General features: G+C 35.1%; 3 protein-coding genes across 3 annotated transcripts in view; 2 read left to right on the forward strand and 1 right to left on the reverse strand.

Moving 5' to 3' along the window:
* The window catches only part of pde3b (phosphodiesterase 3B), a 90574-nt gene extending 89149 nt beyond the window's left edge, over window positions 1-1425 (reverse strand). The window contains exon 1 of the mRNA XM_056461463.1: window positions 338-1425. Coding sequence (XP_056317438.1) covers window positions 338-1237 — 900 coding nt within the window. The 5' untranslated portion in view covers window positions 1238-1425. The remainder of the gene's footprint in view (window positions 1-337) is intronic.
* Window positions 1426-6195: 4770 nt separating this feature from the next.
* copb1 (COPI coat complex subunit beta 1) lies at window positions 6196-28313 on the forward strand. The gene is made up of 22 exons (XM_056461464.1): window positions 6196-6294; window positions 7115-7259; window positions 8228-8457; window positions 8554-8723; window positions 9152-9266; window positions 9363-9455; window positions 10536-10673; window positions 10765-10884; window positions 10963-11070; window positions 13040-13186; window positions 13367-13512; window positions 13653-13749; window positions 15563-15723; window positions 17698-17818; window positions 17905-18132; window positions 18291-18470; window positions 21053-21197; window positions 21281-21400; window positions 24544-24689; window positions 24796-24885; window positions 24985-25140; window positions 27967-28313. The coding sequence occupies exons 2-22, from the start codon at window positions 7169-7171 to the stop codon at window positions 28024-28026; spliced, it is 2862 nt and encodes a 953-aa protein (XP_056317439.1). The 5' UTR covers window positions 6196-6294; window positions 7115-7168; the 3' UTR covers window positions 28027-28313.
* A 14199-nt stretch (window positions 28314-42512) lies between these two features.
* rras2 (RAS related 2) lies at window positions 42513-105472 on the forward strand. Its single transcript, XM_056461466.1, has 6 exons — window positions 42513-42881; window positions 90417-90504; window positions 97236-97338; window positions 99011-99119; window positions 99959-100077; window positions 101487-105472. The coding sequence occupies exons 1-6, from the start codon at window positions 42780-42782 to the stop codon at window positions 101572-101574; spliced, it is 609 nt and encodes a 202-aa protein (XP_056317441.1). The 5' UTR covers window positions 42513-42779; the 3' UTR covers window positions 101575-105472.
* The last annotated feature ends 2740 nt before the right edge of the window (window positions 105473-108212 follow it).

Here is a 108212-nt window from a genome sequence, read left to right on the forward strand (position 1 = left end):
ATATAGAACATGTCTGTATGGGGACTACTAGAACAACATGACAATACAACACAAAACTTCATATAATTAACTAGGCCAAAAGGTTATTTTAATAAGTCCTGAAAAGAACATTGTGCTCAATCAATCAAACCTAAACACTTCTAGGAACTAGGCAACAGGTGACTGAGCCAACAAGAAGACCTGGCCAACTCTAATGCCAACACATGAAATGAAGTGTGTGTGGTTTAGGTGGTCATGTCTCAGGAGTATGATGACGAGATTAAGAAGGGTAATGTTTGTCACAGTGTAATGAAACATGTATAAAAGAAAAAAAACAACTTAAATAAAAAGCCCCTACCTGTTCTCTTGATATACAGGGCAGGGAAGGTCTGCGGGGCATCTTACAACTGCCATAATAACTGGTGGAGGTTTCTCCTAAAGAAACACAGCTGGACCTTCTCCTTGGTCTGATCACGGGAACTTTCTCCTCCGCGTTAGGAATCCTCCCGGCCGACTCTCTCGGCGGGTAGTAATGATCGAAACAGAGCGCCAGGAGAGAGCCGGAGACCCCGGCCACGCACGCCAGCACCGGCCTGAGGGACGGAGACAGGCAGCCGAGGCTGGTGAAGGACAGCAGCCACACCAGGCTGGCGAAGACCAGGATCAGGACGCTGTGTTTGAGTTTGAGAGTGGGGACGAGAGTGAGCAGACCCACGCAGCCCAGCACAAACAGCAACCTGCCCATCATTTGCATCTGATGGTGCTCCTCTCCCCACTGCAACAATCGCACGACCATCAAATCCCCCAAGTAGCATGATGCTGGCAAAGACAAAAGCCAACATCTGCTGCTCTCCCTCTTGGTCCGCCTCAGGTAGAGGGTGAGGAAGAAATACGCGCAGCCGATGCTGAATAAAGGACTGACGGACTGGGAGAAATCCAAGAGGAAAGTCCGCAGCTCAGAGACTCCGCGTTCACTCTGAAAGCTCCTGGAAACGAAACAGGAGAGCGCCAGAACTGCCAGCGCTCCCACGTAGAGAGCCGAGCCGCGGAATAGTTTGGACTTGAGGATATCCTCGTTGCAAAACCTGCAGACGTTGAATAAAAAGCCCCTCGGATGGTCTTGTTTTAACGGAGTGACGCAGCTCTTCACATAGCCGTTCCTGAAGCTCTCCGCGCTGTTTGCATTGCCAACAACACCATCGTGCTGCTGCTGTCTGATTTTACTGTGCAAAACCTCTCCTTCCTCCCGCACAGCCATGTTGTCCTCCTTCGGTGCTCTTTAAACTTTCATTCCTCCGAAATAAATCCTCCGTGTGTCAACGTTTCACTACATGACGGCAAACGCGCTCCATGGTCACTCAAACGTGCTCAGGCATTTTGGCCAGGAGGAAAAGAGGCTGAAATGTTGTTGTTTTTTAGCAGACTCGAGCTCTATGTCGCCGTCTAGGTGCGACAATTTGTAACAATGACTAGAGCGCGAGACACAGACGCGCGCGCGCACTCTGCAGCGCAACCGAACCGCGCGAGCCCTTTATTCACCTCTCTATTTGTCAAGTTTTTCTACACTAATCAAGGAGTTTAAATAATACTGCAGTACATCTATAGATAGAATGTAGCTCAAGACCTTAATAAATTATACAGGCTATCTATGCCGTGTGTATGGGAGTGGGAGTGTCAGAAATTGAAACTTCAGCGTCATGTGTAACACATTTATTGTCTTTATTGTTAATACGACTCTGGCATATGATTGTTTTACGTGATTTTAGTAGCCTAATGGGGAAAAGTATGAATATTCCTGCCTTTCACGTTTTCTACCGTTGATATGGCCCTCATAGGTTCAATGCATAGGCACCACAAGAGGTCACTAACATGGACATTAGTCTACATTTGTCATCTTTATGTGGGATCCGGACCCAACACAGACACCTTTTTTTTTAAAAAGCACAACTAACGCAACCTAATTAGCCTAAGTTATAATTTCTATTGAGCTCCACAGTGTTATATTCTTTTGATAGCATGTATAAAGCAACAAAAGATGATTTAATTAAACATCAACCTAAGATTTTAATCACAACAAATTACCTCAACAATTTTCAGTTTTCATAGCATTTAACTGTCACTCTCCCTGGAGAAAAGTATGTTGAAAGTATCAACATACACATTTGTTATACTTTCAATATTTACAACTAATATTTTCTTTAAATCAAACAGTAAAAGATGTTGATTTAATTGACAAGTATTAACTAATTTTTTTAAATATATTTTTAAAAATTAAAGTTTATATATTTATATATTTATTTATATATATTAAAGTTTATATATATAGTTTATTTATATATAACTGCTTTCTTATTGTATGTAGTTTCAAATGAAACTATTATTCCAGACATTATTGTTTTATTACTATTACCATTAATAATAATACTATTAATAATAATAATTAATATTAGAGGGATTTCTGAAGGATCATGTTACCATGAAGACAAGTAATCAAGCTGAAAAATTATCATTAAAGTCACTGGAATAAATTATTAAATTAAATTATAAACTACTTTTAAGCAGTTATTTTATAGTGCAATAACATTTCACAATTTTACCATTTGTACTGTATTTTTGATTAAATAAATGCAGCCTTGGTGACCAGGACAAGCTTATTTTAAAACATTTAAAAATCCTACTGAACCCATATATATATATATATATATATATATATATATATATATATATATATATATATATATATATATATATATATATATATATATATATATATATATATATATATATATATATATATATATATATATATATATATATATATATATATTCATAACAAATGATGTTTAACAGAACAAGGACATTTTCACAGTATGTCTAATAATATTTTTTCTTCTGGAGAAAGTATTATTTGTTTTATTTCGGCTAGAATAAAAGCCGTTTTTAATTTTTTTGAACCAATTTAAAGTGAAAATTATTAGCCCCATTAAGCTATATAGTTTTTCATCTACAAATCAAACCATCGTTATACAATAACTTGCCTAATAATCCTAATCTTCCTAGTTAACCTAATTAACCCAGTTAAGCCTTTAAATGTCACTATAAGCTGTATAGAAGTTTCTTGAAAAATATCTAGTCAAATATTATTTACTGTCATCATGACAAAGATAAAATAAAGCAGTTATTAAAAATTAGTTATTAAAACTATTATGTTTAGAAATGTGTTGAAAAAATCTACAAAAAATAAAATCTTGAAAAAAATAAACAGGGCTAATAATTCAGACAAATACAGACTTCAACTGTGTATCTATCTATCTATCTATCTATCTATCTATCTATCTATCTATCTATCTATCTATCTATCTATCTATCTATCTATCTATCTATCTATCTATCTATCTATCTATCTATCTATCTATCTATCTATCTATCTATCTATCTATCTATCTATCTATCTATCTATATATATATATCCATATATATATACGATACAAATGTTTTAATTCCTCCTGTTTACAATAGCTACTTTCATTTGATAAAAACATAATAAAAGCAGCAAATATAACATTGAAATAACCAATAATAGGGAATATTATATTATTTTGGGCAATATTTTAAATTAGAATAAACTGTAATAACAATTAGTGATATTAAAGCTTGAAAAATCAGACTGACCTAAAAATAAAAGAAGAAATCATAAGAAAAAAAAACATGCCTTTTGTCTTTGTTCAGTCAACACCTTTTTCCTTTCCTAAAATACATGCGAAGAGGGAAGTCCCTTCAATGCTGAGCTTTGGGTCAAAATAATCTGTATTGTGAAATAATACTGTAGTCTTTCCTATAAATGCTTGAACACAAATAATGGTCTTAAAATGACTCACACTTATAAAAAGATCCAGATATAAGAGTTTATAAAAATGTAACAAAATATTTATTCCATATTGATGAGCAAGAACAATTCAAGCACTTGGCTGGAAAATTGGTTTGAAATTGTGATTCTTGCATCATGGATCAATAATGATCTCAAATGATGAAGACTAATGTTGGTTCTATAATGCATTGAAATTGACCTCATTTGCTTTACTTCTGTGTGCTGCAATCCCCAAAGCTTTCTTAAGAGCTTTTTCCATGATTCCTGCTGCACAAGTGAATCAGTGGAGTTAGTAGACAAGTCAATAAAACCACCAGAAATTCTCATGTGAGGATCATGTTCACACGAATGTATCTTTCACGTTTGTTTGTTGGAAATTGATGACATTTATATGCAAAAAAAGACACTGTAAAGTTAAATGAACAATTACTCATGACAGTATATGTTTTTAGGTCATTGTAACTTATTAAACTAAGTTAATCATGTTCTAGCTTCATTTTATAAATTACACAAGCTGTTTTAAGTCAGTTTAACATAATATAAGTTCAGTGGACTCGTAAGGTTAATCTGATTCAGTTTTAAAAAATTAAAGCAACCCGGATTTTTTACAGTGTATTTACTACACTCAAAAAAGTAATAAATAAATAAATAAGGTAGCACGATTGCCTCACAGCAAGAAGGCCACTGGTTTGAGCCCCGACTGGGTCAGTTGGCATTTCTGTATGGAGTTTGCATGTTCTCCCCGTGCTCGCATGGGTTTCCTCCAGGTGCTCTGGTTTGCCCCATAGTCCAAAGACATGCACTAAAGGTGAATTGAATAAGCTAAATTGGCCGTAGTGTATGTGTGTGAATGCAAGAGTGTATGGGTGTTTCCCAGTGGGTGTTTTATGCAGCGGAAGGACATCCGCAGTGTTAAACATATGCTTGATAAGTTGGTGGTTCATTCCACTGTGGCGACCCCTGATTAATAAAGGGACTAAGCCGAATAGAAAATAAATGAATAAATAAATAAATAAATAAATAAATAAATAAATAAATAAATAAATAAATAAATAAAAAGAGTTATTGGAAATTTCCAGCCAGGACATAATCTATTGTTTTTATTTCTGTTAACACTAAAACAATAAAGCAATACAACTGATTTTTTGAGTGCAACTCAATTTTAAAAAAGTGTATATAAACTGTATTATGTAACAAATTGCTATTTTGTTATAAAGGGTTGTGTTGTTGTTTTGTTGTAAAGTGTAAAATAAACAAAAACAAAAAACTTAAAAAATATATTTTACCAAATTAATAAAATAAAGAACAACAAATTCATTGCTCCAGAAAATCTCCTTAATATGATCGTAACAGGCCAAATTTCGTTTTACCAAGATACTCAGTAGAATTAAATGAAAATCTTTATTTGTATTCTGTTTTTTAATGATTTAGATCAGTGTTATTTTAACGCCACTGAAATTTCATTTAGTTTAATTTTTGTTCTTTAATAGGCCTAAATTGTATCTATTTATTATTATTTTTGTTTATAATTTTTTTTTGTTTATTTAATATTTAAATATTTATTAAATATATTAATTTTAAAGTCAAGATGAAGTAAAATGAGAAACATTTCCTTTGGTAACATGATGAAATTAAATGATTTTATATTTTATTACAAGTCATGAAAATTACTTAAGGGGCAACACTGGCTCAGTGGTTAGCACTCGCCTCACAGCCATCACAGCAAGAAGGTCACTGGTGCCATTTCTGAGTGGAGTTTGCATGTTCTCCCCGTGCGGATTCGTGATCCGTGTGGATTTTCTCCGGGTGCTCCAGTTTCCCCCACAGTACAAAGACATGTGGTATAGGTGAATTGAATAAGCTAAATTGGCCGTAGTGTATGAGTGTGTGTGTGTGAATGTGAGAGAGTATGGGTGTTAGTACTGGGTTGTACTGGGTTGCGGCTGGAAGGGCATCTGCTGCTTAAAACATATGCTGGATAAGTTGGCGGTTCATTTCCCTGTGGTGACCCCTGATAAATAAAGGGACTAAGCTGAAGGAAATTTAATGAATAAATGAAAATTACTTAAATTGCTTAAAAAATTTTAACTTTAAAGTATTTTTACTCATTTGAATTTCAACAACAAGATAAAGGTAACTCATTATAAATAACACTTTTATTATTAGTAGAAGTAACTTTTATTATTTCAGTTTTAAGCTAATTATTAAACATAACATTCCGGTTTGAAAAAGTACAACAGACCGTAACCACGAACAGAGTCAACCCGTGAACATAATTTCTACCATTCGCGTTTGCGTAAACGCGCAGAGAGGTTTGATCCTCCTGACTTGCTGTAGTATTGATGTGGCCAAGTCAGTCAGGTTCCACGTCATTCGGAAGGATCAGGATCTCGCCGGACACGGATGCGCATACAGAAGAAGACAGAGATCTGACACCTATTTGAAAGGTAATGCACGATAAGTTTACTCAGAATGCACATAGAATAAAATACATTTTGTTGTTAGTTTTTGATAACTCGAGCACTGAATCACCGGTTGTCTCTGTTCATTTTTAATCGAAGTCTGTTAGCTTGCTAGCCGCTACTGCAGAAGCGATGTCGACTGCTCACGCAATCAGTAATAAAACGATACGACATGGACATTTTATGAAGGCGTATTATTAAATAGCAGTTATGCTGATGTTAAATACCTCTGGGGTTATAATTCATACTCAATAATGTCCATAACTGGGTTTCTGCCACGGCTAGTTCCAGGATATCAACCTAGATGCTAATTCATTGAATCCCAGTTCGGCCGCAGACTGTGAGACTTGAAAATGTTTGTGTTGACACTAAAATCATGGACAGCATTGGTTATATGTATATTTTGACTTTGATGTTCCAGTACAACGCTGTTCTTAGTAGGTTACTGATATAACGTTAGTAGACGTGGATGTAGCAATCGTTTAAAAATGCATACATTTATACAAATAAAGAACACTTAAAGGCCCTTACAGTAACCCCACTAAAGCACATATACTACAATACGTAAAATAACTACAGTTGCTTTAGTTACAGCGTTGCCTTAAATGACCAAGTTGACATCACGTGACCAGCTGTGACACGCAGATGGCAAAGTAGTACTGTATAAATGTTTATTAACCATTAGAAGCATAATATAGGCAGTCTTGACACATTACAGGACATCATTCGATCTGTCACATTTTAATCTATGTTGTGTTGTAATAATTGAGTTAAAATGATTTATTGTAACTGTGTTTTATGAAAGCTCGTAGGTATTCTCTCTGAGTGGAGTCTCCTGAAGGGAAGAAGAGCTGACATCATGACAGCCGCAGAGAATGTGTGCTACACTCTCATTAATGTCACCAATGACTCCGAACCACCATCGGAAGTCAGCTTGAAAACTGATTTAGGTAAAAATCCAATGTATTTATGTGCTGGAGTTCAAATGTGTGGTGTCTATAAGATTGCTTTGTAGTTTTATGCTTACCAAGACTGAATTTATTTGATCAAAAATGCACTGATTATTATCCAGTATTGTTACAAACAATATTACTACAATATATTAAAAAAAAAAAAAAAAAAAAAAAAAAAAATATATATATATATATATATATATATATATATATATATATATTTATATTTGAAGAACATTTTGATGTCATTGGTCAGTGATAAACCCCCTTCCATGAAAGGATGGCATTCAATTATCAAACAGACTTTTTCCCTGGAACTTTAAACATGTCTTAGCCACTCCACAACTGATACATTTATGGTCACCATATTTGGACAATATAAACCTTGCTGTATTTGACATTTTGAGATTTGGAATGATATAATGTCCTTATGGACATTCACCAGACTTCTTACTGCTCTTGCCATATTGTATGTTTTGTGGGCTCGCCAAATCTGGTTGATGTCCCGGGGCTACCAAAATCTAACTACACCGTACCTGGTTCTGCTCATAGATAGCCCGACTGAAAAAACAGCCCCGGGATGTCGGGCTACCAGATTTTGTGAGCCCTATGTCTATTTCTATATATGCACTTTTGTTTTGTGTCAGGCATTTCATGTTGTGTTTATAGTTTTGTTTATTTTTCCAAAAAGAACAAAATTATACAAAAACATATATTAAAAAAGAAACATATATATATCAATAAATAATTTATTTCTGTGATAGCAAACCTGAATCTTCAGTATCATAGATTTAGTTAAACAAAGAAGTTTCTTGTTATTATTGTTATGGTTGAAAGATCTGTGGTTTGTATATATATTTATTCTAGGATACTATGCTAAGTTAAAAATTAAAAAGGGTTCTGACCCTAACCTAATTAGTAAATATGAGGCTTAAAGTGCAGCTTTTTTATTTCTGTCAAAACAGAAAAGGGAGAAATCAAAGCTAAGACAGAGGCTTTGAAGAAGGTCATCATCATGATCCTGAATGGAGAGAAACTTCCAGGCCTGTTGATGACCATCATCCGCTTCGTTCTGCCTCTTCAAGACCACACAATTAAGAAACTACTCCTAGTTTTTTGGGAAATTGTTCCCAAAACCACTCCTGATGGCAAACTTCTTCAGGAGATGATCTTGGTCTGCGATGCCTACAGGAAGGTATGAAACATGCAACTTTTATACATCTTTTGCTTTTTGTGAGAGACTTGCGTGTATTGTCTTTGTCTAAATATGTTATATGTTACGTGTCTTCAGGATCTCCAGCATCCCAACGAGTTCATCCGTGGCTCCACTCTGCGCTTCTTGTGCAAGCTAAAGGAATCCGAGCTGCTGGAACCCCTCATGCCAGCAATCCGTGCCTGTCTAGAACATCGTCACAGCTATGTACGGCGCAATGCAGTCCTGGCCATCTACACTATCTACAGGTCTGGTGATGAAATTTTAAGGCTCTTAAAAAGCAAAAAAATTAAGTTTTTAAATCAAAATTTAAGGCCTAAAATGTATTAAATCTCCTGAAGCATGTTGTTCTGGGTCTTCAATACATTAAAAAAAATGTTTAACATTTTTTAATGTTTAAAACTGCTACATTTAATAATTATGATAAAAAAATATATAATGGTGGTGGTGAACTATTTTTATATACTTTTTAAAATTCCAAATATAATTGACTGTATTCAGACTACAAATGAGACAAAGAAAGTGATATAGATCTTACGTTTAATTAATAATAGTCTTTAAAAGGTCTTACATTTTGACTTTGTATAACCTCTAGAATGAAATTGTCTGTCTGTGAATGTGCACGAAACAAGAATCAAAGCATTTTTCTAATTTCTTTTTCTAATGCTTTCATTAGGAATTTTGAGCATTTGATCCCAGACGCTCCTGAGTTGATTCATGACTTTCTTGTTAATGAGAAAGATGCGAGCTGCAAGAGGAATGCGTTTATGATGCTGATTCACGCAGATCAGGTACACAATCTGACTGAAGTTGTGGAAATTGTGCTTTGAGCAGCAGAAAGAATCTTATGAAATTTAAGTATTTGTTTTGATTATATATGTTTGCAGGATCGAGCTCTGGACTACCTGAGCACCTGTATTGATCAAGTGCACACTTTTGGCGATATTTTACAGCTGGTGATTGTGGAACTGATTTATAAGGTGAGCTTTACAGATATAACATTAGCTAACATTTCACAACAACAAATTTGTAAGGAAAATATATATTTTTTTGTAGCTGAAATCAAACAAATCAGACTTTCTCCAGAACAAAAATATTATAAGAAATACTGTAAGAAATTCCTTAAGAATTCAGAATTCAGAAAAACTGTTTCTGTACAATCTGGTATGTACAGATTATTATTTTTTTGTTTCATTCCAAATATACTGACGTATTTTGCGAATCTCTAACCACAAATATCAAACAATAGTAACATTGTTATGCATGTTTTCCGCTACATTTATTTGTCCGTGGCGGGGCGCCACACCAAGATTCATCCCGCCACGCCTACATTACAGCTTCTCATTCAAAACATTCGGCCGTTTTTTTGAAATGGCAAGTTCTAATCGCACCAAAAACGTATTAAAAGGTAAGTGAATTATAAAAGCGCAAACTTTTCTGTAATCATAGTAGTGCTGTGCATTCTTTGTTTATTCTTTGTTTGCATGAGACCAGCAAACACGATGTAACTTTCAGTTATGATGAACACAGTTTCCATAATTATATTTTATTTATAGATGAAGGTCTGGGGTTCTGCATACAATGACTTTATCATTGTTGGAGACATTCATAAATATTCCTAGCAAATCTAATAAATGTTGGAGACATACTCGCTACATAAATGCACTAAATCACACTTCAGCAGCGTTTATTTGAGAGCGCACAACAAAATCTGCACTTGAGCAGCGTATATCTGAGGGCGCGAAAGAAGTTTTCTGTACGAGGAGAAGAAATCGGCGCTCGAGCACAGAGATTGACATGATCGTAGGCTATTACATGAATGCAATCTCGACTTAATACTGCACTCACGACATTTGTCAATGAAATAACGCCACATGTAATTGGTAGATCTGTGTAAAATGGCCAACAGAGTCTGCCGCCACAGCTGGAAAAAATCCTAGAGGAAACACTGTTATGATGATAATATCAATGTTCAGTCACCTTTATCCACTCTGCATACTATCAAGCAGTCTAGAACACATTCTTACACATGTCTATTTTATATCCTTCTTTTTATTTAGGTCTGCCATGCGAACCCCTCAGAACGAGCTCGTTTCATCCGCTGTATTTACAATCTGCTGCAGTCGTCCAGTCCTGCTGTTAAATATGAAGCAGCTGGAACTCTGGTTACTCTGTCCAGTGCACCCACCGCCATCAAGGTACAACATCTAACACTAGGGGTTTTCTTATACACTGTTTTCTGCATTATGATAATATGGAATGAGGTTATTTGGATGCTTTCTGTTTTAGGCTGCTGCTCAGTGCTACATTGATCTGATCATTAAAGAGAGCGACAACAACGTTAAACTCATTGTTCTGGACAGACTGATTGAGCTGAAGGAACACCCGACACATGAGCGTGTGCTGCAGGTACACATCAGTTAAGCGTCTCTTTACAGGACATTAATTTTACAAGTCTGTAAACCAGTCACCATCTTCTGCTCGTAGGACCTGGTGATGGATATTTTGAGGGTTTTGACCACTCCTGACCTTGAAGTGCGCAAGAAGACTTTACAGTTGGCGTTGGACCTGGTGTCATCCCGCAATGTGGAGGAGGTTTGTGTCACAAACTATTACTAATGTATATGATCAGTTTTCAATTTAGGTCATCTTCTAAAGCAGGGGTGTCCAAACTCGGTCCTGGAGGGCTGATGGTCTGCATGTTTTAGTGAATTAAACACACCTGAACCAGCTAATCAAGCTCCTTCTAGGTAAACTAGTTGAAGGAAGCATGTTGAAGGAAGCTGGAGCTAAACTATGCAGGACACTGGCCCTTCAGGACCGAGTTTGGACACCCCTGTTCTAAAGGCTAAATCCTAAAGGCTAAAAATGTTAAAGGTTAAATGCTAATAAAGAAATTTTGGGCAAAATGAACTATAAGAGCACAAAAGTAGTGCAGTGCAGCACAGTGAAATCCTTATTTTATATATATATATTTATTTCATTTTCAAATTCCATTTAATTTTTTAGGATTCCTTTGTAATTTAAAATGTTTTATTTTTTTTTATTTTAAGTTTCCAAAAGAATACATGCATAACTTGCACTTAAAGGTTCTAGAAACCCTCGATTTTTGAGATTTTAACAGATTTGTGTGTGTTGAGCATCAGTTTAAACAATGTTAGCACCTGTCAGCTTTAATTGTTGGGAAAACTGCATCATTTTGAGCTTTTGTCAGCTAATTTCATCTTCCCGGTTAAAATAATATTTAGTGCGAGATCAAAATCGGTGACGTAGTGCAAATCTGCTAGTGGAGTGATGATGTGATGGTTTCTCATTATTATTTATAGCTGAGTGTTCTTATCCTATGAGAAGACCCTGCTTCATAATTATTCATGAGAGCACGTGCTTTCCGAAGGCAAGGCAGACCTGGCAAGCTTTGAGACCCAATTACTGGGTGACACTGCGTCCGCGGACTCCACATCTGGCACGCAGTATTTAGCCATTCATATGTTTGTTTCCATGATTTGTTGCATGTTTTTTCCCACAATGCTGTCAGGGCCAAGCTGTCGGGAGAGATGTACGAGAATTGGAGAATGGATGACTTTGTCTTTTATCAGCTGAGTTTGTTCCTATTTAGACACATCGCCTATTTCTGTGCTGCTGTGTTCTCCCGTGTTTAAAATCCTCCAGATTACCGGCAGGGTTAATGGTTGGAAAAGACAGGCCAAGAGACCTGCTGCACTGCTATCCACTGTGTCTGCATTCAGACCCGGGATTGAGGAGGAGAGAAGTCTTCCTCATTGAAAGTGTTTATATAAACATGATTATCTTTTATAAATTGTGGTTATGTGTATATGAAATTAGCAGGACAATCAATTACTTTATTTCTTTGCCTTTTAAATTAGTTAACTATAAAATCATGGATCTCCTCATGGTTTTTGTCTCATTTTGTGAGTCAATGGACAACAGTTTTTCGCTTCCCTCTTTCTTCCCTGCTCTGCTGGCCACAGCTACCCCTCCCTCTGGTTGCAGCGCTCCACGCCCATTATGATGCATTTTTGGAAACGATTTTGAGGCAGACTTGAACTGAAAGAGGGGGGTTTTATGGCGCTTTTTTACATGTAAAACTTTACACATATCTCATACAGAAAGAGACTTACAGATCTTGCATATGCTTTGTATTTTCTTTCCTTTAACAAAGACAACAACAACTATAAACTGTAAAACACCGGGAGATACAAATCCTTTAAAGAAGATGTATAAGAATATATATATATATTTAGACACATAATATTAATTTATTTAAGAGAAATCCAGGCATATTGGTGAAATATACTCCAAATTAGAAAAACGTATTCAGTGTGTGTTCTAAATAAAAAAAGGTTTTTCCATGGCATATATATTTTGTACTGTATCAATCCATTCTTCAACTGCAGGTGACTCTAATTTTACTTATTTGTTTGTAATTACTTTTTTATTATATTTATATTACCTAAGTATAAAAATTCAAAGGTGAAATTATTTCAGTATTAAGCCCCAAAAAGACTTCTCAAACAATGCCTAAATTCTTGTCTCTCCCCCCCAGCTGGTTATTGTGCTGAAGAAAGAGGTCATCAAAACCAACAATGTGACAGAACATGAAGACACAGACAAGTACAGGCAGCTCCTGGTTCGCACTTTGCACTCGTGTAGTGTTCGCTTTCCCGACATGGCAGCCAATGTCATCCCAGTGGTATGTAATGGTATAAGACACTATATTTAAAGGGAATCAATTTTAAAACAATTATTGCTAGCAATAAATTTAAATTGAACAGTTTAAAGTTTACTGTTTTTTTTTTTGCTTTCTAGGCTTATTAGATCTTCTTACGATTACTATTTAATTGAGTGCTTGTGTTTTGTGTGTGTCCTGCAGCTGATGGAGTTCCTGAGTGACACTAATGAAGCGGCTGCGGCTGATGTGCTGGAGTTTGTGCGTGAGGCCATTCAGAGGTTTGACAACCTGAGACCCCTCATCATTGAGAAGATGCTGGAGGTCTTCCACGCCATAAAGACGGTCAAGTGAGAGATTTTCCTTTGTTAAATGATCTGTATATGGCAAATTACATTGGTGTATTAATATAGAAACTTAATACTGTTGTACTTTGTCTTCAGTATTGTAAATGTGATTGTGTGAGGTAATGAGGGCTTCTGTGTTGCAGGATTTATAGAGGTGCTCTGTGGATTTTGGGTGAATATTGCAGCACTAAAGAGGACATCCAGAGTGTCATGACGGAAGTGCGCAGATCTTTAGGAGAGGTTAGTAGCGGATTGGTGCAAATCTTTTTTGTTGCGTCATGGGGTTGCAATTAATGCTTTTCTGGGAAAACCACCTGGATTACTTTGGGCTGCTTAAGTGTAAAAATGATTCCTTGAGAACACCAACACAAGTTTCAAGTGGAATGAAATTAAGTCAAAGGATCTCAGAATAAATTATATCAGGATGGAAATATCTTGCTTTTTGATACAGTTGTAATATTCTGTCTGGTCCTGAGTATATCTGGGAATTTAAACACTAGGATTTCCAGGCTTGGAAAATTATTGTAAATTAATAATGCCCTAAACATTTATGGAAAGATCTATGATTAATATGAGTAAATCTTTTAAAATCTGTGTAGATATGAAGTTCATATTCAAAATCCTCTGTACCGTCTATAACAATTTTTTTCTAAAAAGTAGCTGGTGTATGGTGAGCGCAATGGTGCCGTTGTCTTTTAGCTGCCATCACATCATTCAAGTGGATCCTGCACACTGGTGGTGGTGTGGAGAGACCCCCCTCATGATTGGGAAGCGCTTTGGGTGTATGGCCATACACAATAATTGCGCTATATAAATACACATTACATAAAATAAAAAATTTTCACAGTCTCTTATGTTTATGCTCAGCTATTTCACTTTAAAGACAATAAAAAAATCTTATAACTTCCCCTTAAATTGAAATTACTAAATCTATACACAGGAGGCTGAGAAAAAGGCTCATAAAAAAAATCAGATGGCACTTTGAGGCTTTTGCATCTAAATCCGTATTATTTTGTCATTGTGATCATTGTAAAATAAGTCAATCTGTCGGCATAAACTACTTGAACGGTCACGAAAATTTATTTAAAAAAAATGTGAATTCAGAATATACCAGTCATGGTTTCCGCTACATTCATTCTTACATGGCGGGGCGCCACGCCAAAATTCATCCCGCCACGGCTACAATACAGCTTTCCTTTCAAAACATTTTATTTTTTTAATAGCGGGTTATAATCGCACCAAAACGTATTAAAAGGTAAGTGAATTATAACAGCGCAAACTTTTTTGTAACCGCAGTGCTCTGCGTCATTTGTTAAACCCTTTAAGGTTACGTGCTTTCTGACTGACTGACAGGTGCATGATGCGTGAGGTCAGCAAACATTCATAAATATTCCTAGCAAATCTAATAAATGATGAAGACATAAACTCACTAAATCGCACTTCAGCAGCGTTTATTTGAGAGCGCACAAGAAAATCTGCGCGCTCATAAAGTGACTTATTTGAGGGGGCGTGCAAGAAGTTTTGTGTACGAGCAAAGGAAATCAGCGCTCAAGCAAAGAGATCCGCATGCTGTAGGTTATTACATAAATGCGATCTCGACTTTTGATCTCGACTGTGCTCACGACATTTGTCATTGAAATAACGCCACAGGTAGTTGGTAGATCTGTGTAAAAAAAGGCCTGCCGCCACAGCTGGAAAACAATCCTAGAGGAAACACTGCCAGTACTTCTACTACTGGCATAGGGGCCACAGGTTTAATCAAGCACTAAACTCTTTTCAAATCTTTAACTGACAAAATGATATGAAAAAAAACAACAAGAATATGGGTTTTATTTCACTATGCATATAACATCAACATAATGTCTTAATCATGTTCATTTTCTTTAGCCAGACATTACTTTTGACCATTACTGTACTGCTGCAAATAACAGTTGCGATAACAAAAATATATGTATTTAATAATAACTGATTAAAATAAGGCCAAGTTCAAACTAATAATGAGTTCTCTTTCAAACAACAATTAAAAAAAGCTAAACTTTTTTTTCTCATTCAGATCCCAATTGTTGAGAATGAGTTGAAGAAGGAGGCTGGAGAGGTGAAGCCTGAGGAGGAGGTGACTGCAACTCCAGCTCCTAAACTGGTGACAGAAATGGGCACATACGTAACCCAGAGTGCCCTCAGCACCTCCAGACCATCCAAAAAAGAAGAGGACAGGTGATCATTCCATATGCACCAGACACTTTCTTAAAACTTGCAATTTTGAGTGTGGTTCAGTTGAGTGGGCTGGACAAATCACCTGTAGGAAATGCACTCTTTTCTCTTTGTATTCACAAGACACTTTTCTACAAACACTCTAATACAAGCACTCAAATAAGTAGTGCTAGACTAACTTTGACTTATTATGCCCTCTATTTAATGCTGTTCTCTTGTGATTTGAAGTGTTCTATTATCCTCATTTGTGAAGGATGGTCAGAGGACCTTATGTCTATGCACACGTCATGAGTGAGTTCATGAAAACAACAGTAGTTTGGATGCAATGATTTGCAACACAAATTTATGACCCTGCAAATTTTGAAACAATCAAATGAAATTCCGCACCAATCACACAGGAAAACATTGATTAAAGAGCCTCTTTCTCTGTAATTGTACACAAAACATTCAGTTTCTCTTTTTCGCACTGGGGAAACCAGCACGCCTGGTCACCCCGGATTTGTGGATTACTAAGTAAATTATAACCTTGTCTGCTGTATACTTTAATTTCTGACAACTGTCATGCATAATCGGCTCGTTCAACCGCACAGACCTCACAAATTCAATCCAACAGCTCCCAAACATTTTTAGACATGTTTAATAATGATTGAGAGCTCATAAACCCCTTGGCCCGTAAGTTCTTTTCACATGCAGGGTATAAAATGTAACGCAACCATCTGAGCATAATGTGGTACTGATGGGGGAAAATAGCGTACGAGTTTGAACAACAGCAAAAATGTGTATGCTCACTTTAAGGCCCAATCCCAATTAGCCCTTTCCCTTAGCCCTTACCCCTCGTTTTGCGTGTTCCTGTGAAGGGGTAGGGGTGTCCCAGTTCTCTTTAGCTTGAAGGCGTAGGGCTAAGGGGAAGGGGTAAATACCCCTTTGAACAAAGATTTTTCAGGACCACACTCGAAACAATGGGGTAAGACAATTTCCCAGAATACACCAACTACAACGGCAGTATCGCTGCACCCGGAAGTAAGGAGAGCAACAAATTAGTTATTTTTATTCTTTTCATTATTATGAATTTTTAAGTTTTAATATATTTATGACCGCGTTCGTGTTTTACCGTCATGCTTTTATAAAAAAAAACGCTAAAATAAAAAATGCTAAATTTCGCTATCTATAATCCCTAATAATAACTCTTGTACAGCAGTGTCACAACATTCTGACACCCAATGACACTCTGTCAGAAAAGTCTAGTGGCTGGGAATGAGCTTTTACAGTGTCTGCTATAATGTTAATGTTGTTTTTGGTGTGTTTACATAGATTAATATGGCTGTGTATATGCGCAGTATAGTTATGATCTTATTGCCACATTATAACATTATGATAACATAATATATGCCTTCAGTGATTTCCTGAAGATAAATACCAAAAAATAACACAACTAGAATAACTACAGCAGTCGCCATCGTCTGATTTAATATAAAGCAAGAGATCACGGTGACGTATGATGACGTGTGCAGGTGCTGTAGTGGTGTCCCATTTCCTTAGGGTAAATTTTGAAGCCCTTCCCTTTCACACTCGTTTTTAAGAGCCAAGGGGAATGGGTACAAAAATAGAATTGGGATTGGGCCTAAATGTATAGTTCACCCAAGATGCGTGTTATTCGCCCTTCACTTGACTGTTTTCCTGTCGAACACAAAGACATTTTGAGGAAAAACTGGTAAACCTCGACTGTATACTATTTGTTTTACCTACTATGGAAGTCAATGGTTACAGGTCTTCAGCTTTCTTCGAAATATCTTTTTTTTGTGTTCAACAGAAAAAAGTTCATTCATTTTATTTTTTTCCACATGAGGGTGAGTAAAGTTTCATTTTTGGGTGAACTATCCATTTAAGTTACTTTGGACGAAAGCCTCTGCTAAAGGAATAATTGTAAACCATCTCTCCTGTACTGATTCATCTTTAACATGTACCTTTATTCTGCAGGCCTCCTCTGAGGGGTTTCCTGATGGATGGAGACTTTTATGTTGCTGCCTCACTGGCCACCACCCTCACCAAAGTGGCCCTGCGCTACGTTGCCCTTGCAGAAGACAAAAAAAGACAAAATGTAAGTTCGCATGTTTATAACTGCTCTTCTGATGAACACTTGGTCAGCATATTAATCGGGTCTAATGGATGTTTTCCTACTCTTAGTCGTTCGTGGCAGAGGCCATGCTGATCATGGCCACTGTGCTCCATCTGGGCAAGTCATCTCTACCCAAGAAGCCCATCACTGATGATGATGTGGACCGGATCTCACTGTGTCTCAAGGTCCTGTCCGAGTGCTCGCCTCTCATGAACGACATCTTCAACAAAGAGTGCCGCAGATCCCTGTCCCATATGCTCGCTGTTCGACTGGAGGAGGAGAAACTGTCTCAGAAGGTAAACCTGCTAATGCTTGTTGATTACTGACTGAATAATGTGCTCTGTTACTGGTAACTCCATGTAAATATAATTCTTTTGTTAGGTCATGACCAGATTGTTGCTTGTTTCACTTGTGGCCGTTATAATTAATTCTGCTGTTCTTGTTGTTTTATCAGAAAGAGTCTGAGAAGCGTAATGTGACAGTTCAGGCCGACGATCCAATCTCCTTCATGCAGTTAACTGCTAAGAATGAGATGACGTCCAAAGAGGACCAGTTCCAGCTCAGTCTGCTGGCCGCTATGGGCAATACTCAGAGGAAAGAAGCCACAGATCCGCTGGCCTCCAAACTTAATAAGGTGTTTAGAAGATTTTTTCAGTTTGAATCTGTTTTTGTGATGGTGGCTGCTTGCTGGAGCCTAAATGTAGTTGAAAAGTTTGTTGTATTTAGTTGGTTCACCACCAGAGGGCATATTTGTTCAACTGATGGAAATTTTAACGCTTAAAGGTATAGATCACCCAAAACTGTTCGACTATCTTTTTTTGAACAGTTATTTTGAAGCAACCTGGAAACCTGTAACCATTGACTTTCATTGTATTTTTTTCCTACTATGGATGTCAGTGTTTCAGCTTTCTTCAAAATATCTTCTTCTGTGTTTAATTGAAGAAAGAAACTCAAAGTTTTAGAACCATTTGAGGGTGTGTATATAGTAGGGCTGCTCGATTATGGGAAAAATCATAATTATTAATGTACATACATTATTTTGGTCATAATTGTAATCGCGATTATTCAAAACAATATACAGTTGAAGTCAATATTATTCGCCCTCCGGTGAATTTTTAAATATTAAATAAATATTTTCCAAATGATGTTTAACAGATTCAGGAATTTTTCACAGTATTTCCTATATTTTTTCTTCTAGAGAAAGTCTTATTTGTTTTATTTTGGTTAGAATAAAAGCAGGTTTAAATATTTTGAAACCTATTTAATATATGTTAAGCAATATATTTTTTGTATTGTCTGCAGAAGAAGCTACTGTTATACAATTCATTCATCATTCATTCATTTTCTTTTCGGCTTAGTCCATTTATTAATGCGGGGTCGCCACAGCAGAATGAACCCTGTTATACAATGACTTGCCTAATTACCCTATTTAAGCCTTTGAATGTCACTTTAAGCTGAATGCTTGAATCTAGAAAGATATCTAGTCAAATTTTATGTACTGTCATCATGGCAAAGATAAAAGAAATCAGTTATTAGAAATGAGTTATTAAAACTGTTATATTTAGAAATGGGTTGAAAAAAAATCTTCTTTCCTTAAACAGAAAATGGGGACGAAAATGTCCGCTAATAATTCTGGAGGGCTAATAATTCTGACTGTATATAAACAGTTATTTTCCTCCCTGTAAATAAGAAAAGGGAAATAAATACAATAGAATAAAAATATCAAACAAACTGTGCTTTAAGCATCTTCATTGTAAGAAAAAACTTTAATTATAGCTACAAAAGTTCTTCAGTCAAAAGCAGTGAGTGATTTTGTTGTTTGATTAATGATAAAAATAGTCGGCAGCAGGAATATTGTGCGCTGTCACATTGAGGAGTACCAATCTGATTTATGGTTTAACTTTCACATGTCTTTTGATTCTCAACTCGTTTGTTTATTACATAAATGAGCGTTAATATGAATAATCACTTAATCGTGTTTTGACACAAATTTGCATGTATTTGACCATTAAAGCGCTCTCATTAAGATGACTTTAGATGAATTTGCTCTGCTCTTCTCTGAGGCTGAGCTGAGCGCATACACATAACAGCATGAATGATTCGAATGTACATCAATGAATGAAGCACATCCCGTGCTGCAAAATTTACATTACAGTACATGCTTTTAGTCATTCTCATGTGAAACTGAGCTTTGCAGAGCAACAAATGTGCACAACTGATGCAATAATCGTTTTATCACAAATAATGTTTTCAGTAGAAGCCGAAATCGAATCGGAATTTTCAATTAATTGCACAGCCCTTGTATATAGTGAGGAAATGTTTGGGCGAACCATCCCTTTAAAGCATCACTTCTGGCAATAGTCTTAAGAATGTCCCACTCATGTACAGGAACTCGGTGAAATATTTCCATATGAACAAATAGTTTTTGCTAATCAGTTAAATTACCATGACTTTTTATTGACTTCAAGGCTCCCCAGTGTCCACAATGACATCTGAAGTCTCTCTCTGTTTATAGGCTAATAGGTTACCTATGGTAAATCCTCGCTTTGTAGAGGGAAGGAATTAAGCGTCACACATATGCATAGCAATGTAAAAAAGGAAAATGCAAAAAAGGGGATCCTTTGTGATTGTATGAGATTCAATATCCTGCTGCTCTAAGATTTGTAAATTATCAACATATGTAAGAAAGGGAGACTATTTTTCAAAAAAAAAAATTAAAATAAAAACTCAGAGTAAATTAGATTTTTTTTCAAGCTGAATAAAATAAATCGCATCTTTGATCCATCTTCTATGTGTTGGGGGCTCAGATTTTTTTTCCAATAGAGAAGAATTCAATGCCTTGCCAATAGCATGGTAAAAGCAATTACTCTACATATTTCTTCCTTAATCCCTAAGCACCTTTTCAGGGCTGGTCCTAAAAATTGCCAACAGGGGTTCAGGTTCAATAGGAAAACCATACATATAACTAAACCATTGAAAAATATCTTTCCAAAATCTCCCTAGATTTGGGCAGAACCAAAACATGTGGGCAGTTGTGGCCGGTGAATTTATCCATCCCAATTTTAACCAATTTCTTTGAGAGAATGCTCTATGACCTCTGATGGCTGCACAATATTATTATCAAAAGTGCTTTTAAAGAATCTTGTTGTAATTAACCAATCCAATTAGCATTGAAAACCATTATCCTAGATTGAACCATCTTTTATATTCCTACAGGTCACCCAGTTGACTGGTTTCTCAGATCCAGTGTACGCAGAAGCTTATGTCCATGTCAATCAGTATGACATCGTTTTGGACGTCTTGGTTGTTAATCAGACTAGCGACACCCTACAGAACTGCACCTTGGAGCTGGCAACACTTGGTACGAGACGTTAATGAGATTAGTTTCTAAGAAATAATTGTGTTTTCAGGTCATGTTTTACTAAACATTTTTTTAATCCGCAGGTGACCTTAAATTAGTTGAGAAGCCATCTCCTCTTACATTGGCTCCTCACGACTTTGCCAACATTAAAGCCAATGTGAAAGTGGCTTCCACAGAGAACGGCATCATATTCGGAAACATAGGTTTGTGGATACCATTCTATTTAAACAGAAAAATAATTTACCCGCATTCCAAATCTGTTTGAGTCCTCATTTATATGTTAAATACAAAAGAAGATATTATGAAGAATGATACTGGTTTTAACTCTTAATAACTTTTAAGAGTAATAAAAGTTTAATAACTCTTGGAAAGCATTTTTTGGTGATATTTTACAACAGTGTGTGAATATAGCCAGTCTCTAATAGTAAAAAAAAAAAAAATTATTCTATTTTTTATAATCACACTTGATTTAAAATAAAAAAAAAAAAGTCTGCAGAAACACTTTGACATTCTTCCATTATCAGAGGGAGAAAGCCCTAAACATTAGTGACAATCTCACCCTCATTAGCATAGACAGCCCTGAGTGAGAAGCAGACGTCCACCATTAGAGTTTTCACTGTATCTGCTGAAGATAATGTTTGCGACTAAGGCTGCATTTACACTGCAGATCCTGATGGTCAATTCCGATCTTGTAACTGTATCCTATTTTTTTGATGACCTGCTTAAATCGTCTTTTAAAAGTGACTCGTATCCTATCGTCTGCATTTACACAGCACACGGCAAAGGCGCAATGACCAGGGTAAAAAGCTGACTAACAGCTGATAAATAAAGAGTGTTCTTTTCTCTATTCCTGTATGTAATCTGTTCGCAGCTATTGACAAGCTGTTTTACTATGGTTTGTGAGAGAAAGGTTCTCATTTGTCCATCTTCTTTTGATATATAGGCTTTTTTAAACCTTTGGGCATCTTAATGTAATGTCCATGGTGTGATTTATGCACGTGATGTATGCACTAGTTTTATATTAGTTTATATTGGTTACGTGGCGGACATTGCGCGCTCTAGCTCTCGTTAACATGCTTAAATACCTGTGCTATATGTAGGCCCACACGGAATCTGTGCGCGCAGAATTCCGCAGATTTCCTCAGATTTTTAGCCCATCATTAATTTTGTTTATTTAATTGAATAAATGTTTATAAATCTATATTTATTCAGTTTTTTAATTAATTACAGTAATATTATTGACTAAAATGAAAATGTTCATCTGATTTATATACAATACAGTTTGTAACGTAATGTTTTCTGTCTTTTAGTAGAGATATTATATGAGAGACTTGCTTTGTTTACCAAATAAAGTGAATCTAGTTGGATTTGCATTTTTAACATTAAATAAAAGTTAAAAAGATATAATTTTTATTTTCATATATTAAGGTTTTAGTTATGATACTCCCAAAATAATTTAGCAGAAATCTGCAGATTTTTACCAACATTCTCCGCAGAAATGGCAAAAACGCCTGCAGATTCTGTCTGGCCCTAACTCTATATGACAATATGAAAGCTGTTTAAGTCCTCGTGTATGAGATTTAAGGTTTGGGACTCTGCTGAAGTCTGTTCTGAAAAGAAAGTGTCAGACTTGACGTCATTCGCTACGGTTTTTAATGACGCGCAACTCGCATTGACAGGTGAAAATCCGATCTACCTGCTTACACTGCAGACATGAGAACACAGATACGATTCATATCGGACAAATTTCCACATATGAACAAGGCCTGAATCTGATTTGAGTAAATCGGAATCCATGTGATTTGTTCCTGCTTACACGTACATGGGCCATATGCGATCTGTGCCACATGGGAGAAAAGAAATCGGAATTGGGTCACTTGAACAGTGGTAGTGTAAATGCGGCCTAAGAGGTGTTATAAATGATTACCTTCTTTGGGCATTTTCAGTTTTTCACATAGATGGTGTAAGTCCTGGTTTCAATCATCTTTATTTTATTTCTATGTCGCTTTTGCTATTAGATTCTGTCAAAGCAGTTTAACATAGTAGATTATAGTACATTGAAACTGTCAGTCCAGTTTTCAGAGTTTAAGTTCAGTTCAGAATCAGCCGCTATGTGTTTGTAGCTTTGCCCCATTTTGAATCTGCACAATTTGGATCATTTATTAAACAATTAACTAAGACTTTTAGCTCAAAAACTAGTAATTTGCTTGTTAATAGTTCGTTTTTTTGTAGTTAGTAAGTTACTTATTAATAGTTTGTAAGATAGTTAGGTTTAAGTGTTGATTATAGAGGTAGAATAAGACCATCCTTTTATAGATGCTTATAAACAGCCAATATCAACGCAAATACACTTCATTGAACCTGTATACATAGAAATCACCTATATACTATATAACTGCAGGTTAACTGTGCTTGTTAGCTATATGCTATATGCTGCAGGTTAACTTTTACTGTTAGCTGTTAGATACTAGTTAATTTGTTAAACCTATTAGTAACTAAAGTTGTGGTTACTAATAACTAGGCCCACGCGAAATCTGCATGCGCAGAAATCTGCAGATTTTCAGGCCATCGTTGAGTCCATTTATATAGTTCAGTTTCAGTTTTTAAGTTAATTTCAGTAATATTACTGACTAATATGAAAATGTTCATGATTTACTTGCAATACAGTTTGTACAGTATTATTTTCTGTCTTTTAGTAAACATATGGTAGATCTATTATATGATAGACTTGATTTGTTGACCAAATCTATGGATCTAATAGGATTTTGTAAACATTAAATAAATGTAAAAAATGGATAATTTTTAATTTAACATATTTTGTTTTTAGTTACGATACACCCAAAATCATTCCACATAAATCAGCAGATTGTTTACAATATTCTGCACAGAAATAGCAAAAAATGTCTGTAGATTCTGTCTGGCCCTACTAATAACCTTAACTTTTCTGAGTTTGATTGTAATGCAATAATGTGCCCCTTTTTATAAAGCTGTTTTGAAAACAATAATTATTGAGAAGCGCTACACAAATAAACTTGAATTGATTTAAATTGAAATATTGTAATAATGGCCAGGTAATAGTGGGCATTGGTACCTAAGCTAAAGTGTTAGCGAATTTATTTATTTATTTATTTATTTTCTCCCCCTTTGTTGGGATAAGGATAAGAATGGCTACTTGTGATCTTCTTTTTTGTTTAACAGAATAAAATAAACTCCTAATTGTTAGGAACTACTTGATTATGAGCAATGGCCAGTTAAATGTTCAATATTTGTTTTTTGGCGGAATTATCTCTGGGCTATTTTCATTGTTAAATCTTCCCTTCACTAATCAGAAGCACGTGTTTTGCAGTTTATGACGTATCGGGAGCAGCCAGTGACAGAAACTGCGTAGTCCTAAGCGACATTCACATCGACATCATGGACTACATTCAGCCGGCCTCCTGCACGGACGCCGAGTTCAGACAGATGTGGGCTGAGTTTGAGTGGGAAAATAAGGCAAGTCTAGAGGACCGGTGGATTCTTAGCAGATAATGGCTACGTTAATCTCCATTCTGTTTAGCGGGAATGTCTGGAATTTGTTCTGCATTTTATTTCCACACAGGTTACCGTCAACACCAACATCACAGATCTGAACGATTATCTCTTGCACATTCTAAAGTCCACCAACATGAAGTGCTTGACCCCAGAGAAGGTACAAAACTGTAAACACTTGTGTATATTCATGATGTTATTGTATGTCCTCATGATGTTATTTATAATCACGTCTCTTGGTTTTCTTTTGCAATTTCAGGCCCTGTCTGGCATCTGCGGCTTCATGGCAGCAAATCTGTATGCTCGCTCTATATTTGGAGAAGACGCCCTTGCAAACGTTAGCATCGAGAAGCCAATCCACTTGGGAGTGGATGCACCAGTCAATGGCCATATTCGCATCCGGGCCAAAAGCCAGGTGGGAAAGCCTATGCAAACTCTTTTCTAAGTCATTAAGTTCTTTACAGTAAACACTAAATGCTGGATTAGCATGTGTGCATCTCCAGGCGTGGATACTGATTTATAACTCCAATAATGGATTTAGTTTGCCTGCTCTGATGCATAAAACTTGATTTGCAATGCTTTTCTTTATCAATATTCTTTTAACACTCTTTCATATTAGTGACATAAAGTCATACTGCAGGTCTGCCTGATGTATAATTGCTTATTGTTTAATTTTCAACCCAGACTCATTGAGAAAAATGTGTTTTACCAACATTTTTTAAAATTCCAAACACCTACCGAGACATAAAATGAAATTAATATTAGAGCTAGTAAAAGACAACAGACAACCTTTTTATGTAAAGTATGATTATGGGCTAGATTGTCTGCAGAGTTTCTTGCAGAATGCTCTGATCATCTCATGCGTTGTTATCAGGGCTGCGCAATATATCGTTTCTGCAACGATATTGCAGTATGCGCATCTGCAATAGTCACATCGCAAGATCTGCAATATTGAGTCTGAATTATAGTAGACCAGGAGCTACTGCTATGTTTAGCCATAATAGAGTGAAAGTTTATCGTTTGTAGGTTTTAAGTCCTGTGACTGAGCATTTAAAGAGAGTTTAAAACATTTTGGCACAAAAAATGATGTTTAGAGGTGTAATGAAGATGAATTCTATTTAATCATGTGTACAGAAAATGTTTTTTTTTCTTACTTAGAATTTTTGTCTTGTTTCTAGTCCAAATATCTACATTTCAAAGCAAAAACTAAATTTTACTTACCTCACTTGCAGATAATTTAGCTTGTTTTAAGGGAAAAACATCTTAATTTTGACTTATTTCCTCTGAAGGTGAAAACAAAACTATGTTTTACTTGATCTAAGAATTTGAGACCAGAAACAAGACGAAGCATTAAAAATGCAAGAATCTTTTTTTTTTGCATTGTGATTATTCAATTTCTGTACCTGAATACAGTTAGACTGTCAAATAGAGCTATTCAAATCACTTTGTGAAACTGTATTCATTTCGCAATATCTATTGGGGAAATATAAAATGTCACTATCCAATTTATTTTTTATTTTTTTCCTGCAGCCCTAGTTGTTACTTCAAATACACTTCTATCATCTTTGTTTGCTTGAACCTCATCATTCAGGCTTATGCAGAGGGTCAGTGTAAGTCTATAGAAATGGAAATGTTTGGGGGGAAAAAGCACAAAAGTTTGGAAAAAATATAAAAACTAATAAATAATTACTTAATTAAACAAAAGGTAAGTTTAATTAAATGTTGTATTACATAAATAAACAGACATTTAGTATAAAATAATATAATTAATTACAGTATATATATATATATATATATATATATATATATATATATATATATATATATATATATATATATATATATATATATATATATACATATATATATATATATATATATATATATATATATATATATATATATATATATATATATATATATATATATATATATATATATATATATATATATATATATATATATATATATATATACATACATACATACACTGCCTGACAAAAGTCTTGTTGTTGATCCCAGTTGTAACAAATACTACCATGACTTCCAATTGATCATTTGGAAAAGTGGCAGAAGGTAGATTTTTTTTATTTTTTTTCCCCCGATAAATCATCTGTTGAACTGCATCCCGATCATCACCAATACTGCAGAAGACCTATTGGAACCCGCATTGACCCAAGATTCTCTCAAAAGTTTGGTGAAGAAAAAATCATGGTTACATTTTAGTATGGGTGCGTGCAAGAGATCTGCCGAGTGGATGGCAACATCAACAGCCTGAGGTATCAAGACATTTATGCTGTCCATTACATTACAAACCACAGGAGAGGGCAAATTCTTCAGCAGGATGCACTCCTTCTCATACGTCAGCCTCCACGCCAGCCCCCTTTCAGGTTCTGAAAGCAAAGAAGGTCAAGGTGCTCCAGGATTGGCCAGCCCAGTCACCAGATATGAACGTTATTGAGCATGTCTGGGGTAAGATGGAGGAAGCATTGAAGATGAGTCCTAAGAATCTTGATGAACTCTGGGAGTCCTGCAAGAACTTTTTCTTTGCCATTCCAGATGACTTTATTAATAAGTTATTTGAGTCATTCCAGAGACGTATGGATGCAGACCTCCAAGCTCATGGGAGTCATACACAATATTAATTGTTTTTCCACTGCACCATGACTTTATATACTATAATGTAGATTATTTCTGTTAAATGACAAGACTTTTGTCTAAGCAAAGTCAGACCTCACTGTCCTAATTAAATAATTAATAGTCAAGGCATGATCATATTTTATTTAGGTAAAATAAGCCTAATCTAGAGGCCTTTGTCTTTCATATAAGCCACTTCTGATACCAAATGATCGACAGAAGTCAAGTTATTATTTGTTGTTCCTAAAACTTGGATAGGTGACAGGACTTTTGTCAGGTAGTGGATGTCTTTGTGTCTTTGTCTTTCAAGAATGGACGCAAATAATGCATAAGTTTTTAGGAAAGCCATTATAAAACCAATCATTTTAGGCTGTAATTAGTTACAAAATCCCTGCAAAATCCTGGAGGGTCTGATAAATGATCCAAAATTAAAATGCATTATTAAAACCAAATATATGGCCTGGCTTTTGCATTTTAATGGTCAATTAAAATGTCTTTTTTTATTTATTTATTTTTTATTTTATTTTACATTTTGCAGTTCTGTTTTAATAATAGATTTAATAGTTTATCTTTGTGTTTTCTTTTCTTTTTTTATATTCAATAGGGAATGGCTTTGAGTCTGGGTGACAAGATCAACCTTTCTCAGAAGAGAACCGCCTCATAAGGGTCAGAGACTGAGGCCATCGAGGCAAAAAGCAAGATTTGCCTAATAAGCGCTCTGGTTATTCCGATATCTTGTCTTTTCTCTATTGCTTGTTTGTGTCTCTCTAGACTGCGTACACATTCAGTGCTCTGTGGCCAACATCTAAGCTCTTCAATCCCATAAAAAATGTAGAAAGGGGATTATTTTGACATTTTCTACCAACACCCTTCTTCTTAACTGCTCATAAAGGGATTGTCCCTGTTAATCTGTAATCTGTTTCAATAAACATTGCACACCATATATATAAATATACACACCACAGACGTGTTTTTATTCTCTCTTTAAACGAATAGTGTGTCATTCTCTTGTTAAGCGGATGGTGTTTTTATGAATTGGGTCGCTTGTAAGAAGTGGAGAACAGTCCTGCCCTCAAACCACAGTTGACACAACAAAGGATGTGTTCTCTTGAAGAAAATCTCCTGGAATCTGGAAAATTTTGTTTTGGTCTCCTGCCTCTTAGATGACTTACTCATAAGACTTGTGGTCATAACTTTCATGTCTGAATGGTGTATAAGAATATTAAAGATAAAGGCGTCAAGGTCGTGGCTTTGCCTTAATAGATTTTAGCTTGTGAGTAATTTTCAAGGGGTTATACTTGAGAATTCTTAACATTTCTTTTATTTTAATTCTAGCTCATAACAAACATTACAAAGACCCTCCTTCTCTTTCTTCATAGTTCATCTATGAAAGCCTGATGACTATTTATTTATTATAATTTTTTTTTGAAGGGTGTTTTTGCTGGGAAAATCCAAAGGATGTGACGTGATGAGACCCTCTCATTTGTGTGATGTGTGATACATGAAATAAATGCCTACATGACATTTAAGATCATGCTGAAAGATTCTGTACAGTAATATCAATGTGTCATGCAAAGATGGGGATTAATTTAAAAATCTTAAATATCACAATATACATTGCCATGAGAACTTATTCACAACACTTCAATGTGTTGTAAGTTAAAATTTTCTCCCACAGGATTGAACCCAAAAATTGGAATAATGCAAAAGTGTTAATACACTTAAAACAGTGATTTCCGTCGGCACTGATAGCCTAGTGATTACTGCATCGACATTTAGCACTCAGGTGCTCACGGTGACCTGAGTTCGATTCCTGGCTCGAGGTCCTTTGCTGATCCTTCCCCTCTCTCTGCTCCCCGCACTCTCCTGTCTGTTAATCTCCACTGTCCTGTCATTAAAGGTGGATTTCTGTGCAAGCAGATTCTGTTTGGGCCTACTCATCAGCTTTTTAAACAGAAGATCCTCGAACTGATCCTTATGTGTCAAATAAGAAATGCATACAAAATTTACAGGGTGGGGGGTCCCAAGAAGTGCAATTGAGAACCACTATCTTAAAGGGATGATTCACCCAAAAATAAATATGAATCTCGATATCAATTGAAATTAGATCCAAACCATTAAGAGTTCTTTATTCTGAAACCATTGACTTGCTTTTCTTACAATGGAAGTCAATGGTGACAGGCTTTCAGCACTTTGGGATTGATTCTGCACTTGGGAATTTTTTGCTGTTCCTCTCTGTAGATCTTCTCAGGTTTTGCCAGAGGGTTAGGAATGATTTTTTGATTTCTCCAGTGTTATCAGTTATCAGTTATTGGAGTCATTTCTGAGTAACACCTCAAGGGTCTTGCTTGTTGTCTTAATGCAGTTCAATTCATTTTTAATTCTGTAGCGCTTTTTACAAGATTGTGTCAAAACAGATTAACGTAGATGCAGTTCAAGTAAATTAAAACTGCTTCAGTCCACTCTTCACAGTTGACACTCAATTCATTGTAATGTAAATGTCTCTGCTGAAAGCCAAAACACTAAAGAGCAAGTCCACTGATTTGCAGCTCCACTAGTCCCAAGCCAAGTAAGCCAGTGGCATCAGTACAGGTGTAAAGTAAAGGTAAAAAAAATCATGATAGAAGCCATTTCTCCTCTAGATCGATCTAGCCAAACATCTTGTGCAGAGCTCAGGGTTCCCACACTTCTTGAAAGTACTTAAAAGTAATAGAATTTCAGACATATGGGTTCAAGGCCTGAAAAGTACTTAAAAACAAACACAGGTTCTTGAAAGTCCTTGAATTAAATTTGTTTATGATTTGATTTCAACAATCATACATGATTGTTAAAAACAGGACGACAAAACTGAGAAATTCATAAATTAAGTCTTAAATTTAAATTGTGTATAATAACACTGATCACCAGTATTGATTTCAACAAATTTTATTAAAGTTCGTGGACCATGACTGTTTAAAATGGTCAAAATATCTGACATTTGTAATGTAAATATTAAGTGTTTAGTACAGTAAGTACTTTCATGTCGCTATATATGCTGGGCTAATTGAATAGGGTATGAATTACAAAAGTGCTTGAGTTAAAATCAATGGTGCTTTTAGTCCTTGAATCTTCTGTTTATGAAAGTGTGGGAACCCTAAGAGTTGCAGCATAGGCACTGGAGGACTGAGAATGATGGATGTTTGTTGCCCTTTCGAAAGGTGAACCTACCGTAGTCTGAGCACTCTAGTTTTTCCATTAACAGTGTCTGTATTCGGCTTCTCATTAGCGCTGACTAATGCCCCAGTTCCTGCTGCTGTACAGAATCTCATAGCACTATACTGCCACCACCATGCTTGATCTATGAACTTGAGGAGTGCCTGTTTGGACGCATGGAACTGAGGCTCACTGGACAAGATAACTGAATTTTTTTCACTGCAAGCTCTTTAGCTTTTATTTACTTATTTTTTTCAGCAGGTTATCATGCATTGTCAATGTGGAAAGGCTTGAGTCTGGCCACTCCGTTATACAGGTCAGATTGGTGGTGTGTATTGCAGTGATGTTTGCCCTTTCTGTTTTTTCCATTTTACTATATTAAAATCAGTGGTGGAAAGAGTACTGAAAAATCATACTAAAGTAAAAGTACCATTACTTGCCTAAAAATGTAGTGCAAGTAAAGTATGGGTTGTAAATATTACTGAAAGTATAAGTAAAAAGAGACCTTTCAAAGGTACTCAAGAGTAGTGAGTATTACTCTGTTAAAAACTGATGCGTTTACATGTAATTTGTGGATGTGTGTAAACGTAACATTCTGTAGTGCATCTAGTTATTGCCCAGTAGGCACTTAACGTCATAAGACGTTAATATTAGGTTACATTTAGGTTGTGACGTCAGGTGACCAAAATTCAACTTCTAGCCAGCATCTAAAGACAATGTTATATTGATGTCCATTTATGACATCAAGTGACATTGCTATTTAGTCGATTTTAGGTTGTTTGATAGTAGCCAAAATGCAACGTCGACCCAACATCGACGTCAAATACTGACATTTATTTATCAGGTATGGCAACCAAAATCCAATGTCTGATAAATGCCAATAGTGGTAACGTCCATGCAACGTCAAGCTGTTACATAATTAGACGTTGATATTTGGTTGGTTTTAGGTTGGACATTGATGTCGGCCTGATGTTGAGTTCTGACGTCAACTCGATTTTCATTTCCAAACAAAATGCAATGTCCTTATGACGTTAAGGTACAACATCAATCTTCACGTTGACGTCCTGTGCCTGCTGGGTGTTTAAAGCCATTTCGGTTGTCATACAAAAAACATCCGTCATCTTCTCATCAGTGACATGCATCTAAACAGTCTTTGGGTCAATGCGTGTACAGACTTGGGACATCTTCTTGGACACTTAGAATACGTCCAAACAGTTTGCTACAATTATAAATCACCCTTGTCTTGAGGTAGTTCATTATGATGCGATTTACCTTCTATGTGTGATTTGATTGGACAGGAATCACAGGACTGATTTTTCTAATTCCCATAGACAAGAAAAAGTAAAGTAGTGGAGTAAAAGTATAGATACAGAACTAAAAATGTACTCTAGGGGAAGCAAAAGTACACATTTTTAAAACTACTCAGTAAATTGCAATTCCTGAGAAAAAACTACTCAATTACAGTAATTTGAGCATTTGTAATTAGTTACTGTTCACCACTGATTAAAATCAAGTAGAGTCACCATCATTTTTTGTTCACCATTGTAACTAAGTGTTTTTTCCTCCTTCCTCCTTTATTTCTATGCAAGGGCAACATTTTAGTATTACAATGCATTGTATGAGTATTTACCCTGCCATTTTTACTATGAACACCGTATTTATGCTTAAAATGGCATATAAAATAAGTGTTTTCCATTACTCTTGTTGGTAAAGTCACATGGCACCTCATTCTAATTAGCTGATTTTAACAACATTATATATAAAAGTGATATCATTTGTTACATTATGAGTTTAGTATTGTCATACCGCATTCTTGCTGAATAGAAGCGAATTCACTGACCTCAGTCTTTTGAACAGAAGCGTATGCAGTCATTGTACTTGGTCACCAGTCATTGTCCGTTAAAGTGCAGCGGAAGCAGTTTTTGATGTAAATGATACATTAGATGAAAGTAGCCTCCAGTTTCATGTAGAGTGGAGAAGATTGGTGTGAAAAGTGCTGATGTGACTTTATGTAAGTCCTGCATTTAATTCCATTAAGCTTTTATAACAAGGAATAGTAATGGCAGTAATGGAGTTTTATGAGTGTCCCAAACTTACATATTGTTATATATTATACATGTAATCAGGGGCACAGCTAGCAGTTGTGGGCCCTTGTGTGCTGTTGGGGATGGTTTCATCCACTCTCGGGTCTTAATTTGGCCACAAATTTCTCTGTGTTTAAGCAAATATAATGCGTATTGGTCTTATTTTGATACATTTTGGGAATTTTTTATTTTAACTTATTTCTCAGGTCAAATTTACTACACTTTCGTTATGTTAGTGGCTGTTTTTGCCCCATTGACGTCCAATATTATTATAATTATCAATTATAATAATTTATCGCAAATCCATCCCAGGTAGCAAAGAATTCTGGCCCAGATTTGGCATAAAGCTGGCCCAGCAGGCATTCATCTGGCACTGGCATCCAGCATGTGGTCCAAACATAACCCAGGTTTGGCAGAGGTGGCACACAAGACATGGGCCAGATGTCAAATGTTGAATTTGGTCCAGAAGTTAAAAAAACTGATATGTGGGCCACATTTAAAATACATTTAAATAATTTTTGAGTAAAGAAAAAATGCAACCAATCAGACCGCTTCGAGAAAAAACATGCCTATAACTAGCCCAAAGCGCAATTCTTCATAGGTTTATCAATTTCCAAGTTATGGGTTATTAACTTGACTGAGACTTGGCCCAGATATGGTCCATGTTTGGCCCTTGTCTGGAAGCCAGACTTGGTCCAGTCATGTATTGTAATTCCGTGTGGTATCTGGGCCAAGCAAAAGCTGATTGTGTGGGCCAGAGAAATTTTGCTATGTGGGATGACACCATATTATTATATATTCTTTATTGTTGGTGGTCAGTTTGTCAGGACAGGGAGTCCTAATGCCCCAGTAAAGTGAAGGGGACACCATACTGTCAGTGAGCGCCATGTTTCAGATGAGACGTTAAACCAAGGTTCTGACTCTGTGATCATTAAAAATCCCATGACTCTTCTCATAAAGAGTAGGGGTGTAACCCTAGTGTCTGGTTTTTATATGGCGCTGTCAAATGTAGTAATTGGTCCAGATGTTAAAAACTTATATGTAGGCCACATACGTTTGGCCTTTATTGACCCACATTTAAAATACATTTAAATTATTTTTGCTTAAAAAAAAAAATCTACCAATCAGGTTGCTTCGAGAAAAAACATGCCCATAACGCACCTAAAGAGCAATTCGTCATGGCTTTATCAGTTTCATTGCAGTCATGACACACCAACATATCTGACTCAGTTCAAGCCCAGTTATGGGTTATTAATTGACTGAGACTTGGCCCATGTCCATAGTCCATGTCCATGTATCATAATTCACTGTGGCATCTGGGCCAAGCAAATGCTCACTGTGTGGGCCAGAGCTGGGCCAGAGATTTTTTGCTATGTGGGATGACACCATATTATTATGTATTCTTTATTGTTGGCAATCAGTTTGTCATTTTTGCAGTTGATCATTGGTTGCAGTGCATAGAAAGCTTAGGGCTACAGCCATATCCCTCTGCAGCCCAAGACTGGTTACTCACTGAAGCTAAGCAGGGCTGAGCCTGGTCAGTACCTGGATGGGAGACCACATGGGAAAACTAGGTTGCTGTTGGAAGTAGTGTCAGTGAGGCCAGCAGGGGGAGCTCAACCTGTGGTTTGAGTGAGTTCTAATGCCCCAGTATAGTGAAGGGGGAACCATACTGCCAGTGAGCGCCGTCTATCTGATGAGATGTTAAACCGAGGTCCTGACTCTCTGTGGTCATTAAAAATCCCATGACACTCCTTGTAAAAGAGTAGGGATGGCCTCCCAATCATCCACTCAATTGGCTGTATTACTGTCTTTCCACTCCACCAATAGCTGGTGTGTGGTGAGCGCACTGGCGCCATTGTCCTGTAGCTGTTGTCACGTCATCCAAGTGATTGCTGCACACTGGTGTTGGTGTGGAGAGACCACCATCATGATTGTGAAGCGCTTTGGGTGTATGTCCATACACTGTAAATGCGCTATATAAATACATGTTACATTACATTAGTGTCTGGCTTATATATGGAGTTATATGTATTGTGTGTGTGTGTCTTTACCCTCTTAAGCCTCATTCACACTACAAGCGACTCGCAGTGGCAAAGCGTCTAGCGACCGTTCATTTCAGCGGAGAGACAGCGACTAGGTGGGCATATCGAGCAACGCGGCAAATTTGAGAATTCTTCAACTTTATGCAATTGAAGAGCGACTTTCTTGAGTGACTGCCAATAGGAGCACCAGTAGAGCTCACATGATCCTCCCTCAGCTCGCTCAGAGGCCGGTTGTATTCCTGCTGTACATACCTACACAGACATGTGTTTGCAGCAGGTCGCCACCCAGAGCGACAGGCAGCTACAAAGTTGCTGCTAGTCTGAATGAAGCATCAGACTTATCAAGGTGAGAAAATCTAAGTAAGCACATCAGTCCTAAGAACATAGGAAACATACTGTGTCAAGTGCATTTATGCATGCACACTATAACTTGTTGTTATACTCCATAGAACTCCATATAAAACACAGGAACGTTTTTGTACCAGCCTATCTAAATGGATAATGGTGCCAACTGATGATTAACAGCAAAAAGACAAATTGTACGTCTTCCTAACAAGAAAAACCATTAACAATCATGAATGCATGATTAATTGGTGTCAAGGCTTTGCAATCAAAAAATATAATATTATAATGGAAGTCATTGGGGCAAAAACAGCCACTTACACAACGAAAGGGCAGTACACTAGTGTAACACTAGGGTTTAACACAAGTAAATCAGATCTCTGGGGTCCCCAAAGTGTGTGGGACTTTAGAACCATCCTAACTTACCCCTATTTAGCATTTAATAGGGGTCAGTATGGTAATAAAATACCATAAAAATAAAAATGTGGTAATAAGTAAACGCCATTAATGGAAAAGCGTCATCTCCTTTTCATACAGTTTTTCATATAATATATCATGTAAGAACAGCCTGCAACAACTGAACACATTACCGTTTTATGTTCTTCTGAGCACAACTCATAATTAAAGCACCCAAGACTCTCCATCTGGCAGTGACAAAGCTGGAACTTGATTGGTTTCTTTGACATCTCTTTGCACGTCAGCTCTTTTCTTGCAAATGCAATTTCACTATGAGACTTTGATCTATATTGTAACTTGTCAGCTGCTTTTGTTCTGATGAGACACATTTTTGAACATATTCAAAACATTTTTACACTGAAGATGAACTGAAGAAGTAGAAGAAGAAGAAAATTCAGCATTGTTTTTGTTTTTTAACACTTCAGTTGATAGACCAGGGCATTCACATAAAATTCCAACAAAATTACACACTACTTTGCTTATAATAAACCTGCTATTGTACCTGCTATTCTTTCTTTTTGTATGATTAGTCACACTGTCTTATCATTTGGCTGATTTAAATAATATTTTTAAATTGGTTTTTACCCTAAATAGGACAATGGAGATTCCAGGCAGGAAATCATGGGGGACAGAGAGGGTGAGCATCTGCAAAGGACCTTGAGCCATACAGGATTCAAACTTGGGTCGCTGTTTACACTGTGGTGCTATGTGTCCATGTACTAACCACAAGGCTATTAGGGTTGACATGATATGCCAGAACACACCATGTGTTGTTTTTTGTTGATGTTTGTTTTTGAAAATAGGCACATTTTGTCTCCAAAAATTAAACAGTTGAGTTTTATTTATAAATCCATTCAGCCAATCTCTGGGTCTGGTGAGAACACTCTTTGCTTAGCATAAACCATTGAATAAGATTAGAACATTAGCATCTCACTCAAAACAAGCAAACAAAAAAAAAAAAAAACAAGATGCGATAGTTTGTTTCGTCAGTCCTAGAACATTATGTAACTTCAAAAGAGGAAAGCTTTAAATAGTTTTTTTTTAGTGAGATGCTAATGGTCTAATCCGATTTAATGATTTATGCTAAGCTAAGCTAAAATTGGAGATCGGCTGAATGGATTAAAAAATGGTAAAACTCAACTGTTCAATATTAGGGGGACCTGGACTGTTCTTTTAAAGCCATAACAAAGCGTTCGGTTTCTCATACATAAGGGATAGTTCACTCAACAGAAAAATAGCATATTTGGAAAGATATACATAACCAAACCATTATTGGTCCCTATTGATTTCCATATATATATATATATATATATATTTTTAAAGACCATAAATTTTTTGGTCACCAACATTTTTAAAAATCTTCTATTTTGAAGTGCAGATAAAAAAAAAGCTTATAAAATTATGGAACAACATGAGAGTGAGTAAATGGTGAGTAAATATACATTTTTGGGTAAACCATCCTTATAGTGCTATGTTTTTGTCAACATGTCATGGACATTAAACAAGTTCTGGCAGTAAGTACAATTGTTTTATGTGTTGTAATGCTTTTGCCATCTCATCGAGCACTCTTTAAAAACGTTGCACTGATTGGTCAGCCTCATTTGTCATTAAAGAGTAAGTGAGTGGTGAATCACTAAATGACAAGGCTATGGTTTCTGTTTTGGTGTTACACACGCAGTAGGTGACTTTTGATCATGCATACAGCAATAATGAAAGTGTTCCATGCTGTGAGTCATAATGTAGGTGTTTTGACTTTTGCATTGAGAGTTGTATGTTCCTTTGATTTGTGGTACTTATTATTAATTTCATTTGTAGTGGCTATTTTTTGCTGTCAAGCTGTTGAATGCTTGATACTGATTGGCTGATCAATATTCAAGTGTGCAATTATTTTCATGAAACCACACAGTTAAACTTGTTCTAGGCAGGTATTAAGAGCATTACAGTTTCATATCACTCTACGCTAAATGATTTTGAATATTTCACATAATAGTCAATAATAGTCTATAATAGTCAAAAATCAAATCAAAACAAAACAGAAGACTTTGGATGAGATGTGAAAGAAACTGCACTGTAAACAACACAGACAGTTCTAAATTTCTTCATGTTGTCCCAACATAAATCGATTAAGCTAATTTAATCATTTTAACAGATTTAAGTTGATTAAACATAAAACAATTAAGTTGTCAGCCAAAAAATAAGCATTGTGTTGTTTTAACTCATTTTAAATAAATACTTTAAACAAGCAAATCACTTTTCGAGTGTAGTACTACACACAGGAGCTGTTTGAGGGCAAAAACTTGACAAAAGTCCAAAAAATAAGACACACTGTAAAAAAATACTGGGTTGCACAATTCCTTTATTCTGTCCCAATGCAAATCAATTATGCTAACTTAATTGTTTATGCACATAAGTGGATTACAACACAATAAAATTAAGTTGTCTCAAAAAATACTAAAGAATTGTGTTGATTCAGCTAATTTAAATTAAGTAGTTTAATCAAGCAGCAAAAATCTTTTTTTTAGTGCATATGCCGATTTTCAGTGATTAAATATATATCGTGATAATGAACATGCACAATACTGATATCATTGGCACTTCAAAACACCTAATAATCCTTAATTATTAAAATTATTATTATAAAATTATTATTAAAAAAGAGTGCCGAATGTAAACATTTTCAGATTGTTGCATTGGCAATTTATATTCAAACATTAACATTTTCACATGTTAATCTAACCTATGGCAAAATTCTGGGATTTGAAAACCTTTTTGTTTATTAAATCTGTACATTAGGATTTCATTTACATCAGCTAATTTAACTGAAGTCAATGCAATGAAAACTACAAAAACATTAATCAACCTTAGCTGATGTTAATTTCTTAGTTAATGCCCAATAATCAGACCCCTAGTTTTTCACGATTTTGCGATCGCTGAATCAATGCAAAATCAACAAAAAGTCACAAAATTCTTAATTTAAATGCAAAATAATCACAAAAAATGTAAGTAATTGTTTGACGTTCATTAGACTGCAAAATAAAGTGGGAGCAAACATCTAACAAATGAAGCAAGGTTGTTTTGTTATCGCAAAATTGTCAGCAAATTTTTGGACATTTTTTTGAAAAACTAGGGGGTCTGAATAATGCAGTAACCTCAAAAGTCGTAATCCTTTTTCTACATGGAGACTATTACAAATCAAATTCAGCTATATTTTTTTTCTCACTGTTGATTTTAATCCATTAATGAAATTTTAAAGCATTATCTATTGTACTTTATGACCCTTTTGGAATTTAATTTGTTTAAAACATTTGTTTACTCTGAACATATATATATATATATATATATATATATATATATATATATATATATATATATATATATATATATATATATATATATATATATATATATATATATATATATATATTTTTTAATATATATATATATATATATATATATATATATATATATATATATATATATATATATATATATATATATATATATATATATATATATATTAAAGCAATACAATAAGTAATTTTTGTTATTATAGATGTTAAAGTAACCTTACTCACAGCTTAATTCAATATCATGATAATACTGTGATAAAAGCTGAAAAGTTGACAACACAATTAATAAAAATACCAAATCTGAATTGTTTTTTTAGGTGTGGTAACTGTAATATAAGCAGCAGTGTCTGCGAGCCACACATTCCCCTCAAAACATTATATATTCATCCACAGTTGAGGAGCTTCATGATAAGCATTCCTCAAATAACCAAAGTGGCGTCAAAATTTTAAGTGTAGCTATTTAATTCTATTCTTCTTTTAAAACATGTTTAAAAATCTTACCAGCCACAAACTTTTGAGAGGGGTGAGCTTGGGAGGTGAACAGAAATTTTATGTGCCATTACAGATTTCCAGTAAAAGCAAAATAATTGAGGACATAACAAAGAGTTTTCATACTGTAGATAAGACTGACATTTCTTGAAAGAAAACTGGAAAAAAAACAATCATTTACGTAACATGTACTTTGGTTATCTTTTTTTCTTTCTTTCCAGGACTGTGGGATGTGGAACTTTTTCTTCCCGGCAACTGCAGTGGGACCATGTGAACTTTAGAGTTCTGGATTACAAGTTAATTGAAATTCCTCAAATTCCTTTGGGCTGAAGAGGAGTCAAAGGGAATTGATTAATTCTGCTACTCAAAATAATACTGTATCTTTCTGACTGTTTGCATTCGAGCAACTGCTAAAAAGAGTATGCAAACGGTGGCGTGTGAGAAATAAGATTTTATGCAAACCACGGCATCCTCCAACAATGGCATTTCTGGAGTTCTGCGGTGTAGAATATGCACAGAATTTACATTTTGCAGCTGACGCTTCCTCGTGTTGTAAACATTCTGTTGCTTCACATTTCCTCTTTGACGAAACCCCCAGAGGTCATAGTGCCAATTCATGACATGTGGAGGACTGTTGGGGGGTTTATTAGGACAGGTCATTGTGTTATAAAAAACTGAGTAAGTAAGTGTCGCTCACTGTTCTGCAGCAGTGGAAATAAACAGCTCCATTATGGACCCTGGACATATATGTGGGTGGAAAAGAGCCGTTATTGTTAGATATATCACACATGTTCAGGTGCTAGTGCTACACTGCGGGTTATTCAGATTTCCATACAGGGATTAACTCATTTTAATATGTCTCCTACGGATTTCCCACAGTCTATTTTAGGTTGTTTGTTCAAGAGAGTAACATAATTAGGAGAACAAGCTAAGGTAAAAGAGAGTAAACAGAGTACCATGTACTATGTTTCTGCCAGAATGCCATAATAACTGCAATTATTGCTTCTTCTGGCAAATCTGTGCCAATGAAAATGTGTAGTTTCAGAATCATTTTGTCATTATAATTATAGTGTTTGATTTCAGTAATTTTACACTTATTCACACTGTAAATATGATATGATCAATTAGACAGCATATGTTTTTAGCATATGTTCGTAGTTACTTATTAAACTAAGTTAATCATGTTCTAACTTAATTTGATAAGTTACGGAAGTTAGTTTAACAATATAAGTTCAATGGACTCATAAGGTTAATTTGATTCAGCTTAAAAATTTAAGGCAACCAGAAATTTTTACAGTGTAGATTTGGGGTAAAACAACTTTTCCTGGCTGGTTGTTAAACTGACAGTATCATCACAGAATAAAAAACGAGTCACACAGATGGTAACCAGAGTGTTTGTAACACAAATTTCCAAGTTGTTTTTGATTTTACATTATCTAAATTATGAAATTATCAATCACTAGCCCCAAAAACATTTGTTCTAAATGTGTGTGCATCTGTTCATGCTTATATTTTCTGTCTAATTATGATACATTACCTAAATTATATTTGCCAATCAAAATGTTTGCAATTTTATGACATTTTCCAAGTAATTCATATCCTGTAAGTCAACAGATTTTCTGTGATATTCGAAATATGATTATTTAAACATCTGTCGCCAGACACCTTTTCAGGTTCAGAGGAGTGAGGTTTAACTGCACAGCACTAGCTGGCCTCCGCAACACAAGTTCAAGTCCTGGCTGGACCAGTTGGCATTTCTGTGTGGAGATTGCATGTTCTCCCCGTGTTCACGTGGGTTTCCTCTAAAGACAGTAAGTCCCAGTCCTGATTTAAAGGATTCAAACGTCCTCCTAATGCCTGACTTTATCTGGTTTAAAGGATTCAAATGTACATTTAGCTACTCTTTAAGCAGATATTTAAAAAGCAAAGCATAACTTGAACCTGACAAAGGCGTTTAAAGGGATAGTCATTCCAACCCAGAAGTGAACATTTGCAGTTAATTCACCCACCCTCAAAGATGTAGATGATTTTTCTTCAGTAAAACATTAAAAAGACTTCTAGATTTTAAAGTTGGTGATTCATAATGCAAGTATAGTTACTTTAATAGACAAAACAGGCAAATTAAAGTTAATACTTGTGGTTCTGGTGATACATTGAGGTATTGAAGCAAAACAATTGGTCTGTGCTTGAAATTACACATTATTTCAAACATTATTACCTTTGATTCAAAGACTAAGTATGTACTTGACAGTTTGGAGCATGAGGTTCTCATTTGGAATAATTTTTTATATCATCAGCATGCATAGTTTCTTAAAAACAATCATTACACCTGAAGTAACAAAAATATCTAATTCTACATAGGAGGCCATGAAAAGAGTGGCCTTGTAATCAAGAACGTTGAGAAACACTGCTCAAAACTAATATCATGTAGTAATGTAATATTGTAAGTGTTGTTTGGTTGCTGATCATATTTTCCCAACTAAACAGTCGAATTCAAATAGTGATTATGGGGAAACTCGTAGGAACATTTTTAACATGATTTAAATATAAAAATCTGAAGAGGATAACCAACAATACTGCACATCTGTAGATGTGATGCACCATTTATGTCAAACATAATTTAATCTTGGCTCGTTTTAGAGGGGTTTTCCCACCTTTTTTGATGCTGACATACAAGAATGACAACAACAATGACCATAAACTGATGCTGACATATAGGAATGACCAAAATAATGACCAAAAACCATATTAAATACTTGTTTGATGCTGACATACAATAATGACCTCAAGAATGGCCATAAACTAATAGGGAACTGGAACTACTTGATACATTTTTGATACTAACTTACAAGAATAAACAAAATAATGAGCATAAACGTAGAATTTTTTGATTCTGACGTACAGAAAAGAAAAGAATGACCATAAACAAATACTGGATATTTTTTGAAGCAGACATCCAAGAATTAGCCTACCATTTAATACTGTACAGACGCACGTATGTATTCAAACAAGTGGTCAATGTGTGGGATTTATTACACAATTTTGTATATATTTAATAACTGAGTTAGATTCATAAATAATACATTACATTCTCACGGTAACTTCCTCAGCCAAACCATGAAGGCGGGAGTGTTAGCGCGCGCCCCCTCGCGGCCGCCGCGCGCACTACCCGCACTGATTAGCCGTATCTTCCCCTCATCTTGCAGCACAGGCAGTCAGTCAGTGCCTGGTAGCGATTTGGACGAGGGCGTATGGACTTGAGGCAGCAGTGTATGCATTTCCCACAGACTGTGGTCGTACTTTTCTCCTCTTGGACGGATTACCGCTGAGTTGACACATAGCCCAAAAGCCGCTTCGCATTTTTCCGCTGCATTTCTCCATCTGAAGGCCTGTCACAGAGTAAAGTGGCTCGGCGTGCGTGTGTTTAGACAGCGGAGCGAGAGCAGCAGTGTGTCCCCGATGGCTGGCTGGAAAGACGGCTCAGTGCAGGAGAAATATCGCCTGGTGGTCGTCGGAGGTGGTGGCGTCGGAAAATCAGCGTTAACCATCCAGTTTATCCAGGTAAGCGGATACATGGCGGAATGTTATGTGCTTTTCGGCCCTTTAAAAAGATGTGAGGGTGTTGAGGAGAAATGGGTGGATCTTGCTCACAGAAATGGGGACCCCATGAGCGGAAAAGGGGGTTCAGGAATCCGAGCGAGGCCTGCGTCACTTTAAACCTTCGCTTACATTTTAGAAATAAATAATATGCAAGTATAACCATATCGGGAGAAGAAATTCAAGAGTTAACGCATGCATTGAGAGTTAAAACTTTGAAGCGAAAGTGCTGTGTGCAACGTTAGTTCATAGGTATGGGAAACACTTCTGTAAACTGTTGCATATTAGACTTGGAAACAAAATTATTTAACAGCACACAGTTGGCATACTAGTATTGTTTTGTTGGAGTTTCAGAGGCAGTATAGTGACTGGGAATATATTTAAAGACTGCATGACAAAGCAACAGTATCTGAAACAATATTGACACAAGTTTCCCCGCTTTTTCTTTTGGAGAGTTGACTAAGCCCCTCAGAAATGTACCATGTTTCTGCCAGGATACCATAGTAACTGCTGTTATAAGCTTCTTCGATCAAATCTTTCTTTTAAGAAGTTGTTTCCACGGCCAGGTTACTTTAATTGGATTAAAGTATTGTTTAATACTGTTTCGCAGTAATTAAAATGTTTTTAACTCAAATGTACATTTAAATTATAAAATTCACAATCCTCACTCACTATGTCAATAAGTTTATTAATATAAAATGATGTAATGTAAAAATATTCAACTGAAAGCAAATAAGCATATAAATAGATCTACATATTTAAATATGTTGTGCTTCTTGACAGAAAATAAATGTGGTGTTATACAGTACATATGAAGAGTTCAGATGCAAAATCTTCTAAATGCCATCTAAAAAATTCTCCTAAAATGAGCATTTTTCTCAGCCTCCTATGTTTATATTCAGTTATTTCACTTTAAACCAAATGAAAAGAACTTATTCGTCATTATAAAATTAATATTACTGAGCCTACGCACAGGACTCAGTAATGCAAATTTTAGAAGATATTTAGAGGTTTTTGCATCTAAACACTTCCTATATTCATTGTTTCTTTGCTAATTATGATTAATCAACTCCATAATTACAGTTGTAGAACAAAATGGTTACATTTTAAATACACATTTTCCAAAGTTTTCCCAAAAGTCCTGTAAGAACAGAAAAACAAATGGGCTAATGTATTTAATGTGATATTAAAATATGATGATATACACGCCATAAGCAATGAATATTGTAAGATTTTCTGTCATGGATGTGTTGACAGCTCAGTATATGAAGCCACAAATCATGATTTGTAACCACCCTGAGCTCTGTTCATTCATACACTAAAATAAAAATTATGTTTAGATTTTACAGTGTGCAAAATTATTTGAAAAACAAAAATTGGTATTATTTGAGGAAATGAAAGTAGAAAATACTTCAAAACTAATTATATATTACATAACCGTTCAGTTTAGTTTTGCTGTGTGTTTTAGTTTTGCTTCAGTTCATAAGTATCAGTTATGAAGGTACGAAAAGAAGTCATTAAATTGCATTTTGGGTGATTTATGTGCACCGATATGGTGCTTAGGTAGGTAGACACCATGGTTTGGGACACGGTCTAAATCTGTCCCTCATAAAGTAGTAATCTCATCTCTCAGTTTGTCCTAATAAACTTTTAGCAAGCCATTTATAACTTCTACATTACAGCAGATTACAAGGTAACACTGTGTTAAATAACTGGCGACACTGGCAACGTGTTAATAAGCTAATTTGGGCGTAACTAAAGAAAATGTAGTTATATGACCAAGAGGGTTGATTCAGCTTTCGTAAAAAACACTTCACAGGAAATCAGCATTTGTTGTCTTTTAGGTGCAAATTCAAGCATAACTATTTGATTTTGGAAAAGAAACCTTTGATAAATGAGTGAGCAGGTTAATGGTAATTTGTTTATTGTATGAAAGCAATATATTTTTAATATCCTACCGTTTTATTTCTGCTTTAAAGCAGCAGATTAATATCAGAACAGGCAAAATTCTCTTTAATTGGTTTGCTTTATCACAGTACTGCTACATCTTCCTTTCAATCCTGCCAGATTGCTGTTTTTTAGCCACAATCTCCTCCAACATACCAGTTTTATCTTAAAATATTGCCTTATTGTCAGCGCCAGTGGTGTAATGGTTAGTGGGTCAACACATGGACTCCAGTGCTCACGGCGACACGAGTTCAGTACCTGCCTCGCGGTCCTATGCCGATCCTTCCCCTCTCTCTGCTACTCATGCTTTCCTGTCAATAATCTCTACTGTCCAATCCATTAAAGGTGAAACCCCGAAAAAATGAAAAATAAAATAAATATATATATATATATATATATATATATATATATATATATATATATATATATATATATATATATATATATTGCCTTATTTAGCCTAAGAGAGTAATTCAAGTAGATTATTGTGCCCTTGTGATTTTTACTAATGCTTAACTTTTGCTGGCAGTGACACGTTAGAGCTTAATAATCAACATTCGTTGACATCAAGATCTGTTACTTGCAAATAGGCCGAATAAACCACTTTCAGATAGCGATGAAAATCAGACTACAATTACACATTAACCAAGTAAGCTTTTGCAAGTGGAGAAAGGAAAATCGGCTGCTTTTAAACACGGGTTGGTGGAACTAAAGAATAATAGTGCTGATTTTAAATGTGTGAAAACGAGAGTAGTCCAAAGAAAGCCATAAATGAGCCTTCCTGCTGGAGTGTTTCTAGAAGCCTTTGCCAGCGAGAAAGCAAAGCCCAGCTGTTTTGTGACTCCAGGCTTCCCCATTCAGATGTGTGTTACTCGGGGAGGTTTCATCTGAGTCATGTTGGGTTAATGACCATGGAGAAGCCGGAATCTGGCCTCCGAAAGAGGAAGTCCCTCCACTCCTGCTCGGTCTCTAAGGACCTCCTGGATGTGTATGGGAAACTATGTGCTCCTGAGTGCTTTGCGGGGGTATGTTAGGTGCATACATGACATTCTTCATTAGTTATGCTGTCAGGAAAGGTAATTGATTGTGTCAAAATTTGGTTGAAGATACAGCAGTGATGAATAACCCCTGCTCTCTACAAGGTTGTAACATGTAGGCTAGAAATCATGGCGCCACAATGATGACTTCACTACAAAAACAGAGTAGTTGAGCTCAAACTAGCATCATGATATGGGCTATGATCAGCAGCAGCCAGGCATGTGACTCTGAACAAATGGATTAGTTTACGTCATTGTGATGCAATTCAAGCTGTGATGCACAAGGATTGGCTTTCATAGAAATATTAAATAGTTAATAATTGCATTTTTTGTGTTACAGTATGATTATTTAAACAAATATTCAACTGGCTTTATTACTTTTTAACTATTTTTAAACTTGTGTCATGTATATTAGGGTCAAAGATGAAGAGGGGTTTTCTAAACAGTAGTTTATTCATTCATTCATTTTTTTTCTCGGCTTAGTCCCTTTATTAATCTGGGGTCGCCATAGCGGAATGAACCGTCAGCTTATCAGCACATGTTTTACGCTGCAGAGGCCCTTCCAGCTGCAACCCATCAGTGGGAAACACCCATACACTCCCATTCACACACATACACTTTGGACAATTTAGCTTGCGCAATTCACCTAAACCACATGTCTTTGGACTTGTGGGGGAAACCGGAGCACCCAGAGGAAACCCATGCCTACATGGGGAGAACATGCAAACTCCACACAGATATGCCAACTGACCCAGCCGAGGCTCGAACCAGCAACCTTCTTGCTGTGAAGCAATCGTGCTACCCACTGTGCCAATGTGACGCTCCAACAGTAATTTAATAGGGCTTTAATTTTTTACACATACATTAGAAAGTATCCTGTTTTAAGGTTGTTATTTTTAGGAAAACAGTAACAACTATTATATGCATTTACCATGATTTACAGAAGACACCTACTAAAGTGTAATTGTTTAAATAATAATAATTGTTAATATAAAACAAATAATGTGGTACTATGTAGTACTAGTGGCACTGTGCATTGACATATATAGCACAGAAGTGCTTATGGTGACCTGAGTTCGATTTCCGGCTCGAGGTCCTTTGCCGATCCTTCACCTCTATCTTCTCCCAATGCTTTCCTGTCTGAAATCTCCACTGTTTTATATCACAGTAAATGTAAAAAACCCAAAAAATAATTATATAAAAAAAGTTAAGCCAGAGAGGCCCTGAGTCCGACAGAATTCAGCCCGAGCCCGACATTTTGATTTATAGGTTTTACAAAAGCCTGAACCCTACATTATTCAAATGTGTGCATGCAAAATTTTAAACTCCCCAGACTCTGCTGTAGTTGCTGGTGTTTTTTCCGATTTGTCCTACCTTGTCAGATTGTCCTACCTCCCATTCAAAAAGTACATTTTGATGACGCAATATACTACCCATCAGATTTTGCTACCAGTGTGAATTTTGTGTGATATGAAGCTGTAATATCACCCTAATCCCTAACCCCAAACCAAGAACCATTTAAATACAGTGTTGGTAGCTAATAAGGCTAATTGGCTAATTAAAACATCACATGACAGCTCATTTATTGCACAAGCCCAGCCCGAGTCCATTTAGAACGATAGAAATTAATCCCGAACCTGAACAAAACCATTGGGTCCATTTGGTTTTGTGCAAAGATCTTAAGTTCTAATCAGGCAGAAATAGAAAAAAGGATCATTATTCTAAATAATTGTCATATTTTAATACATTGCAACTACTTTACGAACCTCTAGGTTTACCCTTTTGTCAGCATTCATTTAAATCTAAAATATATTTAAAATGTAATAAATGTAATAATATTCAGCATAATCACTTTTAATAAATATTGGTCAAAATAAGGCAGCACTGTGACTCAGTGGTTAGCACGGTTGCCTCACAGCAAGAAGGTCGCTGGTTCGAACCCCTGGGTTAGTTTGTATTGCTTTGTGGCATTTGCATGTTCTTCCCATGGTCACGTAGGTTACTCCGGGTGCTCCGGTTTCCCCACAGTCCAAAAACATGCACTATAGGTCAATTAAAAAAGCTAAATTGGCTGTAGTGTATGTGTGTGAATGAGAGAGTATATAAGTGTTTCCCAGCGCTGGGTTGCGGCTGGAAGGGCATCCGCTGTGTAAAACATATGCTGGATAAGTTGGCGGTTCATTCTCCTGTGGTGACATCAGAAATAGAGACTAAGACGAAGGAAAATTAATTAATAAATGAAAATCTTGCCTGGCATAGAGCTGTAGTCAGGCCTTAAAAATTAAGCCGGGCAAAATTCAGCCAGAGCTTGACAATTTCAGTTGACAGTTTTTCAAAAGTCTGAACCCGTTTACAGCCCGGTATCATTCAAATGTGTGCATGCAAAATTTTAAACACCTCAGACTTTGCTGTAGTCGCTGGTTCAACCAAAACAAAATCGGCAGAGGCAAGCCTCCGTTTCACCTCCTAGGCATCAATTTTCGCAATTTTCTAATGCTAATCGAAACACATCATGTCAGCTCATTTATCGTGCATGCCCAAGCCCTGCCCAAGCCCATTTCAAATTGTATAAATTAAACTCGAACATGAGCAAAATCATTTGGTTTGAGCAAAGATCTTCTGCTCTAGTCAGGGATGTATAGAATAAGAATCATTATTCTAAATAAAAGTGAAAATGTAAAACATTATAACCACTTTACAAACCACTATGTTTACCCTTTTGTCAGCAAGGTTTCAATAATTAAAATCTAAAATATATTTCAAATGTAATAATATTCATCATGATCACTTTTTTAGAAATATTTTAATAAATATATGGCGTAATATATATGTTTGGCCTTTGTGTAAATATATCAGCTACACTGAATGACAATAGAACGGTATTTTATTATATGTTATATGTATTTTTTATAATTATTTTTTAGGGATTTTTTTCACCTTTAATGGACAGGACATTAGAGAGTATTGACAGGAAAGCAAGGGGAGCAGAGAGAGGGGAAGGATTGGCATAGGACCGCGAGGCAGGAATCGAACTCGGGTCGCCGTGAGCACTAGATTACATGTGTCAACACACTAACCACCACACCCCTGGCGCCAACATTATATGTATTTTTTATAAAAAGTTATTTGAAACTATACAATACTTGCGTATGAAGTTATTTTTTGTAGATTTTATTTGTTACAGGCATTATATGTGTTATTGTTTAATTAATATGATACTAATATTTAATTATAAACAATGATTTTAATGTATTTTTGTACATAAAAATACTTTAAAAAGTACGGTAAACTCAATCAATATATATCAATCAATAAAAATCAATGTGATGTGAAGACAACAACATAATTTTATTTTGCTTTGTGTCCAATATTATGCCTCAGATGAGCTTCTCGTGAGTAACAACTGTTCCTCATTAGCGAAAGTGTGAAAGTGAAATCGTTGCAGGCCTCACTGACCTTTTTTATCGCTTCAGACGGTCTCAGAGTACACTAAGCGTAGCATGGCGCTGTTGAAGGCACGGTCACATGTTGGCTAATATTAGCTCTTATCACTGGCTCTCTCATTTCTGGGAGAACGGACTCCCTGCAGCACCGTTTCCTTACGACTGCAACATGGTCAGACCTTGCCAGTTACGTATACGAGTGTGTGTCTTCAAACAAGGCCTGTACTATGCTGTAAGCAATAACAAAACAATGTCCAGTTCAGAGGATCATTGTAGACGCAATTGCGAATATGTGAGGTCATTTAAGAGAAATGCTGTACAGAACTGGAATTGAATAAACAGAGCAAATAATATAAAGGCTCTTTTCTGAGATCATTGAAGTTGTAGTGATGGTTTTGGTGTATATTAGATTAGTTGTGACATGCTAAAATGTTTTTGCAAATATTAAAGTGACCATAACTAAGGACTTTTACTTTGTTCCCACAATTACATATCTGAAAATGTAACAAATGTTGAGCCATCTTTATATTTATTAATTCTAAAAATATATTTAAGTTCATTAAATAAAAGAAAATCTGCTTTGCTGTAACAGGAATTGTCTATATTTTATAATTCTGTATATTTGTTTTATTAATTATTATAATTATTATTTATTTATTTTATTTATTTATTATAAATTTTGTGAACATTTTTGACAATATTTGACTTGATTCATTTAAAAAAAAATTATCTGACATCTGTATGTTAGTTTGGGGTATTTTAGGGGAATATTTCTGAGATGTATTGGAGATGCACAATGTCACATAAAATGGGCTGATTTCCTTATGTCTTTTAGATATAATATTACACATTAAAAATAAAGGTTGAAAAAGGTGTTTTTTGTGATGCAATTGAATCATTTGCAATTGAATCATTAGGGAACAATTTTGTGTTATCTGGATAATGTCTAAAAGAAGTACCTTTTTACATTTAGTGCAATAAAATGCTTATATGGACATTAAATGTATTTGATGAAACCATCACAGGGTGTCCGCGGAGTCTTAAAAAGTATTAAAAGTTGATAAATCAAGTATGAGACAATTAAGGCCCTTAAAAGGTATTAAAAAGTCTTAATCATGTTTTTACGAGGTCTTAAATTTTGTTCAAGCATTGTCCTAAATGTTTGACTCCAAAGTAGCATAAATACATTTATTTTCCTGCTGATTTTAACAACGGCATGCTCGATCCAAGCGATTGGTTCAGGCCGGGGTGCGTCCAGCCAAGCCCCTCCGTCCGGTTGATGTCACGTAATTTGCGACAAACACAGGAAGATGATGTGACGCTCCCCCACATGTAGCGAAACCATAGAGCAAAACAGATGCCAAAATGGGAAAATGTAAGTTTACGTACTCCTGGTTGGAGAAAGTCGAGTTTAAACAGTGGCTGAAACCTGTCGCCGAAAACAACAATGGAATTTATTCTTCTAAGCTTTGTTTCTTCTGAGCTTATCTGAGTTCTGTGCCCCATTGATTTATTTACCTACAACTGTTCATTAGCAACTGTTTATTAAGTTAAAGGTTTGATACTGATTAGAACTTGAAGTGGGAATGAGGCCTTAAAATATTCTGAAAAAAGGTCTTTAAAAAGTCTTAAAAAGGTATTGAAATTACCTTTAGGATTCTTGCATATACCCTGCATCAGTGCCAGTAAAGAACCTTTATTTTGAAGAGTGTGTGATGTGGATTATTTACTCACCCACATGTTGTTGTAGACATATGACTTTCTTTCTTTCTTTCTTCCAAAGGCCACAAAGGAAAAATTGTACTGGTCGGTTAGGGAGGTTTTTCAAGCTTCAAAAATGAAACAGCAGCACCACAAGGGCACCATGAATGTTCTTTTTATTTGACATATAGTGTATTTTAGATCTTCTGAAGTGATAGGATAGACAAACAGACCATTTAAGTTACTGTTTTGTAAAAGTCTTGAGATCCATCTTAGCTTGGCTTAGTCAGATCTTTTGAATGACTCAATTGATCTAGTCCACAGAGCAGCTCTGAATGATTTGTTCGCAAATTAGACTAATGCAAGTTGAGCTTGCTGACGCAGTGATCCTGTCTCAATGCCTAACAGCCCCCCAGAGTGGAAGTTTATGAGTGAAATAGACATAAACGTTAATGGAAACATTCTTTTTTTTCTTGAAATAAATCACTACATTTCCACAAAGGCTTTGACTGTAGTTAGCGTGAAGATCTCTCTTTCTCTCTTTCTGTGTGTGTGTGTGTGTGTGTGTGTGAGTGGAGATGTTTTTTTTCTTCCGCCAGACTCACCTGTTGATTTCTCACACTGATGTACTGATAAAAAATACACACACATACTGTACTGATAAATATGGTACAGTTTTTACTATGCTTATGTGGCTTAAAAGCATCCCTTTCCTATCTTAGTATGAGGGACCTTTACTGCTGTACCACTGAAAAGTCTTTAAATATGATTACCCTGAGGATACATTAAACTAGTCAAAAGACATGTAAGCAAACCAAAAAAACATGACAAGATGTCACAAGATTCAAACATAAACAGGACAAGCTCAAGCATACCTGCTTTTTTCTCATCATTGTCTCATAGAGCATAGAGTTAACAATAACAGTTTTAAAAATGACTCATAAAGGTTTTTCCTTGCAATACATCTTTGTGTTTGTGTGCTTTTGGAAGCACATAGAAATGTTGTTTTGGATGCTAAGTAAAAATATACATCATCAGCACCACAGTGCTTCCCACACAAAGACTTCCCACACAAAGCCCAGGTATATTAATGGCCGCCCAAGTATATTTGGTGGTGACGCATGAATAATATGATTATTATCATCATTTTACACATTTAGAAAGCTAAACATGTGCGATCGATTAACCAGTGAAAAATCTTTTACTACTCACTCAAAAAAATATTTATTTATGCTTGTTCAAACTACTTATTTAAAATGAGCTGAATCAACACAATTCTGGAGATTTCATTGGGACAACTTAAATTTATTTTTATGTTCAAGCCACATAAATTTGTTAAAAGTGTTAAGTTAGCTTAATCGATTTGTGTTGGGACAACATGAATGAATTGCGTGAAACCCTGCATTTTTTACAGTGCTGCTGGTTCTGTGAACGCAAGAACTTTTCAACACTCACACAGACAATCACATGCTTTGCAGACCCATAGAGACAAAATGCGTCCAGCCGTAGTTTCTGAATCTCCGGTCTGAATGTCCGGGATTCGGATTTTGCTTTTGCTATAGTGGCCGTTATTTGTATGCGTTTTTGCATGATGATTTTGCAGTTAATTGCGCGCACACAGACGCGAGAAAAACATTAGATGATTAATTATTTAATAAACGACTGCAATAAACTTGACCATATACTTGGAGAGAACAAAATGACATCTATACTGGCTGCAAAATATGTGTACACTATTGGAAATGGTTAATCAATTAAATTGGAATGATTAATAAATAAATTTGCCTCATTTAAATAATCTACACTTTTTATTCTTGTAATTATTAGAATTTTTAGCAATGTTGTGTATTTTTATTCCTTTTTTCTGTTTTATTTAGAAAATTTAAAAAACATTTATCTCATTCGATGTGTATTTTATTAATTTAATGATGTTAATATATTACATACTTTATACATTTCTAAAATGCTTTGGCAATACTGTACAAAATGTCATGCCAATAAAGCAACTTTAGACAGAGAGAGAGAGAGAGAGAGAGAGAGCAACCTTCTGTCAGTGGGTGCACATGGCCTCTAAATAGCATAAAAGTAAGAGTAATAGTGGATTTCTTTTATTTCAACAACCTTTTATAAATATCTTTAACCCATTAAAAATAAAATGTGTATAACAGTGTCATAATAAATAAAAATATACAGTAGTTAAAATCACATAATTTTTTTTGTTGACTTTGTGCTGTGGGTAAAAGGTGTGTTTCAATCTGGCTACCACCGCAAGCATTTTTTAATCCTGTGGCACGATCATCATCACATTTGTACATTGTTTTTACCACCTTTGTAGAACCCTCCTTCACAAGACTTGAACCAGAGTGCTCTGCATTATAAATACAAAGTGAGCTGCCAAGCAAACTGACCACGTAAGAAAAGTTGTACATATGGAGATGGATCAGTGAGGCAAACATATAATTGAATTAAATACTTAAACTCTTAGTGTTTTTTTTTGTGTTGTGAAATAACTGCATGAAAATAAATGCTTTATTTTTCGATATTATGTCAATGGTAATATCATTAGTGTGAAAAGGAACAAAAGTTGTTGGCATCATACTGTGAATTAGCATTTATTTTACCCAGAAACTAGAGTCAAAAGTATGTTCAAGTACATTTTTGTGCTTTCACAAAATGGTAGGCTGAGTTACATATTTCCAATGAGCCATTACAATGTGAACACTAAGAGAACCAGGATTAAATGTGTCATTTAATCAGGCAAGAGTACCAATCTCAAATATGTGAATGAATAAGCCCTGGTTGTCTAGCCAGATAATTTATTTTCATGTTTGCTATATATAGAGAGCGATGTAGAATTGTTTGAGAGATGGAATAGTGTTGCAAGCTGTACTCAAACACAAATCCCCGACAAGAGCACTAAAACTCAATACAGTACATGTTAATATGAACTAAACAAACTGAAGATTATTTCATCCAGCCTTGTTAGTAATATCTGAGTTTAGTCATGACCACATAGTTCTACCCACAATAATAATAAATCATGCATTTTATTGAGTTAATTCACTGTGATAAAGTGTTTTGGCTTCTACCACTGAAACTCCACCTATGAGCTGAGTCAGAGTTCATTTTTTTTGGTCTGATGTAATACTCTCTAGAAATGCTGTCAGCTCAAGTAAACCATTGAGCTAGCTAAATAACCTTAGTTTATTAACATTATGTAGCACAACCCTTTAAAAAATGTGAACATCAGTTAGTTGGTAATGAAATTGTAAAGCGCTTCGAGTGTATGGCTATACAATAAAGGCTCTATATTAGGGCAGCACAATATATCATTTAAGCATTGATATTGCAATGTGCGCATTCGCAGTAGTCATATCGCAAAGATATGCCGGATACTGTATGTCCAGTCTGAATTATAGTTGACCAGTTGCCACATAATTGTACTTAATCACTGTATTTATATGATTTATGCAAAAACAAACAAACAAACAAACAAACATTTCTTACTTAGAATTTTTGTATTGTTTCTAGTTCAAATATCTACATTTCAAAGCGAAAACAAGACTCAAGAGTTCACACTTAGATATTGCTTGATAGCAGGTGTGGCATGCTGTCCCAGGAGAGAACCCTGAGCTCGGAGATAAATGAGCCTAGGGCTCCCACCTGGTCAATAAGCATATAAGGGGGTCCGAGATCATGTAGGTCTCGAGAGCTTCCCCTGGTAAAAGGAGGAGATGGGGTGGAAGGGGGGATTCTTCCAAAACGAAGAAAAGGCATTAGGGCGAAGTTGGTATATTTATTGTAGGCTTGGATCAATCTGATTGGATTATTGCTGATTACAGACAAGAGACCAGCCACGATCAATCATATTACATGCTCCTCTCGAAATTAGTTTGTGAAACTTCACTTATTTCGCTTACCCCACTGACAGATATTTTCCCTAAAACAAGCAAAAAACTCTTAATTTTTACTTATTTCTTCGGACGGTGAAAATCTAAACAATATTTTTACTTGGTCTAAGATTTGATTTGATATGTGGGCTAAAACCAGACAAAACAAAGTAAGAAAAGCATTTTTTGCATTATAAATCAATTTCTCAACCTGAATACTGTTAGACTCCTCAGAAAACTGAAGATGTCTCTTTAGAAAATCTTCTGAAACTGTATCCATAAAAATTGTTTAAAAGTAAAAAAAAAAAAAGCAGAAATTGGACATTTGTATACAAGGAATGCTGTTCACTTGTGTTCAATAAATACATTTATAAAAAAAAATTCCCAAATGATGTTAAAAGATCAAGGAAATTTTCAGAGTAGTTCCTTTAATATATGTTTTCCCCTGGGGAACTGTTATTTATTTTAGTTTGGCTGTAATAAAAGCATTTTTATTTCATTTTTTATTTTAAGATCAATATTATTCGCCCTCTTTAGAAATATATTTTTTCTTTTTCTATTGTCTAATGAACAAAATCTGTTATCCAATATCTTACCTAATTATCATAACTTGCCTAGTTAACATTAACTAAGCCTTTAAAAAGCACTTTATGCTGAATACTGCTATCTTACAAATAACTAGTAAAATGTTATGTAATGTCATAATTGCAAAGAAGTGAGTTATTATAATGAGTTATAAGTTATTGAAATAAGTAAAACATTTTATAAAATGTAAAATGTGTTGAAAAGAATAAAAATATTCTTTTAGGGCTAATTATTTTGACTTCAACTGTATATAAAGAAACTTGGATATTTAGTTCAACCATTTAAAAAAACGCAACTGTCAGTTTGTTATGGAGCTCTTTTTGTTTGTCTTGTTAACATTGATTAGGTCAGCTCATTGTGGAAATTATCAATTTTTCTTTCAGGTTTACATGTCTATTATGACACAGGATATATAGTGGGTTATTGTCAGTTGTGATATTATGTTGATTAGAGGAACACTTCCTTTGGTCTTCATTTTGTGGCTGAGGAAATAAACCTAAAATAAACAAAAAAAAATCCATTCATTCTCAGGTTGAATATCTGTTGTTAACCAATAGGTTACAACAAAGCAAGTCAATGGTTAATGATTTTGGTTCTTTACAATATTTTCTTTTATATTTGATATAAGAAAGAAGGTATTTTTTTTATGATATATGGTAAGTAAATAATGAGAGAGTTTTTAGTTTTGTATAGCAGATTCCCTACTCCCTTTATGTAGACAGAAGATTGCTGTACTTAGCTTACTGTTCATTCCTCATTTTTGTTTATTGCCAACAGTTTGATAATTCTGTTCTGTTCCGTGTTGTTGGGAAAAACAGGGCTATAAACAAAGCCACTTCTGTTTAAAATATATACAATCATTGTTTTATCCCTTGCGTATTACCTTCCTCTTTAACGTGTGCTTTTTGTTTTTGCAAACCCACACTTTCACTATATTTCATTGAAAGATGCTCTGTATTACGGGAGGGATTTTTTATCTGCTCATGTTTAAAAGTCTTATGAACTTGGGGGCTGTAAAGGAAATAACATCTGATGTCATGATTTTGTTGTTGTGAACAATTTTAAATGTGCTTGCAGAGATGCGCGATTGTTTAAACAGAAGGTTAAAATGTGAGGCTCACATGGATTTATCCTCTTAAGGGAGTTACGTTTACAGTAATTAAAAAAAAATATTTCTGTCTTAAAACTGTTGTTGCAGTTTTAAGATGTCATTTATTCCTGTACAGGCAAAGCTGAAAGTGGAATGTCTTTGTTTCAGAAATCTGGACATTTCTTGACATTTCTATGTTTACTGAAAAATAAATGATTCATTGGATTTACTCATTTGTTTTAAGGTAACTGGTTGTAAACAACTTATATTGGTTGCATTTAAACAAACAAATTAAGTTAAACACTACTAAATTTAATTTGTTTGTTTAAATTCAGCCCATATACATTGTTTACAACCAGTTACCTTAGAACCATAGAAAACTCCAATGAATCATTTTTTTCAGTGTAGCAAGTTCAAAAGAAACTGCATTTATTAGAATTTTGAAGGATGCAAAAAATGACCCACAAAATTTACAAAATCACCCCCAATTCCTAAATTTGTTCATCCGAAGCTGTTTTATTGTAAACAAACAGTTAAAACAGTAGTATGTTTTCATTATTTACAAAGTATATCAATAAATTTATCATTTTAGACTATCAAAATAATAATATACAGACATGGAATCAAGAAATCAAATCTTCACTGTATAAATCAAATATACAATCTGATTAAAGTTCCTACATTTAAAATAAAATGCATAAATATTTCTGCATAATTATTTTCAAAGAGATAAAATTAAGAAAAATTGTTACATATTTTGCGTTCATATAGTTTTGGATCTTTAAGTGTCAAGAAGTTCAATAAGTAATCAATATTTTTATTAGAAAACATGCCCACCTACCCAAAATTTTTACAAAATGACCCCAAATTGCTAAATCTGTTCATCCGGAGCTGTTTCATTGTAAATAAACAGTTAAAACGGTCAGTCGAATGTTTTTATTTATTTATAAACAATAGCAATAAATTTAACATTTTATCCTATTAAAATAATAATATACAGAAATTGAATCAAGTTATCAGATCTTCACTGTATAATTTGAATATACAATCTGATTAAAGTTACTTTATTTTAAATAAAACGCATAATTATTTCTGCATAATTATTTTCAAAGAGATATAATGAAGAACAATGGTTACATATTTTGTGTTCTTTTAGTTTTGGACCTTTAGGTGTCAAGAAATTGTAAGAATATTAGTGTAAAAATTTTTCCCATTACATTTCCCATTTTCCCACGCTTTTTGAAATATAATTTTGTTAATAAACATGAATATGTATGTCTTATGACAAAAAAAAAACCTTAAAAAAAAAGATATTTTAACTTTTTTAATCTGAAAGTGAAAGTTTATGCCAGTAAAAATCATTCTTTGAAATCTTTTCAGAATAATATTTTTGTTTAATGATAATGATTTAGTGGGAAAAAAAATAACTATAGGCTTCATAAAAGTGGACTTGTCAATGAACAGTCATGAATGAAGCAAATTCCTTTTAAGTGCAAGGAGACCATTGCTGAAAAGCAAAATGATACAAATATATGACATGACCTCCTTAAGAAACAGTAGCTTGAATAACACCTCAACACAAGGCCTTTGCTTATTTAAATAAAAAAAAGGGGCCATGCGTCTCCCTGCATTGGTTTCCCTGCGGAAATCCATTGATTCAAACTACATAGCACATTAGGCAAATGCTATAAGCGTAAACTTCAGCAAGAGCTAAGCTACGTCCCAGCTGTAGCTCATTCACCGCTGCGCTGACTTATCCACTTCTTTAATAAAGCACAGCGACAGGCCAATTCATCGCAGTGTGTCTCAGGAGGCTACACCTCATCATCAGAAATGGAGCACACGGCGTACCTCATTTACTGCTGTAGCTTACACGCGCACGGCTCATCTAATAATACACACCTCTCGGATGTTTTTTAAATGAAGTCACTCTTTTCCGATTTGCCGCGCTGCTGAAAACACAGCTTTGCACTTGTTAGAGTACAGCAGTTTGCAGAAGTGGTGAGTTTTGGTTACGTTTGTGCATGTGTGTGTGTGTGTTTGAAGGGAGAAGAGTGAATTGCAAGAGGGGGAGGGTTTTTTAAGCTGTGTGTTTGTCTGATGTTTGTTGAGTGGCGCCCACACACATCTTTCACTCGCATATTGCCTCTTTCGTTGACTTCTGTGGCTTTTATGTGGCTCGTCTTCTTCTGAGGTATCCTGTTTACTTGTGCTAACTGCTGGATGAATGTCTTTTGACTGAACCGTAGCTCACACCTTGCCTGCTTTTACGCCGTGCTCTGAAAATGTATACCACAGCTTTTTTTTTCCTTTTTTTTACTTGTCTTGAAGAAAAAATAACATTTCCATTGCGTGACAAACATACGGTTTAATCTGTTGTGTGTTTCTGTGTCGAACAGCTTTCAAACGGTGATTTTCATGGAAAACATGCAGGTTCTGTTTGTTTGTTTTCTTCCAAAGACAGTTTGTATGTCTGTTAATCTAATCGGTTATTATCTGTAAACGAGGGCAATAAAAGTGATATGTCATGCTGAGGAGTCTGGAGAGAGTTTAACATCTGCTTTAATGTCTGTTTATTGACATTCAGTTGCAATCAGAAGTTTTTGTTTTTTAAAACAGAGTTGGAATGTATACCTTGGCATTTATATCATTACCTGAGTTTATATCATTACCTGAGTGTGATGACCAGAGTTTTTTTTTATATAGTTTACTTTAATTCCCCTAGTTTGAATGGCCAAATGTGAACAATTATCCTTTGTTACTGTTACTGTATTTTCCACTTTTGTGGCGATTTGTTCTGTAGTGTTTTAGATTTACAACATACAGTTGTAAGCAGAATTATTATCCCCCTATTTATTTTTCCCCCCATTTTCTGTTTAACGGAGAGAAGATTTTTTCAGCACATTTCTAAACATAATAGATTTAATAACTCATTCCTAATAACTGATGTATTTTATCTTTGCCATGATGACAGTAAATAATGTTTGTCTAGATATTTTTGACATTTAAAGGCTTAACTAGGTTAATTAGGCAGGTTAGTGTAAATAGGCAAATCATTGTATATCGATGGTTTGTTCTGGAGACAATTGAAAAAAAATAGCTTAAATGGGCTAATAATTTTGACCTTAAAATGTTTATTAAATAATTAAAAATTGCTTTTATTCTAGTAGAAATAAAACAAATAAGACTTTCTCCAGAAGAAAAAATATTATAGGATATACTGTGAAAATGCCCTTGCTCTGTTAGACATAATTTGGGAATTATTTTAAACAGAAAACAAAATTCAAAGGGGGGCTAATAAATCTGACTTCAACTGTATATCATGCTACACATTTAAGACAAACATTAAACAACAATAATAATAGTAAAAACTGCGGCTATCTCTTCCCATTAAAATGCAGCAAACCAATCGCGCAAGGAACAAATGAAAATTTAAATCTGTTGGTCCTTGCCAATCCTGATCCTGAGGGAAGGATTTGAAATGAATCAAAAGAGGATGGGATATATCAGATGTAATCTGATGAGCTTTCTTTAACACATGGATTTCATTCAAATTGGATAACCCGCCACTTTCACCCCTAAAACTTTGCTGCAGGTATTTAAAACCTTAGACAGCAAGTTCTTCTGTTTTACTTTTAAAGAAGCAAACCAACAAATCAGTGAAAAGGTAAGGCGTTATAAAAAGCCAGCATCAGAGTCCTATCAATATTAAACTTCGCTAATTTTCGCAGACAATAAAGTCTTTGTTGGCCTGTCCTACATTGCCTTTCAGTATTTTTATTAAATTATTATCTATTATCAATAATAGTGTATTTCGACTAATTCAATCAGGTGGTTATCAACCATAGTACCTAAAACTACTGCTTCTGCTGAAGGTCAGTGGACATCAATGCACAGATTTACAGTATATCAAGCTGTCCACGGGGTCTTAAAATGTCTAAACAAAATGTTTGAAATTAAAAAGTCTTAAATTTACTGAAATATTCTGTTGTAGGTCTTAAATCTCTTTTAAACCGGTCTTAATTTACCTCTGTTCATGTATAGCTACCCATTGTGGCCAACATCCATCCAATCACCAACAATCCATCTCAACAAAACTTAGTTTTTTACTCTGTTTAGCATAATGGTTTGATTATTTCCCTTACAATAACATTTGTTTAAAAGTTCTCTGTGTATTTACTGCTAAGGACATTGACCTGGACCGATTGCTGTGCATACATTTAGTATATTATAGTTTTTAAAACTTTTGTTCTTTTTTTATAGCTTGCTTGTTTTGACACAATATCTAAAAGATTTGTTTTTTGCTATTATTAAATCATTATTATTATTATTGTATTATTAAATGTATTGAATTGTAGTAATTTTTTTGATTGAGCAATTAAAATAAAAATCTTTTCCATCTGGGCCATTTGAATAAAATTTCATTCATAATGGTCTTTAAAATGTCTTCAATTTAATTTGGTGAAACCTGCAGAGACCCTCTACATAAAACGCTACTGCTTTTAATGCTCTCACATTTTGCACAAAAGCAGCCATTTTCAACATTGACAATAGTAATAAATGATTTCTAGAGTGCCAAATCAAAGAATGATTATGAGAACGATTTCTAAAAGATAAAATGACATTGATGACTGGATAATAGCTATCAATATTTTCAGTAAGTAATTAATATTTTTATTAGAAAACAATGATGCCCACCTACCCAAAATATTTACTAAATGACTCTAAATTCCTAAATCTGTTCATCCGGAGCTGTTTCATTGTAAATAAACTGTTAAAACATTCAGTATGTTTTTTTTTTTATTTTATTATTATTGCAAAGGATAGCAATAAATTAAACATTTATCCTATTAAAATAATAATATACAGACATTGAATCAAGTTATCAAATCTTCACTGTATAATTTAAATATACAAATATTATGTAGTGAAGAGCACTGAATGAATCTCTCATTTAGATTTTATGTTTGAATAACACTTACCTTAAATAACAGAGGCGTCACTTTCAGAATGCACAGATCTATAATGAAAATAGGTGATTGTATTCTCTTTACTCTTTATTTGAGACATTTTTTTGGTGTTTCTCACCAAAATTAGACCTGTTTACATAATAATATGTGTATTTTTCTGTTTAAATGCTCACCCAAAACCCAAAGTATCCACTTTCATTCCTCTTCAAATTACAGTAATATAATTTCACAGTGTTACTTTTTGTTTTGATTATAATGCGTTTTAAAAAAAATCATACTGATACCAAGAGTTTGAACAGGAGTGTGTTTATATCGTGAACACTTCTAAGGCTCATAGCTGAAAATATATAATGTATTTTCGTGAGCCGGATGAGAAATGATTTGCTTTCTGAAGCCTGGGTGAGTAAAACAATGCAGGTCTTTATTGCAGCAGCAGCAGCAAGTGTGGAACAGTCACACACAGGAGGGACGTTATGAAAGTGCTGACCTGATATCACCCTCCCAGACAATTGCAGTTGCTCAACCCCCCGACTACTCTCTTTTTTTTTTCAGTCTGTCTTTCATTGTGCTGTTGAGCAACGTCTAAGCCTTTTGGCATTGACTGCCCTGATGATTTTCCATACAGGCACGTGCCACGGGGTCAGCGGCTTTATAGTGGGCTTTGATGAAGTTACAGTTCAGCTGCTCTGCACTGTAAGTCACTGAGCTCATGGCGCCTTCCCCCGGAAGTCTGCCCAGTGAATCGACCCCCCCCCCCTCTTTTGCATTCCTCATGTGCCCTCAGTATGCATGCATACCTCACTCTGTCCCCCTGAGCAAGCCCAGTGTGAGCCACCCACACCCGCAGTTTAACACAGGAGACCACCATGTGAACTTTCAGACGACTCTTTTGATGCACATTTAAAACCGGCATGCAGAATCGCCTTGTGTATTCACAAATTGCATGTTATTGATCGGATTGTAAACGGTCTATCCAGTATATATACAGTAGACAACATTTCAAGTGGATCAAAAAAGTTTTTTTTTTAATTGTCCCAAGGCAAGAATGGGTGTTGTTTAATAGTTTATATTTTACTATAATAGTTTATATTTTACTTGGTTATTTTAAATTAAAATGTCATTCCACAATATTTTGATGTTACACACTCTTTTCTTTGTCTGCATAAACCCCACTTATATTATTAATGACTGCAAGTTTGCATTCAGATCTGTAAAATTGTGGCTTGAAACAAGTCCCTATCCCGGTTTTTATAGGAAAATCGGTTTCATTTGAAACTTGTGGCTTTAAATTAGACCTTAAATTAACATGATATCTAGAATGTGGTTATTAATAAATAGATTGCCGTAGCTGGGATACTTACTATACATTTTGCTGTAATCTTCTTTATTTAAAGCTAGAGGTTATGAAGAATTTTCTTGTCTTTAAATGATAAAAATATTGACATGTTGTTGTCATTGCCACTGGGAATGTAGTTTCAATAAGTTGTGTAATTAATTATTAGTATTTTACAGATAAGTCTCAGTTGAATTAGTCACATTTTAGAATTTCATTCAGAAATAATGTAAAATAAGACACCACTAGCTCTAGATTAAATGAAGTGTTTACAAACATCATTTTAGTTTAGTATTTTAGTTCCTTGCTCCTCAAGTCCTTTAAATTTAACAGAATTGATAGCAGAAAAGGAAATTTAAGTCTCTTTTAATTTTATTGATTTATGCTTTACATTTCTTGCAAGATGCAGTGACAAACTATATTTTTACACTGTAAAAAACGCTATCTTAGGACAAATCAATTAAGGTAACTGTTTTTACAATTTTAAGTGGATAAAACGGAAAACAGTTAGGTTGTCCCCCCAAAAAACAAGAGAATGTTAATTTCAGCTCATTTTTATTAGTTTGAACATGCAGCTAAAATATTTTTTTTTTTAGTGTAGTGAGCAAGGGTAGATCTCAAATGTACATTATTCAATGATTATTAATAACATGAAAAATCATAACTCGTTGAATGAATTCCAGTTTATGCTCATTTCTTTGTGCCAAATTATTTATGCATATATATTTTGGATTTGGGATTTGATGTTTCCATCCAATCTGGTTTTTCACAAACCGTGGTACTAATTCAACATCATAGTTTCCTGAATGCATTCACATTATTGGAGTAAACATGTATCCAAGACATAACTAACCAAAGTTCATTGTAGAGCAATAAACCTACCTTTGATAATAAATTCTGTATTTGATTGAATAATTATTTCTGTTATCTATTCTGTTTTTAAATTAAAATGATAGTTCATCCAAAAATGAAAGCCAGTTTGAGATTTTGTTGTTTTGTCGAATATAAGATATTGTGTAGATATTCTGAAGGATGTTGGAAATAGGCTTGGGACGGTAACTGTTTTCAAGGTATACCTAAAATGAAGACAACAGAAGTCAATGATTCATTTGAATTATTTATCCTGACATGTTTACTGCTCCAAAATATCATAAATGTTTCAAAAAATAGAATATATTGTTTTTAAAGGGGAAAAAAGTTTTTGATTTTTACCCAGCCATTTAAAAAGAATATATTTTAGAGCAGTGATAATACCGTGATATCGTGAAACCGTGATACTTTTATCCAAGTTTATCATACCATCAGAATTTTATACCGACCCATGCCTAGTTGGAAACCTGTAATCATTGATTTCTATAGTATTACAACTCTGAAAACTGGACTGTTAAAGTTTCAATTTACTAGAACTTCTATGTTAAGCTGCTTTGACACAATTCACATTGTAAAAGCTCTATTTAAATAAACATGAATTGAGCGGAGTTGAATTTAATTGAATTGAAGTGTTTGTTTTTCCTACTATGAATATCAATATATACAGGTTTCCAACATCGTTCAAAATATCTTTTGTGTTCAAAAGAACAACAACAACAACAAAAACAAAACAAACAAAAAAAACCCTCAAGGGTGAGTAATTGATCAAAATGTCCTTGCTGCAGTCTGTAGCTCGATGACATACTGGATCAGGTCCAATACATTGTGGAAATTGTAATGCCAACTATCATAATGCCCATACTGGGATGATTAGGTTAAGGGTTGGGGTAGATGTAGACATTAATAACTCACAATGTTTTATGGGTAATATAAATAATTCTCATTTCTAGCAACAACCGCTCGTGCATGCACGTCCACTATGTATTGGACCTGATCCAGTACATTATTGTGCTACATGCTGCAGTGAAGACACATTTTTATTTTTTATTTTTGAGTGAACTATTGCTTTAAAGCAATTCTCATTGTAAGCCATATCCAACTGATCTGTATGACAGTAATGAAATAGATCTTCCCAGTCTGCTGAAGCTCGAGGCCCTGTCCACGGGGCCTGTCCAGTTGTCAGGCAGCACACAGGTTCAGTTTAGATGGCCGAGTTAAGTTCATTAGTGCCACAGCTGTTGCAGGGCTGTCCCACAGAGAGCAGGAGTTGCAGAGCTTCTCAACAGGTGATAGACGTGTGTCTCACAGCCTGCTTCACGACCCGGACAGCATGTGGCCCACTACAACCACTTGGCCTTAGAGGACACATGTCAAGAGGGCTTGAAAAATGTTTGGCATAACCAACCAAAACATTTGATATTTTTGTTTTTCTTTTTTTTTTTTCCTCTGACCCGACCCCAGTTTGCACTCGTCTAGCTCTAGTTGCGGTAGCCTGTAATCTTCAGCGACCAAAACATTCTTTTGGGATTAGGATGTAATTCCTCTGTCAGAATAGAGCGATGTTTGTTGAGAAGGAGGAGCGCTTTGATTTAGTGCGATCCGTATCAGCCTCCCTGGGTGTAAAAATGGTGTCTGGATGTGAATTGTACCGCTTTCTCAAACAGGAGGGCTCTTGAGGACAGTCAGTGTATAGTGCCATTAGCTCTTATTTATTAGCAGCAGTCTGGTGCTTTAATAGCATTTCTGTTCTCTGTGTGTTGGGAGACCGCTGGCCTAAAACGGTAATGGTGCTGTATTTCTGTCAGGCTGCCAAGCAAAGATCTCATTCAGTTGGTCTTTCTGGAACAGCGCACAAGCCTCTCTGTAACTTCCAAAATATTATAATATTACGTAGCCACAAAGCTTTTTTGATCAGAAAACTCTTTTGTCCTTAGAAAGTCATGGTGGAAGTGGAATTCTGGTCGTGTGGGTGGTTAACGTCGAGCCGAGTGGCAGTAACCATAAAAGAAGGCTGTTTGATTAGACGGGGGTCGAGAGGGCGACTGCTCTCGGCCCTCTCGCGCCTCTGATAGTCGTTTTTGACATGGCTGACTCGTTCCACATTCCAAGCATTGAATGACTGCAGTATGCTAACACATGACTTCATCCAACTCTGTGTCATGTACTTCCTGGAATCTGAAGAGGTTTGGTAATAAGTCCTGCTGGGTAAGGCAAGTATAGCTATTAGGGATGCTCATACAAACATTTATCCCTAAGTATTCAATTTTGGTTCATTACTCATCTCATACTGCTTGTGTTATAGACATGATTGAACCTGAATTGGAATTTCTCCTGTAGACCACAAAAAGCATTGAAATTTCCAGTAGACTACATTCAAGAGAGTTTCTCTCAAAAATTGGACCATGTACAGTAATCCCTCGATATAATGCGGTTCACTTTTTGCGGCCTCGTAGTTTTGCGGATTTTTTTTTTCCTGCAATTAGACATGCTGTGTTCATGTGTAATTTGATTACAGTTACTAAAGTCAGCGTAATTGCATTACTTGCGTTACAAATATAGTTTTTAGAGAAAAAAATTAAACTTTTTAATAACGTTTTCCACTGCACCATGAGTTAATAAGTATGCGCTTTTAAATTGTTGGAGAATGCAAGCTAAAATAGTTGCTGACAAGAGTGGTTGCTTCTTCAAGTGGAAATACAGACAGTACTTTGATTTCATTTAGCGGAAAAACAAAAATATTGCTGTGAAATGCAGTCTATGTCCAGTCTCTAAAGAACTTTCGATTGCTTATAACTCAACCAGCAATTAATGCCTGCCTGAGAAAAATGTGTAAAGTGTGTAGCGAGGGGTTTTACAGCCTTAAAACATCTATAATATTTGTAAAAAAATAAAGTGGACTTTGCGGATTTCGCCTATTGTGGGTTATTTTTAGAACGTGACTCCCGTGATTAACGAAGGACCATTGTACTCACAAATTAACTTTCTTCTGAAGAACACGAAAGTGAATTTCTGGTTAGGGGAAATCAATGAAAATAATTTTCCAAGTGCTCTGATTGATTTGGTGAAACAAATAGTGTATACAATGCATTTTTAATAAAATCAACAAGTGTAAGATGGAGGATCCGTAATCGAAGCTCTGTTTTCATTGTGTTTCAAAAATAAGTTTTTAAATTTGAAACAAAAGACCAAAAAAAAAGTCTAAATCACCTATGACACCTTGTAGTGTTCAAATTATCCAGGCGGAAAAAAGAAGACAATGCTGCAGACCATGGCAACCACTAAAACTAGTTAGCATTGGCTTTCTGATTGTAGTAATTTAAAATGCTCTGATAGTGTTTTACAGTACATGGCATGCATTTGGCAAATCCACATACACTTTCTATACTACAGTTTCTATTGTGCTGGGTCGGACCATTCTCTGAAGTATTTCACTTCCCTAAATTGCGTTCCTAGAACTAAAATGGTTCCCAATTCCTGTGGTACACTCATGTAAGAAAGCGGGTACTTTTGTTAAGTGTACATCACTTGTTCAGTGGTTATTGTGGTGCATTATGTTATTAAACGAGTACACTCTGTAGTGTTCACATTGGTTTTAAGCTCAGCTATAAATAAACATCATAAGAGACAATTTTGAACAGGGCTATAATGACATAGGCAATAACAAACCACCTAGCAACTGAAAAGAACAAGCTAGCGACCACATAAGGAGGAGTCTTTGCGAAAGAGAAATGTTTTTATATTTCGTATAACTATTGGTTGATGTTATCGCTTTTTGGCACTAGAAATGGGTTTAATGATGGGAAAAACCTTTGGGAGGCTTAATTTAGCTGCTGATACAGTTAATTCACTGTAAAACAAATCCGTTATTTTACGTTTTCTTTCCGGCAGCTGTGGTGCTGGAAAAAAACAACATACAATAACGGCTGTTAAATTACAGAAATGTACCGTAAAATAAAAACCATTAAATTACAGAAATGTACCATAAAAAAAAAACGTTAAATTACAGAAATGTACTGAAAAATAAAAGATGTAAATTACCGAAATGTACTGTAAAATAAAAGATGTTAAATTACCGAAATGTACCATATAATAAAAAACGTTAAATTACAGAAATGTACCGTAAAATAAAATCGTTAAGTTACAGAAATGTACCGTAAAATAAAGACCGTTAAGTTACAGAAATGTACCATAAAATAAAAGATGTTAAATTACAGAAATGTACCATAAAATAAAAACCGTTAAATTACAGAAATATATCGTAAAATAAAAGACGTTAAATTACAGAAACATACCTTAAAATAAAAGACGTTAAATTACAGAAATATATCGTAAAATAAAAGACGTTAAATTACAGAAACATACCTTAAAATAAAAGATGTTAAATTACAGAAGTGTACCGTAAAATAAAAATCGTTACGTTACAGAAATGTACCGTAAAATAAAGACCGTTAAGTTACAGAAATGTACCGTAAAATAAAAGATGTAAAATTACAGAAATGTACCACAATTCAATTTGGCAGAAAATTTCTGTAATTTAATGTCCTTTATTTTACTGTAAATTTCTGTTAATTAATGGCCTTTATTAGATAGGACAGTAATGAGACAGGAAGCAAAGTTAGTCGGCGCGCTAACCACAAGGCTATTGCGCTGACTAACGGCCATTCTTTTACGTTTACAGATTATTTTTTTTACAGTGCAGAGTTGTGACAAATACGGTCTTCCAGTAAATGTACCTTGACTGTTCCGAGATATGCCAAGTAAAACACAGATGAATGAACACTAAAATCCAGGTACCTCTCCATCCTCCAGCTTTTGACTTACTGTCATTGTTGCTTGACTTATTTCAGAGTTCCTATTAGGGGTGCCAATACAATGAGGAAAATAACCCTATGGGAAATTTAGTTTTCAAGGCACCACCCCGGCGGTAACTGAGTTCCTGTAACTACCCCATGCAATAGCAGTTCATTAAAGGCTTAGAAAATAGTAGCAACCACATCATAATGACTTGTGTTGGGCGAGTCGAACACCCCTCAAATTAGTGAGCATTTCTCAGTATGTTTTACCTGCGAGAAGTCACATGAAACCAGCAACCCCCATGTGGCTTTGGTGCTGTTCTAAAGACATCACATGGAAATTATAGATGTATGAGCTCATGCATAAGATGGTTTTACAGCATTAGTGGAGTCAGAGTTAAGTGTGATAAATGAGGTCAAATAGTTATAGACAAGACTAATAGGTTATCTAGGATAGCCAAGCAATGGCTGGTGAATGGTACTCTACTTTAAGTATGTGCGCCACTAAATAGAGAATTGCAGGACCCCAGGTTTTCATGTTTGTCCCCAACCAAAACAAATGGTCTTTGCAAGAACAAATCAGAGGCCGCAGGGGCAACCTAGCAACATTTTTGGCTAAGCTGTGGAGCTCACAGGAAGGCTGACTGTATTTCAGTAAAAAACTGCACTCCAATACTTAATACCAGCTGACAAGGAAGTGTAAAAACCTGTTTCTCAAATTGCAAGCCATGATGTTAAGCAATCAGCTGTCAATTAAAAGCCAGTTGCGTGAAATGAGCTGTTTGAGCATGTTATGAGGGGTGGTTGCTGGTCATGTGTCTTTATAGGACCCCCTCAGAGATCAAACAGAGCATTTAGGCCATGCTGATCTTTAGCAGCACGATTGAAGCCCTCAAACTATTCGTCAGCTCTCGTAGTCTCTCTGTTCTTTTAAACTCTGCAGGGATGGTTCTGTTGTTGGCAAGGCCATCAACAGGCGCCATTGAACTAGTTCAGGTTTATGAAGATCCTTTTTAAAATAAATGCTCACAGGTGTCCTCACTACACACACATGCATTTATGATGGTTTGGACTTACCCATGTGGTTTTCTGTGACTCTAATATGAGTTTATACTTTATAACAAGGCACCTGCAGATTATTCCTGCCACAGATGGAGGTTTTTATGCCTGACCAGCTGCTCTGAGGAGTTTCCAGGGGTTTCAGATTATTTGCTTGAGCCACTGCTGGGACTGATCAATGATCTAAATGGAATACTTGATTACATATGGAAATTGAGTCATGTGTCTTGCTGGTTTTGCAGATTTTGCCTCCGGCTTTAGTCCATGTGATGAGAAAATGCATGGTAATGCATTTGATACTCTAAAACAAATGATGGCAACACAGTGTCTCCAAATGTTCAGATGAGTGTTAGTCTAACTGTTTAGCAAATAATGATATAAAAGGGGAATTCAAACCAAATTAAAATTGAGGTAGTTAACACAATGCATCTTAAAAAGATGATCACTGTCTGAACTAGTCGGTGCTATATTTAACGAGGAACTTTCTTTCTGCATGCAATTTGGGCATATAGGGGTATTACAGAAAGATCCCACTTTAAAATCTTATTCTATCCAAATGGTAACCATGGTCATTTCTGTTAGGACCACATTTAGGACAAAGGCTATTTAAGGATCTCATTGTAACTACAGATAGGAAGGTGGTATTGCAAAAAACATCCTAACTTTGAAAGCTATCCAAAAGCTAATGAAAAGAAAACACTTATAATTGCACTGTCTAACAATAGTATAACATTTATTGATGATTGAAAATAAAGAACAAAGATGTTTAATCGTAAAAAGGCTCTTGGAGGACCTTGAAGATGTCTTGCATTTTAATGACAAAGCACTAATGTAATTACAGACTTCTGTGCAACATGGTATTACAGTTAGCACAGGAACTGCAACTAGGATTGCAGAGATCATAAAAGCGTCATGGATCATTACTGGTTATAGTGCAAGTGATACTTTTCATCATTTTTATTTATTTTGTTTAGGCTAACTCATTGGCAGCGTGCACAGTGTTGGTTGCTTGTTAACAGTGGATTGTCAAACTAGATGACACCATTTCTAAGATTTTTATACCAAATATAAGATTTTGTGAGATAGGATAGGAATCCTAAATCAATTTTAAGATTCTAAAATACGAATTAGCACAAAACCTAATTTAACCGTATCTTAAGATCTAGGATGAGAAACTTGTGCAATGCAATGCTTCATGACATACAAATGCAGTTGCATCAATTCTCAACTCATCTCTTATGTAAAATAGTAAAACTGTATAGTAGCATGTCCATCAGATGTTCACTCCAAAATCTTGGTAGTAGTAGGTCATCAGGATAATTTTTTTCCTACTGTTTTATCATTGCTTTTTTAGTATCCAGATTTTTGCCCACTATAGAGTAGGGTTGTCACAATACTGGAATTCGGTACCAATCGGTCCTGAGATTTTAAAAACGTCAATTTTCCGTGAACATTTCAGCTCTGTTGAGCACATTTTTAAACAGTGCTGATTTGCCATTGTGTTTGTTGTGACTTTGAAACGCTCCAGTGTCCTTGTGTCTGAGTACAGTGAACAGATGATGTTCACGGCCAATCACACAATGGCAAATCAGCTGTGTTTAAGAATCTGCTCAACAGTGATCAAATGTTTGCAGGAAATGGACATTTTTTAAATTCCAGTATCAATGGGTACCGAATTCCAGTATCGTGACAACCCTACTTCAGAGTAGTGGTGTAACAGATCACAAATCTCACGGTTCAGATCACATTATGTTTTTTAGTCAATGATCAAACCTTTTTTGGATCAGTCAAAAAGGGGAGAAAGCAAATGTCATTTGCTTTTCATTTATTACAAAAACATATTTAAAAAAAATTGCAAATAATAAAAAAGAAATAATCAGCTGAATAAAAATTAATTTGTAAAATATTAAGTACTGTGAAAAAATTTACTGTTACTAGTACTACTGTTGCTGAGGACGCTAAATGTAAAAATCTAACATTATAATTTGTACAACCCATATTTATTTTTGGTCCCATTTTCAATAAATGATTCAGTTACTCATTCATAAAACTTCATGGTTCATTGCTACAGTAGATGATCATTTTTAAAGAATTATTCAGTGGCATATTTTTGATGGCCACCTACTGGTTAAATAATGTAATTGCTGCCTACAACTTCATTTTTGAGCATCGCAAAAATGCACATAATGGTGATTTTTATCTTTACCATAAACATCTGTGGTTAAATCTAAATTATAAACCGTTATCCCGTTACTTCTGTGTTATTTGAATGTTTGTAACTTCATATCTAACTCAAAAGAATAAAGGCTGAATCTCTTTCTTGATATTTGCATTTTTCCAACACAGATTTGACTGCAGCGATTCGAAGGATTAATAAACATATGCAAATCACCATCATTTATAATTTATGTTGTGTGGGTGCTGAGATCCCGAACTTTTAATGATTTATCATGCAGCCTACACTGTATGCATTATTGTAGCTAAACAAGTACTGACAGAAAGCACCTTTAATAACCTAAGAAACCCACCACATCCTGAATAACTCTACCACAACTTCTTCGGTCATCAATATATTTTACAGGGAAGCCTAAATGCTTTCATACATGTGATTTGAATGATGCGAGAGGCGATCGTTACAAATTTAGGATAAATCTATCAGTAAAAAAAATGTATTAATCTGCGGGTCACGTGCGTTCCGAACCATGGGTTTTGATTCGTACAAATTACAGATCAACTGTGATCCGTTACACCATTACTATAGAGTCGAAGAAAGTAAGCTTCTTCAAATATGGGGTGTCTTCAGCTTCTGGTGTGGTATAGGCAAATGAGTTCAAACTCATGACTTGTTCAATTCTGAATCTTGCCCAACTTTGACCTATAGAAGCGCTTGGGCTTTATGATGCACTAAATAATTATCCAAAGCCTTTGCCAGAAACATTGCAATCCCTATGTGTTCTTTCAACAATCACTCCCTATACACTCCTTGTTCTTGTTCATATTGTTATTATTAAATGAACCTTTTGGCTGTTGTATGAGCTCATGGGAAAAATAGGCGTTTCCCCAGGAAATGGAAGCTCTTTTGTGTGCTAGTCAGTCTGTACTGAACGAGGGAAATGGAGGCTCTGAACTCATGATGTGAACACCAGCACCACGCAATCCATCTGCTTCATCTTAACCTTCCCATCGCATCTACTTGCCCATGATTACAGACAGCTGCCAAAGGCCAAGCTCGTCCGCCAGCTCATGCGGAGGTCAGCCATGTGAAGACCTCTGAACGTCAAGAGGTCATCTTGGTAAAAGTTGAATAAGGAGATTGTTGGCTACAGGTTTCTCAGCGTGATTGATATGCTTGAGTGGTGCACAGCAGTCCACTACACAACATGGCCTGATGAGGGTCAGCAGCTTCAGGGAATCATTAAATAACGCAGCGTAACCACAGTTTGTCATGTGTCCCTGACCTCCTAGTCTTTAGCATCCTATTTTTCATCCTGATTATCTCCAAGACAAAGATTCTTCCTGTAGCAGCTGGTCTTGGACTGTAAGCTGGCACTGTCTGCAGCAGTCAGCTACACAGTGATGAATTCATTCCAAGATGAATCTGTCTCTTCTTCTCTTGTTGTGTCCTGGAGCCTATAAAAATGAAAACCAGTTGGCATTGCCATTTTTATTTAATTTTAAGCTACCCAGAAGAAGCTCTGTATCATGCAACCTTAATGTAACATTGAACTGAGCTGTACTGAATGGTAAACCACATGAAAATCCTGCACTGATGTACAATTCACCAGTTGATGGAGTGGAGTGCTCTCTATTTTTAAAGCATATTTGTTCTTACTCGCCTAACAGCAAGAAGGTCGCTGGTTCGAGGCCCGGCTGTCCTAGTTGATGTTTCTATGTGGAGTAGGGATGCAACGGCTCTCGGTAAAAAACGTATTGTCCTATTGTCTTCCCATGCTTCGGGTTGCCTTGTGATCCGCGGTTTAGAATATGCATTATTAATATTGGTTTGTTAATAAAAACAACTGCAACAAAGCAGTTCCGCCTTTGTACACCTCCGATTACCTTTCATTTCATATGCAAAGACCTGTCCAATCACCTCTTAGTATATAAATCTGTTGTTGACATCACGTTTCCTCTCGTGTCTGTGTGTGGGTGCGGAGTTTTTGTGGGTTTCAGCATGGCAGGTGAAGAAGATATAGTGCTGGTGATGTCAAATCACAGCGCATTGCTGTCAGTGTGCCAGTATAAGATTCTGATATGATAACCTTGGATGGAAATACCACGGTTTCAGGGTATTGTGATTACTGTTCTAAAATATGTTCTCTTTTAATATCTGGGTAAAAACAAATACTTTTTTCCACTTTGTACACAATATATTTTAATTTGAGAAACATTTAAGATATTTCGTAACAGTAAACATGTCCAGCTAAATAATTCATATGAATCATTGGCTTCTGCTGTCTTCATTAGTTTCTAAAACACAGATTTTATTTTTTTTTTACAATTTAAAACATTTAAAACAGCGTCTTTGGATATCTTTTCTGCTGGAGATACTGTTGGCCTAAAAAAATGTTGATAAAAAAAATCTCACACATACCTTAGGAACGGTTTAGCAGAAAATTTCGGCGGTTTGACTTTTCCAAACCGCGGTATACCTTGGAAGCGGTTTTTGTCCCATGCCTAGTTTCAACAGACAATCGATGTAAATTCAGACAGACACAAAAACCTAATAAATGCTGTTTTTTTTGTTGTTGTTTCAAAGATAGCCAAGATCAGTGGCTACTAACAGGTGGTTTGTGGTCCGTGTCCAAACCCAGAAGCGTCCCATATGGACACAAGCATTCAGCAGGTCTGTTACAGTCCCACTCCTGCAGGGTGTTCTTCCGCACGCGATCACTCCCATTATTGTTTACCTGCTGTCTGCTAAGAACAGTTTTCTTCTCAATTGACTGTTCCCACTGAATTAAGAGAGAAGAGCCGAACCCTCTCTTTGCTGAAGTTTCATTTGATGGTGTTGATAAGTGTAATGGAGCTCTCTGGAATCATAATTAAATCATAAATAAAAATGTGTTGTTACCTTGGTAATACAAGCATAATGTAAACAGGAATAATCAATACTCTAAAAGTGCTCAATTATTAAGATCTGTTGACATGATTAATTTCTGTTTTGTAGGCATTTTTTTGTAAGCATAGCACAAACAGTACTGTACTGAAACTGTGACCCCAAAACCGTGATACATACCGAACCGTGAGTAGATTTAACCTTTGCATCCCTAGTGTGGATTTTCTCATGTTCTCTTTGTGTTCGCATGGGTTTCCTCCAGGTGCTCTTCCCTCTACAGTCATGCGGTATAAGTGAATTGAATAAGCTAAATTGGCCATAGTGCATTTGTGTGAATAAATGTATGGGTGTTTCCCAGTTCTGGGTTGCGGCTGGAAGGGCATCTGCTGGGTAAAACATATGCTGGATAAGTTGGCGGTTCATTCCGCTGTGGTTACCCCTGATAAATAAAGGGACTAAGCCGAAGGAAAATGAATGAATGAATTTGTTTTACTTCGGCATATTATATCAGTCGATGACAATAGAATGTTGTTTTTAGTTTGGTTTAACCAATACACTGTTTCCAAGTCTTTAGATGCTTTACAGAATATTTAATATGTTCTACTTGCAGCATGTAAAGGGACACTCTGGATTGATTAATACAAAAGAAATCTGGGTTTCTGCTTAAGGCTTGGCACGATGCCCTCGAGGCGAATGTGATTTGGCTGCATAACGAAAGCCTGGCTTTAATTAAAGAAGCAGCACTCAAAGCAAGGTCTCCTTGCATCTGACTCCAAGCCATACACCTGTCATTTATAATACTTTCCCATACCTCACATACTTTTACATAGATACACAGTTAGAAGTCTAATGGATTTTCTTTACGTTTTATTTCACTCGCTTTGTCATATGCACCAAATGCAGTTGTGTTGTAAATTCTGCTCAACATAAACTCCATATCTGCAAGCACTCTTAAGTTAAAGCTAAGACTATAGAATACACAAGATAAATCACTTGTATAGTTTTGTATGGGGAAAAGTGTAACGGTCAAAGAAGTCCCACCTTCTAGTAAAGGAGCCAATCATCGATCACTGTAGACTGACTCCCTTTGAGTGGCTTGTGCATTAGCTTGGGCAACCTGAAAAACAAACAAAAAATAAATAAAAATATGGTTGGATTCAAACATTTAGAAACAAAATTAAAGAGTTAAATTTCATTGGTGATTCCAAATGTGAAATGCAATCATACGCTTGGCAAACAGCTTTGGAGAATTTGATGTTTCCCTATTGAAAGAGATAGGAGCTGCACTTGCATGCTCCAGAAGCATTTTAAAGATGGCATCTGAGTGAAATGCCTCAAAGGGATTTTGGTTTGAGTCACTTGCTTGAAAAAAAATGTGCTAAACAATGAAAATGGACTATAATCCTGTCAACAAAAGAGCAGCATTTAGAAGGAAAAGTTTTCCACCAAAGCAAATTTGATACAGCTTAAAGTTTCAAGAAATCCTTGAGTACTTCTTTTGAGATTGTAACAGATTTGTGTGTGCTGAGCATCAGTTCACGTTAATTGTGGGAAAAACTGGATAATTTTGAGCTTTTGTGAGCTAATTTCATCTTCTGGGTTTAAAATCATTATTAGGGCGGAATAAAAATTGCTGATGTAGCGCTATCTACCTGTCCAGTGATGACACGTCAGTTTCTCATTATTATTCATATACTGAGTTTTCTTATCCTATGAGAATACCCTGCTAACTAATTATTCATGATAGCAAGTGCTTTTCAATGACAGACCTGCCAAGCTGTGAGACCTCGGCCGCGCACTTCACACAGTATTTAGGTGATTCTGAAGGGTTGTATGTGTTTTTTTTCCCATGATCCACAGGGTTTGTTGCATGGCTTTCCCTGCGATGCTGTCAATACAGATACAGCCAACCTGTTTGAGGGCAACATGCATTTTTGTTGGAAGAGCTGTACAAGAATTGGAGAATGGTGAACTTTGTCTTTTATCAGTTGATTTTCTTACCATTCAGACACATCGCTGTGCTGCCGTGTTCTCCCATGTTTATAATCTTTCAGATTATCGGCAGGGCTAATGGTTGGAAAAGACAGAGAAAGAGACCTCCTGTACTGCTGTCCACTGTGTCTGCATTCAGACCTGGGGACTCAGGAGGAGAGAAGTCCTCCTCATTTATAGTGTTTAAATTAGGGCTGTGCGATTTGGGGAAAAATCTTTTTTTTTTTCATTTTTAAAATGTATTTATTTATTTATTGACAGATATTGTGATTGCGAATTGATTTACAATTTAATTTTGAAGTCAAGCTTCAGCTCAATAATCTGTAAGCCGTGGCAACAATTCTGCGACAGTTCTTAAAATTTTCGTTTTTGTTCGGTGTCTGTGACTTTGAAACCAAAATTTTCCCATATTACAATTGTTGTTTTTCTTTGATATGAATTTGTCTATTAATGCTTCTGAAGCGGCAGATGCCATAATTCCACTTCCACATTGTCCATTGAGACAATTCCACATATAAAAATTATTATCTTAATAATGATGTAACAAATTGTGGTTATATATTATATAAAATTACGAAAAGCCTATTGAATTTGCACAAGGACATTATATTATTTGCTGTTTTGTTATTTGCATTTTATCTTTGTGAATGCATCTCCTCCTCACATTTTGTGTCAGATTTTTTATTTATTTATTAAAAGCAAACAAACTAGAAATAAAAGTTTTGTAAGAGCAGTTTTGATTACTTCTTACAACCTACTTGGTATTGACACAAATTCCTGTTTACACCTGGTATATTTATATCTTTTTTGTCCATTTCATAAAGTGAAAATGCAAAATGTTTTAGACACTGGAAAATCACTATGTCCCATTGTATATAATCAAAAACAACAACAAAAAAAAAAAAACAGATAAATTTGTATAGTAGGGCTTGGCGACTAATCGAAAAGTAATCGACATTAAGAACCTATAATTGATCAAAATTTTCCTGGTCAGTTTTTCAATTACTTTGCCTATTGTGTGTGGAGTTTTGTGACCTCGCTCTGTTAAGGCTGAATTATACTTATTATATTATGATTTATACTTATTGTATTTTTATGATATTATACTTCTGCCAAGGGCACATGTACAGTTCGGCGCAGCCTTCGCATACCCACGCACTTTAAAAAAAAAGTACTTGTATTTCACAACGACGCAATGTGTTTTAGGCAATGTGTGTTTTAATAACAGTTGTTCAGCGTTGATTTTCAATAAATAATCATAGATAGTAGATGTGTGTGTTTCCTTCAATTATTTTAAGATCAAGTAGGCTAATACACCCTTCATTAAAGAATCTCTCACTTGTAATATGAGCATATTTACTGTCCAAAACTTGTCAGTGAACTATGAGGGCAAAAGCATAAAATAAATAAATAAAATAATCGCAGTCGAGTTAAAATGTTCAATTAATCAAGATTTCGATTTTAGGCCAAATCGTCCAGCCCTATTGTATAGATTCTAAAAATCACTGCTAGCTTACAACTATGCATGGAACGTTATTCATATCTCGAATGTGTGTTTGATTGATAGTAAACAAAGATAGGCCTCTCTGGTTATGAAGTAGGTGAACAGTGAAATGTAGTTTGTTTTACACCCACACGTTTATCTTTGTTTGCATTTGTATTGTCAAAAACAGTTACAGATTTGTATCTTTTCATATTGCTCCAAGACTACAAACACCTCAGTCTGTCTGCTGCTCTTCGCATTGACTGTGGTGTGCAACAGTTGGCACTGAGCTCAGCTATTTCTTTCCTTCTTTCTTTTTTTAGGGGGGGCAAACAAGCGCTTACTGTTTAAAGGTGTGAATTCGTTGGCTGGACGAAGCATGCATGAATGGATGGAGGGATAGTTTAGTGTTGAAAAGCAGAAAGAACAGAGAAGTGACTGAAGTGGAAAGAAGTGTTCTCATGTGTGCTTACAGGAATATCTCTTTTGTGAAATCATCAGCACCCAGAGGACTATTCTTTGCTGGCTCCTGGCCCCTGAAGGTGGAGTTTCCTTCCTTTAGGCCAAACATTGAAGGTGCCATGTTGGTTTCGACTCACTGGGGTGGGCCTTTTTCCTCTCCTCTCCCAGAATGCTTTACGTCAAGTGGTTCAGATCGCCCTTTATGGAAGCCAAGAGTTGTGTGACACAGTTGGAAACTCTGGCTAGCACTGTTTCATTGGTATACCTTGGCATAGAAAGCATTTCTAGATGAATTATGGAGGCACTCTTAAAATGCTAATATATGACTTTACTGATGCCTGAAGTGTTTATTTAGGCATGGTCTGCTTTGGTAGTCCCAGTGTGATTCTTTTTCACACATGACAGTGCAAACTAATAGGTAGAATAGTACATTTGTTAAAGGGAAAAGCTGTCATTTGCATTTAGGATGGTTGTTTTTAAGAACAAACAGCCTCTGCGTGTGTGTGTGTGTGTTTATTTGTGCGCAGAAACAGATGGACCCCCCACTGCTAGAGTTAGCCATTAGTTCTGGTCATTCATAAATCTGATGAAGGTCAGCGAGGATGTGCTGTCACACAGAGCAAGGATAGGACAGGTGGGCATTGGGTCGGCCATGTGTACTGGTGGGCATTACTAAGCAGCTACCCGCAGATACTGTTTGAAATGCAGGCTTTGTTCAACCACTGACTGGCATCTACACCTGTCCTATGCAGACTGTTTGGATTTATGTAGTAGCAATTCATTTGACTATACAGTTGAAGTCAGAATTATTAGCACTTCTGATTTATTAGCCCCCCTGTATATTTTTTTCTTCAATTTAATTTCTAATAACTGATTTATTTCATCTTTGCCATGATGACAGTACATAATATTTTACTAGATGTTTTTCAAGACTTTAGTATTCAGCTTAATGAGCAATTTAAAGGCTTAACTAGGTTAATTAGGTTAACTTAGGGTAATTAAGTAAATCATTGTATAATGATAGTTTATTCTGTAGACTATCGAACAAAAATTTGCTTAAGTAATGCTTAATAATTAATAGCTTAAGTAATTTGCTTAATAATTTTGACCTGTATAATGTTTTTTTAATAATTTAAAAACTGCTTTTATTCTAGCCAAAATAAAACAAATAAGACTTTCTTCAGAAGAAAAACTATTATAGGAAATACTGTGAAAAATTCCTTGCGCTGTTAAACATCATTTAGTAAATGTTTGAAATACAAATAACATGACAGGAGGGCTAATAATTTTGACTTCAACTGTATATACATCTGTAATTTAGATAGATGTTTGGGTTTAACATATGTTTGGGTATTTTTTATTTAAATTGGTGTTCAGAAGTAAAAGTAAAGGAAAGAAACCCGAAAAAAGTTTCACAGTTTTCAGAAAAAATATTAAGCAACACAACTGTTTTCAACAATGACTATTCTTCTTTTTCCAAAATCTGCAAGTTAGAATTGTTTGATGGATGATGTCACACAAACAGTATATGGTTATTGGTTACATTTGTGGATAATGAGATAAATGATGCAGATACAAGTATTTGGCTTAGTGTAATACTAATATTTGTCATAGAAAGATACAATTTTATTGAGGAAGGATTTGTCAAGTAGATCAAATCACATTAAACTCATTTATAATAAGTGTTGGGGAAAGTTACTTTTGAAAGTAATGCGTTACAATATTAAGTTACTCCACAAAAAGTAACTAGTTGCATTACTTAGTTACTTTTTGTGGTAGGATATGCATTGCATTTATTTTGAGTTGCTTTTGCGTTTTTTTTAGCTGAATGAAGCTTGATCTCTTTCAGATCATGCAGGTTTTTTCTACTTTTTAAAATAATAATCTTCATTTACCTTTTAAAAAAACAACAAAAAAATAATAATTTAGGATATATAATAATATAATGTTATCTTCTGAGAACTTCCTGACCCTAGAGCTATTCGTGCTGTATATACAGTTTAATGAAAGTTTAAAGCAATGTGTTTTTTTGTTTTTTAGTTATGTAATATCACTGTCCATTGAGACAATCCTCTTTTCCTTTTCTTTGATGTGTTCAAAATAATGAACGCATTCTCTCATTGAGTGTATGCTTCAATGTGACTGCAATTTATTTTTTGAAAGCTAATTAATTAAGTTAAAAAGTAACTCGCATTACATTTTTAAGAAAGTAACTCGTTACTCGTTAATGCATTACTTTGCTTGTTATTTAGAAAATCAATATTATTACATAACTCGCATTACTTGTAATGCGTTACCACAACACTGTTTATAATATTGTCTATATCAGGGGTTTTCAAACTTTTCAGCCCGCGATCCCCAACATCCTCTGAGGTGGTTATAAATACAGAAACCTTGCATGCAACGGCACACACACACACCAACAGGCCCAAGTCTATTCTTCCTCTAATATTTTGTATTTATAATTGTAATGTATTTGAGTGCTGTAAATGTACAAAATGTTAATGTGAAAGTTCAACTTGGTGCCAGAAAATCATAATTGAAAATGTCTTTAATATAATGTAATCACCCCAGGGGTTGCAATCCAATAGAATTAGTAACTATAAGCTACCACTATATAGTATATAGTATAAACTACTATTTTTATCTTCAGTAGGTTATGGATAAAATATGGGAATTCTAATGGTTTAATAAAATTAATTAGATTTTTGGAAAAAATCACCAAGCAAACCCCCAACCCCCCCACCACCCCCCACCCCCCCCCCCCCCACCCCCCACACACCCCCCACACACACACACACACACTGCTCTATATGAAATGCTCTTCATCAAAAGTAATTTAAGCAGAAAGTGCTTATGTTTTCAATCATTTCACCAAATCAAAACATTCAAATGATTTCTGAAGGATCACGACAGAAAATTAATGAAAAAATAATTGCAGCTTTACCATCACAGCAATTACCGACATATTAATTAACCGAATATATTTATTCAAATAAAAATGTAATAATATTAATATAGTTGGTACTGTATTTGTTTTATAAAGAGATAATCAACTTTGGTGAGCTATAAGGCACATCAGAAACAAAAACTTGTGAATGATAGTGTAGTGTGTGTGTGTGGTCATCAGTGAAGGACATGCTGTGAGCTCTGAGAGGTGTTGCTCTGCAGGAAACTGTGTGGAATGTGTGGTGTGAGCTGCTCTGTTTCATCATGACTAAAGCTTTGGACTGATCACGTGCAGACCTGTTTTTCAGAGCTCTTTCAAACTTACTCATCAAGTGTCACTTTCACTCTGAATCGATAGGAACCTAATCACGACACAAACAAGGGGTTTTGTTCTTGTGTCCACATATGCATACTTTAATATGTGCCACTAAAATGCAAGGGGCAGGTCTTTTTTAATAGTGCATGTTGGAATTAGCAGCAGGAATCTTCTCTGTCTGCCTGTCTATCTGTCTTGCTTTCTCTCACCTCATCCCGCCTGAATCCCCACTGCGACGAGTGAGCGATGAAGTGGACTGCATATGCAGCACTGCTGATGAATTATTGAGCAGTGGAAAGTGGACATGATGGAGTCTTGCATACAGAAGAGCCACTGTGTGAAAGGATGACTGGTGTCAAGAAAAGAGAGCGAGGGGTTACAGGCTTCGTTATGTCTACGCACAAACGCTAACATGCGGCATTTGCTCACTTTTATAAATGTTCGCAAATCTACTTAGGCTGTGGTTTGAATGTTGCATTGTACTACAAATAATCCTATTTCTACAGATTTAATGAGATAGTAAAAGAAAAAATCCATGCTTTCTGTCCTTTATGAAAAATAGATCAGGTCAGATGTCTCTGGTACCCCATTTACATAGTATTAAGGCAAGTTTTTTGTTAATCCTGTCTCAAGTGGACAATGCTAAATAGAGGTATACATGGGGTCTAAAATATTTAGTCTAGTTTTAACCACTTCCAGAGCCCCTGTACAGGCTTTTACTGGTCTTTACAATTAAAAACAAAAATTCCACAGATTTCCACTCATTTTTAGCCCATCAGTGAGTCTACTTTTTTACTTGTGTAAATATGTGCAAAAATGTATATTTATATAGTTTTTAAATAAATATTAGTAATAATATTGACTAATATGAAAGCGTTCATTTGATTTATTTACAATACAGTTTGTAAAGTAATATTTTCTGTCTTTTAGTTGATATTTTATATGAGAGACTTGCTTTGTTAAATAAGTATCTAATTAGATTTGCATTGTAAACATTAAATAAAAGTTAAAAAGCTATTATTATTTTTTATTTCATATATTAAGTTTTTTAGTTATGATAGTCCCTAAATAATTCAGCATAAATTGGCTGATCTTTTACAAAATTTTCAGCAGAAATAGCAAAAAATGTCTGCAGATTCTGCCTGGCCCTACTTATAACTTACATAAGAAGCTAAATCACATAAGACATAGAATACCCCACTCAGTGTATGTTCTGCACAATTCACCTCTCTCTAAAACACAATCTACTGGACTGTCCTGCTTTTAATAATTGCAGAAGGCTTTTTTTATGAAATGGACTCTCTTTAAGTATATTTTTACAAGGTGTTACTGGGAAAAACGTTTACTCTAAAACACATTTTACTTGACTGTCCTGCTTTTAATGATTCCAGTAGGCTTTTTTTATGAAATGGACTCTCTCAAGGACATTTTAACAAAGTGACACCAGGAAAAATGTAGAATTTTTATCATGTATGAACGCTAAAATCTTATTTGATTAAATAAAAAAATACATTACATTACTGGGAAAAACATTGGAATTTTTATCACCTATTAATGCTAAAAATTGTATTTATGAATTTATGTTTTATTTGTTTGTTTTTAATTGTATATTTATTAATGAAATGTTTTTGAAAATATATCTATGAAATGTCCATGAAAATAGCCTTTGTTGCTGACATGGCATTAAATAAAAAATTTATCACCATCATCATTATCATCTTCATCATCATGATATTAAAAGAGAACTTTTTAGAGACGTTTAACGATATTCAGTGTAAATTGTATTTTTTTCTTCTGTTGAGAAGTTTGGTGGCAGTTAAAATGCTTATTTTTTTGAGGAATAATATAATTAAGGCTGCTCAATATATCGTTTCAGCATCAATATCGCAATGTGTGCATCAGCAATAGTCACATCGCATGATATGCAATGTTGAGTCTGAATTATCAGACTCAGATTCAACTTTATTATCCCGTTTAGGGAAACTAAAATTGCAGCAAGGTGCCATTACACAGAAGTTCCATGTACACATTATCAAACTATTACCACAAAACATACAATACATAATTTTTAGATGCATCTCCCTCCCCACTGGACTCATTTAATAACCTAATGGCCACCATAATAAAAGAATATCTGATTCTATTCTGTTCTGATTCTGAACTCTAAAATGATGTCCTGATGGCCGCAGCTGAAACGCAGAATACAATGGGTGGTCCACAGTGCATAAGATACCCTGAGCTCTCTTTAAAACATAATTACTGTAAATTACCATTGGGCCAGTTTGGTTAAAACCGATGATCTTGCCTGCCACCTTTACAAGGCTACTCAACCTGTTCTTATTTGACAGACTCAGATTACCAAACCATTATAGGTATAGTTAGATAACCGCACCATTGTATTTGACCAAGAGCTACGGAATTGTATTTAATCACTGTATTTATATGGAGTTTATATGATTTATGCAAAAAATAAATAAATAAATAATGGTTTTCGAATTTTTGTCCTTTTTTCTAGTCTAATATCTTCTTTTCAAAACCAAAACAAGATTTTACGTACCCCAATGGCAGATAATTTAGCTTGTTTTAAGGAAAAATTCAAACTTTTTTTTGAAACTGTGTTCATATTGCAATATTTAATCGCAGAAAAATAAAATATCGCAATATCAGATTTTTCCAGGTGCAGCCCTAAAAGTAATAGTTAATAGTTAACAATAATAATAATAATAATAATAAAAATATTAATAATAGTAATAAGAAGAAGAAGAAGAAGAAGAAGAAAAATAACAATAATTATTAATCACTCACTCACTTTTCCTTATCTTAGTTCCTGATTTATCAGGGGTTGCCACAGCGGAAAGAACCACAAATTACTCTAGCATGCATTTTATGCCCTTGATGATCTTCAAGCCACTAATAATAACAACAATAACAACAACAATATTAATAATGAAATTATTATTATATTTAATTTTATTAATATATTGTTTTTTATACAGCTTTAAACACAGCTTTGTTGAGTAATGTTCAGAGACTTAAAAAAAAATACATTGTTAATTATTTGACATTTTTTTAGCGAAGTATATGACATTATTATTTTTTATTCGTTTTTTTTTTTTTGCAGTACAAGCTTGTTTTAATTTTCAGAAGTTCAAACCCTTGTCATTGAATTGTTGCCACAAAAAGGAGAACAAAGTTAACCTCTCATTTTTTTAATGCTTCTCGTTTCACTGCTAAAAACAGATGACTGGACCAGCGATTACAGGAACATTGATAGTCAAACTCATAATAGGAAACTACTGCTTTGACATTGTTGTGTGTGAGAATGAGCATGTGTTCAGTTGACACAGAGACAAGCCTGAGCACAACGTTCAGCTGTCGTCACTTCAACAGCCTCCTGGGATGGGAGGAACACAAAACATGGGAAAAATGTGAAAAATGCCTCCCTACAACTCCCCCTTCCACTACAAACTGATACCGTGTTCAGAAACATAGCCTGTGGAAACGGAAAATGTTGCGGTTAATTAACTGTAATTATCAACCCCAAATGGAAATAATGTTGACACCAAGCCTGTGTTTGCACCGTAAACACAAGGGCAGACCTTTTTTTTATTTTACATAACAGTTTGTCTGTTGGGTTGTGTTATGGGTATTAGCCCTCGTTTAGCGTAGCTTTCAAAACAAATGCTCTTTACGCATGTAGATCCATCAATCAAAGATGAAGCCTGTGTTGATGTTTGCATACAAACTGGTTCCTCAAAATAGATAATGGTTTCAGACAAACTTCCAATGACATCACGTCTAAAAAAAATTCACATGAGCTTTAGATATAAGTCAGCAAATATTTTGCCGCTTCAGTGCTAATGTCTTGGTAGAAATGGAATCTTAAGTTATAATAATGTATAGACAACTGTTGAAGTCAAAATTATTAGTATTTTGTTTTCTTTTTCAAAGGTTTTCCAAATGATGTTTAATAGAGCAATTTTTGACAGTATTTCCTGTAATATTTTTTCTTCTGGAGAAAGTCTAGAAGTTATTCGTTATTATTTCGTTATTATTTCAAAAGTTATTTCGACTAGATTGAAAGTGTTTTTTAATAAAAAAAAAAAAACATTTTAATATATTTCATGTATTATTATTGGCCCCCTTAAGCAATATTTTTTTTGATTGTTTATTATTATGATTCATTTTATACAATTACTTGCCTATTTTTCTCCGTCGAGTGATCGGCATGACCCTCGGTGCCTGGCTTGCGCATAGTCATGCATTTATAGTTCTGCATGCTGTTTGTGTTGCTCTGCATAACACTTCCGAAATGCTAACTGGCAGTAGGTTTTTATGTTTCTCCGTGTCGAGTTTCTTCGCGGGTATTTTGTTTTTTCTAAGTAGCTAAAACTCGCTCATTCAGAGGCCGGAACAAGCAAACGTGCAAAAACTATAATCATAAACGTGAAGACAAAAGTTTCCATCTGGAGCTCCTTTATGGCGAGGGCTATGCGATGAGGGACATACATGTGCGATTGACCCGGAAATATAAATCAGCCTTAACTTGCCTAGTTAACCTAATTAACCTAGTTAAGCCTTTAAATAACACTTTAAGATACTAGCGTCTTGAAAAACATCTAGTAAAATATTATGTTCTGTCATCATGGCAAAGATAAAAGAAATCAGTTATTAGAAAATAGTTAAAACTATTATGTTTAGAAATGTGTTGAAATAATCTTTCCATTAAACATAAATGGGGGGGGGGGGTATATACAGGGGACTAATAATTCGGACTTCAACTGTATGTCATGGAAATCAACTTTTCCCATTTGTAAATTGTGTAAATTGTGTCACTTTTGGCCGTATTCCATCTATAGACTGCAAATTTCAAAATATGCTGTATGTTGAGCTTTCTCTTTATCATATTTTCTGTATTTTAGTGTTTTGTTTTGAGTGTAAGCCCATTTATAGCATAGCTTTCTAAACAGATGCTCTTTATGCATCAGTCAAAGCTTAATGGCTACTTTAGCCTTTTACAAGGGGTAAGATAAGCCTTTGGTGTCTCCAGAATGTGTCTGTAAAGTTTCAGCTCACAAAACTTATCAGATAATTTATTATACCCTGCCAAAAATGTTAATTTTGGGGTCTGAGGAAATTTTTGCTTTTTTTTTTTAATTAGCCTGTGCTGCAAATGAGCTGGTTCTCCCCACCCACCATTCCGATACGATGCTCCTTTGTCATAAACAAGCCTAATTATTTGCCTTAATCTGAATAAGACAATAATTTGATTAAGGCGTTTACATGAGTTGCTTTTTGAATGTTCCTTTCATGATCTTGTTTTACATGTTATAACACATAATTCGATTAAAATCATTGCTTCACCTACGCTATCCACATTTCATTTGGAGTTTCATGTAATTTGAGGTGTTTAAGTTTTAATTTGTCAAGTTTAACTGCAGTTTGGCAGTTTCACTTTCATTCAGGAACATGTCATTCATGCCCCCGTGACAAACAAGATATTGGATGTGAGTATAAAGTAAGGACTGGTGTTTTAATAGAATATAAAACCACACGCCGAATGAACAAAAAAAAACTATGCATTTCACGATGTGTGTCTGTGCTCCTTTACTGACTCGGTAGGTGCAGAGAATGGTGTCAAACAGCCAAGTGTGTATAGACTATCCTGTCACAAAACACAGTGAAAAGTCCTACATGATGGTAACAGGTTGATTGTGTGTACATATCTGTACTGCACTTCAATAACGCGACTAAAATCGGCATACTCCACTTGTCTGTTTAGTTCGATTATGACTTTAGTCGGATTAAGGTAATCAAAAATCGCTGTTTACATGGTCAACTCTTAATCAGAGTATTGTTTTAAGTGTATTAAAGTCGGATTATTGGTGTCCATGTAAACATACTCGGTGACAGACACAAATGAAGCAGAGATATAATTCATGAGAAATACCACAGTAAAGGCTGATTTACTGTATACTTCTGCGTCAAGCGAACGTATATGCTCCGGTGCAGCCCATGCGTGGTTGCATAGCCCTAGCTGTGGCCGTGGCAACGCTGACGCGCCCCTCTCAAAAAATTACACATTGCAACGCCGCATAGCACAATCTCTGTGACTGGTCGGCTTGGTAGCGCTGAGGAGAGGTGAGATGAGAGCTGTGCAAACCAGATGGAGCGAGTGTTTACAAGTGTCGAGTTCTGGGGTCCATTCTTCGTACGTCACTTGAATGATCGAAGATGATTTGACAGATCCTGGATCTTTTAATCTTGATAACTGATCTCTGGCTAATTTGGTTCTTCAAACAAGTTCACGAATCAGATTAAAATGTCTGCATGAACTGATCTGAGATCGCTGCGTGTGTTGTGAAGGACAGATCTATTGATCCTCGAAATCATGATCAGCAATGCAACGATTGGCTGACGGCACAGCAGCATAATGACATCATCTGATTAATATTCAATTATCCATGTGAGCAAAATTACATAAAATTTGCAGTAAACAGTTTGTAAAATATGACGCAATAACTTTCCACATTTGTTGTGAGCTGCAGGCTTTACACTTTAATGTGTCAAGAGTATTCATCATGTATTTCAATGCATATCAATGTATTTAGTTCTACATTTAGAGATTTTCTTTATGACAGTAGCCTAGGCCTACTCAAGTTTTTTTTTTAATCGACGTAAAGAATAACTGTATAAATTAATTTTGCATCAAAAAAGCATTTTGATATCAATAAAGGTGTCTTTTTTAAAGCATCAAATTTTTTGAAGCATCAAATCACTGGTATATTAGCGGTCAAAACACGTGCATGACTGCATAAATTATTATACTTTATTCTATTTTATAAATTTTTTTTTAAGTCGAATATTGTGCATGTACGTATTTGTATCTAAAAAGTTCATATCTTTAAATTTTCTCTTTAAACCACCAGGTGGCAGTCTTTGTACTTTATTTCGGAGTGCAGATTGCATACGTTTTATTAAAATATATATATATATATATATATATATATATATATATATATATATATATATATATATATATATATATATATATATATATATTTAACTTTATATATAAAAAAATATAGTTACTATTTTCCCAAGTGTATATAACTACTGTAAGGAAATATCAACATTTGGTACAAACTTTCAGTATTATCTTTGCTTGAACTGACCCAATCTAATCCTGTTTATATGAAATGAACCTGCTCCCTAGCAGGTTTGAGCTTGCAGAACTGTTGCTATGACAACAAGTCTCTGATGATTTTTGAAGAACTAAACGATCGGATCGTGTCAAATTGTCAATATCTAAATCCAGCTAATTGAGTAATCCACGTACGAAGAATGGACCTATGTGAAGGAGCTCCAGATGGAAAGTTTTGTTTTGTTCAATTAAATTCAATTTATGTTTATTTATATAGCGCTTTTCACAATGTAGATTGTGTCAAAGCAGCTTCACATAGTTCTAGTAAAGTCCAAATTTGGGTTTTGTGTTTACCTTATGATTAAAGTTGTTGCAAGTCCACGGTTTCCCACCTCAAATTGAGCGAGTTTGAGCCACTTGTACAATAAGGTAGCATTCAGAAAAAAACAAAACACCAGAGAAGAAACTCGACTATGTGCATTGCATGCGCCGTGGGTCACGCCGATCACTCCACACAGAAGTATAAACCAGGCTTAAAACCGAACCAGGAAGTTTCAAATTGGTTATTTTTGTTGTTGTTGTTGTTATTTGCTTATTTGTTGTCAAGTTTATTCAAACATTTTCTGCAATGATGAGTCACATTGCCGTTACAAAGTACAAAGCAGCAAACACACACGTTTAACTTTGCACTGTATTTTCAAGGCTACTTGCAGCAAATGTGAAAGAATACAAGTTAATATCTACTGCTGTATGCATATCCGTCTGTCATGTTACTGTACAAAATACACCTGATTTAACATCCACAAACCAGGACTGAAGCGTCCTCTTTTATAGTTGTACTGACACTATGCAGCTGTGGTGACTCCTGTAATTCTAAATTATACAGCGATTTTATTTATTTATTTTTTTTTAATGTTATTATTTTTTATTATTATTACAAACTTGCTGTTTTAAGAACATTTTAAACGTTTGAGATTTTTTTTCTTGGTTGAAACAGAATTGAGTTCAAATCTGTAAACACCAGTAGACCATGAGGGATGTAAACAAAAACAAATTTACAATTAAAATTTCTAAAGCTTCCGAGAATCCAGTAATTGTCACATATTGATAAATAATGTTATGATAACTGTTTTAACATTAAGTTACGATTGAATTGCTTCTTTTTACAGTTATGAAATAGTTTGATAACAAGCAGGAAATGTTCATGGGTCAATGACATGACCATTTTGAAATAGTCTGTAGCATCAAAATCTGATGAGATTTGTAGACAGGATGTGATCCTAACAAGGAATTTGGATGCGATGTCATGTGCCTGAATGGTATATATCATGTATAGAAGTTCTTCATGTTTGTTTTTTCTCTGTTTTTGTGTTTAGTCATACTTCGTCACCGACTATGACCCCACGATTGAAGACTCGTACACAAAGCAGTGTGTGATTGACGAGAGGCCTGCGCGGCTGGACAGTAAGTACACTGCTAATGGATGAAGGAGTCTGATTCTTAAATCTCAGAATATATTGGCCTTATTCTGCAATGTGGAAGTGCGCTCGTTTTTGCGATTGTTTCAGAACTTCTGTGTCAGTAAGTTGTAAATGTAAATAAATGTCATAAAACAGTCAAACTACTTCCTCTACAAACACATGTGTTCATGACTATACATAAAAAGTAGAATAATATAATAAGAAAACGTCAGGTTGCAACATCAAGCTGCATAACTAGCTGTTTTTAACATCTAAAAATCAATGGAAGTGAATGAGACAAGAAGTCTCGAGCCAAAAAGATTCCAGTGGCAGTGCCTGCTCTTACATGAAGCATAAGGTCAGTAATTAATTCTTGTGATGGTCATTATTTCAGTATTAAATGTCAAATGATCATTCAGAAATATGCTGATTTGCTACTCATGAAATATTTCTTATTATCACTGTTGTTGATAATATTATAGATGATGTAGATGTGCCTTCACTTTTGATCAATTCAATGGATCCTTCCAAAAAAAAGAAAAGAAAAGTATTTTAACTGCCACCAAACTTTTCAACAGAAGGAAAAACTAACCATGAGTTAATTTGATGAATAACATATCATAGTGAACAGATCAATTCCAGAGCACTGGTGCATTTTGCTACTGTTCTGTGCATGATGCTGATACTTGTACAGGCTGGGTTATGATAAATGAGCAGGAAATGAGTACTTGAAATCTGGATTTTTTTTCTAGGACAAGGTAGTATGATTTAAAAGGTATGGTTGACCCCAGAAAAAAATGATGTCATTTTAACCCTGTACAGGTTTTGTTTTATAAAACACAATAGAAGATATAGGAAAGTCTCAGTGAATGCCAGTGGGGTCCATTTTTGTTTTCCACAGAAGATCGTATGTGACTATTTGAAACATGAAAAAATGATATGCCTTTTGACTATGTTTACACAACAGTGGCATCTTGGGGGCCTAAACAGCTCGTATGTGTTTTTGCATCACTTTTTTTACTTAAGCCTTTTTTCAATTGGCTTCGCAAGTCATGAGAGCGAGAGAAACATTAAATAATTATTTTTTTATCTAAACGACTCAGAAAAACATTACTATATACTCAAAAAGAACTAAATGACTAATCTGGCTGCAAAATATATGTACACCATTAGCAATGGTTAATAATGCGTTTGGCTTATTTAAATAATCTACTCGTTTTAATCTTGCAATTATAATCATTTTTATAGATATTGTCTGTTTTTATTCCATTTTCTATGATTTATTTCTCATTTGCTGATTATTTTATTTAATTTGTTGATGTTAAAATATTACATAGTGCTATTTTATATGCATATCAAAAATGTTTTGGCATTCAAGTTTACTTTGAACTTGAAAGAAAGAGAAGCAGATTTAACCTGTCAGTGGGTGCACATGGCTGCTGAATAGCATTAAAGTAAGAGAAATTGTGGATTTTTTACTATAACTCATTGAAAAGAACCAGTGTGTAACAGTGTATAATAAATAAAATTATTTTAAAAAATTAAATTATGTATTGTTTGTCGCATATAGTTAACTATTTATGTGATTTGGCTAAATTGTGTTTCAATTCGGCTACCACCGCAAGTAAATGTCCAACCTGTGGAAAGCACTGTATATGCATATGTATTTTTCAGTGTTTAGGCTTAAGTGACAATCAAAACAACAAAAGCAGACTACATTACCTGTGTGATTGCAGATGTGTAGTGTTTCTTGAGTATTGGATTTTCATGTATAATACAATGATTTTAAATGTTTTGTGGATCTGAATGAACTGAGATCATTTTCAACAATATTATCTAACTGAAAATGCAAAGGAAAACGGTTCTACTAGTTGTTGTAAAAAATATGTCCCACATTACACAGATTTGGATTGAAGTTTCATTGATCATAGACTCCGTTTACATTTTGAAGGGCCTCAGCAAACTTTCAAGGGTCATAAGATGAATAAAGCATTAGTAGTAGTCTATAAAAAAACGATTAGTTACTTGACTGAATAAAAGTGAGTAAAACCGTTGTAACTTGGAACTGTTTAGTTGGCTTAACTTAAGCTTTATAATTAAAGTCAACTTCTTGATTTCTACAAATGTATATTAGAAGTGTTTTGATTAATATTAAAAAAATCTATTTATAATGAATTGATTAAAAACACATAAGATTAGTATGTTTTCCCCCATGTGTCAAAGAATATCTATGTCAAACAGATAAATGGGTGACATGATGGCTCAGTGGTAGCACTGTCACCTCACAACAAGAAGGTCGCTGATTCGAGTTCCGGCTGGGCCAGTTGGCATTTCTGTGTGGAGTTTGCATGTTCTCCCCATGTTTGCATAGGTTTCCTCTGGGTGCTCCGGCTTCCCCCATTGTCCAAAGACATGTGGTATAGGTGAATTGAATAAACTATTGTAGTGTAGTGTATGAGTGTAGTGTATGAGTGTGTGTGTGTGAATGAGTGTGTTTCACAATACTGGGTTGTGGCTGGAAGGGCATCTGCTGCATAAAACATATGCTGGAATAGTTGGCGGTTCATTCCACTGTGGCGACCTCTGAAATAGAGACTAAGCCGAAGGAAAATAAATGAATAAATAAGTAGTCTGGCTACCAGTTCTGTTCCACGTATGACTGCTGAGTAATGTTAAAAATACTGTATGTTCATGACATTTTTCATTTATGTGCAATTTCAAAAACATTTGTATTAACTCTTCATTGTATTTGTATTTAAAATTCACTGCCTGGGTTTAAGAGATGAGATAAACAAATATTTTCTTTCATATTTTGACATACATTCCAATGTAATTGATTAAAAAAAGAACATAATATAGGAAACTGGGTTCTATACAAAAATAAATTCAACAACATGCATTTTAAGGGGCTGCTTTAACTTTTATGTATTGGTCTTTTTCTATTGTGTGAAATTGAACTATGTGTTCACTTTAAGCCTGCAGAATGAGTTTTATCTGAAGCATTCAAATCAAAAGCTTATAATGAATAATGCTTTCCATAGCCTGATTTATATAGTCTATAGTTTTAAAAAATACTGTATAATAAAACTACCACATATCAGTGCCATTTTAATTTCTTCATGTCGACACAAAGTAAATTGCAGAGCTTATGCAAACATCACCACATCACTATGACTAGATACTTTCTTTACTGCTGTTTTCTCATCTCTGATTTTTGTGTGAGTTTATTTTGTTATTGAGAGGAAAACGTACATCTAGGGCTGTGTGATTTGGGGAAAATACCAATTTTTATTATTTTTTTACAGATGTGCGATTTTGATTTGCAATTTAATTTTGTAGTCAAGCTTCAGCTCAATAATCTGCATCGTAGCTTCTTACTGCTAAAATGCAGTAAGTGTTAGTTAAAAAAACAATTGAAAAGATATTAACTTAAACATTTATTAAAATTTATTTTTAAATACTCAGAAATGAAAGACTCAGCAAACAGTAAACACAAATAAATTGACCTCAAGTTGAACTCAAATTAGGGAGATAGTGTAGCTTATTATACAAACAAAAAAATTATATTCATTATAAAAATATACAACACTCATCAAGCTAACGTGGCTAAAACTACTCTGAAATTGTACTGTACTGTTGCTTGCTTCTAGATTGAGTGTCACTGGCAATACTTTGAGTTGAATTTTTTTAAGCAAGACACTCATCACTCAATTGTGCTCACTCAATTGGCTAGTAAGACTATCACACACAGACGGCAGTCACGCATTTGCTCTGAGCAAGGGAAATTAAATAATACAAATATATTTCATATCGCAGCCTCTTGCGATTAGCTTTTTTTAAAGACTCTGTTTCGATTAATTGCACAGCCCTACGCACAGCACACATTTACATATTCAACTAAATGCCACTCTTATCAGCGGGAGTTCACTTAACATCCATCAGTATCACGAATAACAAGAGTTTCCGAATTCTACACTGCAAAAAATGCTTTTGTTAGAAATATCTAAAAATTCTGAAATCAAGAAGCACTTTGTAGACGAGCAAAAATATTGTCTTGTTCAAAGAAATAAAACAAGCAAAGTAATCTGCCAATGGGCTAACCAAAATCATATTTTATTTTCTCCTTTTGACGTAAGATTATTTTGCTTACCACATTGGCAGATTATTTTGCCCGTTTTAAGGAAAATCTCACCTAATTTTGACATTTATTTCTTAAAACAAGACAATATGAAATAACATGAATTTCCTATACAATCTCATGGCAATTCGTAACTTTTTGATTAAGTGGCCAATTCATATGAATTTGAATGATCTGATTCATACAACTTAGTACAATTTGCTAATCCTCCAATGACGATTGAGTTTAGGGGTGAAGTTGGGTGCCATGCCTCCTTTTTTAAATCGTACGACTGAACTCATACAAATTAGTATGAATTAAACACTAAATTGACAAAATGTAAAATACTTGGGTTTCCTCATGAGATCAGGTTGGATTTTCTAATTCATGCTGACTTGAATGTGAACAAGTCTCTGAAAAGGGACCGAAAGGCCGCTAACATATTACATCATTCAGTTTAAAAAAAAACGTATCTTTCAAAGATCACCTACAACTTCACTAAGCACTACTCAAGGCACAATAAGCAAATCCCAGCCGTGTTCGTTATGTTATTTTGGGCCCCCCTGAAACATTTCCGTTGTGTTCCGTGCTATTTGCATGTGTTGCGAGAAAATGTAGTGCGTTTTCTTATTTGTTTGCGTTGTGAGAATTTGCAACACGTATGCTGTCAAACTGATTTAGATATGAAGAGTTCAGTTGCAAAAGCCTTTAAATGCCACTTCCACCAAAAATGAGTTAATGACATTGAGCGATTGCTTTAGGCACGTAGTACATGTTCAACAAATAGTTTTGCTTGAAGTCATCTAAATCACAGTGTCAGCGCATTCAGAAACAACAGTTTGTTGGCAAAAGCTGCTAAACCCCACTTGCCTTTGACAGCAAAAGCCGCTTTGTCTTGAGAACCAATCAGAAGGTGCGAATCGAATTATATGTGTTTAATGTAGCGTGCTGATACGCCGGCTTTTATGAGGAGACCATTTCATTACGCTTTCGATTTTAAAAGATGGAGTTTGATGAATTAGATGAGCCTGTCTGACTGTCAGTGAATGGCAAATGAAAACGTCCCTTACCTCAAAACTCTGTTCATTATAAGAAAAAGAAAACACAATGTACAGTCGGAAGTGTAACATGCATTCATAACGTTTTTTTTTGCTCAGCGACACTACTTGGATTTATTATTTATTATACATTAAATGGCAACTCCGTTTCATGAAAGACAGTGTTAAGATGCCGTTCTTTTATCCCACATGGATGCTGTGAGGATAAACGAGATAAAAAAGAGACCAAGAAAGTGATTATTGTGAGAATGAATAAATGACCGCTTCTAAAAGTGTCTGAGGCATTCTTTTTGCCCAGTAGGCCTACCTTTTGTTTTATTTGCTAATGTAAGCTATTTTTAGAGATAAATATAATGTATAAAACTATACATTATAATAATAATAATGTAAAAATTATTTATATTACTTCATATTATCAATACGCCTGATAACCTTTTTATATTAAAGATAAATGCTCTGATATTGATTTTTACAATGTGTTTACACTACATTATTTGAATTTAACAAGCTTTTTACAATGTTTGCATTGTTTACATCGCTCTACTTAAATTAAATCTAAATACCCAAAATCAGAAATGACAACAGATTGTTAAGATTTAATTAATGTCAATTTTAATGTTATTTATTTTATCATCCTTTAGTCGCTGGTTTATCAGATGTTAACACAGCGGAATGAAGCAAAAAACAGAAATGTGCGCACATCTAGAAAATTTCAATGGCAGGTGCTCGATCAAAAACAAACGACCCTCCACTTACTTGACAGATGTATTTTTATTTTAGGTGATTTGTATAATGTGTTTTATGTTTGGTAAAATAACTTGTAACTGCATCTTTGGTGATTTTTTAACTAATTGCAATGTCTTGTCCCAATAGGTGGATTTAGAGGTTTTTGGAAAAAAAGCACAAGTGGATTTAGCTGGTTTTGATGCAAGAAAAAAATATATCTTGTTAAAAACCAAAGAATTGTGAAAAAGGGACATTTTTGAAAAAAAGTGATTTTATTTACTAGCTAATAACCTTATTATTATCTATAAAATGAAACTTCTGAACATAATTAGCGAAACCTGATAGAAAATGCTCATTTACAAGAAAAGAGGTCTGGATTTAGAGGGTTTTGCATCTGAACTCTTCAAATTTTCTTAATTAGCTGGTGTTTTTTGTAATTGCATACACTTTCTTAAATTGCAGCGCATTAAACTCTGTCTGCCACCATAAAAAACTCTTCATTTTGTCATATTATTTCTTCTGCACAGTATGAAATAATATGAATTTCTAATTCATGCTGACTTTAATGTGAACAAGTCTTTGAAAACAGAATAGGCCACTAACTTATTACAGGCATCAGTCAAGACATTGGTTAAAAAACGAGGCAAACTTTGGTTTCATCTTCATATGTTTATTATTTACTCACTATTTAAAACTCGTACATGTCAGTAAATACTCTAGTCAGTTCACAACTGCCAAGGAGACAAGACAGCACAGCAATAGAGCTATTATTGATGATCAAAGCTACAGTGCTAATGTGGCTAAATGCTAATGTGGTGGTTGTGTGTTTGTTAGTCCTGGATACAGCAGGACAGGAAGAGTTCGGAGCCATGAGAGAACAATACATGAGGACAGGGGAGGGTTTCCTTCTGGTCTTCTCTGTCACCGACCGGGGAAGGTGAGCAAACGTTCCACTCAAGCCTTTCTCTCTCAACTTTCTCTCCTTCTTCCCCTTTCCCTCCACACAGCCTGTCTCAGTTTCACTTTCATTCTGTTTCTGGCTTGCCATTTTTAATTTACATCAAACCACCTCCCTTCTCTCAGTCACATCGCCATCTGCATCTGTAAAATTAGAGATGATGCTAAATTACACCTCAGGGTTTTGTCTGCAGTTACAGTAAATACAGTAGATCTCACACACATTGCAGAGCAGTGTGTATTTGGTCGTTTTGGGAGTGTTTGTGCCCTCTCGGTCTGTCCCAGTTTGTGTTTATGCTGTAAACAGACGTTCCTTCCTCCGTTTACATTACGGATGGCACAGACCTCTTGGAGCACACTCTCCAGAGTCCATGACAAGCATTTCCTCCTGAATGACATTTAAACGGCTCCAACTGTTAGAATCAACAGAGAGCTCATATCAGTGTCCTTTTCTCCCTAGTTTACACACGCACAGACACACACACACACACACACACACACACACACACACACACACACACACACACACACACACACACACACTCTCTCTCTCTCTCTCTCTCTCTCTCTCTCTCTCTCTCTCTCTCTCTCTCTCTCTCTCTCTCTCTCTCTCTCTCTCTCTCTCTCTCTCTCTCTCTCTCTCTCTCTCTCTCTCTCTATGATGGCTTTCAGTCATCTGACAGCATTACTGGAAAGTTTATAGTAACGGCATGAGAACTGAGTGACCTTGTGTCATCTTGTGTACTGTGATGCTGTTCTGTGGGCCAGAACAGAAAGAGAGTGAGACACAAAGTCATGCCAATAGAGTCCTATTGAATTGAATTGAATAAAAAAAGCGAATTAAATAAATTGAATTCAGTTAAATAAAAAAAAAACTTTTTAAAATGTAAAAATATATATGTACATTTTTAAATGTTAAAAAAATAAAAAAAATAAAAATAAAAAAATACATTCAATATTAAAAATGTGATTTTAATAAAAAATAAATTCAAAAATTAATTTAATGTAATTTAATTTAATAAAAATGAAACCATAAAAACATAAAAAAAACTTTTTTTAATTACAAAAATAAAATTAATTAAGTTTTTTATTAAATAAATTGAAATTTTAACAAATAAACTGAATAAAAAATAAAAAATATTATTATTAAATAAGTAGTTTTTGCTTAAAATATTTAATTATTTTATCTAAAATTCAAGTTTTTTAAAATAAATGAGGAACACAGGTCTTCATGATTAAAATAAACTTTAAACTTTAACTTCAAGGTTAAATTTTGTAAAGTAAACTGAGGCTCTTTAAATAATAATAAATGACAATTATTAAATTGTTATTTGGATTATTTTATATTTTATTGGAGAATTACAATTTTTATCCATGTTTTTTTAAACCATATACCTGTGACAAAGGGTATATAACAATGATATAACAATTATATTAATATTCACATATAAATATTCACAAATAAATGAATAATAATAATAATAATAATTTATCTTTATATATATATATATATATATATATATATATATATTAAGATAAGTTATTATTATTAATTTATTTGTGAATGTATTTATTTATTTGGAACATTATTTGTGTATTTGTTCAATTATTTATTCATTTTTAATGGCTATGCATCACCTTGTTTTCCTCAGTTTTGAAGAGATCTACAAGTTTCAACGGCAGATCTTGAGAGTGAAGGACCGAGATGAATTTCCCATGATTCTAGTGGGTAACAAAGCTGATCTTGAGCAACAGAGACAAGTGAGTGACTTGAATCACATATAGTGTCATTTCAGAGAACAACACTGAATCAGTAATATGTACATTTCAACACTCTTTATCTACATTGAAATCATATACTGACTTGGTAATTTATTGTATCTGTTGCAGAGTTTTAGTCTTTAGAATTTCTGCTGTAAAATGACACATTACTGCATTGTAAAATGACACATTACAGTACTATACATACATACAATGTTGCTGTTAAGATGCAATTAAGTGTGGATGAAATTCAGTCCTGAAAAATCAATGAGGAGTGCTGAAAGAGAGAAAAATATCAGTGTGTCTGAGAGGGAGAGAGCTTGTAATAAAACATATGAGGTTACTGGGTACATCGTGCCATTGAAGGACAGTCAGATTGTGTTACACTGCCACCTAGTGATAGAAGGGAGAACATCAGCCTGTGCCAGTTTACGGCATTAAAGGGACAGTTCACCCCAAAATTATTGTTTACTCTCCATCAAGTAGTTCCAAACTTTTCTTTCTTTACAGGAGAAGATATCTTAAAGCAAACGTAAAACCTGTAACCATTGACTTCAATAGTAGGAAAAACAAATACTATAGGTCAATGGCTTTAAAACATTCTTTAAAATATCTTCCTTTGTGTTTGCCAAGAAACAAACACAATCAAGTTTGAGAAAAGTGCAGGGTGAATAATTGATGACAGAATTAAAAATTTAATAAACTGATCCTTATTTTGATTTTTTTTACTTCATGATATATTTGACATACAATGTAATCGTTTAGCCAATTCGAAACAGAAAGCTAAATATATATATAAAAGGAAAAAGATTTTAATGGAGGATAACTATTTTGTTCAGGTGACCCAAGAGGAAGGACAGCAGCTCGCTCGACAACTCAAAGTCACATACATGGAGGCCTCAGCTAAAATCCGGATGAATGTAGACCAAGCTTTCCACGAACTGGTTCGAGTCATTAGGTAAGTGCGAGAAAGCGTGTGTGTAAATGCTTTTATATCCCGGTGGGGTCTTAAAGCTGAGTGCACAAGTTTTTTCTGGGGACTCCCCCACCAGGATGGCAAACCTGTGTTTGTGTTTGTTTGTGTCTGTGTGTAAAAAAGTGGTGTGTTTTCACCAGATGGTGGCAGCACACTAACAGCAGTATTTAGAATGGAATAGTGCTAGCACACTGCATATTGCTAGCTTTAAAAATTCTTGCAGTTATTTGTGTGAACTGATCATATTGCAAATGTACAAAATGTGTAAAGCAGTTCCCTAGAACCAGGACTTAAATTTTGAAAGAATAATCACTAGTAGTTTGCAGAATAAACAATATGTTTACAAGTATATGATTTTAATTCAACCTGTTTTTACTGTAGTAAATGTAGTATTTCGACTAATTTGTTGTTTGAGCTTTAAAGTCACCATGAAATTAATGTTAGCTCTTTTCGTTTTATTTATTTACATTTATATATTTGTATCTGTGCGTTTCATTAAGTTGTAAAGATAATTTGCCCTCTTAATCTTTTATTAAATACCGTAACCTTCCCTCTGCCTCGAAATGACTTTTCTTCCTTCTGGTCACATGGAATGCCTTTCAGGAGGGGCTATTAGTCCTTTAGGGCAGGACTGTCAGTGCATCTCATTTCTGCCCTGCTTTCGTTCTGTCATCAGTTTTCCTTTATTTGTTAGCAACGCCCATCTTCCAACGAGCCAATCCGTTCCCAGTAGACGATATCATGCACCGCCTTACATTTCTTACACATTTCAAGTTTGTTTCAACTGGATGTACGTCACAATATGGGAAAAAAAAGAACTATCTTAATTTCCATTTCATGGCAACTTTAACTTACTATTTGAACATTAATTGTTTAATTTTTTAATAAATTAGGTTGCGGAACGGTGGCTCAGTGGTTAGCACTGTCGCCTCACAGCATGACAGTCGCCTCACAGTCGCTGGTTTGAGTCCCATCTGGGCCAGTTAGCATTTCTGTGTGGAGTTTGCATGTTCTACCTGTGTTTGCATGCCACCAGGTGCTCCGGTTTAACCCACAGTCCAAAGACATGTGCAATAGGTGAATTAGGTAAACACAATTGGCCGTAGTTTGTGAATGCGAGAGTGTGTGGGTGTTTCCCAGTACAGGGTTGCAGCTGGAAGGGCATCCGCTGTGTAAACCATATGACGGAATAGTTGGTGGTTCATTCCACTGTGGCAACCCCTGATAAATTAAAGGAATATTATCCAAATGAAAGAATGAATGATTAACTTGAAAGAAATAAATTTGTCAGCTAGATGTCTCCTACTGTATGAGCATCAGATCTTCATTTAACTTGAGAATGAGAGAGTATTTATACTGACTGTCTTTCACTCTCTCTCTCTATTTTACAGGAAGTTCCAAGAGCAGGAGTGTCCACCTTCACCAGAGCCTACGCGCAAAGAAAAGGACAAGAGCGGCTGCCACTGCGTGATCTTCTGATTGGCCGCTAATAGTTGGCAATCACCCAGCTGCTGTCACCGGCCCCTCCCCCCCACACACCCTGCCTTCTGACATCACGTCCTGTGCGGATCAGTTCGCTGCCTTTCTACATGTGCATGTCTTCAAATCAGCAGTCGCTCTCATAGCCTTATCAGGGGCCTTTGTGCCTCCAGGACTTCACTACTAGAAGAACCAAACTGACAAAATCTTGACCGAACTCACCATTCTACCTTCAACTAGAGTACTGACATCAACGTGACCTAGAATATGGTAATCGTGCCCCAACACTAAACATCGCTTCTTACAAAAACACACACACACGCACACACACACACACATACGATTCCTTTTTTTTTTTGTATTTTGAAGGATTTTTTTTCCTCTTGCCTTGTGACATTTGTACTCTTGCTGCGATTTAAAGGATTAAACGAAACACCGTTGGGATTGCGGATGACTACTTTTAGTCACCGGTCTTTTAGAGATGACGTTCTGAAGCTTTGTTTGTGTGTGTGTGTGTTGTGCCATATCTGTTTTTACTTGCGTATGTTAAGCAGCGATTGTACATAAGTGAAAATTCGTGTGAGTTGAGACCACCTTTATAGTGTGTGCGCGAGTTTGACCAGCTTGTTTTGACATGCGTTAAAATGGTAATGTATACTCGCAGAAATGTACATATATAGATAGCCTCTAACATGATGCCAACTTTGTCAGTAGTGAAGTCGTTTTTAATTTTTTTTTCTTGTTTTATTTCTCGAGATGTCTTTTTTGGTCTGCTTTTTTGCATTGTAAGGCTTCTTGGCGGGTATGGATTTGATTATTTTAAGGGATAGTTCGACTAAAGAATGAAAATTGAAACTCTCATGTAGGCACAGGACGTCAACATGATGTCATATTGACGTTGTACCCCAATTTCGTGGGGATGTTGGACTTTGTTTTGAAATGAAAATCAGGTTGACGTCAGAACCCAATGTCAGGCCTACATCAATATCCTACGTCGAACCTAAAGTCAACCAAATATCAACGTCTACTCATGTTACACCTTGACGTTGTGTGGACATTACCAGTATGACATCTATCAGACGTTGGATTTTGGTCACTTTCCAACACAACCTAAAATCAACCAAATATCAATGTAAATTGATGTCATTAATGGATGTCAAAATAATGTTGTACTTAGACGCTGGCTAGACATTTAATTTTGGTTTACCAGACATCATGACCTAAATCGAACCTTTTATTAACATCTTATGATGTTGTGTACCTGCTGGGATTGTTCCAAACCAAAATATTTGTCTCTGAAACACACATGCAACCTTTTTTAAAAGATACTGGGTAGTTTGCGTACAATCTATAGTCGTTACTTACAAATGTATTTTTATCCGTGATAAAAATGTTTTCAGTTTTCCTGAAATTCAGAAGGATGCATCACAATTATTTTACATGATATTTACATGGCCATTTTGAATATTCAAAACTAAACAATACAACATACTGTACCTTCTTTTAGAAAGATAAATTTAATTGTAATCTTATGTATATTAAAAAAAATTACAAGTACAATATTTTAAAATCCTAATTTATCCAGAGGTTTTCTGCCAAAATAAAAGATCCATGGTTTAAAAGGAAAGTTCACAGAAAATGTCATTTCTACCATCATTTACTCACCCTTAGATCCCAATCCTTAAGTTTCTCAACCTAAAGGTGAGTAAACAGTGTCAGAATTCAAATCTTTGGGTGAACTATCCTTTAATGCTTGAAAACAAAATATAAAAAGTATAATGTAGTAATAATAATAATAACATTAATTTTTTAATTAATATTTATTACTATTTTTAGTCATTTTTAATACGGAAAACTACTGTTCCTTTAATAATACTAAGAAACATTGTCATTTTTTATAATTATTAAAATATCAAGAATATTATACTATCGTTTTAAATAGAGAGAGAGTGTGTGTTTGTGTGTATGTACAGTATATGTACAGGAGTTGGCCAATGAAACTGAAAGCCTGGTTTTAGACCACAATAATTCATTAGTATGGTGTAGGTCCTGCACATTGGCCAGAGGGATTTAGAGTCGTTCTTTTTGCAGAATAGTGGCCAGATCACCACATAATTCTGGTGGAGGAAACGTTTCCTGACTCACTCCTTCAAAACACCCCAAAGTGGCTCAATAATATTTAAATCTGGTAACTGTGGAGGCCATTCACTTTCATGTTCATCAAACCACAAAGTTTTGCTGTGTGAATCAGTACATTATCATCCTGATACATGGCACTGCCTTCAGGATATAATGTTTAAACTATTGGTTGCACTTGGTCCTCTAGAGTCGTTCGGTTGTCCTTGACGTGCCCGTTTAGCAATAGCATTGGGTCTAGGGAAGGGCATGATATTGCAGCCTAAAACATCACTGATCCACCCCATGCTTCACTATGGGCATGCAGCAGTCTGGGGTTTACGCTTCTTTGGGGTTTCTCCATAATTCTCCATAACTCTCCCGGATGTGGTAAAGACAGTTAATTATTATTATTATTATTATTATTATTATTATTATTATTATTATTATTATTATTATTATTATTATTATTTTACTTTTTTGCTGAATGGAAATGTATAGTGTCTAATGTAGTTTTAAGGCCGACTGTAAAAATAAAATTCACACAAAAGTCATGCAGGTTTGGAATGACATGACAATTTTCATCTTTTTGGTTGAGCTGTCCCTTTAACTTCTATGATTGTGAAATGTATTGTACATGTAGCCAGATTGTTCAAGTTTTCTTGACTCTCAGCTCAGATTTCTACAGACTCTCTCCAGACTCAGGTTCCTCTATATACAGTGTTTTCACAATGTTCGGACGACGTTCGCTCAGTTGTGCACAATAGCCTGTCTGTTCTCTACTAAGTACCCCACGAGAAGTTGTGTGTTTTTCTGGCTTTGCATTTTCATTTTACTTTTGCTGTGATTTTTCTTTTTAAAAGTTGGTTTGGAAAAGCATTTAAGTGACTGAATCAGTGTAGAGACTTGGTTTCAAGGGGACGGTTCAACTGCTGACATCACAGGCATCCTTTAAACATCGTTTCATGTACATAATCAGAAAAAAATAAGCCTTTTTTAAAATATATCACACACAAGAGAGAATTCATACACCATATACACACATTCCCTCAAGACTGGCCTTTTTCGGTTTGACATCTCTGTGACGTTCACATTTAAATCTGGTATTTGTCATCTGATAATTCATATACCATGGGTTCATATCACTATTGCATCGTCACACTTTATTCTCATCTTTCTGTTTTATTTCTAGCGTGCATTTCTGTATGAGGGATACAAATAAACTCTTTTAGTTTTGGTGTTTTATCATCATGTAATATAAGAAAAAAAGATGGAAGTGATCTTTTGAATGGACATGATTAAATGTTTTTACTATATACTTTTATACATTATTTTCTTATCAGACTAGTTAATGAGTATTTTTATATGTTTGTAAGTGAAGAAAAAAATGCTTTCGTGGCACAACTGTGTATATGTAAAGAGGAGTATTTAATTATCTCGGTTTGTTTTTAACTGAAAAAAGGCCAATGTATGTGGAACTGTGGCTTTTTTGGTGAACAGAAGCCGATAAACCATCCAACTAGCCGTCCACCTCATAGTGTATGACATAGAATAAACCGATGAACTCAGGTTCATATCCTACACAACCTTGTTCGTTATACCAGTAAACGGCAAAATGGATGATGATGAAAGCGAGTAAGAACAGAAGTGCATGACTCTTCCTCGTCCCAGAGTCTGTGTACATCCAAACCATACTGTGTTTTACTTGTTTAACACATCTTTCCTTCCCCTTGTATAGCCTCTGGTGCTATAATAAATTCTATGATTTATCTGTGATACATTATTTTTGCTTTTCCTTCCTGAGGAAACACGAAATGCGAAATCTTCATAAACATGTTCTTTATTTGTTTCTTACACTTTGTTTTTAGGAAAGGCTAGGTTTGTTTTGCTCCTCTGAAAAACTGTATTTAAAAATGACGGGTACATTTTACAAGTAATTTTAAGGAATTGGCTAGCCATGCATTTAATAAAAGTAACATTCCACTGTTTTATTTTTGAGAATACATCTCCAGGTTTGGTAGAGACAATTGTAGCTTAGCATAAATCATTGAATCAGATTAGACCATTAGCATCTAGTTCAAAATCTGGAAAAAAAGAGTTTTGATAGTCTTAAATTTGTTGATCTTAGTATACGATGTAACTACAAAAGAAGCAAGCTTTAAATGGGATTTTTTTTGGAACGAGATGCTAATGGTCTAATCTGATTCAATAATTTATGCTAAGCTAAGCTAAAAGTGCTTCCGCCAAACATGGAGATTGGCTGGATGGATTAAGAAATGGTAAAACTGAACTGTTGACCTCTGGGGAACCTTTAAAATTTCCAAAATCAAAAGTGGTGTTCCTATATGCTTAATTTTTGAAGGAGAAGACGTAATAAATAAAATGTAATTCCATATAAATGTTTTTATGCAGTGTACTAATGAAGCTTATGCTTTCACTCTATCAATTGAACAGCATTAATTTGATGTATTACAGCACTATATGTACAGAATGTGCACTTTTTCAGTAGCGCTAGTGAAAATATACCTACTGTAGCAATTTGTTCTCATAATTTGTCATACATTATTTTACAAAGACGTTTCTGAAACAAGTTTTAATAGGTTATTATTTAATAGGTTATTATCTGTAGTGACTGCAGTAATTTTTAGGAAACCTTGGGATGGTTTTTACACTGGTGTCCAAGAGGTCTCAAATGTGCTCTAGGTTAAGAAAATGACCCCCACTATTTTCACAGATTTGACAACATGCGCATCAACACATGCAAATACAGAAACGCACTGCAAATAGAGCAGAACACAATGGAAATCTGTCAAGGAACCCCAAAAAAGTGAAGAAGCTGGCTGCTTCCGGTTTAGTCAGCGTGTAGTCGGTGACCAGAGAGGTGAGCTTTGGTTTATTTTAAGATCTTGATCGTATGTGGTTTCTTGTTGTTTGTATATTTCTAGTTCTGAGAGTAAAGGCCCATTCACACCAAGCATGATGTTTATAAATATATAACGCTAAATATATTTGTGTCCATGCTGGCAAATGACAAAAAAAATCCAAGTCCAAAGGCATGTGGTATAGGTGCATTGAGTAGGCTAAATTGTCTGTAGTTTATGAGTGTGTACTGTATGAATGTTTCCCAGTGATGGGTTGCAGCTGGGAGGGCATCCGCTGTGTAAAACTTATGCTGGATAAGTTGGTGGTTCATTCTGCTGTAGCGACCCCGGATTAATAAAGGGACTAAGCCGAAAAGAAAACGAATGAATGAAATCCAGTTTACCAGAGCCTTAAATGGAACCAACAGTGTAACCTACTGGTATAGCAAAGAACAACAGGTAGGCAAAATACCAGTGGTCACAAACAGCTATTGTTTGCTTTAATGGTAAGAAACAGAAACACTGCAATCAACAAACATTTTTTTAGTTTGTTCTAATACAATACTGCTTTTATATTGTTTTGTTCATTAGATGTGACATGCCTCATATACGCTTCAAATACAAAGGAATTCATATATCAGTAGTAACCATTAAGTTTGTGATAATTTACTTAAAAAAATTTTAATTGCTTAAAAAAAAAATCACAACTGAATCCACCCTTCTGATGGGATCAGGATAATCCTGTTTTTTTTTTTTTTTTGATCAACTAGATTCCAATCTGAGTTTAAAGTTTTTAATAACCCAAAGGGCAGGTTTGATCCAAACCAAATGTAAGATTGGATTACATGGTCTGATCTTAATTCAAAATCCCTCTGTTACTTTTGAAAAACCCATTTCCAAGATTTGATCCAATCCGTGATGCAAAATTCCACTGGATTACTTTTGAAAAACTGGGCCCTGGTCACATGGAATGCCTTTTGGGCGGGGCTATTGGTGCATCTCATTTCTACCCTACTTTCATCAATTCTTCAAACGTCCTCCATTTTGTTAGCAACGCCCATCTTACAACAATCCAGTTGGTTTCCAAAAAATTAAATCTTGCACCACCCTACTTTTTCCTTTTAGGATCAGTTTAGTTGGATGTACATCACAATGTGTACATATTGTTTTATTAGACAGCAATTTAACTTTTGAAAATCATATCTCCCAAAAAAACAGCTTTCATTTGAGAAATATCGCTAAGTTACGAAGTATGCCATTCATCTCAGATGCAGAAAAGCTAGTTCATGCTTTTATGACTTCTAGGCTGGATTACTGTAATGCTCTGTTTGCTGCTTACCCAGCATCCTCTATTAATAAACTCCATTTTGTGCAAAGTTCTTAGCTAGTTCTTACCAGGTCTTGGAACCATTTATAAGTTGTAATGTTTTTCACACCACTAGAGGGTGTTTAAGGTATTCATGCTCTCCTAGCAATGACCTGGGGGTGTAGAAGAAGGTCAAACAGACTTTTTGACCGTCATGGATGTGAGAATGGGTTTATATTTGTTTTGATATTTACTTTTTTAACTTTGACAAAACGGACAATAAAATGAATTGGAATAACCGACTTTATTTGCAAAGATATCGACATTTCACTTTATTATCGACCCGTTCAAGTTAC

The sequence above is a fragment of the Danio aesculapii genome, chromosome 7 (assembly GCF_903798145.1).
Source record: "Danio aesculapii chromosome 7, fDanAes4.1, whole genome shotgun sequence".
Lineage (NCBI taxonomy): Eukaryota > Metazoa > Chordata > Actinopteri > Cypriniformes > Danionidae > Danio > Danio aesculapii.

Excerpts from the sequence above, each read along its gene's own strand:
- copb1 (XM_056461464.1), top strand. The coding sequence starts at position 7,169 with ATGACAGCCGCAGAGAATGTGTGCTACACTCTCATTAATGTCACCAAT. Across the intron at positions 18,133-18,290 it reads AGGAGAAACTGTCTCAGAAG|AAAGAGTCTGAGAAGCGTAA; the intron begins GTAAACCTGCTA and ends TTGTTTTATCAG. Across the intron at positions 24,886-24,984 it reads AGTGCTTGACCCCAGAGAAG|GCCCTGTCTGGCATCTGCGG; the intron begins GTACAAAACTGT and ends TTGCAATTTCAG.
- rras2 (XM_056461466.1), top strand. The coding sequence starts at position 42,780 with ATGGCTGGCTGGAAAGACGGCTCAGTGCAGGAGAAATATCGCCTGGTG. Across the intron at positions 97,339-99,010 it reads TCTGTCACCGACCGGGGAAG|TTTTGAAGAGATCTACAAGT; the intron begins GTGAGCAAACGT and ends TGTTTTCCTCAG. Across the intron at positions 100,078-101,486 it reads GAACTGGTTCGAGTCATTAG|GAAGTTCCAAGAGCAGGAGT; the intron begins GTAAGTGCGAGA and ends TCTATTTTACAG.